This window comes from Papio anubis, chromosome 8 (genome assembly GCF_008728515.1).
Source record: "Papio anubis isolate 15944 chromosome 8, Panubis1.0, whole genome shotgun sequence".
Classification (NCBI taxonomy): domain Eukaryota; kingdom Metazoa; phylum Chordata; class Mammalia; order Primates; family Cercopithecidae; genus Papio; species Papio anubis.
Window position 1 is genome coordinate 139812010 of NC_044983.1, and position 142309 is coordinate 139954318.

Genomic DNA, 142309 nt, shown 5'->3' on the forward strand with positions numbered 1-142309 from the left:
TTTTTTTGTTTTGTTTTGTTTTGTTTTTGAGACGGAGTCTCACTCTGTCACCAGGCTGGAGTGCGGTGGCATGACTTTGACTCGCTGCAAGCTCTGCCTCCTGGGTTCGAGAGATTTACTGGCTGCTACAATCGGTCAGGCAGAAACAAGACAACATGGAGATGCAGACACAGGCAGATGGGCTGGTAAAGCGAAGCTGACCACCAAGACCCCACCACGCTCACATCAAGGAATAACGCAGCGGCGCCCAAGTGGCCGACTCCCGAGGCAGGCGCTCAGGCAGGGCCCCAGCAGCACCACCCGACCTGTCTCCTGGCATCCCTTCGGCAATCCTGTGTCCTGCCCATCACTCTGCCCCAGGACCCCATCCTCCCACACCCCTCAACTTCCAGCTTAGACCAGCCTCTGTCGGCCTCCGCCAAAAGCAGAGCCTAAGACGAGGATGTGGATTCAGGGGCTCTATTTAGGAGGGGAGCTCGGGAAGAAGAAACACAGGCCCAGGATGCACCCACGCTCCTGCCACAGTCCGAGCTGGCCCTGCAGGGACCCAAGAGTGTCCTCTGAAGCTGGTGCATTTACCCATCATGCAAGGAGAGGGGACATCACAGTGCAGCCGCAAGGAGGAGGGGTACCTGCCACAAGCTCCGGGTGGGCCGCTGCAGCCACTCACCACCTCATCCTCAGCCCCTTGGCACACCCACCTGCAAACCCAAACCTGCAGAGACAACACTCTCAGAACCACACCCAGGCTACATGCATCTGTGAGCAAGAGATTTATGTTGCTTTAGGAGGTTAAGCCTGTGGTGGTTTGTTATGGCAGCAACAGAAAACTAATACAGATGTGGCTTACACCTCTGATTCCAGCACTTTGGGATGCTGAGGGGGGCTGATTGCTTGAGCACACAAGTTTGAGACCAGCCTGAGCAGCACAGCGAGACCTCGTCTCTATTAAAAATCAAAACAGGCCAGGCGTGGTGGCTCAAGCCTGTAATCCCAGCACTTTGGGAGGCCGAGACGGGCGGATCACAAGGTCAGGAGATCGAGACCATCCTGGCTAACACGGGGAAACCCTGTCTCTACTGAAAAATACAAAAAACTAGCTGGGCGAGGTGGTGGGCGCCTGTAGTCCCAGCTACTTGGGAGGCTGAGGCAGGAGAATGGCATAAACCCGGGAGGCGGAGCTTGCAGTGAGCTGAGATCCGGCCACTGCACTCCAGCCTGGGCGGCAGAGCAGGACTCCGTCTCAAAAAAAAAAAAATCAAAACAAAGATAAAACTTGGGTTGGGCGCGGTGGCTCAGGCCTGTTAATCGCAGCATTTTGGGAGGCAGAGGTGGGTGGATGACCTGAGATCAGGAGTTCAAGATCAGCCTGGCCAACACGGTGAAACCTTGGCTCTACTAAAAATACAAAATATTAGCTGGGCGTGGTGGTGGGCACCTGGAGTCCCAGCTACTCGGGAGGCTGAGGCAGGAGAATTACTTGAGCCTGGGAGGCGGAGGCTGTGGAGAGCCGACATCATGCTACTGCACTCCAGCCTGGGTGACAGTGAGACTCCATCTAAAAAAAAAGATAAAAATGTTTTTAAAAATTAGCCAGGTGATATGGTTTGGCTCTGTGTCCCCACCCAAATCTCACCTGGAAATGCAATAACCACCACGTGTCATGAGAGGGACGTAGTGGGAGGTAACTGAATCATGGGGACAGGTCTTTCCCGAGCTGTTCTCATGACAGTGAATAAGTCTCACGAGATCTGATGGTTTTATAAGAGGGCAGTTCCCCTGCACACACTCTCTTGCCTACTGCCATGTAAGACGTGTCTTGCTTCCCCTTTGCCTTCTGCATGATGGTGAGGCCTCCCCAACCATGCTGAACTGTGAGTCAACTAAACTTCTTTCCTTTATAAATTACCCACTCTCAGGTATGTCTTTATTAGCAGCATGACAACAGACTAACACACCAGGCGTGACGGCTCATGCCTGTGATCTCAGCTACTTGGGAGGCTGAGGCAGGAGGATCCCTTGAGCCCAGGAGACTGAGGCTGCAGTGAGCTGACATCACACCACTCCACTCCAGTCTGGGCGACAGAGCAAGATCCTGTCTCAAACAAGCAAACAAAACAAAAACAATACAAAATTAGCACCAATGTCTTCCTCCTCCTCAGGAAGCTTCTGCTGTCAACGATCCCTTGTCTCTCCTGTAGAGTAGCCCTTCCCCTCCCCATGGGCCTTCCTGACAGTATTTAAACATGTTCTTATCTCCACCGCATTAAAAATAATCAGCCAGGTGTGGTGGCTCACGTTTGTAATCATAGCACTTTGGGAGGCTGAGGCGAATGGACTGCTTGAGCTCAGGTGTTTGAGACCAGCCTGGGCAACACGGCAAAACCCTGTATCTACAAAAAAATTGCCAGGCATGGTGGCGCACACCTGCAGTCCCAGCTACTTGGGAGGCTGAGTGGGAGGACTGCTTGAGCCCGGGAGGCAGAGGTTGCAGTAAGCCGTGATCGTGCCACTGTACTCCAGCCTAGGCGACAGAGCCAGACCCAATCTCAAAAAGAAAAAAGAATCACGCAGAGAGACTGGTTCCCCAGCTCTCTGCCCCTCCCCCCACCACTTTGGTTCTCACCCCACATGTCCCCACAGTTCCTCTGACGAAGTGGCCTCCATCTCCTCACCTTCCCCCAGGGCCTCAACTCTGACACTCTGGTCTATGCCTCCACTCGACTGAGGTCTCCAGTGACTTCCAAGTCACTAAACTGAATCCAGAGGATTGTACTCAATGTTACTCAAGGACCAAGACTTCTTAGCTTCAACAACCAAAGGACGTGTGATAGAAGAAAAAGTACTGGGATTACATGTATAACCACCATGCCTAGCTTGTCTTTTCACCTTCTTAATGGTGTATTCTGAAGTACAAAGGTTATGAATTTTGATAGAAAGTCTATTTTGCTATTGTTTTTCAGCCAATAAGATGGCTAGGGGAAAAAGTAAGACAATGTTTTAAAAGGGAGAAAAAAAATAAGTCACACAAAAGTGCTGGCGAGGATGTGGACAAACAAGAGCCCTCATACACTGCAAGTAAGAGCTCACTTTGGAAAACAGTTTGGAAAAATCTACCACATGACCCAGCAATTCCATTCCCAGGAATCGACTCAGGAGACATGGAGTCACGAATGCACAGTGAGACCCGGGCACACACATTCCCAACAGCACCATCCACAAAAGCCAAACACAGCACAGCCCCACGTTCACTACAGACGATGGGTGAGAAAAGACGGTGGACCCACTCAATGCGATGCTTCAGCCATAGACAGGGATTGGCTCTAAGGCTAAAAGAGCCCTCCAGACACCCTGGAGAAAGCGTTTAAAAAAAGAAAAGCAAGCAACAAACTCAGACACAGAAGATGACATATTGTAGGGTTCCGTGTCCGTGAAGTGGCCGGGAGCAGCAGGTCTGCAGAGATGGAGGCGGCCATGGGGCGGGGCTGGGCACGAAGCAGCAGCATCTTCTAGGTGACGGAAACGCTCGACAGGTGGTGATGGCTGCACAACTCCACAGTCCACATGGTTACTAAAACCATGGGATTATATACTGGAAACAAGTGAATTTTTTTTTTTTTTTTTGAGACAGAGTCTTGCTCTGTCGCCCAGGCTGGAGTGCAGTGGCTGGATCTCAGCTCACTGCAAGCTCCGCCTCCCGAGTTTACACCATTCTCCTGCCTCAGCCTCCCGAGTAGCTGGGACTACAGGCGCCCGGCACCTCACCCAGCTAGTTTTTTGTATTTTTTAGTAGAGACAGGGTTTCACCGTGTTAGCCAGGATGGTCTTGATCTCCTGACCTCGTGATCCGCCCATCTCGGCCTCCCAAAGTGCTGGGATTACAGGCTTGAGCCACCGGGCCCGGCCTGTGAATTTTTTATATATAAATTATACTTCTAAAATTGAAACACTGCCAAATGCACACCAGCTCGTGGTGGCGCCCCTTCTGGCTTCCACCATGCATTTCTGAGCTTCGAGTCACTCAAAGCGGCATCCGAGGCCTCTCGCTACAGGCCCTTGGGAGCACAGCAGTCTCCAGAACTTCATCATCAACCCAGGCCAAAGCACGTCCCTGTCTGTGACTTGCACCTGGCCTTTCAGTAACAGTCATCTGCACAGCTCTCAGCGGCACCTTCACCCTGAGTCATTGCAGGTACCGAACCCAAGCCCTGTACCTTCCTTCACCCTACATGTGAGCCCCCCCCTCGGGAGCTGTGTGGCCTCCTCAGAACTCACATCTCATCAGACTCTGCCCCAGCAGGTCCCCTGCCCTGCGCTGCCACACCCTGCCCAGTGCGCCCGTTCAGGACAGAAGTCAGTCTTCGCAGGCCTGTCCCTGGGTGGCAGGTGACAGGTGCCGGGCCATCGCAGTGAGCACGTGTCAACCGCAGTCCTCGTGTCATCCAGGAGGAAGCAAAGAAAACACTGGGCATGTCCTCGGTCCAACAGCAACTCTCTAACAAGAAGTGGCTCCTGAGCCTGGCTCTGCACAGCTCCAAAACCCCATCCCTCTCATATTCAGAGCTGCAGATGCCAGTGCAACCATGAGAAGCAGCAGCTGGATGAAGTCACAGCTACGAAACTCAGGCTGGAAGCTCTCAGACACTACATAAGTTGAAGGCACGATGAGTCCAGGTGTCAAGGAGAGGTTGGCCATGCGGTCAGATGCCCAGGTGGGAGCCAGCCCTGGGACACCACACTCTCAATGATGGGCTCCGCGAGGGCAGGGCCTCCCCGCCTCACTCTGGTCTCTCCCGGCACAGAGTCCCATGAATGTCATCATCCCAGATGTGTTAGGAATGGAAGACATGACACATAAAGTGCAAACGTTGGGATTCTTATCCTCTAGGTAAAACCATCCCCAAACCCAGATGTGCTCTCAGGAAGCAGAGCGACAGACCTCGGATGGCAGAGGTTTATTTTGTGTGGAATCCCAACACTCAGGAAAGTCATAACCAAAGGGGCTGCCAGAACGAGGCCAGGGCTGCAGGGGAACTGGGGGCAGCAGGGAGGACAGAGACACCTGCAGATGCTCCCAGATGGAGCTGGCCTCGCCTGGGTGCTGGTGCAAGGTATGCAGCAGTGACACCATCTTTAGGATGTCACTGTGTAACAACAGGGTAACACCCAGATGGCCCAGCTGGCTCTGTGGCTGAGGCAGGGTAGCTAGAGTAGGTAACCACATTGAACACACCACCTCCTGACCAGTAACCACCTGCTGGGCGTCCCCCGGAGCTGCACTGGCCACCCCTCCCCACGGGCGGCACCCGAATGTCCACCAGCAAGGACAGACACGTCACAAGCTTGGAGCCTGCTGGAGGGAGGGCACAGGCTGCTGGAGGAGATGTGGGTGTTCTCTCTGTGTCAACAGGGCAACAATCGCAAACATGTTCGATAGGGAAGAGCACGTATGGACCACGCCAACACGGGGCCCCAAACAGGAGTGAGAACAAGGGCGCTTGTGTTTGTTTCATCTGCAATAAAAGTGGTACTGGGAGTTGGCAGGAACAGCGAGGGGGAGGGGAGGGAGTGAAACTTTACAGCACATGCCTTCTCAGCTTCTGTTTGTTTTTAATCCTGTGAAAGTATTGATAGCCAAAAAACTAAATTTTAAAAAATCACCAAAAAACGTGTGGAGAAAATATAAAGAAAGGAGGAATAGCAGGGACACCAAAAGAAAGGAGCGGAATCAGCTGCCTCTAACAACAACTGGGGTGGGCACAGGCTGGCGGGCGTGGAAGCCTCGTCCCTTCTGCACCGCCGCACAATGTGAGAGCTCTGTGCCTGGGCTACCTGCATTAAAAGTGAATCTCCTTTCCAGAAACCTACCTGAAAGCCTTGATTCTAAGAACAAAACGTCTCCGTGAGCCCAGGGCCTGGGAGCCTGCAGGAGACAACCCAGTCCTGCTGAGACCCTCACTGAGCCCAGAGTCCGATGGGGCCGTGGCCCTGGCACTGCACGTGAGGAAACAAGGCCTTGGGTTTCTCTCTGCCACACTCACTGCAGACGAGGATCTGGGACGAGACATGCCCAGAGGGCTTCAGTGCCCTGTGGTCAAGATGCCATTTCCTTCTGTCTCTCTCCCTGATGGGGCACAGCTGGAGGCATCTACTCTGACCCTCTTTTTTTTTTTTTTTTTTTTTTTGAGACGGTGTCTCACTCTACAGCTGGGCTGGAGTGCAATGACACCATCTCGGCTCAATGCAGCCTCTGCCTCTTGGGTTCACGTCACTCTCCTGCCTCATCCTCCTGAGTAGCTGGGACTGCAGGCATGCGCCACGCCCGGCTAATTTTTGTACTTTTAGTAGAGATGGGGTTTTACCATGTTGGCCAGGATGGTCTCGAGCTCTTGACTTTGTGTTCTGCGCGCCTTGGCCTCCCAAAGTGCTAGGATTACAGGGGTGAGCCACCGCGCCCAGCCTATTCTGACCCTTCTTAAAGCTCGAGCACGTGGCCCCAGTAAGAGCAGGGAAGGGACAAACAGCCCATCCTCACATGAAAGCCGCAGACTGCTGTGTCAAGGTGGCAACCCTGCTCTCACCCTCACTGTGCAGAGCCCCTGAGACTTCCCCACAGGCACCATGGGCTTGAGCCCTGTGCTCACAATGTCCAGGGCCCCAGAACATTCCCATAAGGAAAGGCTATTGGCAGCCTGCAGCCGCCCACCCTGCTGCCTGCACTGCCCTGTGCACTGCTGTCAGCCTCGCCTGAACAGAGACTCTCATTCTTCCTGAGGAAATGAAAACAAAACAGCAATGAAAACGACTTTACACCACTTCAGGTCAGGACCTTTGGTGGGTGAGGGAAGGAATGACCAAACCAAGACAAGAAATGCTCAGGAGCCAGTGGCAGTCCGGGAGACCGACGCAGAACGCAGGAGCCGGGGGCAGTCCCGGAGACCGATGCAGAACGCAGGAGCCGGGGGCAGTCCCGGAGACCGACGCAGAACGCAGGAGCCGGGGGCAGTCCCGGAGACCGACGCAGAACGCAGGAGCCGGGGGCAGTCCCGGAGACCGATGCAGAACGCAGGGAAACAAAGCAAGATGCCATGCCAGGGGAGGGCAGCTGGAAGCCGTGCATGTGTCCATGGGGACCCCAAGAGAGGGAACCAGAGGGAACAATGGGGAACAGTGTTTCCAAGCAAAAGTGCACCCATGTGCCAAGTCCATATCCAGACTCACTGCCCTGAAGGACTAAAAGCTACCAGAGACAAAAGACTGGAGGGCAGAAAATGTGTACAAATTCCTGGTACAATTTCTACAAAATGGTAGAGAGTCTAATTCCCCTTCTTCTAGCATAGGTGGCCCTAACAACTCACTCCTGGTACACACAATGGGGGAGAAGTGACCTGTGACCTCAGAGGTTGGGCTGGAAAAGGGGGTACAGCCTTCAGAGCCCTGAGCTGCCGTACCCTGAGGATGCCGTGCTAGAACACCCACAAGAAGGCAGGGAGCGCCAGCTGCTCCAGGGCCCCAGCTGCTCCTCTAGGGCCCCAGCTGCTCTGGTTTCCCCAGAGGAAGCACCAGACATGCCAGAAGATGGCTAGTCTCTAGCTCCCGTCTTGACTGTAGTCTCAGGAGACCCCGTGCCAAGCTGCTCCTGAACTTCTGTTCCACAGAAACCAGGAGAGAGGATCATATACAACTATTTTAGACCCCTACATCTTGGGGTAATTTGTTATCCAGCAAAAGTAACTGGAGCAATCTCCTACAAGGAAACAACAGCTGAAGTTATATCCAGTTGCAGCACTCACAGACCCGCACTACAGAAACGACTGAAGGGCTCGTTCCAGAAAGAAAACAGCCTAAGAGGAAACCATACTGAGCAAGGGCGACATAAGATATTGGAAACTCAATTTCTGGCTGTTTAAAAGCTTTTTATACTGAAAGGTAGAGCAAGTTCCACTTGATAACAGTAACGACAACTGCCAAGGAGGGCTGCTCAGCCAGTGCCACTGTAGAGAGGAGGTAAATGCAGAGCCAAGCTCAACCCTAGCTTCGCAATGAATCTCTTGTGGAACTTTTAAAAACTCATTTTTAAAAGCTAGCTGAGCTGAATGACTTTGGGGTAAATAACGAAATTACGGCAGAAATCAAGAAGTTCCTTGAAACTAATGAGAACAAAGATGCAGCATACCAGAATCTCTGGGACACAGCTAAAGCAGTGTTAAGAGGGAAATTCATAGCACTAAATGCCCATATCAAAAGTTAGACAGATCTCAAATTAACAACCTAACACCACAACTGAGAATTAGAGACACAACAGCAGATCAATCCCAAAGCTAACAAAAGACAAAAAAATCACCAAAATCAGAGCTGACCTGAAGGCAATCAAGACACAAAACACCATTCAAAAGGTCAATGAGCAGGAGTTGGCTTCTTGAAAAAAAATTAATAAGATAGATCGGCCACTAGCTAGACTAATAAAGAAGAAAAGAGAGAAGATCCAAATAAACACAATTAGAAATGACAGGCCAGGTGCGGTGGCTCACGCCTGTAATCCCAGTACTTTGGGAGGCTGAGATGGGCAGATCACGAGGTCAGGAGATCGAGACCATCCTGGCTAACACGGTGAAATCCCACCTCCACTAAAAATACAAAAAAATATATATATGTATATTTGCCGGGTATGGTGGCGGGTGCCGGTAGTCCCAGCTACTTGGGAGGCTGAGGCAGGAGAATGGCGTGAACTCAGGAAGCAGAGCTTGCAGCAAGCCAAGATCACGCCACTGCACTCCAGCCTGGATGAGAGAGCGAGACTCCATCTCAGAAAAGTAATAATAAAAAATAATAGAAATGACAAAGGTGTCCAGGTGCTGTGGCTCACATCTGTAATCCCAGCACTTTGGGAGGCCAAGGCAGATGGATCACTTGAGGTCAGGAGTTCAAGACCAGCTTGGCCAAAGTGGTAAAACCCTGTCTCCACTAAAAATACAAAAATTAGCTGGGTGTGGTAGCACACGCCTATAATCCCAGCTACTTGGGAGGCTGAGGTTGCAGTGAGCTGAGATTGCACCACTGCACTCCAACCTGGGCGACAAAATGAGATCAACTCAAAAAAAACAAGCAATGATGAAGGGAATGTTATCACTGACCCACAGAAATAAAAATAACCATCAGAAACTACTATGAAAACCTCTATGCACACAAAATAGAAAGCCTAGAAGAGATGGATAAATTCCTGGATGTACCTGTAATTCCAGCACTTCAGAAAGCCGAGGTAGGTGGATCACGAGGTCAGGAGTTCAAGACCAGCCTGACCAACATGGTGAAACCCTGTCTCTACCAAAAATATAAAAACTAGCCCAGCATGGTGGTGCACGCCTGTAATCCCAGCTACTTGGAAGGCTAAGGCAGGAGAACTGCTTGAACCCAGGAGGTGGAGGTTGCAGTGAGCCGAGATTGTGCCACTGCAGCCTGGGCAATAGAGCAAGACTGTCTTGGAAAAAAAAGAAAAAAAAATTCCTGGACACATACACCCTCCCAAGACTGAACTAGGAAGAAACTGATTCCCTAAACAGACAATTAACAAGCTCCGAGATGGAATCAGTAATAGCTTACCATCCAAAAAAAGCCTAGGACCTGATGGATTCACAGCCAAATTCTACCCAATGTACAAAGAAGAGCTGATCCCGTTCCTATTGAAACTATTCCAAAAAATTAAGGAGGAGGGATTCCTTCTCAACTCATTCAATGAGGCCAGCATCATCCTGATACCAAAACCTGGCAGAGGCACAACAACAAAAAATATATATATTCAGGCCAACATCCTTGATGCACATTGATGCAAAAATCCTCAATAAAAGACTTGCAAACTGAATTCAGCAGCATATCAGAAAACTAATCCATTAAAATCAAGCAGGCTTCATCCCCGGGATGTAAGGTTGGTTCAACAGATGCAAATCAATAAATGTGATTCATCAAATAAATAGGACTAAAGACAAAAACCACATGATTATCTCAATAGATGCAGAAAAGGGCTTCAATAAAATTCAACAACTGCTCACATTAAAAACTCTCAGGCCGGGCACGGTGGCTCATGCCTGTAATCCCAGCACTTTGGGAGGTGGAGGTGGGTGGATCACCTGAGGTCGGGAGTTTGAGACCAGCCTGACCAACACGGAGAAACCTTGTCTCTACTAAAAATACAAAATTAGCCTGGTGTGGTGGTACATGCCTGTAATCTCAGCTACTCAGGAAGCTGAGGCAGGAGAGTCGCTGGAACCTGGGAGGTTGAGGTTGCAGTGAGCCGAGATCACACCACTGCACTCCAGTCTAGGCAAAAAGACCCAAACTCTGTCTCAAAAAAAAAAAAAAAAACAAACCTCTCAATAAACCAAGTATTGAAGGAACATACCTCAAAATAATAAGAGCCATCTGTGACAAACCCACAGCCACATCATACTGAATGGTAAAAGCTGGAAGCACTCCCCTTGAAAACCAGCACGAGGATGCCCTCTCTCACCACTCCTATTAAACATAATGTTGGAAGTCCTAGCCAGAGCAATCAGGCAAGAGAAAGAAATAAAGGACATCCAAATAGGACGAGAGGAAGTCAAACTATCTGTTTGCAGAGAACATGATTGTAGAAACATCTAGAAAACCCCATAGTCTCAGCCCAAAAGCTCCTTCATCAAATGAAGCTGATAACAACTTCATCAAAGCTTCAGGATACAAAAATCAATGCCCAAAAAATCACTAGCATTCCTAAACACAAACAATAGCCAAGCCAAGAGTCAAATCAGGAAGGCAATCCCATTCACAAATGCCACAAAAATACTAAAATACCTAGGAATACAGCTAACCAGGGAGGTGAAAGATCTCTAAAATGAGAATTACAAAACACTGCTCAAAGAAATCAGAGAAAACATAAACAAATAGAAAAACATCCCATGCTCATGGACAGGAAGAATCAGTATCATTAAAATGGCCATACTCTCCAAAGAAATTTACAGATTCAATGCTATTCCTAACAAACTACCAATAACATTCTTCACAAAACTAGAAAAATAATTTTTAAATTCAGATGCAGCCGGGTGCAGTGGCTCACGCCTGTAACCCTAGCACTTTGGGAGGCTGAGGTGGGTGAATCACCTGAGGTCGGGAGTTTGTGACTAGCCTGGCCAACATGGTGAAACCCCATCTCTACCAAAAATTCAAAAATTAGCTGGGCGTGGTAGCCCACACCTCTAATCTCAGCTACTCGGGAGGCTGAGTGAGGCAGGAGAATCACTTGAACCTAGGAGGCAGAGATTGCAGTGATCTGAGATCACATCACTGCACTCCAGCCTGGATGACAGAGAGAGACTCTGTCTCAAAAAAAAAAAATTAAAAATAAATAAACACATTCATATGGAACCATAAAAGAGTCCAAATAGACAAGGCAATCCTAAGCAAAAAGAAGCTGGAGGCATCATGTTACCTGACTTCAAATTATACTACAGAGCTACAGTATCCAAAACAGGATACTGTTTTGTACCAGTACAAAAACAGGCACCAATGGAACAGAATGGCAAACCCGTACACCATATATAAAAATCAACTCAAGATGGATTAAAGACTTAAATGTAAAACACAAAACTATAAAAACCCTGGAAGACAACCTAGGCAATATCATCATGGACATAGGAATAGGCAAATATTTCATAACAAAGATACAAAAAGCAATTGCAACAAAAGCAAAAATTGATAAATGAGATCTAATTAAATGAGCTTCTGCACAGCAAAAGCAACTATCAACAGAGTAAACAGACAACCTACAGAATGGGAGAAAATATTTGCAAACTATGCATCTGACAAAGATCTAATACCCAGCATCTATAAGAAGTTAAAAACAAATTTACAAGAGAAAAACAATCCCATTAAAAAGTGAACAAATGACATGAACAGCGAAACGTGGCCAACAAGTATATAAAAAATGCTCAATATCATTGATATTCGAAAAATATGAATCGAAACCACAATGAGATACGATCTCACACCAGCCAGAATGGCAATTAATAAAAAGTTAAAAAAATAACAGATGCTAGTGAGGTTGTGGAGAAAAGAGAACAGTTAACACTGTTGGTGGGAGTGTAAATTAGTTCCACCACTGTGGAAAGCAGTATTCCTCAAAAAGCTAAAAGCAGAACTATCATTTGACCCAGCAATTCCATTACTGTGTATACACCCAGAGGAATATAAATCATTCTACCACAAAGATACATGCATATGAATGTTCACTGCAGCACTATTCGCAATAGCAAAGACATAGAATCTACCTAAATGTCCATCAATGACAGATGGGATTTTTAAAATGTAGTACATAAACACCATGGAATACTATGCAACTATAAAAAAGAATAAGATCACATCCTTTGCAGGAACATGGATGGAGCTGGAGGCGATTATTCTTAGTGAACTAACACAGGAACAAAAAACCAAATACCACATGTTCTTACTTGTAAGTGGGAGATAAATGATGAGAATTCATGAACACAAAGAAGGAAACCAACGGACACTAGGGTTCACCTGAGGGTGGAGGGTGGGGATGAGGCAGGGAGAGGAGCATAAAGGATAACTTCTGGGTACTGGGCTTAATACTTGGGTGATGAAATAATCTGTACAACGAACCCCTGTGACATGAGTTCACCTGTGTAACAAACTTTCACATGTACCCCCCGGAACCTAAAATAAAAGTTAAAAAAAAAAGTAGCCGAGGATAAGTCCAATTTCTCAGGTTCTCAACATGATTTTAATGTGCTGCCAAGGTTGAAAATTATAGAAATATGAGGCCGGGCGCAGTGGCTCACACCTGTAAATCCCAGCACTTTGGGAGGCCGAGGCGGGTAGATCACCTGAAGTCAGGAGTTTGAGGCCAGCCTGATCAACATAGTGAAATCCCATCTTGATAAAAATACAAAGTAGTCGGACGTGGTGGCCTGTGGCTGTAATCCCAGCTACTCGGGAGGCTGAGGCAGGAGAATCACTTGAACCTGGGAAGCGGAGGTTGGCAGTGAGCCGACATCGTGCCATTGCACGGCAACCTGAATAGCAAAACTCTGTCTCAGAAAAATATATAAAAGAAAATTATTGGCCGGGCGCGGTGGCTCAAGCCTGTAATCCCAGCACTTTGGGAGGCCGAGACGGGTGGATCACGAGGTCAGGAGATCGAGACCATCCTGGCTAACACGGTGAAACCCCGTCTCCACTAAAAAATACAAAAAACTAGCCGGGCGAAGTGGCTGGCGCCTGTAGTCCCAGCTACTCGGGAGGCTGAGGCGGGAGAATGGCGTGAACCTGGGAGGCGGAGCTTGCAGTGAGCTGAGATCCGGCCACTGCACTCCAGCCTGGGCGACAGAGCAAGACTCCGTCTCAAAAAAAAAAAGAAAATTATTGAAGTATGAAATAGAAACCCAGGCAAAAAACCCTAATAGGAAACCACAGAAACTACAAATAGTAAAAGGAACAGTCCATCAAGTTATAAACCCGCACAACACCATGCCTGGCGTCTGCCTGCTTGGGAGCTACTGAAATGGAAAAAGGAAGCCCCTTCGATGAAAGCACAAGCTTCTCCATCTTCCCGTCAGACACCTGCTTGCACTGAGAACCCCACAAACATTGGCCGTCAGAGACTCTGAAACACCCATGCCTAACCCTCTCGGTCTCATCAAACCTGCAGTTAAGATTCCTATGCAGAAAACTGATCTAGAAGAATCAAAGGACCTTCCTTACGGTGGAGAGGGAGCCAGAGCTCGGGTCATGAGAGGGACTGGACTTGTTCTTCTGTTGTAACAACTAGAAATTGTATGAATGTGAAACACCTGGTGCCGAAAAGGGACACGAACAAGGTGAAACCCCGCTCCCAGCCTGGCTCTGTGCAGGCACTTTCCAGACCACCGTCTGGGCAGAGCCCACTGCTGGATGTGACCACTGAAAGGAGGCGACAGTAGTGAACCCAAAGGTGACAAATGGAATTATGCAAACTAAAGCCCAATGGAAGATGAACACCGACCTACAGGACAATATGAAGCACCCCAACATATATATATATAACTGGAACCCCTCACCCAAAATAAAGGGAGAAGACAGTAAAAGTAGTCGAAAAAATAATGGTCAAAATTTTTCCATATTTGAGACCAGGCACAGTGGCTCACACTTGTAATCTTAGCACTTTTGGAGGCCGAGGCAGGTGGACTGCCTGAGCCCAGGAGTGTAGGACCTGCCTAGGCAACATGGCGAAACCCCGTCTCTACAAAACACACAAAAAGTGCCTGGGCATGGCGGCAGGTGCTTGGAGTCCCAGTTACTCAGGAGCTGAGGTGGGAGGATCAATTGACCCTGGGAGGTGGAGGCTGCAGTAAGCTGTGATCACACCACTGCATTCCAGCCTGAGTGACAGAACAAGACCCTGTCAAAAAAACTTTTTCCAAATTTGATGAAAACTGTTGCTGGCAGCAGCCACTCAAGATGGCTGCCATCAAGCCGGCTGCAACAGGGAGGCGTGGCCAGGGGCTGCACACTCCATGGAGCCGGCAGGAGCCGGGACAAGCAGGAGCCCCGCCCCTTCTGAGTTGCTGCTGTAGCTGCCCAAGCTGCTGCTGCACACCCGGGCCCCCTGCTCCGGGCCCCCTGCTCCATGGAGCAGGTGGAAGCCCTGCCCTCCTGGGCAGTGCTGCAGCCACCCAAGTTGTGGCTGCAGATCTGAGCCTCCCTGTGTTCTTGGGGGGCTGGGAGCAGGCAGGAGCCCTGTCCTCCCAGGTGCTGCTGCAGCCACCCAAACCACAGCTGCAGACTCAGGCATCCCTGCACTCTTGGGGGCCCAGGCAGGCCCCCCACTCTTGCAGACTCAGAAGTGCCCACTCCCACTGCCTGGTTTCTCCCTGCTGTCAGCTCGCGCTCCAGTCTTGGAGCAAAGTCGTGTCTGAGCCCAGGCACCACGAACAGCAGCAGGGAGCAGACAGATTCCTGAGTGGAAGGGGGCAGGTCCCCGGTGAGGCCCCACCGCAGGCCAGAGATCGCCTGAAGGCTAGGGGCTGGGCTGCCAGTCCCATGGACTGGAGTGGGAACTTGTGCCTTTTCTGGACCCACTCATGGCCACCCATGGACCAATCGGCATGCAGTTCCTCCCCTCTAAGGCCCATAAAAGCCCCGGGATCAGCCAGCGCTGAGCAGACAACAGGACAGCCAGCTGAAGAGAGAAGCCACCCTCTCTACTGAGAGCTTCAAAGACCTGCAGAGACACTGGGACTACTGGCTGCAAAGAGGAGCAAACCAATCCAAGGCTTCCTCTCTGCTAGGAGCTGCGCAGATGTTGGGATGGCCAGCTGCAGAGGGGGGCTACCCACTCCAGGCCTCCTCTCTGCTGAAAACTGCACAGACGACAGGATGACCTGCCTGCAGAGAGGAGCTACCTCTGAGCTGTTCTAACACTCAATAAGGCTCCTCTTCGTCTTGCTCACCCTCCACTTGTCTGCATACCTCACTCTTCCTGGATGCAGGACAAGAACTTGGGCAAAGGCGCCACTGGCCACAGAGGTTTCTGGCCAGAAGAGCAACTCCCCAAAGATCCCGTAACACTACGGATGTAACAAACGATGAATACCAAACAGGAAAACACCAGACCAAAGTCTTACCAAATTGATACAAACCAGAGAGAGAAAACCTCTCACCAAAAGCAATACACAAAAGAAGAAAGGGAACAGCATCTCTAAAATGCTAAATCAAACAAAACTATCAATCTAGAATCCCATGCCCAGTTAAAACATTCTTAAAAAATGAAACCAAAAACAAAGATTCTTTTCTTCCTGAAAAACTAAGAGAATTAGTTGCCAACAGATATATACTAAAAGAAATACAAAATGAACTTCTTCAGGCAAAAAGATAATACTGGATAAAAACTTGAATATGTAAAAAGTAATAAAGAGCACTTGACATAGCAAATAAGAAGAAGAAAAAAAAGGCCAGGTGTAGTGGCTCATGCCTGTAATTCCAACACTGTGAGAGGCTGAGATAGGAGAATCGCTTGAGCCCAGGAGTTCAAGACCACCCTGCTCAACATAGCGAGACCCCATCTCTACAAAATTTAAAAAATAAAAAGCAAATGTTTTCTCATTTTTAAATGTATGTGATTAAGAGGGTCAATTCATCAAGATTATGTAACAATCCTAAATGAGTATGCCTAGTCTAATAACACAGCTTCAAAACACATGTAAAAAAAAGTATGGAACTTCAAGAAGGGGCAAATTCAAAAGTTAGTCTAAGGGGCCAGGCACGGTGGCTCACGCCTGTAATCCTAGCACTTTGGGAGGCTAGGGTGGGCGGATCACTCACTTGAGGTAGGGAATTTGAGACCAGCCTGGCCAACATGGCAAAACCCCGTGTCCATTAAAAATATAAAAAATTATCCAGGCGTGGTGGCACACACCTGTAATCCCAGCTACTCGGGAGGCTGAGATAGGAGAATCACCTGAACCCAGGAGGCAGAGGTTGCAGTGAGCTGTGATGGTGCCACTGCACTCCATCCTGGATGACAGAGCAAGACTCCATCTCAAAAAAAAAAAAAGTTGGCCGGGCGCGGTGGCTCAAGCCTGTAATCCCAGCACTTTGGGAGGCCGAGACGGGCAGATCATGAGGTCAGGAGATCGAGACCATCCTGGCTAACACAGTGAAACTCCGTCTCTACTAAAAAATACAAAAAACTAGCCGGGCGAGGTGGCGGGTGCCTGTAGTCCCAGCTACTCGGGAGGCTGAGGCAGGAGAATGGCGCAAACCCGGGAGGCGGAGCTTGCAGTGAGCTGAGATCCGGCCACTGCACTCCAGCCCGGGCGACAGCGCGAGACTTGTCTCAAAAAAAAAAAAAAAAGGTAGTCTAAGGGTATATAAGACTGGATCTCTATCAATCATTTTTAGCTGACATTTACAAAATGAGTTAATTAGATGAAATGGATAAATTCCTTGAACAATACAAACTACCAAAAATCACACATGAAGAAATAGATAACCTGATAGCCAATGTATCTATTTAATAAATTGAATTTGTAGGTTAAGACCTTCCGGCAAAGAAAACTCCGGGCCAAGATGATGACACTGGTGAATATTTAAGAAAAATAATTAAAATAAAATAAATCTCTTATAATCAAAAAAAAAAAAAAAGAAAAATAATTAAAACTAAACATTTAAGAAAAATAATTTTAGCCTAGCATGGTAGCTCATGCCTGTAATTCCAGCACTTTTGCAGGCCAAGGCGGGTAGATTGTTTGAGTTCAAGACCAGTCTCTGAAAAAAATAAATTAAATAAAATAAAACAAAATAAAATAATATTAATAAAAGAAAGACAAAAAAGGAAATGACAAAGAAAAGAGGAAAGAAAGAAAAAATTAGCCGGGCATGCTGGTATGTGCCTGTGGTCCCAGCGACTCAGAAGGCCGAGGCAGGAGGACAGCTTGAGCCCAAGGGGTTAGGGCTGCAGCCAGCTATGATCATGCTACTGCACTCCAGGCTGCGCCACAGAGTGAGACCCTGTCTGGAAGACGCATTTCTCAACTCATTTATAAAGCCAACAGTACAAACTACACGCTGATCTCAAAATCAGACAAAGGCATTACAAAGAAAACTACTGACCAATATCCCTTATGACCACAGATACAAACATCCTTAAAATTCAAAAATTTCAGCAGATTGAATCCAGCAATAAAGGATAACACAAGCATACCCAAGTGGATTTTATCCCAGGATTGCAAGATTAGTTTAACATTCAAAATATTAATCGGTGCAATTCACCATATTAACAGACTAAAATAGAAAAATATACAATCTTCACAAAAGAGGCAAAAGAAGCATTTCACAAAACCCACCATTTATTCTAAATAAAAACTCAAAGCAAATTGAAAACAGACAGAAACTTCCTCAACCTGGTAAGAGGTGCATGTCCAAAACCTACAGCTACAGTCAGCCCTCCACATCCATGGGTTGAACCAACTGGGGATTGAAAATATTTTTTTAAGATTGGGCGCAGTGGCTCACGCCTTAGTCCCAGCACTTTGGGAGGCCGAGGCGGGCGGATGACGAGGTCAGGAGATCAAGACCATCCTGGCTAACACAGTGAAACTCTGTCTCTACTAAAAATACAAAAAATTAGCCGGGCGTGGTGGTGGGCGCCTATAGTCCCAGCTACCTGGGAGGCTGAGGCAGGAGAATGACATAAACCTGGGAGATGGAGTTTGCAGTGAGCGGAGATCGTGCCACTGCACTCCAGCCTGGGCAACAGAGCAAGGCTCTGTCTCAAAAAAATATATATATATATACACATATATATGTATATATATATATTTTAAATAAAAATAACAACATAACAATAAAAGATAATACAAAATTTTTAATATGGCATAACAGCTATTTACATAGTGTTAACACTGCATTGGATATTTAAATTAATCTAAGGATGATTTAAAGTATACAGGATGATATATATAGGTTATATATCAGTACTACAGCATTTCTTTCTTTCATTTTTTTTTTTTTCTTGAGACAGAGTCTCGCTCTGTTGCCCAGGCTGGAGTGCAGTGGCATGATCTCGGCTCACTGCAAACTCCGCCTCCTGGGTTCACGCCATTCTCCTGCCTCAGCCTCCCGAGTAGCTGGGACTACAGGCACCTGCCACCACGCCCGGCTAATTTTTTGTACTTTTAGTAGAGATGGGTTTTCACCGTGTTAGCCAGGATGGTCTCGATCTCCTGACCTCGTGATCCGCCTGCCTCAGCCTCCCAATGTGTTGGGATTATAGGCGTGAGCCACACGCCTGGCCTTTTTTTTTTTTTTTGAGACGAGGTTTTGCTCTTTTTGTCCAGGCTGGAGTGAAGTGGCGTGGTCTTGGCTTACTGCAACCTCCGCCTCCCAGGTTCAGGTGATTCTCCTGCCTTAGCCTCCCAAGTAGCTGGAATTACAGGTGCCCACCACCACATCTAGCTATTTTTTTTTTTTTTTTTTTTTGAGATGGAGTTTCGCTCTTGTTGCCCAGGCTGGAGTACAATGCAGCGATCTTGGCTCACTGCAACCTCTGCCTCCTGGGTTCAAGCGATCCTCCTGCCTCAGCCTCACGAGTAGCTGGGATTACAGGCATGTGCCACCATGCCCAGTTAATTTTGTATTTTTTAGTGGAGATGGGATTGCTCCATGTTGGTCAGGCTGGTCTCAAACTCCTGACCTCAGGTGATCCGCCCACCTCAGCCTCCCAAATTGCTGGGATTACAGGTGTGAGCTACTGTGCCTGACCACTACAGCATTTTTTAATCAGGGACTTGATCCTTGAATTTTGGTATCCACAGGGTGTCCTAAAACCATTCCCCATGGACACTGAGGGATGACTGTGTATCATAACAAACAGCAAAAGATTGACTGCTTTCCCCTCCCCACTCTTACATGACACATTACTGGAGGTACAAGGCAGTGCAATAAGGCAAGAAAAAAAAAGGTAGAAGGATTAGGAAAGAAAAAATTAAACTATATTCATAGACAAAATGATGATATATGTAAAAAATTAAAACATTAAGTATTAATATTTAATATTGGGGTAAATATTAAATTTAATCAACATTATAAATAAATTTGGCAAAATACATGCACTGAGTACTACAAAGTACTGATGGAAGACATTTAAAAGGACCTGAATCATGGGGAGGTGTACCAGTTTCATGGATGTGGCAGCCCAACAGGGTTAGGGTGTAATAGCTTCACTGTCTTTCTGTCCAATCCTATTCTGTTCACTCACTCCACAGGTGCTAATCCCAAAAGCACTCCCCAGTAAACTTCCTAAAGACAAATCAATTCAGTGTCCACTTTCCAGAGAACTCAACACAAACAGCAATTAATAATACACATTGTAAAGGACATAATTACTGTAATCAAAATGACAGGCAGCTAGATAACCAGCAACATGCTGACCAGAGCCATTAACCTACCACCAGCCTAACCACACATTCATACTCTGAAGGCTTGGAGGAAACATTGGGTAACTCCCAACATGTGCTGGGAAGCTGCTCGTTTGAACAATGCTTCCTAACACAATTAGATATGATCATACGACGTTGCCTTTTTCAATAGTTTTTGACCTACGGAAAACTAAAGTTTCACATGTTCGACTTTCTATTTCCATTGAGTCCTGTCTTAACCACGACCAAACGTCTCTGAGGCCAAAGAGTGCCCACTTTTCAATCACACCAGCCCTCTTATCTAAGAGTGGAGAGACAAGTGTTATTTCTAAGTCAATGTTCCAAGTTCAAGCCTAATTGGAGGACATTTCCTAGACTATTTCATGGGACCTAAACAAAGCAATCAGAGAATCCCAAACAATTTTTTGCCAAATCCTCTGGTCTTGGCTCATTCGCTTCTGTGTATACTACGTCTCAATAAGCAAAGTGTTTACACCCTGAGGTCACGGAGATCACAGGACAGTAGAGGAAGTGTGACTGTGGTAAGAGGGAAAGTTCAGGAGTCAAGGCACCTGGACTTGAATCCTGGCTCTGCCTACTAGTTGTGTGACCCTAGTGGGTCACAGCCCTCTCCAGCCTCGGTTTCCTCATCTATGAAACAGGACCAAGAGCACCCACTGCATGCATTGTTCTGAGGTATAAATTATACAAAAGCACAGAATGTGTTCAGAGCATATGCCTCAGATTACAGCAACAATGCTAACAGCAATGAAAATGGGCAACATTTATCTTCAAAACATTTTTCCTAGACTTTATGCAGAGTGACGACTTCTTCTGACAAGGCAATGTTTAAACCACTGGGCGAGTTGAAAATGCCAGTATGTGGCCGGGCGCGGTGGCTCAAGCCTGTAATCCCAGCACTTTGGGAGGCCGAGATGGGCGGATCACGAGGTCAGGAGATCGAGACCATCCTGGCTAATACGGTGAAACCCCGTCTCTACTAAAAAATACAAAAAACTAGGCGGGTGAGGTGGTGGGCGCCTGTAGTCCCAGCTACTCGGGAGGCTGAGTCAGGAGAATGGCGTAAACCCAGGAGGTGGAGCTTGCAGTGAGCTGAGATCTGGCCACTGCACTCCAGCCTGGGCGACAGAGCGAGACTCCATCTCAAAAAAAAAAAAAAAGAAAAAGAAAATGCCAGTATGTGCTTCATGGAATTGTGTTCACAGCCTTTCTTTTTTTTTTAACCTCCATTCAGGACTCGAAAAAGCTAGTGAATTCTTGGTTCCCTAAAAACTGGCACACTAGAGGATGGAATAGAAGTTACATTTGTTTCCTCCCTATTTTTTCAGAAAGGAAATTTTAAGGCCAGGCGCAGTGGCTGACACCTTTAGTCCCAGCACTTTGGGAGGTCGAGGTGGAAGGATTGCTCGAGCCCAGGAGTTTGAGACCCGCCTGGACAACATGGCAAAATCCTGTCTCTACAAAAATACAAAAATTAGCTGAGCACAGTGGCATGCACCTGTAATTCCAGCTACTCAGGAGGCTGAGGCGGGAGGAGAGTTTGAGCCCAGGAGGTTGAGGCTGCAGTGAGTCAAAATTGCGCCACTGCACTCCATCATGGGTGACAGAGTGAGACTGTCTCAAAACAAAACAACACAAAAAATAAAAACCAATACTTAGCTGGAACAGGAAGTATTTTTTAGAAGACTCATTAGCAATGAAAAACTCTGAAAATAAGGTTAAGAAAACAATTCCATTTAAAATAACAGAAAAAGTAAAATATTTAGGAATCAATTTAACAAAAGAAATGCACTTATATACTGAAAACTACAAAACATTGTTGAAAAAAATTAAAGAAGCCCTAAATAAATGGTAAGACATCCCATGTTCATGGAATGAAAGACAACATTAGTAAGATGGCAGAACACTCCACACTGATCAATAGAATTCAACAGATCCTCATCAAAGTCAAGCTTGCTGCAAAAAAAAAAACCACCGAGCTTGCTTTTTTGAGGAAACTGATAGGCTGATCTGAAGTTCATATGGAAATTCAAGGGACCCACCAGGATAGCCAAAACAATCTTGAAAAAGAAGAACAAAATGGGATACACCTTCTGACTTGAAACTTCTCACAAAGCTACCATAATTAAGACAGTGTGGCACGGCGTGAGGACAGACACACAGGACAACAGCACAGAGCTGAGTTCAGAAATAAACCCTCAAATTTATGATCAAGTAATTTTTGACAAAGGTGCCAAGATATTTCAATGATAGAAAGAAAGAGCAGTCCCTCCAACACATGGTGCCAAGTGGCCACGTTAAAAAAGCAAAGCAGGACCCTACCTCACACATGAACGAAATTAACTCAAAACGGATCAAACACCTAAATGTATATCAAAATTATATAAAGCAATGTATAAAAATAGAAACGTAAGCCAGGCACAGTGGCTCATGCCGATAATCCCAACAGTTTGGGAGGGTGAGGTGGGAAGGTTGCTTGAGGCCAGGAGTTCGAGATCAGCCTGGGCAACATACTAAGATCCTAAGAAAAAAAAATTAAATAAAAAAAAATATAGAAATGTACAGGTAAGTCCAAAACTATAAAACTTAGAAGAAAACACATGAGTAAATCTTTTTTTTTTTTAATTTGAGACAGGGTCTTGCTCTGTCACTCTGGCTGGAGTACAGTGGGGCTTCCACAGTTCATGCAGCATCAAACTCCTGGATTCAAGCAATCCTCCTGCCTCAGCTTCCCAAGGAGCTAAGGCTACAGGTGTGCACCACACCTGGCTAATTCTATTTTTTTGTAGAGATGGAGTCTCGCTTTGTTGCCCAGGGTGGTCTTGAACTCCTGGCCTCAAGTGATCCTCCCATCTAGGCCTCACAAAAGTGCTGGGAATACAGGCACGAGCCACTGCACCTGAGCAGTAATAAATCTTTGGGTTTTTCTTTTTTTTTGAGATGCAGTCTCACACTGTCACCTAGGCCGGAGTGCAGTGGCGCGATCTTGGCTCACTGCAAACTCCACCTCCCGGGTTCAAGTGATTCTCCTGCCTCAGCCTCCTGAGTAGCTGGGACTACAGGTGTGTGCCACCACACCAGGCTAATTTTTGCATTTTTCAGTAGAGACAGGGTTTCACCACATTGGCCAGGCTGGTCTCGAACCAACTTCGTGATCTGCCCACTTCGTCCTCCCAAAGTGCTGGGATTACAGGTGTGAGCCACCATGCCCCGCCAGGAATAAATCTTTATGACGTTGGGTTAAGCAATGGTTTCTTAGCTATAATATCAAAGTTCAAGCAGCAACAACAACAACAAAAATTACTTTTATCAAAATTAAAAACTTTTGTGCTTCAAATGATACCATCAAGAAAGATAAAAATTCTGGGAGGCTGAGGCAGGAGAATGGGGTGAACCCGGGAGGCGGAGCTTGCAGTGAGCCTAGATGGCGCCACTGCACTCCAGTCTGGGCTACAGAGCAAGACTCTGTCTCAAAAAAAAAGAAAGAAACATAAAAATTCCAAGGCCTTATGTACTGCAAAAAAACTAAGAAAAAAAGAACCCACACAATGGAAGAACACATTTGTAAACTGTATATATCTGATCTGGCACTTGTATACAGAATATATAAAAAACACATAACTCAGTCATAAAGGATAAGTAGCCCAGCTGAAAAATGGGCAAAGGATATGAATAGACATTTCTGCAAAGATGATAGACAAATGGTCAACAAACAAAAGAAAAGATGTTCAACATCATTAGCCATTGGGGAAATACAAATAAAAACCACTGGCCGGGTGCGGTGGCTCAAGCCTGTAATCCCAGCACTTTGGGAGGCCGAGATGGGCGGATCACGAGGTCAGGAGATCGAGACCATCCTGGCTAACACGGTGAAACCCTGTCTCTACTAAAAAGTACAAAAAAAAAAAAAAAAACTAGCCGGGCGAGGTGGCGGGCACCTGTAGTCCCAGCTACTCGGGAGGCTGAGGCAGGAGAATGGCGTAAACCCGGGAGGCGGAGCTTGCAGTGAGCTGAGATCCGGCCACTGTACTCCAGCCTGGGCGACAGAGCGAGACTCCGTCTCAAAAAAAAAAAAAAACAAACAAACAAATAAAAACCACTATGAGATGTCACTTCACATCCACTGAGATGGCTTTAACCAGAAGGATGAACAATCACAAGTGTGGTCAAGGATGTGGAAACACTGGAACCTTATGTATTGCTGTGGGGACGTAGAACGGGGCAGCTGCTTTGGAAAACAGTTTGGCATTTCCTCAAAAGTAAACATAGAATTACCATATGACCCAGCAACTACACAAATCTTCATAATATCAAACATGGAAACAACTCAAACACCCAGCAATGGGTGAAAGTGTAAAGGAAATGGGGTTGACCTGTACAACGAACAGCCCTTGGCAATAAAAAGCAGCGGAGCTCAGATGCGTGCTAGGGTGTACCAGGAAGCAGGATCAGCACCTGGGACCAGGCGCCTGTGCCGGGCTCACCACACCCCTCCCATAGTCCTCCCCACGCCTCTGCCATCTCCCCTCAGCTTCAGCCCCACTGTCATTCACCTCATCCACAGGTGGCTCAACCATTTCTGTATTTCCTGTCAGTCTCCTTGATGTGCTCCTGACACAAAAGCCTGGGTGAGGCTTCAAGAAGACTATTTTGGGTGGGCCTTTGGTGCAGTCTGACTGCCTGCCTCACTTGTCCCACCTCCTGCCCTGCTCTAGGCTCCCTGGGCTCCTGCCATCCGGTCTGCTACCCCAGGGCTGCCACATGAGTTGATCCCCACCATCTTCTCCTGGAGGCCCCAGACTCAATTTCCCTCCTGGAGGCTTGCCCTGAGCTCCTCATCTAAATGAAGCATGCTAGATTTGCTCTCACAGCCTTACCCCCGTCCTTCAGAGCACACGCCACAGTTGCCAACTGTGTGGATGTGTTCCCTGTACTAGACTCTGAGCTTCAAGAGACAAACGCTTTACCCCTGCACTGCCAGCCCCCAGCACCACTGACTGTCACTCAGTTATCCATGCACTGGATGACCAGAAAGGCATGACTACCCATTCCAGCTCTGAGGACGCTGCCTGGTGCTGCTCCTCCTCCTCCCACACCAGAGACCCCAATCACCCAACACGTGATCACACTCAGGACGTGCAGTGCTGCCAAGCCTCAGGGCAGCCAAGCTTCTCCCAATACTCAACCAGAGCCCTTCACATACCAAGTACATGCTAATTAATTCCAGTTTGTAAATCCTAATGTTGGTTCTCTATGTGAAATGAGGCCTATGTTAGGTGTCTCATCCTTGCATCTGGGGCCCATGCCTGGCTCTGCAGGTCACTGACAAGAGTCTCTGCCCTGCGGCATCTCCCAGCCAGAGGCACAGGGTCACCAACAGGCAAATTCTGCAAATGACTTACTATTTAAAATACATCAGAATGGGTCAAGGGTGGATAATAACTTCAGGTAAGTTCTGATGTTTTCCGCAAAAGAAATTAACGAATATGGCCGGGCGCGGTGGCTCACACCTGTAATCCCAGCACTTTGGGAGGCCAAGGCCGGTGGATCACGAGGTCAGGAGATTGAGACCATCATGGCTAACACCGTGAAACCCCGTCTCTACTAAAAATACAAAAAACTAGCCGGGCGAGGTGGCGGGCGCCTGTTGTCCCAGCTACTCAGGAGGCTGAGGCAGGAGAATGGCGTGAACCTGGGAGGTGGAGCTTGCAGTGAGCGGAGATGGCGCCACTGCGCTCCAGCCTGGGTGACAGAGCGAGACTCCATCTCAAAAAAAATAAAAAGAAATGAACGAATAAAGCTAGAGTTAGAAAGAAGCTACTGCGCACCCCTTCGCTCTTCCTAACTGCAAGCTGACTCTGAAGGTGGGGCTCAAGCTGAGAAGTGCTCCCCTTCAGGAGACAGTCTCTCTCTATACGGTGCAAACACCACCCTCCCACCTGCTCACTGACCCCAGATGCCTGCTCACCTGGGTCTCGCCAGACACTCCAGTCACGCAGAGCTGCTGGCTCCGGCTGCACCTCCCTGCCGCCTGAGGTGCGCTCTTTTTGTGCTTGGTGAATAGCCGAAGGCTCAGCTGCCGATACCCCTCCTTTCCAGATGAGATACCCCTTCTCCAGAAAGCCTACCTGAACGCCACACCCCTCCCGGCCATCCACCCTCGGGTTCTCCCTACAATCCCAGGCACATGGCCGCCTCCGCCGCCCACAGGATGTTAGCACAACTCACTATCGTGTCCCCCAACAGAGGCCTGGTCTGTCTCCTCCCTGTCGGGGGTATCTGACTGCCAAGTGGCTGGCACATACCCGCGACAGGAGGGGCGAGATGAGTGTGGGTGGGCCTGGCAAACACAAGACCAGGTGTGAGAGCCCTGCTAGAGCAATGGAGACGGGCTCTGCCCAAGTGAGACTCATCCTGGGCCCCAGTGGCCTTGGGCAGAAAGCCCCACACCATTCCTGGACGCTCTGTGATTGCGGCACATGCTGCAAATGAGGGTCTCAGGCACGTCACAGCACTACCGCCTCCCAGAAGTAGGAATTTCCACAGCACGGCTGAATTCTGAATGGAAAATAAAAGGTCAACACAGCTGCAATCAAACAGAAACATAGCACCTAGAGCTTCAGAAGCTGCCCCCCTTTGTCAGGCACACATGCAGCCGGCAATCAGATCCCAAGAAAGCTTACACTGCGGAGGCTTCAGCACAGCCCCGAGCGCCAGGAGGAACATGCTGGCCACCACTGTAATCCCAGGCAATGCTTGAAGGGACTGTAACAGAAAACCACTAGGAGTATCTCAAGGCAAACAGTAAACTCAACCCATGAAGGAAGCATCAGCCACTCTGTCTGCATAGTGTTGGGGCCTCTAGTAGTTTAAAGTAATAATCAAGGCCGGGCGTGGTGGCTCAAGCCTGTAATCCCAGCACTTTGGGAGGCCGAGACGGGCGGATCACGAGGTCAGGAGATAGAGACCATCCTGGCTAACACAGTGAAACCCCGTCTCTACTAAAAAAATACAAAAAAATAGCCGGGCAAGGTGGCGGGCGCCTGTAGTCCCAGCTACTCAGGAGGCTGAGGCAGGAGAATGGCACAAACCCAGGAGGCGGAGCTTGCAGTGAGCTGAGATCCGGCCACTGCACTCCAGCCTGGGCGACAGCGCAAGACTCTGTCTCAAAAAAAAAAAAAAAAAAGTAATAATCAAGAGAAAAAGCACAGGCTGGGCACGGTGGCTCACGCCTGTAATCCCAGCACTTTGGGAGGCTGAGGGGTAGATCACAAGGTCAGGAGTTCAAGACCAGCCTGGCCAAGATGGTGAACCCCCATCTCTACTAAAAAATAAAAAATAAAAATAAAAAAAGAGAGAGAAAAAGCAGAAAAGATGAAAGGAGAATGGCAAGAAAGGAAAATAGACTCAAACACTGTAGGCCAAACAAGGGGTTCTAGACCCTGTGTCCAGCACCCTGGCTGCCAGGAGCTGGGGAGACAGTGGTGCTCCCACACTTTACATCTGTCTACACCGCCATCACTGTGCTCTGTGTGCACTGTCTTAGACCAGCCTGCAAGAGGCTGGTTCATCGGCCTCTTAGTGTTGAAATTAATTTTTAAAACTCCTATTATACACAAATAACACTCAGTAATTTACAGAACCCACTGAGACTCAGCCATGCTTCCGCTTCGCAACAACCTTGAACAAATAAGCAGGACAAGCATCTTATCTGCAGATGACAGCTCCAGTGCTTAACTGACTTATCTGTGCTCAATCACATAGGCACGATTAAGTCAATGTTTAACTCAAGTCTTCTGCACGGAGAACAGTGTAGCATTTGCTACCACCTGAAATTTGACACTGATAAGGGGCCAGGCACAGTGGCTCATGCCTGTAATCCCAGCACTTTGGGACGCAAAGGCAGGAGGATCACTTGAGCCCAGGAGTTCAAAACAGCCCGGGTAACATGGTGAAATCCTGCCTCTACAAAAATTACAAAATTAGCTGGGCATGGTGACATGCACCTATTGTCCCAGCTACTTGACAGGCTGAGGCAGGAGAATCGCTTGAGCCCAGGAGGTCAAAGATACAGTGAGCAGAGATCATGCCACTGACCTCTAGTCTGGGAGATAGATCAAGAACCTGTCTCAAAAAAAAAAAAAAAAGAAGAAGAAGAAAGAAAAGAAACTGATCGGGGACTCGTCGCCTTGCCACAGCCTCCAGAAACACATCTGCACCAAGGTCCTCAGCGGCATGCAACCTTCTGACCCTCACCTTGGGATGTTCTCTTCTGAAAAATCCTAGTCACTCTTGTTTTTAACAGCTTCATTGAGATAGAATTCACATTACATACAATTCACCCAATTAAAGTATATGATTTTAGGTTATTTTTAGTATACTCACAGACATGTGCACCTTCACCACAGTCAATTTTAGAATACTTTCATTATGCTAAGAGAAATTCCACACCTCTCGGCTGTCATTCCCCAGCCCTTGGCAACCACCAATCTACTTTCTACCTCTACAGATTCACTTCTGGACACTTCACATAAACGGAATTCTCATGAGATCCTTGGGGTGTCGCTCCACAAGCCAGAAACCGCTGTGGCCAGTGGTGCCTTCTGCCTGAGTATTGCTCATGCCTGCTGGGATCGTTCTGCCCACTCAGCCTGGCAGGCTGCGCTCAGCTCGCACTACTGGCCCAGATCCCACACCTGCCAAGTGCAAGCCAGGCGCAAAGTGGCAAGGGGTGTGTGGGCAAGCAAGTGCAGGGTCAGGCCACCGTGCATAGCCAGGCATGCCGGCTGCAGCAGGGCAGGCTGCTCCAGATGCCAGCTCTGTGTGAGGCTGCGGCTTGACCAGATGTACTGCACATGGCTTCTGCTGTGGGCACCTGCATCTGGACGAGGGGAATGCAGTGGCACCCAGAAGCTTGGAGATGCCAGGAACTACAGAACCCCAAAGAGGATGTCACAGCCCTGGCTCGAGAAGACCGTAGGTCTGGGCTCCCCAAAGTGTTGCAGCTCTTCTCTCCTTTTCATTGCCTGCGACGTGGTGAGTGGTGGACGGGGGGCGTGTTTCAGCCCTGCTTGTGTTGCAGCTCATTTAGTCCCACCATTCAGCAGGTCCCAAGTTCTTGTCACATATCCAGGAAGTACGTGGACAACTGGAGAGTGAGTGAGGTGGAGAGGAGCTTCACTGTGCGACAGAACAGCTCTCGGGAGACCCACAGTGGGTAGCTCCTTTCTGCATGCGGGTTGTCCTGATGAGTGTCTGGCTCTCAGCAGAAAGGAGACTCGGACTGGTTAGCTCCTATCCTATCTGAAGGCGGGCTGACCTGTTGCTTGCCTGAGTCTGGCTGAGTCCAGGGTTTTTATGGGCTTCAGAGGGAAGAAAGCGTGTGCTGATTGGTCCATGGGTGGCCGTGGGCATGCCCAGAAAAAGCACCATAAGTTCTTACTCTGGTCCATGGAACTGGCAGCCCAGCCCTCAAGCTTCAGGCTGTCCCTGACTTCAACATGGGGCTTCACCAGGGACCTGCCCCTTTCCACCCAGGAGCCTGTCTGCCTCCTGCTGCCATCAACCTGCTGTCCATGGTCCCCAGGCTATTCGTGCTGAGGGGCTCCTGCAGGCCTGTGCCACACTTCCCTCAGCCCCTCCTCGGGCTCCCTCCAGTGCTTGCTCGTCAGCACCCAAAGTCCGAAGGGGGCTGAGGAGGCAGGCGGCTGGCATGTCAGTTTTGCCCCAAGTATATGCACACCTGGCCAGGTTGCAACAGTGCCTGGGTTCAGCCTCAACTTTGTTCCAAAACTGACGTGGGTGCCAGGAGCAGGGAGAGGGCAGGCAGTGGGAGCAGGCACTTCTGAATCTGCAGGGGAAGGGGGGCTTCCTGAGTCCCCAAGAGAGCAGCGATGTCTGGGTCCATAGCCACAGCCAGGCAGCTGCAGCTGCGCCCAGGAGGGCCGGTCTCCCACCCCTCCAACTTGGAAGGGGGTGCGGCTCCTGCCTGTTCCCAGGTCCCACCAGCTCCATGGACCATGCAGCCCCAGGCCACCCCCACTGCAGCCAGCATCATGGCAGCAGCCACTCCAGACAAGTCACTAATGCCATTAGAATCATACAGTATGTTTCCAGCTTCTTTCACTCAGTCTTTTTTTTTTTTTTTGAGACAGAGTCTTACTCTGTAACCAGACTAGAGTACAGTGGCATGATCTCGGCTAACTGCAACCTCCGCTTCCCGGTACGCCACCACGCCCAGCTAATTTTTGTATTTTTAGTAGAGACAGGGTTTCACCATGTTGGTCAGGATGGTCTCAATCTCTTGACCTCGTGATCTGCCCACCTGAGCCTCCCCAAGTGCTGGGATTAGAGGCGTGAGCCACTGCACCCGGCCAGCATATTTTTAAGGTTCACACACATTATAACATGAATCAGTAACTCACTTCTTTTTATTGCCAAATAATATTCCATCGCAGGGATGGACCACATTCTGTTTATCCATTCATCCACTGATGGACATTTAGGCTGTCTCCACTTTCTGGCTGCCGTGACCACTCACGGACAAGTTTCTGGGTGGATGCGTATATTCCCAGTCACTCAACCAAAAGAACACACAAAAGGTGAACCAGTTTCCAACTGAGACACTCATTTAATTTGACCAACTATATTATTTAAAATATAGAGAGATGAGATAATTAGGAGAAATAAATGACCAAAGGAAGTGCAGAAATAAAGACACTAAGAGACAAGAGCAAACCCTGATGTGACGGAATAAACGGTGATCGAAGAAAGAGACGCTATTTCTAGAATGGGTCCTACAGGTACATTTGCAAAACACTGTGCCTACAGCTTTGCTCATGACTGCACAAAAATGCCACAGCACCTCCATATAGCAGAATACAGTGCAGCCATGGAAAAGAATGTACTGGAAAATGTACTGATATGGAAAGGCCTCTCAAACATAGTTGAAAAAGGCAAGGTTCAGAAACTTTTTAAAAAGAAAAGAGTAAGGAAAAAAAAATACATACACTTGTTTGCTTGCAAAGTTACAAAGTATCTCTAGAAGAATACACAAGAAGCTGGTCTAGCAAGGCTTCCGGGGAACCAGGTGCCAGGGTAAACACTAGGAGGCTTCACTGAGCTCCCTTTGTACTTTCGAACCGTGTCTATCATCTGCTCAAAAATATTAATAAACAAAGTTGAAACTTTCTAGGAAGCCAAAATAGAGAATCTGTGAGAATCAAGACATTTATACTTCGGAAAGCAAGTTACAAGAGAGGCCCAGGAAGCTGGAAGCAGCCGACATGGGAAATGGGTCAAGGAGTCCCTCCCACTGCCGCACCAGCCATTCTCTGAGGGCAACTCCCCATTCTAAACCCAATCATCTTTACTGAAGCCCGTGCTCAAAAGAAAATGTTGCAATCGACAGCAAGACATTCCGAACACAAACCGCCAGGTGCCATGGCTCCTGTCTACAATCCCCGCACTTTGGGAGGCCAAGGGGGGAGGATCACTTGAGCCCAGGAGATGGAGGCTGCAGTGAGCTGTGATCACACCACTGCATTCCAGTCTGGGCAACCCACCCCGACTCTCTCCACAAAAAAAAAAAAAAAAAAAAAAAAAAAAGGAAATACAAATGTATCTGTTACCCTCAAGGAATTCTCAGTTCAGAGAGGAGAAAATATTACGTGATTGTGCAGTGACCAAAAGCACCACCTAGAGCACTATGGGAGGGGGTGGAGCACCTGAGGACAAGGCAGGGATTCAGGAGGTGCTCCTGCGGACATTACCTGAGTCTGAGTCAAAGGGCTAAAGGAGCCAGTGAGCTTGGCTTAGTTTTGGAAGGACGGATGCTAAGCAAGGCTTGGCCCATGACCACATGGCAGTTTTTCTGGAGAGCAGAGTCGGTTGGGGTCACGCAGGGCTGTGGAGCATGGTCCAGGAGGCACTGGGGAGCCAGGGAGGAGAGCCGGGCAGCAGACTCACTCGCCCAGACGCTCCGAGTCTGGTGCCATCCTGTGCACTGTAGGATTTCAACAGCATCCCTGGCCTCCACAAATCCCTGGCCATCCCCTCCTAGTTAGGACAACCAAAAATGTCTCCAAATATTGCCAAATGTAGCAGGGGCGTGGGGAGTGGTGTCAGAATGACCCCCAGGGAGACCACTGCCCTATGTATATCATCTGAGCAGCTATGTGGCAGAGACAGGGGAGTGGCTCAAGGCTGGGGCAGGGGAGCCCCAGGAGGCACAGCCTAGTACAGGAAGGACATGGCACAGGGGTTGTGATCACTGTTCAGGGGAACTAGCAGCAGGACCTGGAGCCGCACCACGTGGCAGTTGAGAGGAGGACCCAGCGTGCCAAACTTCTAGGTGGGGACCAAGCTGATGGAGGCTCCAAAGCCCCAGAGGGTTGAGGCCAGAAGTGAATGTGGGTGCTGAGGCTGAGCCACCCCAGGGGCTCTCGTGCATGGAGGCTGGCTCCAGCCTCCAGCGTCTGAGGCTGAGGGGTGACGTCCAGCTGCACCTTCAGCCATGGTGAGACGGCCCAGACAACAGGTGCGGGGTCCTCAGCTCTCTTCAGCACAGCGTCCGCGCAGGGGTGCACCCTCCCCACACGAAGGCCATGCGCCACACCCTGCTTTGGTCCACGGACCCTGAGATGCCAGTCCAGGATGGTGCTGGAAAAGACACTAGGTTTCTGCCACTCTCTTGCCATAAAAACAGCATGTGCCAAATAGGGCCTGGTCCTGGGTCTGGAAATGAAGACTCTTGGGAAAGAGTCACAAGGAAATGAAATGTGAGCAGGAATCCGCCTCTGCTGCTGTGAGCGCTGCAGTGCTGGGGTTGCTCCTGCAACTCGCCCTAGAGAAAGCTGTCCAATAAACTCCTGGATTTGGATTTCTTCCATCACCAATCCGTCCTACTGGACATTGCCAATTAAATCTCCCTAAACCATTAATCAGGACATCCCCTGCTCACAAAGCTGCCTGCAGTGGCTCCCTGTTAGCTAGAAAATTAAAATCTAGGCTGGGCGCGGTGGCTCCCGCCTGTAATCCCAGCACTTTGGGAGGCCGAGGAGGGCGGATCACGAGTTATGGAGATCGAGACCATCCTGGCTAACACAGTGAAACAACATCTCTACTAAAAATACAAAAAATTAGCCAGGCGTGGTGGCATGCACCTGTAGTCCCAGCTACTCGGGAGGCTGAGGCAGGAGAATGGGCTGAACCCGGGAGGTGGAGCTTGCAGTGAGCTGAGATAGCCCCACTGCACTCCAGCCTGGCCGACAGAGCAAGACTCTGTCTCAAAAAAAAAAAAAAAAGAAAATTAAAATCTAAAGTCTTTAACTGGAATTCAAAGACCTTCTCATTATGACCCTTATCCCCCATTATTCCTTTATTCCATTATTCCTTACACAACCTTTAAACTGCTAGAAACCACACATAACCAACTTTCTCACCTTTGCCCCCAAAATGTGAAAATACTTGTGTCTGCAGTGCTATGTCCCTACTCTCCACTCTTCACATCCCACTGTGTGTGGTTCAGCTACAAGACCACCTCGACTTGAAGCCTCCCTTCACTGCTGCAGCCCCCTGCAATTATCTCCCCTTTAAACTTCTAAAGCAAACTCTTCTGTAAATGGGCCAGATAACACAGGGTTTAGGCTTTGTGGGTCACACAGCCTCTACACAAGGAGTCAGTTCAGCCAGAGCAGCCATGGACAATACAGAAATAAACAGGTGTGGCTGTTGAATAAAATCTTATTTACAAAAACAGGCAGAGGAGTCTGCTAGTGGTGCTGTAGTGTACTGACCCCTGGTCTGGAGCACTGGTTAGGCCTTTAATCACAGAAGGGCTCATATCTGTAGCAGACTTTTTCTTTTTAAGCTCCCTGAAAGCATGCCTGTGGCACTACAATGTAAGTACAACTGAGCATAAATTAGATGTTCAATTTTAAAACTGCAAAACAATAGTTGGAAAACACTTGCATAAAAAATTGAAAAAATATTATTAATGTTAAATATTATGATTTTCCCACAGAATTTCAAAAACTCAGAAGAAAGGAGTGGAAACTCACACCAAATGTTGCACCAAGAAAAATTCCACCCAATGAAGCCTAATAGCGGCCACTAATCTCTTTTCACAATACACAAACTGTGTCAAAGACTGGTATGAGTTTCATAACAAGATTATCAACTGGAGGGGGGTGCTATTTCATGTTAACAAAACTCACAGATGTATGATAATAAAATTACTTTGTCACCATCACATTTCAGGGGGTTAGCAGGATGGCAGGCACCAGTGACCAACACGAGTTTTAGGAGAGACAAACCCTGCAAAATCCTGGTCTCAGGTGTCTTGATACCAAACACAGCAGAAGTGGCAGAGGAGTTGGCATGCAGACCAGCTGAGGAGGAGGACCCCAGCGGGTGGAAACAGTGTGGCAAGGCCATGGAAGTCAGGGTCAGACTCAATCTCAGGGCACAGTGAAGACTTGTCAGATAAACTTGGGAACAAGTCTAAGTGGCGGATAAAAGGCACAACGAGGCAAGCACAGGGGCAGCAGAGACAGCCGATGTTGGAGGGTAAGGATTTCACCTGCTGAAGAAAGGTAAAGAGAAGGGACAGGAGACAGGCAAGGCAGGGTAGTCCAGCTCTGCGAGGGAGTCTGTCCAGCTCTGCAAGGGAGTCTGCTCCACAGGCTGAACACCAGAGTCTGCTCTTTTGAGCCATGCCTTGTGGTGTCTTTACAGGACACCTGCAAAGTTAACCGTGAGACGCAGCGCATAAGGTCTATGACACAGGACCATGAGTCAGCAAAGAGGCACAGCAGAGGGGCTTTGCTAGTAGAAGTAGGTGTCTCAGCATAAGAGCATATTTCATGGACTTTTTTTCAACAGCACCAAAGAAACCGGTACAAGCCTACCAGGAGGCTGCATTCTCTGAACTGCTGTTGATAAATTGTTCAAGGACATGCCAACTCTCCATGTAGCATGCAGCTTCCACAGCCCATCCCAGCATAGAGGTAGGAGACAAAGCTGGGATGGGCATTTAAAAATCTATTTTAGGCTATTTTTGTTACCACTATCCAAACATTAAATATTCTCACCTTAAATGTCACAAATCTCAAAAAACGCTACTAAAGGTGGAAGGGTTTTCCCTAATCTTTGCGTCACACAATATAAAGGCGATGAGATGCGATTTTCTAAGGTAAAGCTAAGACACAGAGGGAAGAGGTGACCAGACTTGAGGAGGATCATCTCCTTGAGAAATATGCGGAATCTTTCCACTACGTTCTGAAGCAAGTTAAATCTTACTTCTCACAACAGCTTAGCAGCAGAATGTTACACTGCTGGTGATTCCACCTTCTCACTTTCTGTTATGTCCTCCCTGTCACTTAATGTTTATTTTAATAAATCACTTCTCCTGTTGCAAGGATAATACTGAGAAGTACAACAATGGCAGGCTGGGTGCAGTGGCTCATGCCTGTAATCCCAATACTTTGGGAGGCCAAGGCCAGTGGATCACTTGAGCTCAGGAGTTTGAGACCAGTCTGGGTGACATGCAAAACCCATCTCTACAAACAAAACAAAAAAATTAGCCAGCTGTGGTGACACACACCTGTCGTCCCAGATACGGGGGAGGCTAAGGTAGGAGGATGCCTTGAGCCCAGGAGGTTGAGGCTGCAGTGAGCCATGATCGCACCACTGCACTCCAGCTTGGCCAGCAGAGTGAGACCCTGTCTCAAAAACAAGAAAAAACTGGCTGGCCACGGTGGCTCATGCTTGTAATCCCAGCACTTTTGGGAGGCCGAGGTAGGCGGATCACCTGAGGTTGGGAGTTCAAGACTGGAGACCAGCCTGACCAACATGGAGAAACTCCGTCTCTACTAAAAATACAAAATTAGCCTGGCGTGATGGTACATGCCTATAATCCCAGCAACTCGGGAGGCTGAGGCAGGAGAATCACTTGAAACTGTGAGGCAGAGGTGCAGTGAGCCAAGATTGCACCATTGCACTCCAACCTGGGCAACAAGAGTGAAACTCCATGTCAAAAAAAAAAAAAGGCTTGGCAGTTTAGTTCAGAGAGCATTACTTTAAATCTTACTTTTGTCAACAACAACCTTACATGACCCTAAGGACAGTAAGTGCCAAACTTTTTTCTCTAAGAATTTTTGCTAGCTTAGTGGCTCAGGCCACCTGTAATCCGCACTTCGTGAGGAGGCTGAGGCGGGCAGACTGCAGGTCAGGAGGATCGGGAGACTATCCTGGCTTAACACAGTGAAACCCTGTGTCTGGCCTGTAAAACACAAAAAAATTGGCCAAGGTGCAGGGCGGCTGCAGTCCCAGCCAAGTACTCAGGAGGCTGAGGCAGGAGAATGGCATGAACTCCGATGGAGCTTGCAGTGAGCCAAGATCGCGCCACTGCACTCCAGCCTGGGCAAGAGTCAGACTCTGTCTCAAAAAAAAAATAAATAAATAAATAAATAAATAAATAAATAAATTAAATAAAAATATTCTTTTTTTTTAGAGTTTTAGTAGAGACGCCTCTACCATTGGCCAGGTTGATTTGAACTCCTGACCCCTCAAGTGATCTGCTCACCCCAGCCTCCCAAAGTGCTGAGATTACAGGAGTAAGCCACCGCACCTGGCCATGAACGTCTTAAAACAATCTTACATAATAATTCATCTACACTTTGGGAGGCCAAGACAGGCGGATCACGAGGTCAGGAGATCGAGACCATCCTGGCTAACACGGTGAGACCCCGTCTCTACTAAAAAATACAGAAAAAACTAGCTGGGCGAGGTGGCGGGCGCCTGTAGTCCCAGCTACTCGGGAGGCTGAGGCAGGAGAATGGCGTAAACCCGGGAGGCGGAGCTTGCAGTGAGCTGAGATCCGGCCACTGCACCCCAGCCTGGGAGACGGAGCGAGACTCCGTCTCAAAAAAAAAAAAAAAAAAAAATTCATCTAAGTATGTGAGGCTTGTTTCTCTTTTATCTTTATAAACATGTGTTCATCCAAATATGACCTCAGCTTTCTTGTGTAAGAAACCAGCGCCACAGACGTCCAGCTTAATGTCAACTGGAAGTTTACATTACACTGGCAGTGCTGGGGAAACTGAAGACCCACTGACCCGGCACTCGTACCCCGGAAGCACCAGCTCTTGGCGGTAATAGCAATTCCTAACTTTCTAAAACACAGTGTGCCAGGAACAAAGTGTTTCACAAGTCTTAATTCACTGGGTCCTCACGACAACCCTATGAGACCAATATTATTAGTGTTCCCATTTTACAGACGAGAAGCCAAAGGCACAGAGACCTTGCCGAAGACCACGAAGCCAGTAAACAGAAGAGTTGGGCCTCAGAGGCGGGCAGCCTGGCTCCAGAACCCGCCCTCCTGTCCACTCTGCCCCCTGCCTCTCAGCAAGACAGCTGGCGAGACCAAGGACAGGGAGCGAGGCGCCACCCCCTTCATTCACTCCAAGCATTTATGGCTACAGAGCCTGCGCCCAGGGCGGTTTATGGAATGAATCTCCTCGATTTACAGCCACACCTCCTATCAAATCTCCTTTCCCTCCCCTGGCGCGAGAATCGCACCTTGCTCATTGGGGATCGGGCGCCGCCGACGGAACCACCTGCTGTTCATAGAGGGCACCTAGGACGCAGTGTCCAATTCCTCTCACTGGCTTCAAAAGGCAAATCTACGTATTGTTGCACCAGGTGGCACGTGAAGCCTCGCCACTGTAGGTTTTTCAGCAGAGGTCACTGGAGGTCTGGTTAAACCCGTACAGCGCTGAGGGGGAGGGGGCCCGGCTGCGTTTCCGAAGCTGCGCAGCGCCCACAGCAGCTGCTGGTGGGAAGCGGCTCGGAACACACCCACAGCTGCCAAGGAGCCGGCTGCACGTTTTAAAATAAAAAACGTCCTGGGCCCCAAAATGCACAGCCTGCCTCGCTCGCGGCCCGCGGCACGGAACGCTGCCTCCACCCACAGCACTCCAGCAACTGGGAAGCAACCGAGGGAATTCCAGCTCGGGGGGCAACGGGGAAGGGAAGGCTCCGAGCGCCGGAGCCCCAGCCCGCGCCTGCCGCAGAGGCGAGGCCGCGGAGCCCACCCGCAGGCGGCCATGACCCCACCTGGAGACGCCCATGCCCGCTCCCCGCGCCCCGGGGACAAAGCCCGAGCCCGCACCGCAGCGCACCGCAGCCCTGCACCCGGGCCGCCCTTCAGGACGCCGGCACCAGCCCCGACCGGCAGGCACCCACCTTGTCCCCACTCCGACGCCGCCCGGGAATGCGGCCGGCGCCGGAGCTCAGGCTGGGCACACGTGCACCCACACCCACCACGGGCGGGGTCCCCTCACACCCCCCTCGGGCAGGGGCACACTCACACCCACCTAGGGCCGGGCACACTCACACTCCCCTCGGGCAGGGGCACATCCACACCCCCCTGGGGCCGGGCACACTCACACCCACCGTGGACAGGGGCACACCCACACCCACATTGGGGCCGGGCACACTCACACCCACCTAGGGCAGGGACACAACCCACCTTGGACAGGGGTACAGTCACACCCACTTCGGGTCGGGCACACGCGCACTCACCCACCCTCACACTCCCAGCCCGGCCCGTCGGCGCGCACCCGGGCCCCGTGCGGCCTCGGCCCCTCGCGCCTCGGCGCCCCCCGCCCGTCCTGGCCCCGCACGCCCACGCCCCCTCCCTCCAGGGCCCAGTCACCTCCCCTCCCGCCGCTGCAGTAGCCGCGGGCCTGGATTCCTCGCGCTCCCGGGCCTGGAGCCTCCGCCGAGGCTGGGCCAGGACCACGGGGACCGCAGCGCCGGCCCCTCCGCCATCTTCCCGGCCCGCGCCGCCCACCGCCCGCCGCCCGCGCTCTCACCGGCCGGCTGCGCGCGGGCCGCGCCGCCACACTCCCTCATCCCGGCCCGCGCGACGCGCGTGAGCCGTCCGCCGCTCCCCGGCCTCTCTGCTGCTCCGCCGCCGCTGCCGGGGCAGCCCGTGCTGTCGGCGTCCTCCGTCGCCGCCGCCGGCCCAGTGCGCGGCGGCCGCGCGTCCTCCCGTCACCAAGCGCAACCCCCCGCCTCCGGCTCCGCCCCCGCGGCGGACCCCACCCGCCGCCAGGGGGCGCTGCCTCGCGAGGCCGCAGAACGCATGCGCTGGCGCGCGGCATGCCGGGAGCCGGAGTCCCGCCGAGGGTGCGCGCGGCATGCCGGGAGCCGGAGTCCCGCGGAGGGCTCGCGCGGCATGCTGGAGCCGCCTGGCCCCGCCCCGCCGCCGCGCCAGAGGCGTCCCGGGCGGACCTACCGTGTGAGTTAGCGGTGTCTTCCCGTCTCTTTTGGTGCAGAGCAATTACCATCTGACACGTCTCAGTGTGGTTTGGTGTAATTTTGCCCTCTCAAACCACGTTGGGCTTCCCGAGTCTGAGATTTCACTTTTCTTCGACTCTGGAAATGCAGCCATTCTTCCTCAAGACGTGGGCTGCCCTGTCCCTCAGTCCTTGTGGCGGGCTCGTGTCTCTCAACCTCCTATTATTCTCACCCTTTTAGCCCTGTCACCTTTACTCGGTAGTTCACTCAGCTGCAGCTCGACTAGTGCTACATTCGGCATTTTCTAATCTGCATTCAGCCTGGTCTTCTAGATTCTCTTAGTGCCATGTGCGTTTCTGGAAATTAAATCTGACTGGCATTTCTGAAGAAATGGAGGCTAAACAGCCTGAAGCTTCGACAGTAGAAGACGGGGGCACACACCCTTCAGTCCTAGACATTCCCTGGGTCCTCAGCCATGAGAAGCCGCAAAGGGCTGAAAGGCCCCCGTCAAAAGTCATTCCTGGAGCTCCACCTCCTGCCCTGCAGCCCACTCGCCTTGCAGAGACTCTCCCGCCTCGGGGAGATCTCCCGTTGGGCTGTCTCGCTGCCCGCGCTTCCCTGTTGGGCCGTCGTCACTCTTCACTCTTCACTCTTCACTCTTCACACACAGGGCTCTGCTTTTTCGCCTCCTCCCGCTCCCTCTCCACTATATTCACTAGAAAACCCAACTGGGCGAGCCCAACTCTTCTCCATGACTGCTGAAGAAAATCACACATCCAGGCTGACTGCCTTCACCTTGAACCTGTGACCACACACTTAAGATGAGCACTTTTCACCCCCGTGACCACACACTTAAGTAATTAAAAATACACAAAATATTTATAGAGGACATGTAACTCTTTTTTTTTTGAGATGGAGTCTTGCTGTGTCACCTAGGCTGGAGTACAGTGGCACAATCTCAGCTCATTGCCACCTCTGCCTCCGGGGTTCATGCAATTCTGCTGCCTCAACTTCTTGAGTAGCTGGGATTACAGGTGCCCACCACCACTCCTGGCTAACTTTTTGTATTTTTAGTAGAAATAGTGTTTCACCATGTTGGCCAGGCTCCTCTCAAAACCCTGACCTCAAGTGATTCACCCACCTCAGCCTCTCAAAGTGTTGGGATTACAGGCGTGAGCCACCACGCCTGGCCAAGGACACTTAACTCTTTAAGGACTTAAAAAGAAAACCTAAAGTTCCGTCTAATGGATGGGGACCTGTGCGGTGGCTCACAGCTGTAATCCCATCGCTTTTCCAGACTGAAATTCGAGACCAGCCTGGGCTGCATAGGGCAATCCTGTGTCTACAAAAAGAAATTTTAAATTAGTCAAGAAGCTGAGGTGTGAGGATCACTTGAGCCTGGGAAGATCGAGGCTGTGGTGAGCTGTGATCAAACCACTGCACTCCAGCCTGGGCAGCAGAGCAAGACCCTGTCTCAGAAAGTAAATAAATAATAAATAAATAGAGGAACATACCATGCTCATGGACCAAGTGGCCCTAACATAGTAAAGATGTCGATTCTTCCTAAAGTTATACAGAAATCCAAAATGTTAATAATCTAAATTCCAGCAAGATTTTTTGAGGACTATAACAACATATTTTAAAAATTGCACAAAATAGGCCGGGTGCGGTGGCTCATGCCTGTAACCCAGCACTTTGGGAGGCTGAGGCGGGCGGATCACGAGGTCAGGAGATGAGACCATCCTGGCTAACACGGTGAAACCCCGTCTCTACCAAAAATACAAAAAAATTAGCCACGTGTGGTGGCGGGCACCTGTAATCCCAGCTACAGGCTGAGACAGGAGAATGGCATGAACCCGGGAGGTGGAGCTTGCAGTGAGCCGAGATTGCACCATTGCACTCCTGCCTGGATGACAGAGTAAGACTACGTCTCAAAAAAAAAAATGCACAAAATAAACTAGATCTAAAAATAGCACACCCAGTTGTGAAGGAGGCACGAACGGGGACGGGCCCTGCCAGAGATTACGGTCTACTCCAGAGCCAGGTTGTTCCACAGGCCCAGAAACATGCAAGGGAATGGAGCAAAGAGTTTGATCAAAGCCACACATAAAAACTAACAGAAAAAGGTCTGTTGTTTAATAGAGACTCTGTTTGCGAGCTACAGGGAGAAAAACGAAGTTGGAGTATGGAATGAGACCAGCACTTCTGCTGTTCTTCCCAACTTCTTCCCACCTCCCCTTTTCCCTAGTTTATAAGGCAGGAGAAAAGGGAGAAAGCACTAAATTGGAAAGAAACAGAAGTAAGATAAATAGCTAGACGACCTTGGCGCCACCACACGGCCCTGGTGGTTAAAATAATAGTAGTAATATTAACCCCTGACCAAAACTACTTGTGTTATCTGTAAATTCCAGACGTTGTATGAGAAAAGCACTGTAAAACTTTTTGTTCTGTTAGCTGATGCATGTAGCCCCCAGTCACATTCCTCTCGCTTGCGCGATCTATCAAGACCCTTTTACGTGGACCCCTTAGCGTTTTAAGCCCTTCAAAGGACTAGGAATTTCTTTTTCAGGGAGCTCGGCTCTTAAGACGCAAGTCAGCCAACGCTCCCAGCCGAATAAACCTCTTCCTTCTTTAATCCGGTGTCTGAGGAGGTTTGTCTGTGGCTCGTCCTGCTACAGGATCCCTGGGCCACACTGGGGTATTTACACATCCATATTCCTCTCCTAGGGAGGTGCCCAGGGCTCGCCTGGCACATCGCAGGGTGACTGCAAGTTTGACTTTTTTTCCTACACGTATTTAACTAGAAGTAAGTTTGATTGGCCGGGCGCGGTGGCTCACACCTGTAATCCCAGCACTTTGAGAGGCCGAGACGGGCGGATCACAAGGTCAGGAGATTGAGACCATCCTGGCTGACACAGTGAAAACCTGTCTCTACTAAAAACACAAAAAATTAGCCGGGCGAGGTGGTGGGCGCCTGTAGTCCCAGCTACTCGGGAGGCTGAACCAGGAGAATGGCGTGAACCCGGAAGGCGGAGCTTGTAGTGAGCCTAGATCGCGCCACTGCACTCCAGCACTCCAGCCTGGGCATCAAGCAAGACTCCGTCTCAAAAAAAAAAAACAAAAAAACGAAGTAAGTTTGATTTTTTAAGAAGCCACCACAGCTCTCGCAAGTCACAGCTTCTGTGTTCTCACTAACACCTGCTGTGGCCAGTCTTTTGGTTTTCTTTTTGTTTTTTGTCTTTAAAATACATAACATGCAATTTACCATCTTAACCATCTTTTTTTTTTTTTTTTTTTGAGAAGGAGTCTCACTCTGTTGCCCAGGCTGGAGTGCGGTGGTGTGATCTCGGCTTGCTGCAACCTCTGCCTCCCTGGTTCAAGCGATTCTTCTGCCTCGGCCTCCCGAGTAGCTGGGACTACAGGCGCCCACCACTACACCTGGCTAATTTTTGTATTTTTAGTAACATGGGGTTTCACCAAGTTGGTTGGCCAGGCTGGGATTACAGTTGTGAGCCACTGCGCCTGACTATTTTAATTTAATTTTTTTTTTTTTTTAAGATAGAGTTTTTTGCTCTTATTGCCCAGGCTAAAGTGCAATGGCATGATCTCGGCTCACCGCAACCTCTGCCTCCCTGGGTTCAAGCGATTCTCCTGCCTCAGCCTCCCGAGTAGCAGGGATTACAGGCGCCCGCCACCACGCCGGGCTAATTGTTTGTATTTTTAGTAGAGAAGGAGTTTCACCATGTTGGCCAGGCTGGTCTCAAACGCCCGACCTCAGGTGATCCGCCGGCCTCAGCCTCCCAAAGTGCTGGCATTACAGGCGTGAGCCACCATGCCTGGCTTCTTTTTAATTTTTTGAGAAACCACCAAACTTTTTCACAGCAATTGTTATTCATTTATTTTTGAGATAGAGTTTCACTCTTGTTGCCCAGGCTAGAGTGCAATGGCATGATCTCAACTCACTGCAACTTCTGCCTCCCCAGTAGCTGAGATTCAAGCGATTCTCCTGCCTCAACCTCCCCAGTAGCTGAGATTACAGGTGCCTGCCACCAGGCCCGGATAATTTTTGTATTTTTAGTAGAGATGGGGTTTCACCATGTTGGTCAGGCTGGTCTTGAACTCCTGACCTCCTGCCCACGTTGGCCTCCCAAAGTGATGGGATTACAGGTGTGAGCCACTGCAAAATTGTACCATTTTACATTCCCACAAACAGTGCATAAGGGCTCCAATTTCTCCATATCCTCTCTAATACTTGTTAATTTCTGTTTTTTTAATAGTAGTCATCCTAATGGGTGTGAGGTGATATCTAATTGTGATTTTGATTTCTGTTACCCTAATGATTAGCGATGTTGAACACTTATTCATGTACTTATTTGCTCTTCTTATATTTTCTTTTATAAGGTGTCTGTTCACATCTTTTACCTGCTCCCCCCGCCTTTCTTTTTTCCTTGAGACAGGATCTTGCTCGGTTGCCCAGGCTGGAGTGCAATGGTATAATCTCAGCTCACCGCAGCCTGGACCTCCTTGGCTCTGGTGATCCTCCTGCTTCAGCCTCCCAAGTAGCTGGAACTACAGGTACACACCACCACACCCAGCTGAATTTTTTTTTTGTAGTTTTGTAGAGACGGGTTTCGTCATGTTGCCTAAGCTGGTCTCGAACTCCTGGGCTCAAGTGATACGCCTGCCTCAGCCTCCCAAAGTGCTGGGATTACAGGTATGAGCCAACTTGCCCAGCTATTTTGTCCATTTAAACAAATTGAGTTTCTGGGCTGGGTGTGGTGGCCCACGCCTATAATCCCAGCACTTTGGGAGGCCAAGGCAGGTGGATCACAACGTCAGGAGTTTGAGACCAGCCTGACCAACATGGTGAAACCTCGCCTCTACTAACAATACAAAAATTAGCTGGGCGTGGTGGCACGGGCCTGTAATCCCAGCTACTCAGGAGGCTAAGGCAGGAGGTTCAATCACTTGAACCCAGGAAGTGGAGGTTGCAGTGAGCCAAGATTGCTCCATTGCACTCCAGCCTGGGTGACAGAGCAAGACTCCAATTCAAAAAAAAAAAAATGAGTTTCTGGCCGGGTGTGGTGGCTTATGCCTATAATCCCAACACTTTGGGAGGCTGATGTGGGTGCATTACTTGAGACCAGGAGTTCGACGCCAGCCTGGCCATGTTTTTAGTAGAGATGAAAACCCATCTGGCTGGGCACAGTGGCTCACGCCTGTAATCCCAGCACTTTGGGAGGCCAAAGCGGGCGAATCACAAGGTCAGGAGATGGAGACCATCCTGGCTAACACAGTGAAACCCCATCTCTACTAAAAAAATACAAAAAATTAGCCGGGTGTGGTGGTGGGTGCCTGTAGTCCCAGCTACTCGGGAGGCTGAGGCAGGAGAATGGCATGAACCCAGGAGGTAGGGCTTGCAGTGAGTCGAGATCGCGCCACCACACTACAGTGTGGGTGACAGAGTGTGACTCTAACTCAAAAAAAACCCGAAAACCTGTCTGTACTAAAAATACAAAAATTAAATGGACGTGGTGGTGCACTCCTGTAATTGCAGCTACTCAGGAGGCTGAGCTATGAGAATTGCTTGAATCTGGAAGGAGGAGGTTGCAGTGAGCCGAGATTGTGCCCCTGCACTCCTGCCTGGGTGACAGAGTGAGACTCTGTCTCAAAAAAAAATTTTTTTTGAGTTTCTGACCAGGCACAGTGGCTCACACCTGTAATCCCAACACTTTGGGAGGCCAAGGCAGGAGGATTGCTTGGGCCCAGGATTTCAAGACCAACCTGGGCAACATAGTATGACCCCATCTCTACAAAAAACAAAAAAATAAAATTAGCCAGGCATGATGGCATGTATCTGTAATCCCAGCTACTCAGGAGGCCGAGGTGGGAGGATTACTTCAGCTTGGGAGGTTGAGGCTGCAGTGAGCCATGATCACACCACTGCATTCCTGCCTAGGTGACAGTGAGATCCTGTCTCTTAAAAAAAAAAAAGAATCAGGGCACGGTGGCTCACGCCTGTAATCCCAGCACTTTGGGAGGCCGAGGCAGGCAGATCATGAGGTCAGGAGATGGAGACCATCCTGGCTAATACGATGAAACCCCATCTCTACTAAGAATACAAAAAAAAAAAAAAAATTAGCTGGGCATGGTGGCAGGTGCCTGTAGTCCCAACTACTCAGGAGGCTGAGGCAGTAGAATGGTGTGAACCTGGGAGGCAGAGCAGTGAGCTGAGTGAGCTGCACTCCAGCCTAGGTGACAGAGCGAGACTCCATCTCAACAACAACAAAAAAAATTAAAAATTAAAAGTCAGATTTCTTGTTGTTGAATTTTGAGAGCTATTTATGTATTCTGGATACAAATCTTTTGTTGGGTATGTACTTTGTAAAGAGTTTCCCTTGGGCTGGTCTCTTTTTAAAGCTTCGTTACTAGGGACTCCACGAGGAGAACAGATGGGAAGGAGCATACTTCGTGCAGGAGGAGGGAGTCTGACAGGTGGGGCCACCCCAGAAGTTTTGGCGCGCCCTCCCAGGGAGACTGAGTGCCCTTTGGGTGCACACCCTACTGCCCCTCTCTTTGGCCCTGCTTGGATTCCGGTGAGCCTTTCCTGCTGGTTCCTCTGGTTAAACCCACTCTTAGCAGGAGACGTGGAGGGAACTTTTGGATGGATTATAGACACATAATGTTTTCAGGTTAGAGGACACAAACCAGGTGATGCTGAGTAACGGGGTTTGCTGGTGGGCTCTGAGGGACAGGGAGGAAGATCAAGTATGTCCAGCCACCTGCAAACCTCCCTGGTGGCCTTGGTTTCTGCCACCCTGGCCGGCTTGGCCAGTCCCAGGTGCGCTCGTGCGGGGCTCCTCAAAGCAGACCGAGCCACTCTGCTGGGCTGGCACTGGAGACACAGCATCCCCCACTTGGCTTCTCTCTTGGCAGCTCTTCTCCCTGAGTCTCACCTCCCTGCTCCCCAGGTGACAATCCAGTGTGCAGACCTTGGCTCAGGACACTTCCTCAACTAGTGACTGTGTCTGGGGAAACAGGATTGATTTGCAGGCACAGCTGGCTCAGGAAGTCCCACAGACAGCTGCTTGGAGGCCTTTCCTCACGTGGATCCAGGAGAGAGCTGACTTTGAGGGCCTCGTGGACCATCCACGATGACTGCCCTGTGTCTGCTGGAACCCAGCAGGAAGTCCTGCTTGGGCATCCGCACCTAAAATGCCAATGTCTTTGGTCTGGGATCATCTGATTGCAAGTGTGAGAAACAAACTCACCCGTCCAAACCCAAAGAAAGGACTTAGAGACCCAGAGAACAGCGAAAGTGAGACTTTTAATGATGGTCTTGCAAGGTCGGGTGTCTGGTAGGCAGGCACACCCAGCACAGTCTCAACAAGCGATTCATCCCCTAGTGCGCAGGTCCCTCCCCGGTTCCTCATAGGCTGAGCACTGTGGGGTCACAGTCTTCCCGGAGGTCACCTGTTGACTGTGGGGCAGAGGCTGCAGGTGTTTTCTTTAGGGTTGTCTTGCTGCATTTTGTTGCAGCCCACAATGCATTGCAATGCTAGTCTGCTCAGGGGCTCTTTAAGTATTTGATTTATGACCTAAGTAGCTGGGAAGGCTGATAAGAACAGACAAAGGAGCTATTTTGCAGGCTAGTAAACTTTCATCTCAGACTAAACTTCTTTGGATCAAGTGAGAACAATTAAGCGGCGGACGGGGGAGGAGGGGGTGCGGGGGTGCGGGGGGGGCAAGAAGCAGGCATTGGCTATCCAAGCAGTGGCCTAGTTTATCCTGTTTCTTCTGTAGTTTGCTGTCCTAAACCGATTCAAGGCACTTTGTCATGGAACTGGACCACTCTGTACGTTATTTCCCTCACAAGTAGAAGCTACACAGGCTCCTAAAAGTGAAGAGAACTCACTGGAAGCCATGGGAGCTTCTTACAAGCAGACGGCGTGAGGCTGACAAAGGGCCTGGAAAGGGCTGGCACTGCTGTCTCCCGACAGCCTTTGGCTTCCCTGCTCTCTCTCCCCTCCACTTCCCTCTTTCTCTCTGTCTCTGTCTCTCTCCTCCTCCCTCTCTCTGTCTCCTCCTCTATGTCTCTCTCTCTCTGTCTCCTTCCCTCCCTCCGCTCCCTCTCTACCCTCATTTGACTATTCAGCTTCTCCATGCAGGGGCTCCCCCATGCCCTGCCCCAGCTCTGTGGAGTCTCTTGGCACCAACCCTGGCACTAAATGGGATGTATGTTACTAGCCTAAGGAGGAGTCGGGGTGGGATCTGTCTCTGCTGGAGACAGATGTCAGCCCCTTGGCTGTGCACCCACAGTCATCTGGTCTAGTCAGCATGGCCGGGGGGCAGCCCCAGGACAAGCATGTGGACCCACACAGGTCCCACAATGAAGCGATTACTTGATTACTTGCTTAACTATAAATCCTCCTCAAAGTCATCCCCAGTGGCTGCTCTTAGACATGACATCAGGGACCACTGAGAAAGGTGCTCACTGGGTGCTGTGGACTGGCTTGCTCTTCACACAGGGACTGTGTAGCTCAGGGCTGGGCCTGCAATCCACCTCACCACTAACGCTCCACTTGGCCCCCATAAGCCAAACCCAGATGCATGAACTAGCTAAACCATCATAAAAACACGAGGAAGAGAAGAGAACAAAATGTGTATTGTAAAATTCTTTTTTTGGGGGGTGAGACAGCGATATACTCTTGTTGCCCAGGTTGGAGTGCAATGGCCCGATCTTGGCTCACTGCATCCTCCGCCTCCCGGGTTCAAGCAATTCTCCTGCCTCAGCCTCCCGCGTAGCTGGGATTACAGGCATGTGCCACCACGCCCGGCTGATTTTGTATTTTTAGTAGAGACGTGGTTTCACCGTGTTGCCCAGGCTGATCTTGAACTCCTGACTTCAGGTGATCCACCCTCCTCGGCCTCCCAAAGTGCTGGGATCACAGGCGTGAGCCACTGCGCCTGGGCTTTTTTTTGTTTTGTTTTGTTTTGAGACGGAGCCTTGCTCTGTCGCTCAGGCTGGAATGCAGTGGCGCCATCTTGGCTGACTGCAACCTCCACCTCCCAGGTTCAAGTGATTCTCCCGCCTCAGCCTCCCAAGTAGCTGGGATTGCAGGCATGTGCCACCATGCCCAGCTAATTTTTGTATTTTTTTTTTTTTTTTTTTTGAGACGGAGTCTTGCTCTGTCGCCCAGGCTGGGGTGCAGTGGCGCAATCTCGGCTCACTGCAAGCTCTGCCTCCTGGGTTCATGCCATTCTCCTGCCTCAGCCTCCCGAGTAGCTGGAACTACAGGTGCCCGCCACCTCGCCCAGGTAATTTTTTGTATTTTTAGTAGAGACAGGGTTTCCCCGTGTTAGCCAGGATGGTCTCGATCTCCTGACCTTGTGATCGGCCCACCTCGGCCTCCCAGAGTGCTGGGATTATAGGAGTAAGCCACCGTGCCAGGCCCAGCCGTAAAATTCTTTGAGAGATTTGTTTCCCCATGAAAGCAGGCTTTGTTCTGGTTTTAGTTATTAAACAAATACTGATTACACACTGGTTTAGGCACCGGGGTACAGCACTAAATGGAAAAGGAATGTCCCTGCCCTCCAGGAGTTTACATTTAGAAAGTTTGCGGGAAAGACAAATAAGTAAGTGTGTCACGCAGTGCTGCCATATGGAGCCAAGTGCAGTGGGGACAAGTCAAGCAAAGTGGGGACGGAGACGGGGAGGCTGCAGAGAAGAGGTCTTTGTAGACAACAGAAGGGAGGGAAGGGCTGAGCCGAGCAAATAGCAAATAGAGAGGGCAAAGGAGAAAGGCAGTGCAAAGGCCCTGGGGCAGGAATGACAGGAGGCCTACCACGAGGATAAAGAGCAGACTCCATGTTCAGAGAGGAGAAGGAAAGGGAGGGCGAGGACCCGCAGACCTGAGTGAGTGGAGGGGTGGGGGGATGGGACTTGTGTTTTAAAGGAAATATTCTGGTTGTTGTGAGGAATAGGCTGCGTGGGGCAGGGGCCGGGTGGCGGCGGACTTGGGGGAGCAGCAAGAGCTGGAGCCAAAGGGAGGCCAGCCTTGGTGGCACAGCAGTGTAGGTGGTGGGGAGTGGGGACTGCAGGGTCACCAAGAAGTTGGGTAATGAACGTTCACCGTTTCCATTTTCCCCGCTGCATGTGCATCCCTGGGCCTTAGCCTATGCACTGGCTCCCATTTCCATGGATGTCCCAGAGTGGAACGGCTCAGCCCAAGGACAGGTGCATTTGTGAATTTCATAAATGCCCCTAGATTGCTTCATAAAGTGCCTGTGGAAATGTACCTTGCCACCAACTGTGTGTTAATGCCCTTCCCCCCCATATGAGTCAGCTTTCGCTGAGTTGTGCAGGTAGTAACAACTCCCAGATCTCAGAGATTTTCGACATTGGAGGTTCAGGCCTTACTTGTGTTATGCACCTGCTCTTTAAAGATCTTCATGCTGGTGTCAGCACTATAGAGTGTCTGTCCTGGACCGGCTGTTTTCATGGCAGTGCAGCAAAAGCTATGCTGGATTCTTACAACATTTCAGGCTGCTGAAAGGTGGCAGCTGTTTCATTGATCAAAGCAACATCATCAGTACAGGGGGGCCTTCTCCTTCCATAAGGAGGGACACTGCAAATCTCATGGGTGGGCAGGGATGTTGTAGGCAGGAGTTATTGCAACAGAGTACAATCGATCAGCACCAAGTGCTATTGCTTTTTACATTTTTGCCAATATGATGAATGAGAAGTGATAGTTATTGTTCACACATTAGTTTTAAGTTGCCCATTGATTAGTGAGGTTGAGCATCTTTTTCATGTTTATTGGCTATTTGGATTGTACCATCTAGCATCCATTCATTTTTATTTATTTATTTATTTTTTTGAGGCGGAGTCTTGCTCTGTCCCCTAGGCTGGAGTGCAGAGGCACCATCTCAGCTCACTGCAAGCTCCCCCTCCCGGGTTCACGCTATTCTCCTGCCTCAGCCTCCCGAGTAACTGGGACTACAGGCACCCGCCACCACGTCCGGCTAATTTTTGTGTATTTTTGGTAGAGACGGGGTTTCACCATGTTAGCCAGAATGGTCTCGATCTCCTGACCTGGTGATCCACCTGCCTCAGTCTCCCAAAGTGCTGGGATTACAGGCATGAGCCACGGCACCCGGCCCATCCTTTCATTTTAAATCTATCTTTCTATTATATTTTTGAACTTTTAAAAATTAAATTTGGCGGGGTGCGGTGGCTCACGTCAGTAATTCTAGCACTTTAGAAGGCCAAGGCGGGTGGATCACCAGGTCAGGAGATAGAGAACATCCTGGCCAACATGGTGAAACCCCGTCTCTACTAAAAATACAAAAATTAGCCAGGTGTGGTAACACGTGCCTGTAATCCCAGCTACTCAGGAGGCTGAGGCAGGAGAATCACTTGAACCCAGGAGGCGGAGGTTACAGTGAGCTGAGATCACACCACTGCATTCCAGCCTGGACGACAGAGTGAGACTCTGCCTCACACACACACAAAAAATACACACATACATAAATGATCCTTGCCTCACTGAACTGAAATACCGCCTTTGTGAATTCCCCTCTGTTTTGGGGTCATTTCTAGGATTTCCATTTTAGTCTTTGATCTTTTTGTCTGTTTTTAGACCAATTCCACATTGCTTTGTTTTCACAGGATTTAGAGGCTAGTTTAATCTGGAAGGCAAATCCTCCCTCCTAATCCTTTATAGTTTCCCTGGCTAGTTTTGAAAATTTTTCTTCCATATGTAAATTAAACTGACTATATCCTATGAAAGATGCAATTACCGGGTGTCAACTTGGAAGTATGTTAATTGTATACATATTTTCGATATATTTGGAAAGAATTTACTTTTTAGTATATTAAGTCTTCCAAGAATATGGACATCTTTTTTTCGAATCTTGTTTTTATGTCCTCCAATATGGTTTTACACTTCATAATTTATTACATCTTACTTTATAATTACTAAATATTACATTTTATAGTTTTTGTTGCTACTGTGAATGAGCTATTTTCTCATTTCCACTTCAAGTTGGTGATTATTACTTAATGATTATTGAGGAAAGCTATTGTGTTTACATACTTATCTTGTATTCAGTAACTTTAACAAACATTCATATTAATCCTAATAGTGTCTTCTATGCAGACAATCATATCATTGCCCAAAAAGAATCCGTGTCTTTTCTTTATCAGCATATATGCGAATCGTATTTCTTTTTGTTTTCGTAAGGATTACCAAACAATGTTGTATTAGTCTGCTCAGGGTGCCATAACAAAATACCTCCGACTGGTGGGGTTTAAACAACAGAATTTACTTCTCACAGTTTTGAAGGCTTAGATGCCTAGTCAAGGTGCTAGCTGATTTAGTCTCTGGTGAGGGCTCTCTTCTTGGCTTGCAAATGGCCAACTTCTCACTGTTGTGACACGGCGGGGGCGGGGGGAAGAGAGAGCACTCTAGTGTCTCTTCCTCTTCTAAGGGCATCAGTTCTATCAGATCAGTACTCCACTCCGTGCCTTTATTTAACTTTTTTTTTTTTTTTTTTTTGAGGATGGGGTCTCGCCCTGTCGCCCAGGTGTGGGGTGTGGGGGTGGGTTCAGCTCACTGCAAGCTCCACCTCCCGGGTTCATGCCATTCTCCTGCCTCAGCCTCCCGAGTAGCTGGGACTACAGGCGCCCGCCACCTCGCTCCGCTAGTTTTTTGTGTTTTTTAGTAGAGACGGGGTTTCACCATGTTAGCCAGGATGGTCTTGATCTCCTGACCTTGTGATCCACCCATCTCGGCCTCCCAAAGTGCTGGGATTACAGGCTTGAGCCACCGCGCCCAGCCTCATTTAACTTTAAAAAAATTTTTTTGAAACAGTCTCGCTCTGACGCCCAGGCAGGAGTGCAGTGGTGCGATCTTGGCTCACTGCAAGCTCCGCCTCCTGGGTTCACGCCATTCTCCTGCCACAGCCTCCCGAGTATCTGGGACTACAGGTGCCCGCCACCGTGCCTGGCAAATTTTGTGTATTTTTAGTAGAGACGGGGTTTCACCGTGTTAACCTGGATGGTTTTGATCTCCTGACCTCGTGATCCTCTTGCCTCGCCCTACCAAAGTGCTGGGATTACAGGCGTGAGCCACCGCCGCCAGCCAATTTTTTTTTGAGTTGGAGTCTTGCTCTGTCGCCCAGGCTGGAGTGCAGTGGTGTAATCTCAGCTCACAGCAACCTCTGCATACCGAGTTCAAGTGATTCTCCTGTCTCAGCCTCCCAAGTAGCTGGGATTACAGGCGCCTGCCACCACGCCCAGCTAATTTTTGTATTTTTGGTAGAGATGGGGTTTCAGGGTTTTACCACGTTGTCCAGGCTGCTCTCAACTGCTGACCTCAGGTGATTCATGTGCCTTGGCTTCCCAAAATGCTGGGAATACAGGCAAAAGTTACAGCGCCTAACCTTCATTTAACCTTAATCACCTCCTTAAAGGCTGTTATGGACTGAATGTTTGTGTCACCCTGAAATTCATATATTGAAACTCCAACCCCAATTGTAATCACATTTGTAGACGGGGCCTTCGAGAGGTGATTAGAATTAAAGGTCATGAGAGTGGAGTCCTCATGATGGGATTAGTGCCCTTACAAGACAACACACTAGAAATGAGGCCTGTCTTTCTCCATGCCACATGAGGACAGAGTGAGAAGGCAGCTCTCTGAAAGCTAGTAAAAGACCCCTTGAGAAACTCTCCATCCCGGAACTCTGATCTCAAACTTCCAGCCTCCAGAACTATGAGAAAATAAATTTCTATTGTTTAAGCCACCCAACCTGTGGTATTTGTTATGGCAGCCAGAGTAGACTAACACAAAGGCCCTATCGCCGGTACAGTCATATGGACGGTTAGAGTCTCAAATACGAATTTTGGGGGAACATAATTCTGTCCATAGCAAATGTAGACCAAAAATTATGTAGGTTGGTGTCCTGGTCTTATTCCTGATTTTGAGTAATAGCTTTTTTTTTTTTTTTTTGAGACAGAGTCCACTCTTTCTCCCAGGCTGGGCTGGAGGGCAGTGGCGTGATCTTGGCTCCCTGCAACTTCCACCTCCCAGGTTCAAGTGATTCTCGTGCTTCAGCCACCTAAGTAGCTGAGATTACAGACATGCACCACCATACCCAGCTAATTTTTGTATTTTTAGTAGAGACATGGTTTCACCATGTTGGCCAGGCTGGTCTTAAATTCTGGGTCTCTAGTGATCCACCTGCCTCGGCCTCCTGAAGAGCTGGCATTACAGGTGTGAGCCACTGCGCCTGGCCCAAGTAATAGCTTTAGTAAATATGTCTAATCTGTTTTTTTACAGCTTCTGAGTGCCTGTCATTGTTACAAAGTATTCCTCTGCTCTACTTTGTACATATGATATTCTAAATTTTCACTAAGATTTTTAGTGCTCTGAGTTTAAAAATTGTGTATTGTGGTAAAATTCACATAACATAAAATTTACTATCTTATTTTAAATTACAGGCGCAGGGGCTCATGCCTGTAATCCCAGCACTTTGGGAGGCTGAGGCAGGCGGATCACTTGAAGTCAGGAGTTTGAGACCTGCCTGACCAACATACTGAAACCCCATCTCTACTAAAAATACAAAAAAAAAATTAGCTAAGCGTGGTGGCATGCGCCTGTAGTTCCAGCTAACTTGGGAGGCTGCGGCAGGAGAATCGCTTAAACCCAGGACCTGGAGGAGGTTGCAGTGAGCTGAGATCGTGGCTTGGGTGACAGAGCAAGATTCCTCTCAAAAAAAAAAAAAAAAGAGTAATAGTTTTAGCATATTGTTCTATAAATGATGCTTGTTCTTGGAGCTTATGGTTAATAATTGTTAGCATATTTAAGTCATTTTCATTTATTCTTATTTTCTTTGAAATTTTACTCAGAATGGCTCCAGAATTTTATTCAATTTCATTTACCATATGTTGATTGTTTCCCGTATGTTGTTATTATTTACCGCATGTTGATGGAATGCTGTTTTTTCTTTTTTCTTTTTTTTTTTTTTTGAGACGGAGTTTTGCTCTTGTTGCCCAGGCTGGAGTGCAATGGCGTGATCTCGGCTCACTGAAACCTCCACCTCCCGAGTTCAGGCAATACTCCTGCCTCAGCCTCCCATGTAGCTGGGATTACAGGCACCTGCCACCACACCTAGCTAATTTTTTTGTATTTTTAGTAGAGACGGGGTTTCACCATATTGGCCAGGCTGGTCTCGAACTCCTGACCTCAGGTGATCCTCCTGCCTCGGCCTCCCAATGTGCTGGGATTACAGGTGTGGGCCACTGCACCCGGCCTGTTTTTTCTCTTTTAATTTGTTGAGCTAATGAATTGCAATGGTATGTAGGTATCCTTGCATTCCTGAAATAAACCATACTTGGCCATGGCATAATATTTTTTTGATATGTTGCTTGATTCTATTTGCTACTGTCTTACTTATAATTTTTCAATATTAAACATAGAGATCTGGGTCTATAGATTCTTTGGGCTCTATCATTTTGGCTTGTTAAGCTTCACTATGGTTTGGGTGTTTGTCCTCCCAAACCTCATGCTGAGATTTGATCCCCAATGCTGGAGGTGGTACTTGGTAGGAGACATTTGGGTTATGGGGGTGGATCCCTCATGAATGCATGGTGCCCTTTTCATGGTAATGAGGGAGTTCTAGTTCTATGAATTCCCCCAAGGAACTGGTTGTGTAAACAAGCCTGGCCTCTACCCACTCTGTCTCTTGCCTCTTCTCTTGCTGTGTGATCTCTGCATACCAGCTCCCATTCATCTTCCACCATAAGTGAAAGCAGCCTGAGGCCTCACCAGTAGATACTGGTGCCATGCTTCTAGCACAGACTGCAGAACTGTGAGCCAAATAAACCTCCATTCTTTATATTACCCAGTCTCAGGTATTCCCTTATAGCAGCACAGACTTAGACAAGCTTATAGACAGAAGGCTTCGTAAAGTGAATTGAGGTTTTTAATCTTTTTCTGTGGCTTGGAATATTGTGATTAACTTTCAAATTATCTGATCTCTAAAGGTTGATGAGAGCTCAGCTGTGATCTGGAGCCATCTGGAGCTTTCTTAATGGTAGCTTTTTAATCACCTCTCTAATCTCTTTTTTTGGCAATTAGTTAATTCAAGTATTCTACTTTGGCTCAGCTTTAGCATTTTGCTAGGAACCTGTCTGTTCCATCCACATTTTCTTGGCTTTTCCTGGCCTGCCTGGCACAGTCTGTACTGAGAGGAGGAAGGCTGTTTCCACTGGTGTCCTTGGCCATGAGTGGGTCAGGGCATCTCCTTGTTGGCTTGGGTATCGGGGAGAGTGGAATGAGGACACAGCTTCGTCTCTAAGGCCTCAGAAGCTTTCTTGCAGGGAGAAGGCTACCCCTTCCTTAGGGAGATTGGGGGGTCCAAGATGTGAACAGAGGTGGAGTGTTCACACCATCCTACGGCCTGCAACCCCAGTGAGAAGACCCCAGCCGTGTTTCTCTTTGGAGTGGCCCATCCATAACATTCTGCCTAAAAAAGCAGGGTCCTGGAGTTCCAGGGCTTCTCACTGCACAGGGCACGGGACGCACCTCTTGTCTCTTGGGAAGTACCAGGAGCCCAGCCTCTCAGGCGCTGGGGGATGCAGAGTGTGGGGACTGTAAGCCCTGGGAGATGGGGCGGTGAGGGGCGCTGTGGGGCAGGGTGGTGTGGGAACTGAAGGTGGGGGCGCTGTAGAGGATAGGGGGGTAGTGTGTTGTAGGGCAGGGCGGTGTGGGGGATGGAAGGGGCAGGGCAGTGGGGCGGGGCCATTGGCCGGGCCTTGGGGCTGGCGCTGCGGGGCGGGATGGTGTGGGGGGCTATGGGAAGGGGCACTCTGGGGAGCTGTGGGGTGGGGTGTTGTGGGGCACCTTGGGGCGGGCCGGTGTGTGGGTGCTGTGTGGGTGGGGCAATGTGGAGGGTCATAGGTTAGGGCCTTGAGGTAGGGATGGGAGGCAGTGGGGCGCTGTGGGGTATTGTGGGGTGGGGCCTGGCGCTGTCAGGGGCTGTGGGGCTGAGGGACCCGAGGTTGAGGCCTTGTGAGGCGCTGTGGGGCGCGGCGCTGTGGGAGGCTTAGGGGGCTGGTGGGCTGGGGAACGGAGGGGAGGCTGTGTGGGCGCTCGGCGGCAGGGCGGGGCGGGGTGCTGGTGGGCTAGGGAATGGGAGGGCAGCGTGGTGGGCTTAGGGGACGGGAGGGTGGGACGGTCTGGGCACCATGGCGGCCTGGGTGGGCTGGATCAGTGCCCAAGTTAACTTCCCGTCACCAATGGACATGAGGTTTGGGTAGGAAAGCGGGCTTCTCACAAGAATAAAATCCATCAAGGTTCTCTGTCTCCACCGCATGCCCCAGACACAGCGCCTTCCTCCGGGCTGGAACCTGTCGGGGGCCCCCAGCCTGTCCGGGGCCGCTGTCGTCCAGGAAGGAGAGAGCTGTGCCCAGAGAGGAGACAGAACTCTTTCTCCGTGAATCGCATTCTTTTCTGTGCCGGATGATTTACATCCGGGAACAAACGGGGCCGCATCTCACAGTGCTGCAGGATGCCAGTGGTGCAAACAGTCGGCGACCCGGCCATTTCCTGAGGGTCTCAGGCGTCCCACCCAGCGGCCGCTCCCGCTTCCCTATCCGTCACCTCCTCGGTCTCCCACCAAGGCGCCAACTTTCCAGACTCTCGCCGGTCCTCGACAGCACCCATTCAGTCTCCGCCCCTGGAGATCCCAGGCCGTACTCCGGGCCAGAAAAGAAGGCGGGTACGACCGCGATGTCGGGTCCTCGCTTAGCTGCGCCTTCTCCTGAGGGAGCCAGGCCGGGGGGAGGGGAATCACCGAGGCCTCGGTCTTCCCGCGTCCTAGAGCGGCCGGACGAGCCTCACTTCCGGCCTGTGACCTGCCGACCTGTGCTCGTCCCACCAGTCGGGCGATGAGTTGGTCTGACTGGTGGCCCCTGGCACCAGGCTTCCCCATGGGCACTGGAGCAGGCGGACAGGGGTGAGGCCCCGCGAGCGACACGGAAGGGTCAGGGTGGCGGAGCGGACCCTGTGGAGGCGGGGTCACTGTGCTCCTGCGAAGGGTCTTCGGGGGTGGAGTCTATCAAGGGTGCGGGGGCGTGGTCACGGAGCGGGGCCAATAAAAGGTGCACGGTGGCGGGCCGGTGCCTATGAAGGGCGAGGGGTGTGGTCACAGGGCGGGATCTACAAGGGATGCAGGGGCGAGGCCGGGTCTCTAGTGGACAGGTGGGAGTGGAGTCTATAAAGGACAAGGGGCGTGTCCCTGGGTGGGGTGGAGGTGGTCATGGTGGTGGTCAGGAAGGAGGGAGCGGAATGGTGGAAGGAAGGGGATGGGGCTGGAATGGAAGGCAGGCCCAGCGTGAGGGCACCGGAATGAGGGTCTGTGAAGGGTGAGGGGCGTGTTCCTGGGGTGGGGGTGTTTGTGAAGGTGAGAGTTTTCCGGCATGAGGGACTGTTAAGGGAGAGGGGTGTTTTCCTGGCTTGACGGTCTGTGAAGGCTGAGAGCCATGTTGCCGGTGGTGCGGGTCTGTGAAGGGTGAGTATATGCCCCGGCATATGTGAAGGGTGAATGACGTGCTTTCGGGTGAGGTTAGTGCAGGACGAGCGGAGTTGTCTCGGGGCTGTGTCTTCTAAGGTGGGGACGTGGTTTCTGGGCGGGGTCCGCCATTTTGTCTGGTGAAAGTGGGAAAGGGAGGGTCCAGGGACAAGCGAGACTCCCACCTCTGGCCTCATCCTCCAGCCCTGCGTTTTCCCCACTTGTACTGCCAGAAAGCTGAGTGGTGGCAGTCACTTTTGGAGTCTTCCTGAGACGATCCACCAATATGAAGTAAACTCGAGGAGGTGAGAGGAAATCATTCGTTCATTCATTGATTCCACTCAAGGGTCACCCAGGGCTCCTCTCTCAGCTCTTCTCACGTCCAATGCCCTACAAGATATCTGGAAGCCGCCCTGCTGTCCTTGCACGGCTCTTGGGCCGGAAGCGTGCTGGTGGTGGTGGGGGCCAGGGAATAGCCTAAAGAGGGAAATGTGGAGCAGAGCCTGGCTCTGTCTGTGCAGGACTCTCCTCTCAAGCATGAATGGCCATGGGGTGGTGATGACAGGTGGTACCTCCGACTTAGCGAACGTGGAGCACTAAGATAGGAAAAGGCCACTGGAGCCTGGACCACAGGTTTCCTCCCCTGTCGTCTCCTGCCTCCACACTGCCCTCTGTAGGAAGCCAGAGTGGTGCCTTCTATTGCTACCTCTTAGAAATAAATGCTTATTCCCTGGTGTCGCAAGGACGAGTCAGCATTTAGACAAAAAGTTATCTCAGCAAGGCAACTTTACTTTCTGCAGAAATGGTACTGCTTGCCAGCAGTCTCACCACGAGAGTACACCGAACAAAGGGAGACAGGAATATTTATCCCTAATGCATGAGGCCCCTACTGCTGTGTCCTGTCTCCATTGGCTGGAGTTGAACCTCACATTCTAGGCTGAATTTGATTGGCTAACAATTTAAAACTTCCTAAATAGGTAAAGTCAATGAGGAACAAAGGAAAAGAGGAAGTTGCTTACGAAAGGACTTTAGAACATTTCCAAATAACGAAGGGGCATAGGCTGCAAGCTGGGACATGTCTGGGCATGTCCAGCACGAATATTTTGGTTAAGGTAAAAGGACACAGAATGTACTACATACCTGTGAACATGTCTAACACAAATACTGAAGTCAGAGTATACAGGCATACAGTATGCTTATTCCGTTACATTTGCTATATAAAGCTTAACAGAGTTATCACTATAAAATAAGGAGCTTGAACAGAACTAGCTCGGAGAGAAAATACCAATAACATTTCTGATTTGAAGTAGAAACTTTGTTTTTTGTTTTTTGTTTTTTTTTTTGAGACGGAGTCTCGCTCTGTCGCCCAGGCTGGAGTGCAGTGGCCGGATCTCAGCTCACTGCAAGCTCCGCCTCCCGGGTTTACGCCATTCTCCTGCCTCAGCCTCCCGAGTAGCTGGGACTACAGGCGCCCGCCACCGCGCCCGGCTAGTTTTTTGTATTTCTTTAGTAGAGACGGGGTTTCACCGGGTTAGACAGTATGGTCTCGATCTCCTGACCTCGTGATCCGCCCGTCTCGGGCCTCCCAAAGTGCTGGGATTACAGGCTTGAGCCACCGCGCCCGGCCTGAAGTAGAAACTTTGAAGAGGAGCTTTTTACTTTCCACACTGCTCGAGATTTTGAGAATGTTCAAATCCACAAAAAAGTATTATGAACATCATAAACCCTTCATTTAGATTCCACAGTCGTCGACATTTTGCCACACTGGCTGTATCTTTGAATATATTTAGTTTTTGTTGCTGAAAAGTAATTTGGTAAATACCGTTGATCAGTCAATATCTCCCAAAGACTTTGAGGTCGAAGGGAGCGGATCACGAGGTCAGGAGATCGAGACTGATGGTGAAAATCTCGCCTCACAGGGATTAGCCGGAAGCAGCGGGCGATGCCGAAGTCCCAGCCAGGAGAATGGCGAGGCATGAGCAGTGCCGACGCGCCACGGCACGAAGCCTGGGCGACAGCAGACTGCCCAAAAAAAAAAAAAAAAAAGAAAATACCGTTGACCCTTGGAAATAATATAGGGTTGGGGCAGTGACCCTGTGCAGTTAAAATTAAAGCATAACTTTTGACTCTGTAAATTTAACTACTAATAGCCTACTGTTGACTGGAAGCCTTATGCATAATATAGTCAATTAACATATTTTTATATGTATTATATACTCTATTCTTTTTTTTTTGAGACGGAGTTCGTTGCCTGTAGCTGGCGTAGTGGCGCCCATCTCGCCTTGCCACTGCAAGCCCGGGCCCTGGGTTCACTTCATTTCTCCTGCCTCAGCCTCCTGAGTAGCTGGGAATTACAGGCACCACCATGCCCGGCTAATTTTTTGTTTTAGTAGAGATGGGCCACTGTGGTCTCGACCCTTGACCTCGTGATCCACCCACACCTCCCTCCCAAAGTGCTGCTGGATTACAGGCGAGCCACTGCGTGTCTGCCAATTTATTCTTAAAATAAGCTGGAGAAAAGAAAATGGTGTTCAGAAAATCACAAGGAAGAGATAATATATTTAATATTCATTAAGTGAAAGTGGGTCATCCTCATTGTCTTCACCTTCAGTAGTCCGAGTAGGAGGAGGAAGAGGAGGATTGGTCTTGCAATCTCAGGGGTGACTGAGGCGGAAGAAAATCCAATTATAACTAACCCTGGCAGTTCAAACCTGTGTTGTTCCAGGGTCCGCTGTAATTTGTAGACATCATGGCACTTTCCCTTAGGTACCTCAGCCTATTTCCTAGAGGTGAGGACATTCTCTTACATGATAGCAACACTTTATTTCACCTGAGAGAATTAACAATAATCCCGTGGTCACCTGGCACAGTGACTCATGCCTGTAATCCTAGCACTTTGGGAGGCTGAGGCGGGCGGATCGCGAGGTCAAGAGATTAAGGCCATCCTGGCCAACATGGTGAAACCCCGTCTCTACTAAAAATTAGCTGGGTGTGTTGGCATGCGCCTGTAGTCCCAGCTACTCAGGAGGCTGAGGCAGGAGAATCACTTGAATCAGGAGGCAGAGGTTGCAGTGAGCCAAGATGGCGCCACTGCACTCCAGCCTGGCAACGGAGTAAGACTCCGTCTCAAAACAAACAAACAAACAATCCCATGGTCACAAAACTCTTATTTCTCCAATTTCTCCAATTATCTCTAAAATATCTGCATAGCTGGGTTTTTCCCCTCTAATTCAGAAGCTAATCAAATCAAAGTTGCATGTTGCATTTAATTGTGTCTCTTCAGGCTCCTTTTTTTTTTTTTCCTTTTTTTTTTGAAACCAGGTCTCACTCTGTCCCTAAGGCTGGAGTGCAGTGGCGCGATCACGGCTTATTGCATCCTCAACCTCCCGGGCTTAGGTGATCCTCCCACCTCAGCCTCCCGAGTAGCTGGAACTACAGGAATGTGCCACCATGCCTAGCTAATTTTTTGTATTTTTTTATAGAGACCAAGTCTCACCATATTGCTCAGGCTAGTCTCAAACTCCTGGACTCAAAGCCTCTACCTGCCTTGGCCTCCCAAAGTGCTAGGATTACAGGCCTAAGCCACCGCATCTCGCTGGCTCTTTTAATCTGGAATAGCTTCCCTGCTTTTTGTTTCTCTTTAGGACACTGACTTGTGACCACGTGTGGCCATCTATCTGTGTTATACTCCATGTTCTGGGTGTAACCTGGAGCCCACACAGATTAACACTCCCTGTCCTTCATGCCCCAGTGGGTGGAGTCGTGGTCTCTGCTGTCCATGAGGCAGAGGTCGTTGAGGTGACATGCAACCAATTATGGCCTGTCCCCTAGTGGCTGGGGGCAGACCCCTGCTGACCACCTTTCCCGGGTCCAGCTCAGGCCATGCCCCTCCACCCGCAACCACGATGCCATGGTGGCTTCTTTTGTGGTGGCCTCTTTCGAAGGGGTTCAGGGAGGCTGCAGAGCTGAGGCCTCAAGATGGACAGGGCCATGGGCCAGGGGCCTGGTGAGGAAGCCAATTTACAAACCCAAGTCACAGTGGGCTGAGCCAGGGGCGGGCAGAGACTGGGAGACCAAGGACCAGGGTGGTGATTGGGGGTGGGAGGTGCCCTGGCCTCAGGCAGGGGTGGGGGCGGCTGAGGAGGAGGGGAGCAGGTGGAGGGGTGAGCCGCCATCCCTTGCCATTCCCAACCTGGGGCCTGCTGCCAGCTCTACCAAAAGGGTTTTCTCCAGGCCTGAACTATAGGTCCTCCTGCTGGCAACTCTGAGGATGCACACCCCTCCAGCATGACTCCAGCCCCTCTTCAACATGCCTCACCCCTGCAAGGCATTGATTTGAGGTGCCCTAGGGAGGAGGGCAAGCTGGAGACCCGAGGGAGCCCGCAGTGGACCCGAACTCTGGAGGTGGGAGAGGGTACCAGGGGGAGGTGTTGCCAGGCAGGGTCAGGGTCAGGTCACATCCCCCAGAATCCAAGCAGCAGAGGCACAGTATCACCCTTGAACCTGAATTCAAGGGCTCTGCAGCAGCACTAAGCCCAGGTGAGAAGGTCTTGGGGGCAAGTACCCTTCATGCTGAAGGAAATGCAGGGTCACCAGCTCCTAAGACAGCTTGTGACCTGGGGCTGCTGCAGCACACAGGTCTGCGGGGCATGGGCTTGCCCTTCTGTGTCTTCCTTTTGACACCCTGCCTCTAACCTTCCCAGGAGGAGCCCAGCGATGGTGGCTGAGCCCCAGGTGAGCTGATCTTTGGGGAACAGTTGCTGCCCAAGGCCTCTCCCCCTCAGCCTGGAGCCCCTTGCCCAGCAGACCCTTGGGGCCCTGAGAACAGAATCTCCCTCCCCAAATGCAGGCCCAACCCGCTGGCTGCCCCTTCCACAGAGCTGAGCAGGGTGCAGGGCCCTGAGGGGAGAGCCCAGTTTTGAGAGCTCTGTGTTTCCATAGTCACACTTTCCCTGCCTAACCTACCCCTAGCTCTTTTCCTAAACATCTGCCTGGAAGGTAGGGAGACGCACACAGAGCCTCTTGCTAGAAACTCAGTCCAAGCTGCAAGGTGTGCCTGCCCTTGGGCAGGGGTGAGGCTCTCTGGGCAGTGAGCACCTGTGATTTTAGGGCACAGTGATGTTTGAGGAGGTGGCCATGTACCTCACACAGGAGGAGGGGCAGCACCTGGGACCCCCTCAGAGAGCACCCCACCAGGATGTGATGCTAGAGAACCACTGCACCCTAACAGCTCTGGATAAGCATCACATGGTGGGTTTCAGGTCCCTGCTCCCCATCCCCAGGTGACTGGTCCCCTGGGCTCTCTTGACTCATAGACCAAACATCCCCAGTCCATGGGTATGGTACATCCCCAGTACCCGTGTCCCAGCAGGGAGTGCCCAATGATCTCATCACCCATTCTTCTCGAGACCTCCTCTGGATCCCCCTCCTCTTGCAGCCTCTGTGGCCCTCAGCCAGGGGCAGCTCAGATATTCCAGCACTGACCATTACCTTCTTGATAAACAGGTTTTTCAGTGTCCACACTCAGGGTTATTTCCCAGCGGGAGCAGGGGAAAATGCCATGGGTCATTGCTCTGCCAGGGCCTCCCTGCACAGGTGAGTGAGGAGGTAGGTGTCTCAGGGGAAGCCGTGATGTGTTGTGCATGTGAGCTGTGAGGGGGGAGTTTGAATGGCCAGCTGAGAGACCCCTGATTGTCTCTTCTGGCTCCCGTCCTGGCCCCACCTTCCCTCTGAGGAGAAGTGCAAGCCCATTGTGCTACTCCTTGTGCAGCTACTCAGGTGGGACAGCCATTTTCTAGTGGTGACCAGGCTTCCCTGATGAGCTGATTAGCGCTTACATGTCAAAGTACAAACAAAACTCCACATTGTGTTCACATGGGAGCATGCCCCCAGCACCCTCTCCTATTTCCACAGTTTGCACGCTGCTTGCATGCAGGCATTCTTCTAGGTGCTGGGGTTAAGTATAAGCAAAACCAAGTCCTTGTCTTCAGGGAGTGTACATTTTGGTTTGTGCAGAACATCGTAGTTTGGGGAAGAATGATTTACCCTGCCCTGATGTCCTATCATATTGTTGGTCTCCACATTAGAATGCTAAGGGACAGGGACTTCATTCATTCACCAAGTCCCTGGTACCTCAAGCAGTGCCAGGCACCCAGGAGGCACCTGGCAAACACTGCTGGAATGAATCCCTAGTTCTTTAGTTGTCAGTTCCTGCTTTGTGCACTGTGCCATCAAGGTGCCGCAAGTATCTGTGTGAGAAGGCATTTGCCCTCAGAATTTCAGTCCAGTCAGAGAGAGATGGACACACACAACTAAGCGTGATACAAGACAAATGGAATAAAGTCATTAACAGAAGGGAAAATAAAACTCAACTCAGGCTGGCAAATACGAGCTGCACAGAAATTTGCTTTGGCTCAATCAGTTTCTTCTTTCACAGAGAAACTTTTAATTTCCATTCTTTGTTTCAGATTCTTACATCAAGACAAAGCATAAACAATCAACCCCAACAGAAAAATCTGAAGAACAATTACAAGGAGTAACTCAGGAGATTTTCCCAAGAGGCAATCCAGAGGAGTTTGAGTTTCGATCAGCTTGCAGGATTGAGACAGGAGCAGAATATTGCTGGAAAAAATTCACAATAAAGACCGGGATGGCCGTGCGCGGTGGCTCACGCCTGTAATCCCAGCACTTTGGGAGGCTGAGGTGGGCAGATCATGAGGTCAGGAGATTGAGACCATCCTGGTTAACACCATGAAACCCCGTCTCTACTAAAAATACAAAAAATTAGCTGGGCGTGGTGGCGGGCGCCTGTAGTCCCAGCTACTCAGGAGACTGAGGCAGGAGAATAGCCAGAACCCGGGAGGCGGAGCTTGCAGTGAGCCGAGACTGCGCCACTGTACTCCAGCCTGCAGCCTGGGTGACACAGCGAGACTCCGTCTCAAAAAACAAACAAACAAAAAAACCAGGATGAAGTTATTTCCCCAAAAGAGAGGTTCGAGGCAAGTGGTCAGCTCCCACTTGAAAATCAATGCAGCAGACAAATACCAGGAATGTAATAAATTGGAGAAAAGTTTGTCTCTGGGCACAAAACCTGTTGTACCTCTGAGGGACAGGCCAGAAGAGAGAGCCAGTAGATGGAGGATGGGTGGCTGAGGCTTTCCATGTGAGTCATGTCTGAGTGGACATCAAGCAGTTACCAGTGGGTCAAAGCCCCATGGATGTCATGTGTGTGGGAAGTCTTTCAGCAAGAACTCACACCTTACTTGGCATCAGATAATTCATACTACAGAGAAGCCTTGTGTATGTATTGAATGTGGGAAAAAAATCACAACTCAAGCCTTATACAACATCAGAAAATTCACTGTGGATGGTGAAACCCTATCTCTACTAAAAATACAAAAATTATCTGGGTGTGGTGGTGCATGCCCATAATCCCAGCTACTCAGGAGGCTGAAGCAGAAGAATTGCTTGAACTAGGGAGGCGGAGGTTGCAGTGAGCTGAGATTGCGGCACTGCACTCCAGCCTGCATGACAGAGTGAGATTCCGTCTAAAAAAAAAAAAAAAGGCCAGGCGCGGTGGCTCACGCCTGTAATCCCAGCACTTTGGGTGGCTGAGGCGGGCAGATCACAAGGTCAGGAGATTGAGATCATCCTGGCTAACACGGTGAAACCCCTTCTCTACTAAAAATACAAAAATAAATTAGCCAGGCATGGGGGCGGGCGCCTGTAGTCCCAGCTACTTGGGAGGCTGAGGCAGGAGAATGGCGTGAACCTGGGAGGCGGAGCTTGCAGTGAGCCGAGATCACGCCACTGCACTCCAGCCTGGGAGACAGTGAGACTCCGTCTCAAAAAAAAAGGAAAAGAAAATTTATGGTGGAGAGAAACACTATGTGTGTAGTGAATTTGGCAAGGGCTTTAGGGAGACATCAAAACTTGTTAAACATCAGATAATTCATACTGGAGAAAAGCCCTATGGGTGGAATGAATATGGCACAGCTTTTAGTGGGAATTCAAACCTTATTAAACACCAACTGATACATACTGGAGAGAAGCCCTATAAATGTATTGAGTGTGGGAAAGCCTTTAATCCGAAAGCAAATCCCAGGCAATATCAGAGAATTCGTACAGGAGAGAAACTTTTTGAATGTAAAGAGTGTGGAAAAAGCTTCAGTCAGCCATCACACATGGTTCATAATCAAAGGATGCATTTTTGAAAGAAGCCCTAAAAATGCAATGAGTGCGGAAGGGGCTTCAAACATCACACCTGATTGATCATCAAAGAATACACACTGGAGAGAAAACTTACTTGTGTGTCATGTGTGGGAGAGGCTTCATTCAGATGTCACACTTGATTCATTGCCATAGAACACATTCTGTAGAGAAGCCACACGCATGTAGTGAATGTGGGAAATGCTTCAGCCAGAGCTCAACTCTTACTAGACATTAGGTTATTCACACTATGGACAGCGAACATAAGTTAAAGGAATGTGCGCAGGCTTTCAGGGTGAGCTAGCTTCTCAGTCACTATCTCACAAATTCTACTGGAGAGGAACCCCTCAATTCATACAGGAGGGAAAACCATCCAAGAATGCAACAAAGGTGGGAAGCGTTTCATTGTAGCTCATTATACAATGTCATGAGAGTTCCTATTGGAGAGAACCCCTATGGATGTAATGAATGTTGAAAAAACATTTAGTTGGAACTCACATATTATTTACAATGAGATAATTCATAGAGAATATAATGGATATGAGAGGCTTTGGTGTACTGTGGGAAGTAGGTGAAAATGTGGGTTCCTGCTGTTGCCCTTTTGAATAAACTGCCCTAGCAGGTGCTTGCCCCAGGGTGGCCATGCTCTGTAGGGAATCTTGCTTTAGACTGGGATTGTCAGATGGAGACAAAGCCTTATTCCTGGCTGGGAATGCCACTGGAAATGCTAGGGGAGACCAGGATCCATGGTGTGGCCTGATCTTGAATATGCAGAAACCAGAAGCAGAGACCAGACCCAGAGAGAGGCAGATAAATGCAACCCCCAAAGTGGATGCACAGGAAAATGGAAAACTATTAGAGTTAGTGTTGGGTCCCCAAAGCTGCCTTTTTATCCTGCACAATGATGAGCAATGACTCAAGGTCTTCGTGAAACCAAACAGAATAGCTGAGGTAGCTTCCTATACCTCTGCACCAAGTTTCTTAAATCTGAAAGCATGTAGAATGAGTGTCAGCCACACCAATATGTAGGATCTGTATTTTCATCAGAAGGCAATCCATTGCGGCTACTGGCTACACTGAAAACATAAAATTATTTTAACATAAGCCTTCAGCAGCTTAGGATAAAATAAAATCCTTGACTTTAGAATGAAGTTTTCACTATGAAATGAAATCAAGGCTGGGCACAGTGGCTTCCGCCTGTAATCCCAGCATTCTGAGAGACCAAGATGGATCCCCTGAGGCCAGGACTTTGAGACCAGCCTGGCAACATGGTGAGACCCCATCTCTACAAAGAAATAAAGTTAGCCAGGTATGGTGGTGGGTACCTGCCATCCCAGCTACTTGGGAGGCTGAGGTGAAAGGATCATTTGAACCCAGGAGGTTGAGGCTGGAGTGAGCCATGATTGTACCACTGTACTCTGGCCTAGGCAACAGAGCAAGTCTCTGTCCCAAAAATATATGTGTTAAAGATTACTTATATCTAGTTCACACCTCCCAAAGGTAATTTGAATTGAAATAGTGATGCATACAATAATGTCATTAAAGTAGAAACACAAAATAAAGGATTATAAAGCCATTGATGGTAAGAGCAATTGATTTTGTGAACTTCAAATCATAGATATAACTGAATAGTTCATTGCTTATACAAAGTAGCTGTTGAAAAGTTTCTGACTGACTGGGCGCAGTGGCTTATGCCTACAATCCCAGCACTTTTGGAGGCCAAGGCAGGTGGATCACTTGAGAACAGCCCAGCCAACATGGAGAAACTCTGTCTCTACTAAAAATACAAAAATCAGCCAGGCGTGGTGGTGTACGCCTGTAATCCCAGCTACTCCAGTGAATCAAGAGAATTGCTTGAACCCAGGAAGCAGAGGTTGCAGTGAGCTGAGATCACACCACTGCACTCCAGCCTAGGTGACGGAGTGAAACTCGTCTCAAAAAAAAAGTTTCTGGTTAGATTTTTCCTCTAGGCACAGTCTGAGGGGAAAGGAAGAAAGCTTTGAGAGGAACACAGGTATGAAATGCATCCATCTGCCCCTCCTTCGTCATCAGACAATGGCACAACCTGAGCCAGGGATGACCCTCTGTCTTCCAAGGCTTGAGGTGCAGAGAAGAGTAGCCAGACCCACATACTCTCCAGGGTTCCACCCCTAGTCCTGGGTGTAAGAAACAAGCTGTTGCCTTGTGTCAAAAAAAAAAAAAAAAAAGGGGGGGGGGAGGGGCTGGGCACGGTGGTTCACACCTGTAATCCCAACACTTTTGGAGGCTGAGGCAGGAGGATCACTTGAGGCCAGGAGTTCAAGACTAGCCTAGGCTACAAATTGAGACCCTGTCTCTACAAAAAAAAAAAAAAAAAATTAAAAATTAGTCGGGTGTGGTGGCCTGCATGTGTATTTCCAGATACTTGGGAGGCTGAGGCAGGAGGATCGCTTGAGCCAGGAGTTTGAGACTACAGTGAGCCATGACTGCACCACTGAACTCCAGTTGGTGATAGAGACCTCCTGGTCTCTAAAAAATTTGTTCAAAAGGGAGGGGAGGGTAGACTCTTGAGTCTTGTCTACAATTCTCTACTCCTCACAGGGAAAATGGACCTTACATTCACAAAAGGGGAGCCGCAGCAGCTGCTGTTACCAACAGGTGCTTCTGTGCATCACTGATTTCTGTCTGGCTCACTCTCTTCCACTTGTCCTGTTGTGCATACCATTGGATGCCAGGTGACACTTGACAAGGTCGTAAGTGCCACAGGACTTGCAGTGAAGGGAAGGGTTGATTGGGGAAGAGGAGTTAGGAAGGTTTGGATGAAGAATTAGAACTGGGCCTTGAAGGATTGACAAGATGATAGCAGAAGGAACACAGATGAGCTGGGAAGAGGCCGATTCTCTCAGATGCCACGGGGTTGGGAGTGTGACTGAGGACCGGGGCAGGACCAGGATCCTGCAGAGCCTGGCCTTGCAGGCTCTGCTGGGGAGTGTGTTCAGTCCTGGAGCCATGGGAGCTGTAGGATATTTTGAACCAGGAGGGTTTCAGAATTCCTCTTCAAGGCCATCTGGGTACGTGGTCTGCGAAGCACCTGGCAGCTCCCTGTGCCCACAAAGGTACTGTGCTCCATGGTGTGCATAGCTCTTCTCCTCACCTGTCAGCCAGGTGTCATAGCTACACTGCCCTGTTCCTCAGACTATAAACTGGCTTCTTGATTACCCTCATGGCTCCTTTTCCTTCACATGAGATTTTATGGTAAAAACAAACAAACAAAAAACAAAAACAAAAAAAGAACCCACACTGGTTGTGGCTGAATGCTCTGGTCAAGGGTCTGGGCCATAGCGCACTTGTACTGGGGAGATCAGCAGGGAGGTTACTGAGAGGCAAACTCACCTGCCCAGAGTCTGGACAGTGGCTCTGCAGGCTCTGATACCTGATTCTTCCCTCATGCTGAGATGATCCCTACATTCCAGGAAGTGGACATAGAAGACCAGAAAGCCAGGGCACAAATTGAGCCCTGCTGGAGGCTAGATTCTTAACATGTGCCCGAAAGTTGTCAGCAACCCTAGTGTTGCCACTGGGATTGTACCTCCGTTTGTGCACAGGTTTGAGGGAAGCTGGAGGAACAGGAACCAGAACATGAGGAATGGAAAGTGCCTGGACAGTATCTGCACATTACTGGTTCTTTGTCTTTCCATTTTCTTTCCTCTAAGGCTTAGAGTCCAAGCTGAATGTTAGTTTCCTCTGTGTTTCTCTAATGAATGATTAGGTTTCTGCTCATGAAATTAAAATCTCATTCTATGCCCTTTGGGACAGTAAGTTTACAGTTGATGGAAGTTTAGAATGACTCCCAAATTATTCAGTAACACATTTAAAGACAGTCTCTTGTCTGTCCCTACGATGGCCAGCCACATCGAATGTCAGAGCCTGGGGGGAGCAAAAAGAGGGTTTTGGAGTGGGACAGATGGATCTGGATCACAGACAATTTGTTTAACCTCAGTTTTCTTACCTGTGAAATGGTGATGTCAATCCTTACCTGGCACACGCAGAGCACTTAGCACCACCTGGCACATGGCAGGTGCTCCATGAATGGCAGCGACTGTTACTGTGTCCAGAGTTGGTTTCTTCCAGTGGGTTCATGGTCTTGCTGACTTCAAAAATGGAGCCACCGACCTTCACAGTGGGTGTTACAGCTCTGAAAGATGGCACGGACCCAGAGTGAGTAGCAGCAACATTTATTGTGAAGAGGAAAAGAACAAGGCTTCCACAGCAGGGAAGAAGATCTCAGTGGGTTGCCCCTGCTGGCTGGGGTGGTCAACTTTTATTCCCTTATTTGTTCCCGCCCATGTCCTGCTGATTGGTCCATTTTAAAAACCTCTAGCTAGCTCTACAGAGCACTGACTGGTGCATTTTACAAACCTCTAGCTAGCTACAGAGTGCTGATTAGTGCATTTTACAATCCCATTATAAGACAGAATAAGTTCTCTAAGTTCCCACTGGATCCAGGAAGTCCAGCTGGCTTCACCGCTCATTGCCACCACAGTGGACTGTACTAGGCTAATGGTAAAAGGCAACTTTATCTTTGTGACTAGGAGATAACTTTTTCCCCAAATGGGTGACAAGACTAAGGTTCTGACATGTTGCTTCCGGGCTCCTGCTGTGGATATCATCAACCACAGCCACCTGGAAACATTCCCAAGATACCTATTTTTCCTACAGATATTTTTTCTACCTTCAGTCCTTAGTTCTCATTCTCCAAGGAACTCAACAGTCCTGAGCAACACTGAGGTCTCAGGGGCCTAGTTCTATCAGGGACTCTGTGGCCCCTGGCCCCTGGGTCCCTCACCTCCCACCAGGGCTGCCCCATTGGTCTCCATGCCCAGGGCGCCTCTTTCCTCTTCAACTGCCCCAGGGGCACCAGGGTCGCTTCTCACTCAACACTGTCTCTGGGTAACCTCGCGAGCGCCAGTGGCATCGCTGACCATGACGCCCCAATCTGCATCTACATCACAGCATCTTCTGCCGGCTTTAGGTCCTGTCTTCACCAGGATGTCCCGCAGTCGCTTCACACTAACAGGCCCCCTTCCTCACCCGGACCCCGAGCTCCCGTCGGGGACCGTTGAACCACCGAGTGGGCGGTCAACCGGCTGTCCCAGAACGGACCGAGAGCGCGTGCGCAGACCTCCGCGGACGGCTACTTCCGGTGCGCTCCCAAGAGGTTTCTGCCCGGGTTTCCGGCGCAGGGCTCCTTTCCGACCCGAGAGAAGCACGAACTCGCCCCTGCTGCCCGCCCCGCTTTGCCCCAGCACGTCCCTGACCGGCGGAGGAGCCCCCATAAGTGGCAGTGGGCGCGATGGTGGCAGCGTGTGGCGGGGCCGTGCCCAGAAGCGCTCGCTCTCCCGGAAGGGGGGGCCGTTTCGCCCCGCCCCCGAGTCTGGGCGTCCGCATTGCCGCGTGGTCGGCGAAGCGCGCCGAGGGGGTGGTTAGGACAAAAGCGTGGGGTGGGGCCACGTCCCCGCTGCCCCAGCCAGGCGTTTCCTTGCCTCACCTGGTCGTTCCTCTAGGGCGGGAAGGCGAGGCGCCCACAGGGATGCCGCTAACGAGTCCGCGGGGCGACGCCGAGAGTGGCTTGAGGGGTCCCCGCAGGAGCCCCCGGCGCGCGCCTCTTTCAGCGCTCTCCACCTCAGTTCTGGCCCAGGGCCTCGGGTGGGTAGAGGGCGAGAAATCCTTTGCCTCAAGCATCCCCTAAATGGGTCGGAAAGATCAAAGAGAAACGTTTCTGAGGGAAAACCTGGCGCCATCGCGTCAGCCCCGTTTTAAGAGCGCGCGTTTTCCGCGGGGTGGGAGCTGCTGTCTGACCACAAGTTTCTGGTGGCCCTAGATTCTTCGGCGCCTTAAACCTGGGGTTCCGGAAGCTGTAGCCCCCCTTTCAAAATCCGCCGGAAGCGCCTGACCCCCAGAAGTCACGCTCTGCCTTGACCTGCCCGGGAGCAGGGGCCGCGCGGAGTTTCCGCGGGACTTCCCTCTGTGGAGGTTAAAGCACGATTTGTCAGAACGCCTTAGAACTTGCAATGCCGACCATGCGCGTCAGGGTGGGGTCCCAGAAGCAGACCGTGAGGTGAGGCTTCCTGTAATCTTGGCTTATTGGGAGGCGCAGGCTCGGCCAGTGAGGACTGGGAAGAAGAGGAGGCCAGCCCGGGTGAGCGTCGTGCAGAGGCTGCGGGATGACCGGCTCCAGTCCTGCAGGGGAGTCTGGAGCCCGCTTGGATCGGACCTCAGCGCGGTCCCGTCGGGGTGGAGGGAGCTGGGCCTTCTCTGCCTCAGCGGCTTCAGGACTCTCCCAGGAAAAGGTGAGCAGCGTCGGCCCTGGACCCAGAGAAGCAGGGGCCACATGGAACTGGGTGCGGGAAGGTGGTGAAGGGCCCAAAGGATGCGTGCATGGCCTCAGGAAGTGCCAGAAGAAAGCCTTAGTCTGAATTTGAGAATTTCTTCAGGTTTAACTTCTTGAGGGGGCGCCATACTTTTCCAAAGCAGCTGCCTCATTGTACCTTCCCATTCTGCATCTGTTCATCCATACGGCGATACATGACAGTTTCTCCACATCCTTATCAACACTTGTTATTGGCTTTTTTTAAAAAATCATAGCCATAGCTGGTGGGTGTGAAGTGGTGTCGCTTTCTGGTTTTGATTTGTATTTCCTTGATAACTAACGTTGTTAAGCATCACCTCACATGCTTAATGGCCATTTGTGTATCTTTGAAGAAATATCTATTTAAATCTTTTGCCCATTTTAAAATTATTTGTCGTTTTATTGAGTTGTAAGAGTTGTTTCTCTGTTCTAGATACAAGTTCTTTAGCAGATAGATGGTTTGCAGATATTTTCACCTGCCGAGGGTTGTCTTTTCAGTTGTTTGTTTTTTGAGACGGAGGCTCGCTCTGTCGCCCAGGCTGGAGTGCGGTGGCGCCATCTGGGCTCATCGCAAACTCCGCCTCCCAGGTTCACGCCATTCTCCTGCCTCAGCCTACCGAGTAGCTGGGACTACAGACGTGCGCCACCATCCCTGGATAGTTTTTGGTACCTTTTTTTATTTTTGCGACGGAGTCTCACTCTGTCTTCCAGGCTGGCGTGGAAGGGTGCAATCTCGGCTCACCACAACCTCCGCCTCACGGGTTCAAGCGATTCTCCTGCCTCAGCCTCCCGAATAGCTGGGACTACAGGCACGCGTCACCACACCTGGCTAATTTTTATATTTTTAGTAGAGACAGGTTTTTACCGTGTTGGTAAAGCTGATCTCCAACTCCTGACCTCCTGATCCGCCCACCTCGGCCTCCCAAAATGCTGGGATTACAGGTGTGAGCCAGTGCGCCCGGCCAGTTTTTGTACTTTTTAGTAGAGATCGGGTTTTAGCATGTTGGGCGGGCCGGTCTCAAACTCCTGACCTAAGATGATCCGCCCGCCTCAGCCTCTCCAAGTGCTGGGATTACAGGCCTGAGCCCCCACGCCTGGCTGTCATCTTTTCACTTTCTTTTTTGTTTTTTGAGTTGGAGTCTGGCTCCGTTGCCCAGGCTGAAGTGCAATGGCGCGATCTTGGCTCACTGCAACTTCTGCATCCTGGGTTCAAGCAGATCTCCCGCCTCGGCCTCCTGAGTAGCTAGGATTACAGGCGCCTGCCACCACACCTGGCTAATTTTTGTATTTTTAGTAGAGATGAGGTTTCAGCATATTGGCCAGGCTGGTCTCAAACTCGTGACCTCGTGATCCGTCCGCCTTGGCCTCCCGAAGTGCTCAGGGCATTACAGGCGTGAGGCACTGTGCCCAGCTCACTTTCTTGATGGTATCATTTGCAGCACAAAAATTCTTAATTTTGATGTGGTCAATATTTCTTATTTTGTCACTTGTGCTTTTGGTATCTCTTTCAAATAACCTGCCCCTTTTGGTTTTCTTCATCTCGACTTTATTGTTTCCTTTTTTAAAATTTTCATTCTCTCGTTACTACTTCTTTCTTTAGGTTTACTCTAATAATCTTTGTCTAACTTCTTAAATTGAACATTTAACTTCTTAGTATATTAATTTTTTTTAAGAGGCAGGGTCTTGCTTAGTCACCCAGGCGGGAGTGCAGTGGTGCCATCATAGCTCACTGCAGCCTCAGACTTCTGGGCTCAAGTAATCCTCTCACCTCAGGCTCCAAGTAGCCGGGACCACAAGCTCAAGCCACCATGACTGGCTAAGTTTTGTGGGTTTTGTATGGACAGAGTTTCACTGTGTTGCCCAGACAGGTCTCTAATTCCTGGCTTCAAGCAATCCTCCTGCCTCGGCTTCCCAAAGTACTGGGATTACAGATATAAGCCACTATACCCAGCCTAATTTTTTATTTATAATTATGAAAGTACAATAGATTATTTGACAAAAGTTTATAAATTAATGAAGACTGGACTTAGTAATAGACTGATTTTTTTAAAGCTCTGAGTAATAGAAGTTGAAGGACAGTATTTTTAGTAGAGATGGGGTTTTGCCACGTTGGCCAGGCTGGTCTTGAACTGACCTCAGGTGATCCACCCACCTCAGCCTCCCAAAGTGCTGAGTTTACAGGCGTGAGCCACCATGCCCGGCCTTAAGCTTTCTAAAGTTTTTATTCAATTTTGAACCTGACAAAAGAAGTATGTATGTATCATGTACAACATGTTTCGAAATATATATACATTGTGAAATGGCTAAATTGAGCTAATTAGCATATGCATACCTTACATACGTTTTTTGTGGTGAGAAAAACCCTCTCGGCAGTTTTGATGAGTACACTACATTGTTATTAACGATAGTCACCATGTTGTACAGTAGATTTCTTGAACTTATTCCTCCTATGTACTTCCTCCAATGGACACAAAGGAAATTTGATATCCTTTAACCAACATCTCCCTGAGCTTTTTTTTTTTTTTTTTGGAGATGGAGTCTCGCTCTGTCACCCAGGCTGGAGTGCAGTGCCACAATCTCAACTCACTGCAAGCTCCACCTCCTGGGTTCATGCCATTCTCCTGCCTCAGCCTCCCGAGTAGCTCGGCCTACAGGTGCCCGCTACCATGCCCAGCTAATTTTTTGTGTTTTTAGTAGAGACGGGGTTTCACTGTGTTAGCCAGGATGGTCTCAATCTCCTGACCTCATGATCCACCTGCCTCAGCCTCCCAAAGTGCTGGGATTACAGGCATGAGCCACCATGCCCAGTCTCCCTGAGCTTTTTATTTTGAAATAATCTCAAACTTAAAGAAAAGTTGCAATAATGCAGAGAACTCCCAAATAATCTTAACTCAGACTTACCAGTTCTTAACTGTTGCTATATTATTTCTCTTTTTTTAACCATTTAGAAGTAGGCTTGAAAGAGTCATTTTGTCTGTAATCTCCTACCTATGTTCCATATCTTCCTGTATTTCTTCCTGTTTCTTTTTGGGGGTGCAGAATATAGGACGAGACACTTTTTTTCTTAGTTTTAAAATATCTGATTCTAGACGTTTTAGTATCTCCAGATGCTTGCTTGAGGATATTTACTTCTGTTGTGTTACAGTTTTCTTCTGCTTCTTTGACTTCTAGTCACCTTGGGCTCCCAGGACTCCAGCTCCATCTCCATCTCCTAAGTTTATAGAGACTGCCCAGCATCTCCCTATGCGCAGGTGGATTTTTTCCTAGTCTGTCTTTATACAGGGGGTTCAATCCTTTAGATAGGGTCCCAGGTTCCAACCATCACCCTCAAGCCACTCAGGCCTCACTGTCTTCAGGGGGGCTATAAACGGGCCCCAGAGCTGTCCTAGCATCAGTTTCCAGGTGGGAAGCTCTGACTTTCATTTCAGTCTTCATTTTTAGCCGCTGAGGTGTTCCCTCACTCTCTTAGTGTTTAACCATGAATTTTCCTTCTAACATCCTCAGTCCCAGGGTCCACAGCAAGTACGTGTCAAAACAGCTGTTGGAGCCACACAGGAGCCCTCCTATGCCCCGGTGCTTCCTTACGTTCTACATAAATGTGAGACCTGTGGGCCTCTTAAGGGAGGCATCATTGTGGGAGCCTTCCAGTAGATTAGAAGGGGAAAACAGTTTTAATGTAGCCAGTGTGCTCATGAACAGAGCATAAGCAGAACACAAGGTTCACATTTACACAAAGCACATTCTTGGCACTATTTCCTTTCTCTCCTGCTGTCACCTCTCTTCTTTCCTTCCCAAGTACATCCTAAGCACCTGTTCTGTATCATCCTAAGTACATCCTAAGCACCTGTGCTGGAGATAAAAAGGCACGTAAGGCGACGTCTCTGACAGCAGAGAGCTCTCCGTGGAATGCAGGGTAACCAGGTAGAAAGGCAAATGTGAGTTGAAATGGTGGGGATATGAATGTTGTGCTATGGGATACAAGAGTAAAGAGAGTAATTTTTTTTACAAGTGGGGGAGTTGTCCCCCCCCCCCATTTTAGAGTTGGAGAAAAAGAGACCCAAGAAGATTCAGTGTTTTCCCTGAGGTCAGAATGAATCCATTGCAGAGGGAGACAGGACCCTCCAGGCGAGCCTGTGCTATCCACTCCCTCTTTTGTGTGGACCATTCCACATGGACCACACTAAGGCTGGCAATTCTCACACTTGGAAGAGGTTCTGTGATAAGAATTTTAATAATAAAGTGGGGGAGACAGAACCTAAGCAGGGGGAATAAGTGCAGCAAATCACAGAATGGATGTTAAACCAAATGCAGCAGTGACTCCAAATTCCCTAAGAAAACAGTAGGGCCAGGCACAGTGGCTCACGCCTGTAAGGCCCGCACTTTGGGAGGCCAAGGTAGGTGGATCGCTTGACCCCAAGAGTTCAAGACCAGCGTGGGCAACATGATGCGACACCATCTTTACAAAAAATTAAAATTATCTGGGTATGGTGATGTGTTCCTGTAGTCCCAGCTACTTGGGAGCTGAGGTCGGAGGATCCCTTGAGCCCAGGAAGTCAAGGCTGCAGTGACCTGTGATCGCTTCACTGCACTCCAACCTGGGTGATAGAGTGAGACACTCTCAAAAGAAAAAAAGAAAACAAAGATGAAATGAGAGATTAAGGAAGGCTCCTTGTAGGGGGGAAATGTCTCAGTTAGACCTGGAGGGAATGAAGAGTAGATTTGAAAAAAGATTCTTGCAGGTAGAGTCTCAGAATTGAAAATCAGAGGCCAGGCGCGGTGGCTCACGCCTGTAATCCTAGCACTTTGGGAGGCCGAGGTGGGTGGATTACGAGGTCAGGAGTTTGAGACCATCCTGGCCAACATGGTGAAACCCTGTCTCTAAGAAAAATACAAAAATTAGCTGGGCATGGTGGTGCGTGCCTGTAGTTCCACTACTCGGGAGGCTGAGGCAGGAGAATTGTTTGAACCTGGGAGGTGGAGGTTGCAGTGAGTCGAGATCACTTCACTGCACTCCAGCCTGGGCAACAGTGCAAGACTTTGTTTCAAAAAGAAGAAGAAGAAAAAAAAGAATTGATTATCAGAATTTCAGAGGTGATCACACTGAGAAACTAACTACTACAGTGTTATTCAAACTTCCCAATGAAACTCTTTAAATAGATGCTTACTGATCCAACCATGGTCAATAGGAGAATGCAAATTAAAACCATGGATACCACTACATCTCCACTAAAATAGCTAGAATATTAAAAAATGAACAATACTGCTGGGTGCATTGGCTCACACCTGTAATCCCAGCGCTTTGGGAGGCTGAGGTGGGCAGATCACCTGAGGTCGGGAGTTCAAGACCAGCCTGACCAACATAGAGAAACCCCATCTCTACTAAAAATACAAAATTAGCCAGGCGTGGTGGCGCATGCCTTTAATCCCAGGTACTCAGGAGGCTGAGGCAGGAGAATCGCTAGAATTGAACCCAGGAGGTGGAGGTTGTGGTGAGCCAAGATCGTGCCATTGCACTCCAGCTTGGGCAACAAGAGCAAAACTCCGTCTAAAAAAAAAAAAAAGTACAATACCAAGATCTGGTGAGGATTCAAAGCAACTAAACTCACATCGTCAGTGGGATGCACAACTGACTTTGTAAAACAGTTTGGCAGTTTCTTAAAATGTAAAACATAAGCTTACCATGTGACCCAGCAATCCCAGTCCTGTTTACCCAAGATAACTGAAAAGTTAGATTCACAAAACAGCCTGTAGTTGATACACAGTTATGGCAGCTTTAATCATAGTTGCCCATAGTGAAAATGCCCAAATACCCTTCCATGCGGGAACGGATAAACAAATGGCTCCGTCCATACAATGGAATGCTACTTGGTGTAAAAAAGCAGTCTACACAGGCAATGTGGATGACTCCAATGCATCACGTTCAGTGAAGCCACACGCAAACAGCTGCACACTGCAATCCTGGAAACGGTGAGGCGATGGACAGAAAACAAACCAGTGGTTTCCACAGACTGGGGTTGAGGAGGGGTTGACCACAAGAGTGCACAAAGGAATTCTGGGTGGTGGTGAAGATGTTCAGTATCTGGAATGTGGTGGTGGCACAATTGTTTGCTTTTGTCAAAGCCCACAGAACTATACACTAAAAAAATGTTATTGTTTATAAATTATGCTTCAATAAACCTGCCTTAAAAAATTTTTTTTATCAGTAATTATAATTTTCAAAAGTGGAGATACTTGGTAGGCCCCTGCTTTCTTGGCCCCTGAGGTCCCTCTCTCTGCTAAACTGTAGAGTTCCTTAGAACCAAAACCAAACTAACTTCCATTTTAATGAAAATGAAATGCAAAAACTGGGGCTCCAAGCAAGGAGGAAACGTCTACCTGCAGTTCCTCTGCGGGCTGGTGGGAGAGGTGGTGGAAGGAATAAGGCTAAGCCCCACCAGCAGGCGCAAGTTCTCTGCCTGGAGGCAGATGTATGGGACTGAAAGTGGATGTTCTCAGCCACAAGCCTGGGCCTGGATAGGAAACAAAGGATAAGACTGGAAGGATGTCAGGCAGGGTAGACCCAGAGCACCAGCTGGGCTCATTTTTCACACCCTCCATCCATTCATCATGAGTATCCGGACACAGCACCACACGGTTCAACTCCTGAGCACAGCAGTAGCCTTTACACAGACAGCCTGATTTCCCAGAATGAATTATCTTGTGTTTACTCCCAGATTTAATGACTTTAAATGACTTTTAGTAGTCATCTGAACTATTTATTTTACTTTGCCAGGAATATTTAGACCTTATTTATCTTTCATTATGCCACCTTATCTTCTAATGTAAAGTGAACAGTTGCTAAATTGTCTTCTGCATTTATCACTTTAAAAATGTCTTTCTTGGAAAATCTTTTTGATTTGAATAAAGTATCTTTTAGATCCATCATTTAAAGCAGGTTTCTCTCCAACATGAGTCTGCTGAGGTGGTGTGAGCTGTGAACTCTGGCTGAAGGCTTTCCCACAGACACTGCAATGACAGGGTTTCCCACCAGTGTGAGTTACCTGATGTCGAATAAGGGTTGAATTTCCACTGAAGGCGTTTCCACATTCTTGACATTTATAGGGCTTTTCCCCAGCATGCATTTTCTGATCTTCCGTGGGTTGTGAGGTGGGACTGAAAGCTTTTCCATATTCATTACATCCAAAGGATTTCTCACCAGTGTGAACTGTCCAGCGCAGAATGAGATTTGCACCATGGCTAAAGGCTCTGCTGTGCTTCTCTCCAGTGGGAATCTGTCCATCTGGTGTAAGGCTAGAGCCATGAACAAAGGCTGGACCACGTTTTCTGCACTTGCGAGTCTCTCCACTGTGAATTTTCTGATGCTGAATGAGGGTTGACCTCCGGCTGAAGGCCTTCCCACAGTCACCACATTCATAAGGCTTCTCTCCAGTGTGAACTCGCTGATGTAGGGTGAGTTGGGAGCTCTGGCTGAAAGCTTTCCCACATTCAACGCATTGGTAGGGCTTCTCCCCAGTGTGAACTCTTCGATGCTGAACAAGAGTGGAACTCCGACGAAAGGCTTTGCCGCACTCATTACAAACATAGGGTTTTTCTCCTGTGTGAATCCTTACATGTTCAGTAAGATGAGAGTTAAAACCAAAGGCTCTACCGCATTCATTACATACATAGGGTTTCTCTCCAGTATGAACCCGATGATGGAGGAAAAGGCTTGAGCTCTGACTGAAGGCCTTCCCACACTGATTGCATTTATGGGGCTTCTCTCCAGTGTGAATTCTCTCATGCTGAATAAGGCTGGAACTTCGACTGAAGGCCTTCCCACAGTGCCTGCATTCATGCGGCTTCTCTCCAGTGTGAATTCTCTGATGCTGAGTTAACTGGGGGCTCTGGCTAAAGCCTCTTCCACATTCATTACACTTGTAGGGTTTCTCTCCTGTGTGAATTATCCGATGTTGAATAAGAGTTGAGCTTCGACTGAAAGCCTTCCCACACTCACCACAGCCAAAGGGTTTTTCTCCAGTGTGAATTCTCCGATGAAGACGGAGGTGAGAATTGAGTCCAAAAGTTTTCCCACATTCATCACATTTAAATGGTTTATTTCCAGTGTGAATGTGATGGTGCAGAACAAGATTTGAGCTGTGAGTAAAGGCTCGTCCACACCGGCCACATTGGTATGGCTTCTCCCCAGTGTGACTTCTCTGATGTCTACTTAGGTCTGAATTGTATTTGAAGGTTTTGCTGCATATATCACATTTAAAGACCCTCTCTCCTGTTTTATTTCTTTGAAGTCTAACAACATTTTGGTTCAGATTCAAGTTTCTATCAAATGCACTACCCTCTTGGGGTCTTTCTCCCAAAGATCTTTCCCTACCCATGGTAGCTTCTGTTAAAACTCTCTTGTGAATATTGGGTTTGTTCAAACTCTGCCCGGCAGAATTTCCCAGGTGCTCTTCGAGTTTACCCTCATGGCACCATGCTTCCCGAAACTCAGCTGCCTGTGCATTATCCCTTAAGAGACTTCTTGATACAAATTCTGGGGTTTTTACTTCTTCGGAAAATTTTTGGTTTAAAATAGATAGTTCCTTCTTGGTCCCAAACTCGGAATCTGTTAAAGAAAAATATGAATGAGTTACTAGAGAAAACCTTCCATCAGGGATAATGTCTACGATGTGGTAGAAGCTCCTACAAACTGTCATGCAGAAGGCAGTGCTCTCACAGGAAAACATGTGAAAGGCAGAATTCAAAAGTAAAGATGGGATGGCCAATCAACAGGATAAAAATATTCAAGTTCATTAGTTATCAAAGTAGTCAAATCAAAACAAATTATGATTTTTCACCTATCAAATTGGCAAATTATTCAACAAATATTTAGAAAGCCAGGCATGTTCTAGGTAAGGAATATACAGGAAGATAAATATAGTCTCTGATCTCATGAAGTTTATGTTCTACTCAAGTAGATAGCAAGTAAGTTCTTAAAAATAATGATACACCATGTGACAGAAATTGTGTAAATGTGTTATTGGCCCTAACCTAGTCTACATGGTCAGAGAAAATGCCAGGGGTGAGGTTCAAGCTGAAACCTGACAAAGGAAATAAGTTAGCAGTGGCAGACAGGAAGGCCTGGGCCTGGTTGTGATGCACAAAAATATCAATCAAGTTCTTGATTTAAAGAATTTGGGCCAGGGCCGGGCGCGGTGTCTCACGCCTGTAATCCCAGCACTTTGGGAGGCCGAGGCCGGTGGATCACGAGGTCAGATCGAGATCATCCTGGCTAACACAGTGAAACCCTGTCTCTACTAAAAATACAAAAAAATTAGCTGGGCGTGGTGGCGGTGGCCTGTAATCCCAGCTGCTCAGGAGGCTGAGGCAGGAGAATGGCGTGAATCCGGGAGGCGGAGCTTGCAGTGAGCTGAGATCGCGCCACTGCACTCCAGCCTGGGGGACAGAGTGAGACTCCGTCCCCCCCCCCAAAAAAAAAAATCTGGCTGGATGTGGTGGCTCACAGCTGTAATCCCAGTTGGGGGCCAAGGCAGGAGGACTGCTTGAGGCCAGGAGTTCAAGACCAGCCTGGGCAACATAAGGAGACCCCATCTCTACAAAAGTAAATTTGTTTTTTTAAATTAGCTGGGTGCAGTGATGCACGTCTGTAGTCCCAGCTATTCAGAAGACTGAGGTGTAAGGATTGCTTGAGCCTGGGAGGTCACAGCTGTGGTGCGCCATGATGGTGCCACTGTACTCCACTATGGGCAACAGAATGAGACCCTGTCTAAAGAAAAAAAAATTAAAGAATTTAACTGCTGAGTGCACTGGCTCACACCTGTAATTCCAGCACTTTGGGAGCCTGAGGCCAGGAGTTCGAGACTGCAGTGAGGTAGGGTCACGCCACTGCTCTCCAGCCTGGGTGGCAGAGTGAAACTCTTGTCTTTTTTTAATCCCACCACGGCTAGAGCAAGAAGTATGAGGGGAGAGTGGGGCAAGATGGGGCAGGGTAAAGACACAAGAAGCACTGCAAAGAGGTTGAGAAATTTGGACTTTATGATAAAGGCTTAAAAAAAATGCTGAGCACTGGTAAGAATTAAAGCAACAATCAGCAGGGTGCAGTGGCTCACACCTGTAATCCCAGGCGCCGGAGGCCGAGGGTAGAGTAGTCATGAGGTCAGGATATGAGACCATCCTGGCTAACGCAGTGAAACCCTGTCTCTACTAAAATACACAAAAAAAAATTAGCCAGGCGTGGTGGCAGGCCTGTAGTTCAGCCTTCACTTGGGAGGCTGAGGCAGGAGAATGGCGTCAATCTGGGAGGTAGAGCTTGCAGTGAGCCGAGATCGTGCCACTTCACTCCAGCCTGCGTGACACAGCAAGACTCCGTCTCAAAAAAAAAAAAAAAAAAGAATTAAAGCAACAGTCATGCCATGTACTGTTGGTGGGACTGTAAATAAATGACTTTTTTTTGAGATAGGCTCTTGCTCTGTTGCCCAGGCTGGAGTGCCATGGTGCAACCACAGTTCACTGCAGCCTTGACCTCCCAATCTTCCTGCCTCAGCCTCCCAAGTAGCTGGGACTACAGGCACAAGCCACTGTGCCTGGCCAAAATACAACTTTTTTTAAAAGCTGACAATATGTAGCCAAAAAAATTGATATATCACACACCCTTTGTCCCCCAAACTGCTCCCCTAGGATTTATCCTAAGTGGACTGCCGTATGTACATGGAAATGAGTACAATGATGCTCACTGCATTTTGTAATTGTGGGGAAACAAGGAAGAACCCAAATTTCCAAAAATGGGGTTGTTTAAACCCAGTAAAGACTATTCACATAATGGAATACCATTCTACCACTATTATAATAGAAAGATATATAATTAAATGAAAAGCTTATATTACAAAGTGAAGAATCAGGTTCTAAAATTATATGCACAGCATAAACCAACTTTTATTGAACATATATATGTAAGATAGTTGCTATTTCTTCCTTAACTGTTTAGTACAAGTTGGTGAAGCCATCTGGGCTTGGCATTTTTTCTGAGGAAGGGTTTTAAATTATGAGTCAATTTATTTAGCACTTAAATAATTATGTATTAACCTTTTCTTGTGTCAGTTTTGATAAATTGTATTTTTCTAGGATATTTATACATTTTATCTATTTGGTATAAATGTGCTCAAAATATCTCCCCCCAACCACCACCACCTTTTTTCTTTTTCTTTCTTTCTTTTTTCTTTTTTTTTTTGAGACAGAGTTTCACTCTTGTTGCCCAGACTGGAGTGCAATGGCACGATCTCAGCTCACTGCAACCTCCGCCTTCTGGGTTCAAGCGATTCTCCTGCCTCAGCCTCCTGAGTAGCTGGGATTACAGATGCTCACCACCACGCTCGGCTAATTTTTTGTAATTTTAGTAGAGACGGGGTTTCACCGTGTTGCCTAGGCAGGTTGCAAACTCCTGAGCTCAGGCAATCCACCCGCCTCGGCCTCCCAAAGTGCTGGGATTACAGGCGTGAGCCACCGTGCTTGCTTGTTTCCAGGGTAGAGTACAGTGTTGTGACCATAGCTCACTGCAGCCTTGAACTCCTGGGATCAAGTGCTCTTCCCACTTCAGGCTCCCGGGTAGCTGGGACTACAGGTGTGCACCACCTGTAGTCTGGCTAATTTCTTATTTTTTTGTAGAGACCAGGTCTCACTATGTTGCCAGGCTTGTCCCCAACTCCTGACCTCAAGCAATCCTCCTGCTTCAGCCTCCCAAAGTGATGGGATTACAGGTGTAAGCCACTGCACCCGGCCCAAAATATCTTTTTATTATAGTCTGAAATATCTAGGTGGTGGCTCCTTTTTCATTTTGGTTATTTGTTCATTCTGTTTTATTATTTACATTTTATTATTACATTATTAGTTACATCCAGAAGACAGAAAGAGATGCTACATGCTCCAACAATGTATGTGAGGTTAATTCATCTTTGATACCAAAATTTGACAACAGTATGAGAAAACAAAATTGAAGGCCAATCTCATCCACAGTGATGGATGTAAAATCCCTAAACAAAATATTCAGAAGCTAATCCTGTCATATATGTAACAAGGATAACACATCAACAAGTGGGTTTATTTCAAGAATGCAAAGTTAGGCTGGGCGTGGTGGCTCACACCTATAATCCCAGCACTTTGGGAGGCCCAGGAGGGCAGATCACTTGAGGCCAGGAGTTTGGGACCAACCTGGCCAACATGGTGAAACCCCATTTCTACCAAAAATACAAAAATTAGCTGGGCGTGATGATCCTCACTTGTAGTCCCAACTACTTGGGAGTCTGACACAGGAGAATTGCCTGAACCCAGTGTCAGGCCTCTGAGCCCAAGCTAAGCCATCATATCCCCTGTGACCTGCATGTACACATCCAGATGGCCTGAAGCCACTGAAGATCCACAGAAGTGAAAATAGCCTTAACTGATGACATTCCACCATTGTGATTTGTTTCTGCCCCACCCTAACTGATCAATGTACTTTGTAATCTCCCCCACCCTTAAGAAGGTTCTTTATAATTTTCCCCACCCTTGAGAATGTACTTTGTGACATCCACCCCCCTACCCCCAAAACCTTGCTCTTAACTTCATTGCCTATCCCAAAACCTATAAGAACCAATGATAATCCCACCACCCTTTGCTGACTCCTTTTTCGGACTCAGCCCGCCTGCACCCAGGTGAAATAAACAGCCATGTTGCTCACACAAAGCCTGTTTGGTGATGTCTTCACACGGACATGTGAACACCCAGGAGGCAGAGGTTGCAATGAGCTGTCATGCCACTGCACACCAGCCTGGGCAACAGCGAGGCTCTGTCTCAAGAAAAAAAAAAAAAAAAAAAGAATGCAAAGTTAGTATAATATTAGAAAATCAGGCCGGGCACAGTGGCTCACGTCTGTTATCCCAGCACTTTGGGAGGCACAGGTGGGCAGATGACTTGAGGCCAGAAGTTCAAGACCAGCCTGGCCAGCATGGCGAAACCCCTTCTCTACTAAAAAATATGTAAAAATGAGCCAGGCGTGGTGGCGCGCGCCTGTAGTCCCAGCTACTTGGTAGGCTGAGGCAGGAGAATCACTTGAACCAGGAGGCGGAGGTTGCAGTGAGCCAAGATCGTGCCATTGTACTTCAGCCTGGGTGACACAGTGAGACTCTGTCTCAAAATAATAATAATAATAATAATAATAATAAAAGACTACTAGAAAACAGCCGGGCATGGGCCGAGCGTGGTGACTCACACCTGTAATCCCAGCACTTTGGGAGGCCGAGGAGGGCGGATCACGATGTCAGGAGATCAAGACTATCCTGGCTAACACGGTGAAACCCTGTCTCTACTAAAAATACAAAAAGTTAGCTGGGCGTGGTGGTGGCACCTGTAGTCCCAACTACTTGGAAGGAAGGCTGAGGCAGGAGAATGGCGTGAACCCGGGAGGCAGAGCTTGCAGTGAGCTGAGATCACTCCACTGCACTCCAGCCTGGGCGACAGAGCAAGACTCCATCTCCAAAAAATAAAAAAAATTAAAAACAAATAAAACTTAGCCAGGCATGGTGGTGCACACCTGTAGTCCCCCTTACTCAGGAGGCTGAGGTGGGAGGAAAACCTGAGCCCAGGAATTTGACATTACAGTCAGTTATGATTGTGCCACTGCATTCCAGTATGGGCAACAGAGTGAGACCCTGTCTCTGAAAAAAGCATTTTTTTTAGTGAAAGAACCCAAACATGAAAGACTGTATGCTGCAAAATTCCATTTATAAAAAGTTCAAAACCAAGCAAAACTCAGTGATTATCCCTGGGGCAGTAGTGCCTGGCAGGGACACCACTAGGCTTCTGTAGAGCTGATCATGCTTTGTTTCCTAATCTGTGCTGGTTCTATGGCTGCGTCTGATTTGTGAACATTCAGTAAACAACATAATGTGTGTACGTAGTCCCTAACAAGAGAGCCAGCCTGTCCTTTGAAGCTTTGAAGCCAGGCATTGCCTTCTCTCTAGCTATGAAAGTCCTAGATGGCATCTTCTTGCAATAGAAGGCTGTTTTGTCTACACTGAAAATCTATTATTCAGTGTAGCCACCTTCATCAATCATCTTAGCTAGGTCTTCTGGACAACTTGACACAGCTTCTCCATCAGCAGTGGCTGCTTCACCTTGTGCTTTTGTTATGGAGACTGTTTCTTTCCTTAACCCTCATGGACCAACCTCTGTTAGCTTCAAGGTTTTCTTCTGCAGCTTCCTTACCCCTCTCAGCTTTCACAGAATTGAGAGTTCGGGTCTTGCTCTAGAGGCGATGCTTTGGCTTAAGGGAATGTGTCTGGTTTGATCTTCTATCCAGTCCGTTTCGGGGGACTGAAACTGTCTCCATATCAGCAATAAGGCTGCTGTACTGTCTTGTCATTCCTATGTTCACCAGAATAGCACTCCCAATTTCCTCCAAGAACTTTTCTTTTTATTGTTATTATCTTTTTGAGACAGGGTCTCACTCTGTCACCCAGGCTGGAGTGCAGTGGTGTGATCATAGCTCACTGCAGCCTCAAACTCCTGGGCTCAAGCGATCCTCCCATCTCAGCCTCCTGAGAAGCTGGGACTACAGGCTTGAGCCACCACGCCTGAAGAAGTTTTGCTTTGCATTCACAATTTAGCTAACAGATGCAAAAGGCCTGGGTTTTGGCCTGTCTCAACTTTCACCACGCCTTCCTTACTAAGCTTGATCATTTCTAGCATTTGCAATAAAGTGAGAGGCGTGTGACTCTTCCTTTCATTTGAACGCTTATAGGCCATTGCAGGGTTATTAATTGGCCTAGTTTCAATATTGCTGAGTCTCAGGGAATATGGAGGCCCTAGGAGAGGGAGAGAGGTAGGGAATGGCTGCTCAGTGGGTCAGGACACCCACCATTCATTGATTAAACTCACCATCTCATACAGGCAGAGTTCATGGTGCCTGAAACAATTACAGTAGCAACATTGAAGATCAAAGATCACAGAGCACCATAACAGATATAATAAAAAGGTTTGGAATACTGCAATGATTATCAAAATGTGACACGAAGACAGAAGTGAGTATGTGCTGTTGAAAATGGCACTGACAAGACTCGCTCAACACAAGGTTGTCACAAAACTTCAATTTGTAAAAAATGTTGGCCAGGCGCAGTGGCTCGCACCTGTGGCTCGCACCTGTAATCCCAATACTCTGGGAGGCCCAGGGGGCGGATCACCCGAGGTCACAAGTTGGAGACCATCCTGGCCAACATGGTAAAACCCTGTCCCTACTAAAAATACAAAATTAGCCACGCATGGTGGTGCGCGCCTGTAATCCCAGCGACTTGGGAGGCTGAGGCAGGAAAATCTGAACCCGGGAGGCGGAGGTTGCAGTGAGCTAAGATCGTGCCATTGCACTCCAGCCTGGGCGACAAGAGCGAGACTCCGTCTACGGGGGAAAAAAAAAGGCAGCAGTATCTGCAAAGCACAACAAAATGAAGTGGAAGAAAATGAAGTGTGCCTGACCTATATTCATATTAAAATTTAAAAATACGAGTTCACTCCTAAAGCTCCTGGTTATAAAAGTCAAAAGAAAAATTGGGAAAAAAATGAAGAAAAGTTTTTATGTCGTTTTCTCTATGCGTAGTGCCCTTTTAGCAAGCATGTAAGATTCTTTTTAAATGCCAGGGTCCTCCCCGATGTCTCATATCAATGTAACAGGATGCTTAAGAATAGATCTCTTGGGCTGGGCGTGGTGGCTCATGCCTGTAATTCTGGCACTTTGGGAGGCTGAAATGAGAGGAACGCTTGAGCCCAGGAGGTGGAGGCTGCAGTGAGCTGAGACCGCACCTCTGCACTCCAGCCTGGGCAGCAGAGTGCGACCCTGTCTCTGAGAAACCAAAACCGAAACATCTCTCATCAGGCTATCAACAAGTTACATGTGTTTTTTGTGACTACTCAGATAAAAATGTTCCACTGTAACAGTTTCTCAACATTGCAGGCAGGGCTGGCGGGGTTCCCAGGAGGGAGTGCCCTCACCCACCACCTCAAGGCCGCTTGCTCACTGTGCAGCTGTATGGCAGGCCCAGCGGTGCCTCTCCGTACATCACCAGAATCGGCTGAAAACTGCCAAAAGAGAACTCAGAAAACAAACAGGTAAGTGGAGAGGCCATGCTTTATCCACCTGGCCTAAAGGACCCTCCAGGCGCGGGGCCCAGAGCACCAATCCCTGGACAAAGAGCAGCAAGGGTGGGCTCTGCTGCCTCCCAGAGGCCTCCTGCGTAAGACAGCCACGGAAAGCACAGCACGTGACGCCGCGACGAGGCGTCCCAGGGGCAGGGCCCTGGCAAGGAATCCCCAACAAACATGACTGAAAGTCAGCCTGGATTCAAAGTCCACATGGAGGCACTGCCAGAGACGCCTGCCGGGCCAGGTCAGACACCGTGGTAGGGGAGGACGGGACCAGAGCCTGTGGCTCCCGGGGGCGTCCATCACTAACCTCCTTCTTGTACAACACACACTCAGAACTTCTAAAGCAGGGCACCTGTGCTCACCACTGCCCCTTCAAAGGCGAACAAACAAAAACAGAATCATCTTTTCCCATCTGGCTGACAAGATCTTACTCAAGATCTCTTCATGCGAGGCCGGGCGTGGTGGCTCATGCCTGTAATTCCAGCACTTTGGGAGGCCGAGGCAGGTGGATCACCTGAGGTCGGGAGTTGGAGAATAGCCTGACCAACATGGAGAAACCCCATCTCTACTAAAAATACAAAATTAGCTGGGCGTGGTGGCTCATGCCTGTAATCCCAGCTACTAGGGAGGCTGAGGCAGGAGAATCACTTGAACCTGGGAGGCGGTGGTTGTGGTGAGCCGAGATGGTGCCATTGCACTCCAGCCTGAGCAACAAGAGTGAAATTCCGTCTCAAAAAAAAAAAAAAAGAAATCTCCTCACGCGATTCAGACACCCAGTGACGGTCATGGGAACTACCCCCATGAGAGGAGACAGCAGCACCTCGGGCACCGTGTCGCCACATGGGATTAAGACTGAGGGCGGACTCTCTTCCAACTGCCCCAACAGGACTTCAGTGCTTCCAGATGATGTCCAGAGCACTGACGAAACCCCACGACATTAGGGTTCACTACACTGACATCATCCATGGGATGCCTGGGCCACGAGCTAAGGCCACCTTGCTTCCTGGTCTAAGTCTGGCACGAACCACACACAGGAGCCTTGCTCCCCTGCAAGTTTAGAATATCCCAATCAACACTTTTAGTCAAAATGACCACAAACAGTGGCTATCAGAACCATAGTTTCACAAACCTATGCAGTTCTTTGTCTTCCTCCAGCTACAAAAGTGTGTTTCCTCAATGGTGTACTGCGTACCGATGGAACTTTCTGGGCAACAATAACATTATATATCTTGATAGAGGTTTGGTTTACACAAGTGTGTCTATTTGTTAAAACTCAGCAAATTCACACTTAAGATTTGTGCACTTCATTTATATAATTTTCACCTCAAAAGAAAAAACTGTAAACAAACACTGATCTTCAATCAATGACACATATGTATTTAAAGGAAGTGTCCTGTTAGTGCTGCTTCTTGGTTATTTTATGTATGTATATATGCATTTTGAGACAGAGTCTTGCTCTGTCACCCAGGCTGGAGTGCAGTGGTGTGATTTCTGCTCACAGCAACCTCTGCCTCCCAGGGTCAAGCAACTCTCCCGCCTCAGCCTCCTGAGGAGCTGGGATTACAGGAGTGAGCCATCACACCCTGCTGATTTTTGTATTTTCAGTAGAGACAGGGTTTCACCATGCTGGCCAGGCAAGTCTCAAACTCCTGACCTCAGGTGATCCACCCACCTTGCCTCCCAAAGTGCTGGGATTACAGGCGTGAGTCACCACACCCAGCCCAATAATTTTAAAATTAAAAATAAAATTAAATTCAATAAAGGACATGTCCTGACAGCTGAACTTTTTTTTTTTTTTAGACAGAATCTTTCTCTGTCACCCAGGCTGGAGTGCAATGATGCAATCTCAACTCACTGCAACCTCTGCCCCCCAGGTTCAAGTGATTCTCATGCCTCAGCCTCCTGAGTAGCTGGGACTATAGGCATGTGCCACCATGCCTGGCTAATTTTTAAATTTTTTTGTAAAGACGGGGTTTCCCATGTTGGCCAGGCTTGTGTCAAACTCCTGGCCTCAAGTGATCTGCCCACCTCAGCCTCCCAAAGTGTTGGGATTACAGGTGTGAGCCACTGTGCCCAGCCTTGCAATTTACTTCAAAAGCAAAAACAAAGTAGATGGTGGGTCTGGTAGAGGGATAGTGGCATGGTAAATGTTAACACAGAACCTCGGTGGTGGGTGTATGAGTCTTCACCATAAAGTTCTTCCAAATGTGGTGTATGTCTGAAATCTTCCGTAACACGCTGGGGGAAAAGTGCTGTACATCAATTCTAGATAATCCAAAACCTATGCATGATTGACAAGTCATAGGAAAAAGATGAGTTGGCCAATTACATTAGACTGAGCGTTAGAACCTATCAGACCTCAAACACAAACCACAGTAGGTAACTTAATACTGGCAGCAGTAATAATTCACTTATATGTAATAAATTGTTGATAAAGGCCAGGCTGCATGGCTCACACCTGTAATCCCAGCACTTTGGGAGGCTGAGGCGGGTGGATCATCTGAGGTCAGGAGTTCGAGAGCAGCCTGGCCAACATGGAGAAACCCTGTCTCTACTAAAAATACAAAAATTAGCCGGGCGTGGTGGCATGTGCCTGTAGTCCCAGCTACATGGGAGGCTGAGGCAGGAGAATCGCTTGAACCCGGGAGGCAGAGGTTGTAATGAGCTAAGATCGTGCCCCTGCACTCCAGCCTGGGCGACAGAGCGAGACTCCATCTCAAAACAAAACAAAACAAAAATGTTGATAAAATATTACTTAAGTTGGCTGTGGTGGCTCATGCCTGTAATCCTAGCACTTTGAGAGGCTGAAGTGGGAGGATCGCTTGAGGCCAAACGTTTGAGAACTGCCTGGGCAAGATGTTGAGACCCCACCTCTAAAACAGACCCAGTGCAGCAGGCCTGTTTCTGAGCTGCCTCCACATGCATTATCCTCTTTGACATGAGCTCCAACTGCCATGAGGCCTCCGGCAGCCGCCTGACCTGAGTTCCCTACCCCTCCCTCTTAGTCCCTGCGGGTCAGAGGCCACCGCTCCAAGCCCACCTGCACACAGCTGCTTGACTGGACGCAAAACCTGGACTGACTGCGGAGCAGGAGCCCTCCTTGCACGTGTTTGCTCCAAACCCTGCAACCCCTCTTCTCCACCTGGGCTTCCACCCACACCCTGGAACCCAGGAGAGGCAGATGCCCCAGATCCTCGCCCTCCATCTTCTCTCCTCACGCCGACCTCCATGTGGCCTTCAGGCGTGCCATGTACCCCCAAGACCTGTAAGTAAGAAAATCCTTATTTTCTATCTTGTGTCTGATCACTGAAGAGGTTTTCTCAAGAGAAACAAAAGGAAAAAAGAATAAAAGAAAAACCCTGGAACAGCTATCACAGTGGCTGGGATGGAGCGCGAGATGCCTTTCAGCTGTGCCTGGCTGACTAAAGTCACTGCCAGTGGGGATAACTACATCTGGGAACAGAGATGCTGCTAGGGTCGGTCCCACAGCCGGCAGCCGGCAGAATTTTAGGCTGTATGTGCCAGATGCCTAAACTGTGCACCCTAAATGGCTGTTGGGCGGGTAAGGGTGGCTCTGTGTTTCCGAAATCCTGACCAAGGAGGCACCCGCTCAGACCACGGTCCCTCTGTTGGGACCTTCCCATGCCACACCTGCCTGGTGTTTTCCTTTGTCCCAGTGCTGAGCTGAGGGGAGCTCCTGGCTATATGGACACCTCCCGCGGCATTCACAGGTATCCAGGTCTACTGCAGACCCAGACCATGGGCGATCCCTGCAGGGCTGGCCATGACCCCTTGCAAATATCCATGCTTTGTCCCTGTGCCTGTCGGCCCTGTCCCCCAACTCCAGGGGTTTTCACGGGTCTAATCCCTGGCATGGACTGGTGGGCAAAAGCAAATGCCCTGAGCACCCAGTCCCTGCCCCACTGGACACTGGAGGCCGCATCCAGCTCTTAGATGAGTGCAAGGCTCACAGCAACAGCATGGGCTGTACTTGGTGCTGCTGGTCCTGTGGTCCTGAGGCCTGGGGCTGACCCTGACACCAGAAAATGAAGGCGCTGGTGGGTGCTGACCCTGGTCCCACAGAGGCCGCTGGGACACCCTGGAGAGGGAGGTGCTGCCTGCGAGGTAGGGACACACAGAGGTCACCCTCAGATTCGTCTGGCAATAATCTAAAAAATGTCAAAATCACAGGGGACGGGGGAATTAGAACTGGAGACCAAAATTCCTCTATGGTAGAAAATTCAAATTTGCCTTGAGGGATTTTGCAGGCTGGGCGCAGTGGCTCACGCTTGTAATCCCAGCACTCTGGGAGGCCAAGGTGGGTGGATTACCTGGGGTCAGGAGTTCGAGACCAGCCTGACCAACATGGAGAAACCCCGTCTCTACTAAAAATACAAAAATTAGCTGGGTGTGGTGGTGGGTTCCTGTAATTCCAGCTACTCGGGAGGCTGAGGTGGGAGAATCATTTGAACCAGGGAGGCGGAGCTTGCAGTGAGCTGAGATCGCACCACTGCACTCCAGCCTGGGGACAGAGCGAGACTCTGTTTCAAAAAAAAAAAGAGATTTTACACTGGCCAGGCGCGGTGGCTCATGCCTGTAATCCCAGCACTTTGGGAGGCCGAGGAGGGTGGATCATCTGAGGTCAGGAGTTTGAGACCATCCTGGCCAACATGGTAAAACCCCATCTCTACTGAAAATACAAAAATTAGCTGGCCGGTAGTGGAGTGCGCCTGTAATCCCAGCTACTTGGGAGGCTGAGGTGGGAGAATTGCTTGAACCCGGGAGGCAGAGGTTGCAGTGAGCTGAGATCGCATCATTGCACTGCAGCGTGGGTGACAGAGTGAGACTCCGTCTCAAAAAATGACAGAGTGAAAAGGGGGCTGACTCAGGGCATTTAGCACCGGGTCAGAGTTAGTGCTCACTCCCACAGAAATGTGTACTAAATTCCTCCAGGACACTGGCCCAGATCGCCCACATCTGTCCCTCAATGTGGTCAATCCCATGCCCACGAATCAGAAAAACCACTGATGAGGAAGCCTTACCGGGTGGGGACGACGGGCACACTCGGAGGCTCCCTGCTGTGGATACTCAAGGCAAGGCCCGGACTCAACCATCCACCAGTGACAACAGCCAGAGTTCACTGTGGAGGTGCCCTGGAGACCACACCCACCTCCTGCTGAGTGACAGCAGACAGTGCGAGGGGTCTGTTGTCTCTTTGAATGTCACTGCCGGGGGACCCTGGGACTGTCTCCAGTCCTGAAGAGGCTCCCCTCAGTCACATGGCAGCTCTGGACAAGACACGTGCAAAGGCGAGACATGGGCAGCTGCTCCCTGGTGCTCAGCAGTCACCTGCTGAGGGCCCCCAGCCTGACTTCGACTGACCCTGGCCCCCCACAGTGGGACCCAGGCCTCACCATTATTTTCCCTGAGCACCTGGAAACTTCCCCAAATCCCAGGACTAAGAACCAGACCCTCATGGGCCCCTAAGATGGGTGGCTGTGCCCAACGCCCTCATCATGGGGCAACCAGAAAATAAGCACCTGGGCTCACGCGGCCACATTTCTTTTTTTTTTTTTTTTTTTTTTTGAGACGGAGTCTCGCTCTGTCGCCCAGGCTGGAGTGCAGTGGCCGGATCTCAGCTCACTGCAAGCTCCGCCTCCCGGGTTCACGCCATTCTCCTGCCTCAGCCTCCCGAGTAGCTGGGACTACAGGCGCCCGCCACCTCGCCTGGCTAGTTTTTTTTGTTTTTTTTAGTAGAGACGGGGTTTCACCGTGTTAGCCAGGATGGTCTCGATCTCCTGACCTCGTGATCCGCCCGTCTCGGCCTCCCAAAGTGCTGGGATTACAGGCTTGAGCCACTGCGCCCGGCCACGCGGCCACATTTCTGAAGGCTGAGGACACTCGACAGCCTGTTCTCACGGAACTAATACCCTCCCTCCTTTCCCGACTTGAGAGAATGGCAGCCTCCTCATCCCTTAGCCTGGGGACTTGGTGGTCCTCCAGGGACTGTCCCACTCTGAGGGGACAATTGCCTTTTACTACTCTATTAATTGGGGCAAGAAAAACTTTCAGTACTTTATAAGGGGACCCAAGTCACAGCAGTTTCTGAGGAGCCTACAAAATGTAAAAAGGGAAAGCTTTTAAAATAAAGGGAATCACGAACAAACCCTCGGGAGTTCACCTTCATTTTATTTTACTTATTTATTTATTTTATTTTATTTATTTTTGAGACAGAGTTTCACTCTTGTTGCCCAGGCTGGAGTGCAATGGCACAATCTCAGCTCACCGCAACGTCTACCTCTCGGGTTCAAGTGATTCTCCTGCCTCAGCCTCCCAAGTAGCTGGGATTAAAGGCATGCGCCACCATGCCCGGCTAATTTTTGTATTTTTAGTAGAGATAGGGTTTCTCCATGTTGGTCAGGCTGGTCTTGAACTCCCGACCTCAGATGATCCATCCGCCTCAGCCTCCCAAAGTGCTGGGATTACAGACGTGAGCCACCGTGCCCGGCCTATTTTATTATTATTATTTTTTTGAGACAGAGTTTTTTTTTTTTGTTCTTGTTGCCCAGGTTGAAGTGCAGTGGCGCAATCTCAGCTCACTGCAACCTCCGGCTCCCAGGTTCAAGCGATTCTCCTGCCTCAGCCTCCCAAGTAGCTGGGATTACAGGCGCCTGCCACTATGCGTGGCTAACTTTTTTGTATTTTTAGTAGAGATGGGGTTTCACCATGTTGGCCAGGCTGGTCTTGAATTCCTGACCTCAGATGATCCACCTGCCTCAGCCTCCCAAAGTGCTGGGATTACAGGTGTGAGCCGCCGCACCCAGCCTATTTTATTTTGTTTAAGACAGTCTTGCTCTGTTGCCCAGGCTGGGGTACAGTGGCATGATCTTGGTTCACGGGAGCCTTGACTTTCCAGGCTCAAGCAATCCTCCCACCTCAGCCTCCCGAGTAGCTAGGATTACAGGTGCCCACAGCCACACCCGGCTAATTTTTGTATTTTTAGTAGAGACGGGGTTTTACCATGCTGGCCGGGCTGGTCTCGAACTCCTGGTCTCAAGTGATCTGCCTGCTTTGGCCTCTTAAAGTGCTAGGATTACAGGCATGAGCCACCGCGCCTGGCCCCTCACGACCCTTTAGATGCCTCCATTGGCACTACTTTTATTAAACATCTGCCACCCACGGGCTCTCTCTTCTTCCATCATGGGAGTGGGTGCCCTCATGCTCCTGGAACAAACCTAAGTCACCGGCCCTTCTGGTTGCAGCTGCTCACTGGGAACCCGTCCACTTGCCATGTCCAGTAAAGACGGTGCACACCCCTCAATATCCCTTAAAACAATGTGTGCTGGCCTGTGCCCAGTCATTAAAAACATGCTAAAGGCCAAGGTTACAAAACCACTCTCTCTCCCTTTAACAGCATAGTCTAGCCTGTACCCTAAATTAGTTCCAAAGAGTGGCGCTTCCTTATTAATTACTGAAACTTACATGCCCAAGTTTCTCCAACAAAGGCCCCTCTAACTAAGATACCAAATTATTGAAGATATTCCAATGGTCCCAGGTGCACACTTTGTGGTCCTTGGTTTGGCCAATATGTTTTACTCTATACCTATTACTGAGGAGTCTCAACCACAATTTGCCTTCATTTTCAAAGGAACACAATATCCCTTTACTCAGCTTCCAGCGAGGTTCCCAATAGCCCAGCCAGTGCCCCAAACCTCTGCAGACAAGACCTGGATGAGGCATCTCTTCCACACTGTCATTTACAGCATTGTATTGATGACCTCCTGTTAAAAGGTTCCTTCTGAATAAGCTGTTCACATTTACACACCATCATAACCCAGCTGAAAAATAACGGTGATGGCCAGGTGCGATGGCTCATGCCTGTAATCCCGGCACTTTGGGAGGCCAAGGTGGACGAATCATGAGGTCAGGAGACCGAGACCATCCTGGCAAACACGGTGAAACTTTGTGTCTACCTAGAAAAAAAAAATACGAAAAATTAGCCAGGCGTGGTGGCAGGCGCCTGTAGTCCCAGCAACTCAGGAGGCTGAGGCAGGAGAATGGCGTGAACCCGGGAGGCTGAGTTTGCAGTGAGCAGAGATTGCACCACTGCACTCCAGCCTGGGCGACAGAGCGAGATTCTGTCTCAAAAATAAATAAATAAATAAATAAAAATAATGGTTATGAGGCCAGGCGTGGTGGCTCATGCCTGTAATCCCAGCACTTTGGGAGGCCGAGGCAGGCGGATCACAAGGTCGGGAGATCAAGACCATCCTGGCTAACACGGTGAAACCCTGTCTCTACTAAAAATACAAAAAATGAGCTGGGCGTGGTGGCGGGCGCCTGTGGTCCCAGCTACTTGGGAGGCTGAGGCAGGAGAATGGCGTGAACCCGGGAGGCGGAGCTTGCAGTGAGCCAAGATCACACCACTGCACCCCACCCGGGCGGAGGCCAGGGGGCCCCGCCGAAAAAAAAAAAAAAAAAAAAAAAAGGGTTATGGTATCACCCCACATAAAATACAGGGGCCAGTGCCTTCAGTAAAATTCTTGGGCACTGTCTGGTCAGGGTGCAGCAGATCCTATTAACTGTTAAACATAAACTACTGACACTGATACCACCCACAGGTCTTCGACAGACACATTGATTTGGATTCTTCATGTTTTGGAGACAAGAGTTTCCATATCTTACTCTAATACCCAGACCCTTCTATGCTATAACCTGTAAAGCAACCACCTCTCAGTGGGGAGGCCCCACAGCCCTCGCCCGGCCTGGCAGGCAGCCCAGCACACCATGCCACCATGCCTCCAGGTCCCACTCTTGCGTGGAAGCTCTGGCGACACCCACTCTGCCTTATGGAGTCTGTGGAGAAAACATGGTCCACCTGGTTGCCCATAGGGTTCTGAACTAAATGAGCCCCAAAGAGCAGCTCAATATGCCCCCTAGAAAGGCAAATGCTATCTGCCTATTGGGCGCAATTAGAAACTGAGGGTCCCACAATGAGTGGACTCCGATCCCCACCACGCCACAGCTCGGGACACCTCCCACCCAGCACAGGCAGGTGCCACCTTGCTGCATGGAAATGGCACCTGCGGCAGGCTGACCTGACACGAAGGGTCTTCCCAAACTCCAGGAGGGTGTGTGGCTTTACTCGTACCCGGCCCCTTGCTCATGGTGTTGGAGGACCTGGCCGAGTCAGTCGAATTGGCAGCCTTGTGATGCAACATGCCTGCAAGTCCAAACTGCCTTCTGCCCATAGATTTAGACTCAGTCAGGCAAGTGGAAACAGGACAGTTTTCTCATTCAAAGCAATCTCAGGGGGCACCTGTTTGTGGAAACAGGACGGTTCTCTTGTGCAGGGCAACCTTGTGGGGGCACCTGTTTGGGAAGAAGTTGCCTCCTAGGGCTTCCTCACCTTAGTCTGCGAGGGATCACCATAAATGCAGGGTGATACTTGAAACAGCACCAGAGATGCGCAGAGCAGCCCTCCCAGGGAACTACAAGGCCTTCCTGACAGGGGTGGTCAACTAGGGGCACACCATCCATCCACCGGGATGGCCCCCATCTCAAGGGGGATGACATCGCTCCAACTTCAACACTGAGAACACAGACCCTCCCCGCTGCAGACTCCCATCATGACTCCACCCCCCAAACTAGGATCACAAATCACAACTCCACCCCCCACAAACTAGGATCAAAAGGGTTGCCTCTGCCCCAACTATGGACTTGCAACTAGACTCCAACCTACAGAGCTCTCTACAAAATATAGAGCCCAGGGATGCTAGGAATCTTATTTTGCTGAGATAGCCTATGCTTGACATATGAACTAAATGGAAACAAAAATGCCCAAAGTGCCGGAATTACAGGCGTGACCACGGCACCCGGAAACCTCATGTGTTTTGATGCTGTAATCCCAGCACTTTGGGAGGCCAAGGCAGGTGGATTGCTTGAGCCCAGGAGTTCAAGACCAGCCTGATCAATATGGTGAAACCTTGTCCCTACTAAAAATACAAACATCATCTGGGTGTGCTGGAGTGCACCTGTAGTCCCGCTCAGGAGGCTGAGGTGGGAGGACCACTTGAACCGGGGAGGGTAAGGTTGCAGCGAGCCAAGTTCGCGCCACTGCACTCCAGCCTTGGTGACACAGTGAGGCTGTTTCAAAAAAACAAAAAGAATTTCATTATCTGGTCCCAGTGGGAACAAAGTTTAGCTCTGAATCTTCTCATGTCTTCAAGAAACCATAAAAATAACAACAGAAAAATACAAACAAGCAAAATGAATTTTTTTTTTTAACTGCATTTTCAGGCTGGGCGTGGTGGCTCATGCCTGTAATCCCAGCACTTTGGGAGGCTGAGGCGAGTGGATCACCTGAGGTAGGGAGTTCAAGACCATCCTGGCCAACATGGTGAAACCCCGTCTCTACTAAAAACAAAATTAGCAGGGCGTGGTGGCGGGTTCCTATAGTCCCAGCTACTTGGGAGGCTGAGGCAGGAGAATCACTTGAACCTGGGAGGCAGAAGTTGTAATGAGCCAAGATGGCACCACTGCACTCCAGCCTGGGCAATAGAACAAGACTAAATATCAAAAAAGTAAAAATAGGCTGGCACGGTGGCTCGCACCTGTAATCCCAGCACCTTGGGAGGCCGAGGCGGGCAGATTGCCTGAGCTCAGGAGTTCGAGACCAGCCTGACCAACATGGTGAAACCCCGTCTCTACTAAAAATACAAAATTATCTGGGCGTGGTGGTGAGCGCCTGCAGTCCCAGCTACTCAGGAGGCTGAGGCAGGAGAATCCCGTGAACCCGGGAGGCGGAGGCTGTGACAAGCCAAGATGGCGCCATGGCACTCCAGCCTGGGCAAGAAGAGCAAAACTCCGTCTCAAACAAACAAAAACAGCAAAAAACAGAAACAAAAAATAAATAAATAAAAATAATGAAATTAAAAAAAAAAAAAAGGACAACAGGAGGCCCTGGAGGCTGAGCCTCTCAGAAGTGCTGCCAAATGCAATGCCAAAAGGGAACAGCCCCAGTAGCCGGAAGGGGCCACAGAAAAGCAGCACCACGAACGCAGACGGGCCCAAGATGGATCTCTAAAGTGTCCAAAAGGAGCTGGCCCAACCCAGGAAAGAGTATCTGTGAGCGGGGCCAATACTGACGATGGCAGAGCCCTGGGACAAGCCAACACACAAGCCTCAGAAAGCTCGGTGCCCAGGCCACAGTGGTGACAGCTCGCGGATAATGCCAGCAAAATGTAACTTGTAAAGGTACATGCTGGTGACCAGCTGCACAGAGGTACACACACACTCATACGCACACACATACTCACATGTGTAAACACGTACATACACACAGACGCAGATACACAAATACCCATACGTACAGAATCCACAGTCTCTACTCCAAATTTAACAAACACATAAAGAACCAAGAAAATAGAGCACATTTTTGTGAGAAAAGGAAATCAGCCATCTGACCCTGAAATGAGTCAGACGTTGAAACTAGCAGACAAGGATTTAAAAACAGGAATTATAATTATCCTCAGTGAAGTAAAACAAAACAGGAAAATCTCAGGGAGTCAAAAGTCTCAGCAGAGACACAGAAATAATAAAAAATAAAATGGTCATCCTGGAACTGAAAAACAGAATTTCTGAAATAAAGCATTACTTGACAGACTAACAGCTGAATGGGCACAATAAAGGAGAGTAAGTGAACTTTAATCAAGATGAACAGAAATTATCGGAAGAATACAGATAAAAATATTTTTAAAATAATAAACAGCCTTACAAACCTGTTACATAATTCAAATGGTCACTTATAATTGGTATCTAAGGAGACCAGAGAGGGAATGGTACAGAAAGAAATGTGAAGAAATAATGGTCAAAAGTTACCCAAATTTGATGGAAGACAGAAATCTACAGGATCAAGATGCTGTATGAACACCTAGCAGAGGAAAACCCAAGAGGCCGGTGCTGCAGCCCATCAGAGTCTACCTGCTGGGAACCGAACCGACAGGCAGCTCGCCTGGAAAGCAGGAGAGTGACCCAAGACACACCACCAGCCAGGGATCCCGTGGTGACTCGTCATCGAAAGCCAAGGAGGCCAGAAAAGAGTAAAATAGCAGCTTTAAAGTGCTGAATGGGAAAAGGAAAAAAAAAAAAAAAGCAAAATAAAGGTACTTTCATACACGAGAAAACTAAGAACTGGGGCAGCAGACTCGCACCATGAGAAATGCAAAGGTCTTTAGGCTGAAGGGAAATGATGCCAGCTAGAAACTCAGATCGTCAGAAAGGGATGAAGAGCACTAGAGATGGAAAATCTGGGGAAACACGAGATTGTTTGAAAATACTTTTATTTTTAGAGCATTTCACAGCAATATTAAGCAGAAAACACAGTTCCTACATACACCCCCACACACACACCTCCCCCACTACTTACCTCCCGCAACACAGTGATACAGCATCACAATGAATGAACCCACACTGACACATCATTACTATCTAAACTCTCAGTTTAGGGCTCACTCTCGGAGCTGCGTGATCTATGGGTTTTGCATCTACCTCTGTAGTACTATATAGACTAGTGTCACTGCCCTGAAAATCCTCTGGCTCCACCCTGCTTCTCTGCTCCTTGGCACTGCTGACCTTTTTGCTCTCTCTCGTTTTGCCTCATCCAGAATGTCATATAGTTGGAATCATGCAGTATAGGTGTCCGTTGGTAAACAAAGGGGATTCGGCCCGAGACCCCCCATGTATACCCACATCCATGCATACTCAAGTTCCACAGCTGGCCTTTCAGAATCCACTTACATGAAGTCAGCCCTCTGGACATGTGGGTTTCACCTGTGTTTGGTTGAAAAAATCCACATATAAGTGGACCTGGGAAATTCAAACCCATGTTGTTCAAAGGCCAACTGTATAATCTTTTCAGACTAACTGCCTTCACTTGGTAATGTGCATTTAAGGTTCCTCTGTCTTTTCATAGCTTGGTGGCTCATTTATTTTTATTTATATTTTATTTATTTTATTATTGAGATTGAGTTTCACCTTTTCGCCCAGGCTGGAGTGCAGTGGTGCCATCTCGGCCACTGCAACCTCCGCCTCCCGGGTTCAAGCGATTCTCCTGCCTCAGCCTCCTTAGTAGCTAGGATTACAGGTGCATGCCACCAAACCCAGCTAATTTTTGTGGGGCTTCACCATATTGGCCAGGCTAGTCTTGAACTCCTGACCTCAAGTGACCCGCCCACCTCGGCCTCCCAAAGTACTGGGATTACAGGAATGAGGCACTGTGTCCGGTCAATCATTTCTTTTTATCCCTGAATATGATTCCACTCTCTGCATATGCCACTGGTTTATTTACCCGCTCATCTACTGAAGAACATCTCGGTTGCTTACGAGTTTTGGTAATTATGAAATTATGAATAAGGCTGCCATAAATATCTGTGTGCAGGATTTTGTGTGGACATAAATTTTCAATTCATTTGGGTAAATACAAAGGGACAAAATTGCTGGACCACATGGTAAAGGTATGTTTAGTTTTGTAAGACTGTCGAACTGTCTTCCAGAGTGGCCACCGTTTTGATCCCCCACCTGCAATGAATGGGAGTTCCTGTTCCACATCCTGGCCAGCACTGGGGGTTATCAGTGACGTGGATTTCGGCCATTCTAGTAGGTATGCAGTGGAATCTCATTGTTTTAATTTGCAATTCCTTAGAGACATATGACACTGATCTCACAATGCCCACCTGTCATCTGGGTATCTCCTTCCATCCGGAGTCTATTCAGGCCTTTAACCCATGTTTTAAATTGGGCTGTTCGTTTTCTTGAGTTTTTTTGCATATTTTGGATAATGGTAGTTTATATGTGCCTTTTACAAATATCTTCTCCCAATCTATGGACTGTTTCTCATTCTCTTGACATTGTCTTTTTTTTTTTTTTTTTTTGAGATGGAGTCTGACTCTATCGCCCAGGCTGGAGTGCAGTGGCTCAATCTCGGCTCACTGCAACCTCTGCCTCCCAGCTTCCAGCGATTCTCCTGCCTCAGCCTCTGGAGTAGCTAGAATTACAGGCACCTGCCACCACACCCAGCTGGTTTTTGTATTTTTAGTAGAGATCCCAAAGTTGATGTTGTCTTTTACAGAGCAGAATTTTTTAATTTTAATGAAGTACAGCTTGTCAATTATTTCTTCCATGGATTGTGCCTTTGGTGTTGCACCTAAAAACTCATTGTCAAACCAAGGTCATCTCTTTTTCTCCTATATTATCATCTAGAAGTTTCATAGTTTTGTGGTTTATATTTAGATGATCCATTTTTCTATGGAATGAAATGTGTCCTGCTCACCCCAAATTCACAAGTTGAAGCCTCAATGTGATGACGTTTGGAGATGGGGCATTTGAGAGATCATTTGAGTTAGATGAGGTCATGAGGGTCGTCATGGCAGAATTAGTGCTCTTAGAAGAACTTGCCCTTTCTCTCTCTGCCATGTGAGGACACAGTGAGAAGGCAGTCATCTGTAACCCAGAAAGAGAGATCCCTCACCAGAAACTAACCATGCTAACACACTGATCTTGGATGTGTAGCCTCCAGAACTGTAAGAAAATAAGGCTGGGCATGGTGGCTCACGTCTGTAATCCCAGCACTTTGGGAAGCCGAGGTGGGCAGATCACCTGAGGTCAGGAGTTCAAGACCAGCACGGCCAACATAGCAAACCCCATCTCTACTAAAAGTACAAAACCAGCTGGGCATGGTGGCAGGTGCCTGTAATCCCAGCTACTCGGGAGGCTCAGGCAGGATAATCACTTGAACCCGGGAGCTGGAGGTTGCAGTGAGCTGAGATCATGCCACTGCACTCTGACCTGGGTGACCAAAGCCTCCATATGGAGGGGGACGGGGAGGGGGAGGGGAAGGGAAGTGGAGGAAAGTTAGTGTTTTAAGCACCCAGCTTGTGGTATTGAGTCTGAGCAGAATAAGACACATTTTAAGTTAATTTTTTGCGAAGGGTGTCTAGATTCTCTTTTTTTGGCATGTGGATGTTCAGTTGTTCCAGCATCATTTGTTGAAAAGATTATCCTTTCTACATTGAGGTGTGTTTGTTCCCTTGTCAAAGCTCAGTTGCATATGTTTATGCAGGTTTATATCTGGGCTCTCTGCTCTGTTTCACTGATCTATTTTTTCTGTTTTTTTGACCAATATCGCACTGTCTTGATCACTGTGGCTTTACAGTCAAAGTACTGAAATTGGGTAGCATGGGTCTTTCGACTTTGCTCTTCTCTTTCAATATTGAGTTGACTATTCTGGGTCTTTTACCTCTCCTTATAAACATCAGAATCAGTTTGCTAATATCCACAAAATAACCTGCTGAGTTTTTTGGGGTTTTTTTTTTTTTTAGAGACATGGTCTTGCTGTGTCAGCCAGGCGGGAATACAGTGGCATGATCATAACTTACTGAAACCTCAAACACCTAGGCTCAAGCAGTCCTCCCACCTCAGCCTCCCAAATAGCTGGGAATATAGGCACATGCCACCAGGCCTAGCTAACAAAAAAAATTTTTTGTAGATATGGCGTCTCGCTATGTTACCTAGGCTGGTCTTAAACACCTGGGCTCAAGCAATCCTCCTGCGTTGGCCTCCCAAAGTGCTGGATTATAGTTATAAACCACAACTAGCCCCTGAGGTTGTGATTGAGAGTGTGTTGAATACATAAATCAAGCTGAGAAGGACTGACATCGTGATAATACTGAGTTTTCCTATCCATGAACATAGAATATCTCATTTATTTAGTTCTTCTTTGATATATTCTTATCAGTCTTGTATTTTTCCTCATAAATTTTGCACATATTTTGTTAGACTTACACCTAAGTATTTTATCTTTGGTGGTGCTAATGTAAATAATGTGTTTTTAATTTCAAATTCCACTTCTTCATTGCTAGTATAAAGGAAAATGATTGACATTTGTATATTAACTTTGTATCCTGCAACCTTGCTACAATCACTTATTAGTTGTAGGAGGTCTTTTTGCTGACTCATTCCGATTTTCCACACAGATGATCATTTGTAAACAGTTTTTATCTCTTCCTTCCCAATGTGTATACCTTTTATTTCCTTTTCTGTCTTACTGCATTAACTGGGACTTCTAGTGCAATGCAGCAGTGGTGAGAGGGGACATCCATGCCTTGTTCCTAATCTTAGTGGAAAAGCTTTAAGTTTTTTTTTTTAACCATTAAGTATGACGTTAGCTGTAGGTTTTCTGTAGATGCTCTTTATCAACTTGAGGAAGTTCCTCTGTATTCCTAGTTTGTTGAATTTGTAATCATGAATTGAGGCTGGCTTTTGTCAAATGCTTTCTCTGCGTCTACTGATATGACCACGTGATCCTTCTTCAGCCTATTGATGTGGTATATCACATTACATTAATTTATTTCCTAATGTTGGACCAGCCTTGTTAACCTGGGACAAATCCCACTTGGTCATGGTATATAATTCTTTTTATACATTATTGAATTTGATTTGCTAATATTTTGTTGGAATTTTTGCATTTATGTTCACAAAAGGCGTTTGTCTGTAGTTTCCTTTTCTTGTAATGTCTGGTTTTGGCATTTGGGTGGGTAATGCTGACCTCATATAATGAGTTAGGAAGTATTTCCTCCGTTTTTATTTTCTGGAACAGATTGTAGAGAACTGGTATAATTTCTTCCTTAAATGTTTGGTAGAACTCGTAAGTGAACCCATCTGAGCCCAGTGGACTCTATTTTGGAAGGTTATTGTTGATTTGACTTATTTAATAGACATAGCCCTATTCAGATGGTCTATTTCTTCCCGTGTTTGAGATTGTGTCCTTCAAGGAATTGGTTCATTTATGAAATTTGGGCACAGTTGTTCATCTTTTTTTATTACCCTTTAAAAGTCTGTGGGACATCTCTGTAGTGATGTCCCCTCTTTCCTTTCTGATATTAGTATTTTGTGTCCTCTCTCTTCTTTTTCTTAAGTCTGGCTAAAGGTTTACTGATTTATTGTTTTTCAAACCATCTTCTGGTTTTGTTGATTTTCTCTATTGATTTCCTGTTTTCCATTTCATTGATTTCTGCTTGAATTTTTATTTCTTTTCTTCTGTCTACTTTGGATTTAATTTGCTCTTCTTTTTCTAGTTTCCTAGAGTGAAAGCTTACATTATTGATTTTAGATCTTTCCCATTTTCTAATACATACAGTCATCAATGCTATACATTTCCCTCTAAGCACTGCATTCACAGCATTCCACAAATTTTGGTAAGTTTTATTTTCATTTTCACTTAATTCAAAATATTCTAAAATTTCTCTTGAGATCTCTTTGACTCGTGTTATTTGGAAGTGTGTTGTTTATTTGCCAAGTACTTTAGGATTTTCTAGCTATCTTTTTGGTTTCATTTCTAGTTTAATGTCATTGTGGTCTGAGAACAGACATTGTATGTTTTCTATTCTTTTAACTATGTTAGAGTAGGTTTTGTGGCCCAGAATGTGGTCTATCTTAGTGAATGTTTCATATGAGCTTGGCAGGAATGTGCATTCTGCTATTGCTGGATGAAGCAGTCTACAGATGTAAATTATTCCCAGTTGATTGATGTGATGTGCTGTTAAATTCAACTACATCCTGCTGGATCTGTCCATTTATGATAGAGGGTGCTGGAGTCTCCAACTGTAGACAGTGATTCATCTACTTCCCCTTGTAGTTCTATCAGTTTTTGCATCACATATTTTGTTGTTGTTGTTGCTGTTGTTTGAGACAGAGTCTCGCTCTGTCGCACAGGCTGAAGTGCAATGGTGCAATCTTGGCTCACTGCAACCTCCGCCTCCTGGGTTCAAGCAATTCTCCTGCCTCAGCCTCCCGAGTAACTGAGATTACAGGCATGAGCCACCACACCTGGTTAATTTTGTATTTTTAGTAGACATGGGGTTTCTCCATGTTGGTCAGTCTGGTCTTGAACTCCTGACCTCAGGTGATCCACCCGCCTCAGCCTCCCAAAGTGCTGGGATTATAGGCGTGAGTCACCATGTCCAGCTGGTTTTGTTGTTTTTAGAGATAGGGTCTCACTCAGTTGCCCCGCCTGGAGTGCAGTGATGTGATTATAGTTCACTGCAGCTTCAACCTCCCAGGCTCAAGTGATCTGCCCGTCTTGGCCTCCCAAAGTGCTGGGATTACAGGCATGACTACCACACTTGGCAACCTCACTTTTTTTTTTTTTTTTTGAGATGGAGTCTCACTCTGTTGCCCAGGCTGCAGTGCAATGGTGCAATCTTGGCTCACTGCAACCTCCACTTCCCAGATTCAAGTGACTCTCCTGCCTTAGCCTCTCAAGTAGCTGGGATTACAGGCGCACTCCACCATGCCTGGCTAATTTTTGTGTTTTTAGTAGAGATGGGGTTTCATCATGTTGGGCAGGCTAGTCTTGAACTCCTGACCTCAAGTGATCTGCCCACCTTAGCCTCCTAGTGCTGGGATTACAGGTATTAGCCACCATGCCTGGCCAACCTCACATATTTTGATGCTGTAGTTAGGCACATACACCTTAAGAACTGTTACGTTTTCCTGACGAATCAACCCCTTTATCATCATGTAATGCCCTTCTTTACCCCAATAACTTTCCTTTCTCTGAAGTCTGCTGTGTCTAAAGTAGTAAGATATTTCCGCTTTCTTTGGATTACTGTCTTTCTCCATCCCTTTACTTTTAATATATATGTGTTTTTATGTTTAAAGTGAGCTTCTTTTATTTTTTGTTCATAGCAAGATCTTGTCATGAGACAGCAGGTTTCTTTTTTCTTTGCAATGGGGTCTTGCTCTGTTGCCCAGGCTGGAATGCAGTGGTGCAATCACACCTCACTGCAACCTCAACCTCCCGGGCTCAAGCAATCCTACCACATCAGCCTCTTGAGTAGCTGAGACTTACAGGTGCACAACATCACACCAAGCTAAGTTTTTTAACTTTTCGATGAGATGAGTTATCACTATGTTGTTTAGGCTGGTCTCAAACTCCCAGGCTCAAGGGATCCTCCCACCTCAGCCTCCCAAAGTGCTGGAATTACAGGTGTGAGCCATCACTCCTGGCCAAAGTTGGTTCCTTATAGAAAACACAGTTGGGGCCAGGCACTGTGGCCTGTAATACCAGTGCTTTAGGAGGCCAAGGCAGGAGGACTGCTTGAGGCTCAAGAGTTTGAGACCAACCTGGGCAAAACAGTGAGACCTGATCTCTACAAAAATAAAAAAAGAGGTGGATGTGGTGACATGTACCTGTAGTCCCAGCTGCCCGGGAGGCTGATGTGGGAGGATTGCTTGAGCCCAGGGGGTCAAGGCAGCCGTGAGTCATGATCAAGCTACTGCATTCTAGTGTGAGCAACAGAGTAAGACCCCATCTCTAAAAAAACAAATAACTTTTTAAAAAGGGGATTATTGGCTGAGTACGATGGCTCATGCCTGTAATCCCAGCACTTTGGGAGGCCAAGGTGGGTGGATCTCTTGAGACCAGGAGGTCGAGACCAGCCTGGGCAATATGGTAAAACCCTGTCTCTACAAAACACAAAAATTAGCCAGGTGTGGTAGTACATGCCTGTAGTCCCAGCTACCCGGGAGGCTGTGGTGGGAGGATCACTTGAGCCTGGGAGGTCAAAGCTTTCAACAGACTGGGACTGTGCCACTGCACTCCACCCTGGGGGACAGTGAGACCCTGTCTCAAAAAAATAAAAAAAAAAAATTAAAAAGGTGATTACTGATGTTGCTGAATTAACATCTACCACATCTGTTACCATTTTCTACTTTTTGCCCTTGTTCTTCATTCCTATTTCTGTTTTCCATGCTTTTTCTACCTTTTGTGGGTTTACCTGAGCATTCTATTATATGTAATTCCATTTTGTATCCTTTTTTAGCATATCAACTATACTTCTTTTTTAACTTTTTAAATTGGTTTGCAATCTGCATTTAGAGCTAATCCAAGTCCACTTTCAAATAACAATCTCTTGGAAGCCCTGTCCCATCTACTACTGAGTCCATCGCAGGCACCCTTCCTTTCTCTTACGGTGTTTTTGCTCTCTAGCATCTAAAAAATTCTTTAAATTTTCTTTTATTTTCTTTTTTGTTTTTTAAGAAAGACAATCTCGCTATGCTGCCGAGGCTGGCCTTGAACTCCTGGGCTCAAGCAATCCTGATACACTATGAGTGGCAAATACAGGTATGTGCCACCACATCCAGCTTCTTACAATTTTAATCTCTCTGCTTACATTATCAATCTGTTTTTGTATACTGTCTACTTTTTCCATTAAAGCCCTTAGCATGTTAATCATAGTTTTAAAAAAATTCCTGGTCTGATTACTCCAACACTCCTGCCACGACTGACTCTGGTTCTAATGCTTGTTCAGTCTCTTCAGACTGTATTTTCTGCCTTTTAGTATGCTTTGTAATTTTCTGTTGATAGGTAGACATGATATAGTGGGTAAAAGGAATTGCAGTAAATAGGGCTTTCACCATGTTTTCAGGTGTTGGGGTGGGAAAGTGTTCTATGACACTACGAGTAGGGCTCAGTCTTGCCGAGCTTGTGTCCCTGGACTATGAACTTCCCAAGTGCTTTTCAGTTTCCCCCACCCACCATCAGGTGGGACAGAATATCTAGAAGTAGCCAGTGTTAGGTATTTCCTTTCCCCCAGATAGGTTAAGTTCTGATAAAAACACCAGCAGGTTAGGCCCTGGTAAAATTGTTTCTCCTGAGGGCAGGTCTGGTTAAGAACAGAATGGTATATTCCAAAGTAGTTCCTTTTCACTTCCTCCTGCCAGAAGCACAAGGAGATTTTTCTCTGATATTCACTGTCAGTACCTAATAGAGCCCCTGGAGGTAAAACTCACAAAAGCATGGGGTCCTCCCATGACTGGGTCTCCCTGGAGTTTTTTTTTCAGAGTTGTCCACACTGAGCCTCTAGCAATTTGCCAATTACATTTTAGGCTTACCCATCTGGCCACTGGTTCCCTGGGAGATTATTGCTCACAAGTTGTGGTTGTGATTCTTTGTATCTGCCTGTTTATCTCTCCAATTTTTTTTTTTTTTTTGACAGAGTCTCGCTCTGTCACTCAGGCTGGAGTACAGTGGTGCAATCTCGGCTCACTGCAACCTTCATCTCCTGAGTTTCAGCAATTCTCCTGCCTCGGCCTCCCGAGCAGCTGGGATTACAGGCACCCACCACCACGCCCAGCTAATTTTGTGTTTTTAATAGAGATGGGGTTTCACCATGTTGGCCAGGTTGGTCTTGAACTCATGTCCTCAATTGATCCACCTGCCTCAGCCTCCCAAAGTGCCGGGATTACAGGTGTGAGCCACTGCGCCCGGCCATACCTCTCCAATTTTGAGAGCAGTGACTTGTCCTCTGACCTCACACCTCTCTGATAGAGCTAAGATTTGTTGATTTTTCAGTTTGTTCAGCTTTTTACTTGTTAGGACACAGTGATGAATTCTAAGCTCCTTACATGCCAGAACAGCTAAAATACTATTTTTTTGGCCTTTTTCCTTTTAATTTTTTATAAACTATATAACTAGGCCGGGCGCGGTGGCTCAAGCCTGTAATCCCAGCACTTTGGGAGGCCGAGACGGGCGGATCACGAGGTCAGGAGATCGAGACCATCCTGGCTAACATGGTGAAACCCCGTCTCTACTAAAAAATACAAAAAACTAGCCGGGCGAGGTGGCGGGCGCCTGTAGTCCCAGCTACTCGGGAGGCTGAGGCAGGAGAATGGCGTGAACCCGGGAGGCGGAGCTTGCAGTGAGCTGAGATCCGGCCACTGCACTCCAGCCTGGGCGGCACAGCGAGACTCCGTCTCAAAAAAAAAACTATATAACTGTTTAAAACCGAAATTGTAACGTTGTCTTTCTGAGTTTAAAATGTATGTAGATGTACTACGCATAACAACTATAACGAAAAGGATGGGAAGGGTGGTTACAAGATTTCTGGATTTATGTGAAGTAGTACATAAATGAACTGTAAGTAAACTGTGGAAACTTATGTATACTGTAAACCTTAGGAAAATCACTGTAAAAAATAATGCAAAAATATTACGTAAAAAGCAAATAATAAAATTTAAATGGAGTTCTAAAAAGTATTCAAATAACCCAAATAAAGGCAGGAAAAAGGAATTTAAAAAACAGAAGAGGTAAGTGTAAATAAAAAATATGCACAAGTGCATTCCTGAACCGTATCAAAAATTACATTAAACATTAACAGACTACACACTACAATTAAAAGACAAAAGATTGTTAGGATGAAGAAACAAGACCCAATTGTATGACATCTGCAAGAGATTCACTCTAAGTGTAAAGACACAGGTTGAAATTAAAAGGATGAAAAAAGATATACTATGCTAAGGGGGCCGGGCGCGGTGGCTCAAGCCTGTAATCCCAGCACTTTGGGAGGCCGAGACGGGCGGATCACGAGGTCAGGAGTTCGAGACCATCCTGGCTAACACGGTGAAACCCCGTCTCTACTAAAAAATACAAAAAACTAGCCGGGCGAGGTGGCGGGCGCCTGTAGTCCCAGCTACTCGGGAGGCTGAGGCAGGAGAATGGCGTAAAAACCCGGGAGGCGGAGCTTGCAATGAGCTGAGATCCGGCCACTGCACTCCAGCCTGGGCGACACAGCGAGACTCCGTCTCAAAAAAAAAAAAAAAAAAAAAAAAAAAAAAAAAAAAGATATACTATGCTAACAGTAAGTATAAGAAGGAAGGAGTTGCTACATTAATATTAGATAAAATATATTTCAAAACAAAATGTATTACCAGAGACAAACAGGAATTCTCTTATCTCTCATAATGATAGTCATAAGTGCAAATGAGCCTTATAATACAGCTTCAAGATACATGAAGCCAACACTACAAAAATTAAAGGGAAGAAAAGACAATTCCACAATCATACTTCTGTATTTTAACACCCCCCTCTCAGCAACTGAAAGAATAACTAAACAAACAAACAAAAAAATCAGCAAGGATACGGAAGACACAAACAATACCATCAACCATCTTGACTTAACTGATATTTATCTAACCCCAAAATGTCAGAATACACGTTCTTTTTCAGTGCACATGGTATTTGTATCAGGAGAAACCACATTTGGGGTCATAAAACAGGAAGCAACAAATATGAAAGGAATGAAATAATACAGAGTATGTTCTCTGACCACAATGGAATTAAATGACAATAACAATAAGATAACTAGGAAAACACCAACTATTTGGAAATTAATGCGTGTCCAAATAATCATTGGGTCAAAGAAGAAATCACAAGAAAAACTAGATGTTCTGAACTATAATGTTAATGAAAATGCAACATATTAAAATTTTGTGAGATGCACCTAAAGCTGCACTTTGAGAAAACGATATAACTTTACAATAGACTTAGCTCTTACATGTAGAAACCAAAGGCTTTATTCAACCAATTTTGAATGTGCACAAATATGGGGTGTATTTTTCACGAGCCTTTCTGAACAAACTAGAGACAAGCTCCAGCCAACCAAGAGACGGGGAAATTTTTGGTAAAAGGACCAGAGGTAAACAATTATTAATAACATACTTAACTGCAGATAAAAGACAGTAACAAAGCTGCGGATATGAGTGGTAAAGTGTTATATGTTCTGAATTGTTTCTACAATATATACATTATAGAAACAATATAACCAACAAAAACTGGGAAAGGAATGAGGAGGAAAAGGGAGAAAAGTAGAACAAGCTTGTTGACTGTCTCAGTAACTGTGAGTCAAAGATAATACTTAGAGCTGACATATCAAGTAGTAGATGTATACTCAATAGAACAAAGGTAAACATTAAAAAAAGACTACTACTGGTCAGGTGCAGTGGCTCACGCCTGTAATCTCAGCACTCTTGGAGGTCGACATGGATCATTTGATCTCAGGAGTTTAAGACTAGCTTGGGCAACATGGTGAAACCCTGTCTCTACAAAAATTAAAAAAAAAAAAAACTAGCCAGGTATGGTGACATGTGCCTGTAGTCCTAGCTACTTGGAAAGCTGAGGTGGGAGGATTGCCTGAGCCTGGTAGGTGGAGGTTGCAGTGAGCCAAGATCGTACCACAGCACTCCAGCTTGGGTAATTAAGGGTAAGACTCTTTCTCAAAAACAAAAAAAAGACTACTACTGACTGGTTGGGTATGGTGGCTCATGCCTGTAATCCCAACACTTTGGGAGGCCAAGGCAGGCGGATCACGAGGTCAAGAGATCCAGACCATCCTGGCCAACATGGTGAAACCCCATCTCTACTAAAAATACAAAAATTAGCTGGGCGTAGTTGCGGGTGCCTGTAGTCCCAGCTACTCGGGAAGCTGAGGCAGGAGAATCCCTTGAACCAGCGAGGCGGAGCTTGCAGTGAGCTGAGATCGTGCCACTGCACTCCAGCCTGGTAACAGAGTGAGACTCTGTCTCCAAAAAAAAAAAAAAAAAAAAACAAACTACTACTGACTAAAATTGGCAAATGAAGGAGAGAATGGGGTGAAGAATCAAAAGGACATGGTAGGGAACCAATATCTATTGTCAAAAGTAAGTAAGTATATTATATAAAGAAGAGAACGAAGTTGTTATCAAGGTAATCACCAAAACAAAAATATGATCAGAAAAAATATATGTATTTTTTAAAGCAAAGAAACAGACCAGCAAGATAAAACTTCTAAAGCATGTGCACATGCTCACATTCGTCGAGGGGGCTGTATCTGTGAGACTGCCCCTGGAGGAGGCCATTAACATGAACACCATGCCCCAGCTGTCCCACACTTGGAGCCTCTTAAGGCAGGATTGGGAGGCTGTTCCCAGGATTAGCATCCCATCAATTCTCACCTTTCTGGCAGCTTTTCAAGATCTCTGGTTCCTCAGCTCCCAGAAGATTCAGGACCCAAAGTTCCTTCCCCTGCTCCAGCTGGGAGATCAACTCCGGTTTAGGGACAGGGAATCCTGTTGAGGATGAGGACACTGGTGAGTTGGCATGGCCTGGGGAGCTGGGGCAGGACACTGCCCACTGGGTCTTCCAGGCCAGGTGGGGAGAGATGTGCCCTGTGTGCACATGTGTACGCCTGCATGTATGTTGGTCACGGGAGCCCGTGGGCTGAGACTAAGTACTGAAGGAGAATCCACTCATTAGCTCTCCTGCCAGTGGAGGGACACCAGTGGGGCCACTGGCAACAGGGAGCGAAGTCCCTAGAACTGAGGAGCAAGGCAGGCTTTTCCCATGGGAAATGTTCCTTCTGTAGAGATCAGACTGATACTTGGGACAAGGGGCAGGACCCTCTTCTTTGGGATCCAAAGAGCCAAAGCAGCCTCCCAAGCTCCTTAGAGGTCCCCAGTGCGAACCGGGCCAAGTGCAGAGCGCCTCACCCAGAGAGGCCACGTTCCCATAGTTCTCCAGCATCACGTCTCTGTAGAGCGCCCGCTGCTGGGGGCCCAGCTGCTGCCCCTCCGCCTGAGAGAAGTACACGGCCACATCCTGGAACGTCAGCGGCATCTCCTGCAACAACACATCGCCGCTGCCCGGGCCATGCCCACTGGGCAGCAGCCTGCACTAAAAGGACTCTGACCTGGTGGAGCCCCACTACCCAGAGCCCTGCAGTGGTCAGTATGAACTGTGTATCAGCAGGTCCCTGATGGGGCAGCTCAGAGCGCTGAGGACCAGCCAACTTCAGCCACACGGGGACCCAGCTGAGCCAGAGCCCCTCTCCCTGTGGGAGGGGGAGTCTACATCTCAGAACCCTTTCCTCACGGTTGCTATGAGCCCCTGGCTGGCCTTACCAGTTGCCGGGCTCACGGCTCCAGAGAACAGCAGCTTCTGACTGGGAAGGGGATGAAGATGAAAAGGTGGGCAGGAAGGAGGGTTAACTCACCTGGTGCCCTGGAAGCTGGACTGTGGCTGACATTCTGTGCGCATGGGCTGCTGTGGTTTCCAAGAGAAGACAGGAGACTGCCCTGGCCTGAAGTCTCCCCCAACTTACCTTCAGTGGGGAGAACTCGGGCTCAGCCCCATTCAACCAGGGGTGTGGAAGGATGGCCAGGAGGCAGAAGCTGACTGTTGGTGTGGCCTCCTGGGTCGTGGGAAGCAGGTCACTATGCAGCATAGGCCGATGTGCCCTACTGCTCAGAGACTCCTGAAATCCCAGAACGGCCGGAGCCAGAGCCCGGGGGGGATCCAGGGACTCCCGGCTAAGGGGTGAAAAGCTGGCAGTTCCCGTGTCCAGACCTGCTGAAGGCCCTGGAAATGGGGTGCAGGGCTGTTCTACCTGCCTGGGCCAACCTGGGGCAAAGAGCCACGTGAGGGTGCCGCCTCACCAGGGTTGAGGACGTGAGAGGGAGGCCACGGGGGTGCTGCCGAAGGCCCCAGGCTCCGGGGAGAGGCCGGAAGCCAGCTGTGGTCCTCAGCCCGGCCTCCTAGGGCCGCGCCGCGGTCGCCTCCTCCCGGCCTCTGCAGCCCGTCAGTGGCTCTCGCGGCACCCAGAACAGGCCCCTCCTGGACTGGCCGCCGCCTCCCCGCCCGCTTGGCGTTCCTTCCTGGTCCAACACTGCCCCACCTGTTCGCTTGGCCCGGGGCAGCCACCGAGAAAGCGCCGAGGAGCTGCGCAGCCGCACCGAACCCGGAGTGGACCCGCCCACAGCACCCGGTCCTGAGCCGGGGAGGGGGCGGGCCCCGGAGGACGAGGGCGGGCCCGGGAGGACGAGGGCGGGCCGGGCCGAGCTGCGCACACGCAGACTTCCCCGCCCCCTGCTGGGCCTCAGTGCGCCTCGGAGAGCGCCGGGAACCGGAAACCAGCCGCGGTCCCGCCCGGATTCTTCCCGGGCCGCTCTGGGATGACGGGAGGCCCGCGCCGTCTATGGTCGGCGGGCGAGAGCCCGCGGCAGCTGAGCGGAGGGTCTGGGGCTGTGACGCTGCTCGTCCGGGCCGCGCCCGCCTCGCGCCAACCCTAAACCCCCTCCCGAACCCTAACCCCGCTGAGCTCCCGGTTCCTCCGTGGGTCACCACACATCATGTGTCCCGATTCACCATAACCACCAGAGAGTCGCTTATGAAGATGTCACAATTATTGGGACTCAGAACACAACGCCCCAAAATGAAGGCCTGGGAGGCAGTTTCCCTCCGACCTTCCCAGCCCTCCAGTCTCAGTTCTGTTCTCCCGCGAGGCTCCTCATAGGGTGAACCCCTTTTCCCCAAGGCGGGTCACAGAGACCAGAACCCCCAAGCCAGTCATAAAACCTAAAAACATGACTCACGTTCTCCCGCCTTTTGGTGTGAAAACTGGCGGTAAAGGCCGGGGGTGGTGGCGTCTGTGGTCCCGGCTACTCGGGAGGCTGAGGCAGGAGAATCGCTTCAACCCAGGAGGCGGAGGTTGCAGTGAGCCGAGATGGCGCCGTTGCATTCTAGCCTAGGTGACACCATCTCAAAAATAAATAAATAATAAATCCATGTATTTGCCTTTTCTCCAAAAATCTGCCTTTTATGAGTTGGTTTTCAGTGAACCTTCAGAGGGCAAAGAGGAACTTTCCCCTTGGCCCCTACACAATAAAGCATGGTTTAAAAAATACCACTTGATAAAGATGAGGAGGCCAGGCCGGGCGCGGTGGCTCAAGCCTGTAATCCCAGCACTTTGGGAGGCCGAGACGGGCGGATCACGAGGTCAGGAGATCGAGACCATCCTGGCTAACACGGTGAAACCCCGTCTCTACTAAGAAATACAAAAAACTAGCCGGGCGAGGTGGCGGGCGCCTGTAGTCCCAGCTACTCGGGAGGCTGAGGCCGGAGAATGGCGTGAACCCGGGAGGCGGAGCTTGCAGTGAGCTGAGATCTGGCCACTGCACTCCAGCCTGGGCGACAGAGCGAGACTCCGTCTAAAAAAAAAAAAAAAAAGATGAGGAGGCCAGCTTAGAGGAAGGAAAGGAAAGCCAAGGACTATCTTGTCACCCAGAATATAGTGTAGGCCCTGTACACTCTGTTAGAATCAAGGCACAAATTTTATATCTGAACTTGAAGCAATCAACGAGGATGGAGAATGTCTAGAAGTCTAAAGAACCATGCAAAGTCTCACATGATTAAGAAGATGCCATACATTATTAATATCAGTGCTGGGAGATTGTGAAGAATTACACACTGCTCTGCTTGTGGGAGCGTGGTTAGTACAATGTTGAAAATGAATTAACCTGTACATAAAGAGCCTTAAACACTTCAATTAATCTAGGATCTAGCCTATGGAAATAACAAAAATTACAAAGACAAGGGTGCCCATCCCAGAGTGGTGTTTGTGTGGTTTTTTTTAAATAATGGGGAGAATTTGGAAAATACCTACTTATTCATAGAAAGGGAAATGGAAGATAATTATGCTTTCTGCAGCACAGAAACAGATAAATCTATTGTCCTCTGTACACTTCAATTGAACATTATGCAGCCACTGTGTGTGGTATTTGAAAAAAAATTATTGGCAAAGGGTAATGCTTATTCAATAGAATGTGAAAAATAGAATACAAAATTGTATTTAGCATTATGATCTCGATTGTATATATGGGTGTTGAAGTTCACAAACTTAAGAAGGTTTCCAGATATAGGTGTGTCCAGAATTGGTGGGTTCTTGGTCTCCCCGAGTTCAATAATGAAGCCACAGACCCTCACAGTGAGTGTTACGGTTCTTAAAAGACAGTGTGCCTGGAGTTTATTCCTTCTTCCCGGTGGGTTCATGGTCTCGCTGGCTTCAGGAGTGAAGCCGCAGACCTTCGCGGTGAGTGTTACAGCTCATAAAGCCAATGTGGGCCCAGAGTGAGCAGCAGCAAGATTTACTGCAAAAATCAAAAGAATAAAGCTCCCACAGTGTGTAAGTGGACCCGAGCAAGTTGCCACAGCTGGTGCAGGCAGCCTGCTTTTATTCCCTTATCTGGCCCCACCCACATCCTGCTGATTGGTCCATTTTAGAGAGCTGAGTGCTCTTTTACAGAGAGCTGATTGGTCCGTTTGACAGAGTGCTGATTAGTGCGTTTACAATCCCTGAACTAGACACAGAGGGCTAGACAGAAAAGTTCTCCAAGTCCCCACTAGGTTAGTTAGATACAGAATTAGCTAGATACAGAGTACCAATTGGTGTGTTTACAAACCCTGAGTTAGACACAGAGTGCTGATTGGTGGATTTACAATCCCTTAGCTAGACAAAAAGGTTCTCCAAGTGCCCACCAGACTCAGGAGCCCAGGTGGCCTCACCCAGTGGATCCCGCATGCGGGCTGCAGGCGGAGCTGCCCGCCAGTCCCCAGCCGCACCTGCACTCCTCAGCCCTTGGGCGGTGGATGGGACCGGGCGCTACGGAGCAGGGGGCGGCGCCCGTCGGGGAGGCTCGGGCCGCGCGGGAGTCCACCGCGGAGGGGGGGCTCGGACATGGCGAGCTACAGGTCCCGAGCCCTGCCCCCGGTGGGAGGCGGCTGAGGCTCGGCGAGAATTCGAGCACAGCGCTGGCGGGCCAGCACTGCTGGGGGACCCGGTGCACCCTCTGCAGCTGCTGGCCCGGGTGCTAAACCCCTCACTGCCGTGGGCCGGCGGCACCGGCCGGCCGCTCCGTGTGCGGGGCCCGCCGAGCCTGCGCCCGCGCCCGCCGGAACTCGCACTGGCCCGCGAGCGCCACTGCGCAGCCCCGGTTCCCGCCCGCGCCTCTCCCTCCACATCTCGCCGCAAGCAGAGGGAGGCGGCTGCGGCCTCAGCCAGCCCAGAGAGGGGCTCCCACGGTGCCGTCGCGGGCTGAAGGGCTCCTCAAGCGCCGCCAGAGTGGATGTGGAGGCCGAGGAGGCGCTGAGAGTGAGGGCTGCTAGCACATTGTCACCTCTCATAGGGACCTAGGTTGGTTTGTTCACTGCTCAGCCACCAGCCTGGAACATAGTAGGCACTCTATAAATACTTGGGAAGTGCTTGAAAAACGTATATAAAAAGCTGAAAATAAATACATCATTTTAATTGTAAGATTGCAGAATATTTGATTTCCTCTTTTTCTTTTTCAAATCTCCTACAGGGGGTGTGTAATCACTCTGTGACTGGTGGCTGCAGGCTTTCCTAACGGATATTTCCAATTTACAGGGCTACCAACTGCAGAGCATGCAAGCAGTCCCTAAGCAGCAATCCAGCAGCTGACAAGGTTACCAGCGTCACTGCCATAGATGCTAGGCTGGTTTGCCATATTTACGTGGATTTGGTCAGCAATGAGCACGAAGGATATCGATTCTTTTCTTTTTTTCTTTTTTTTTTTTTTGGCAGAGTTTCACGTTTCACTCTTGTTGTCCAGGCTGCAGTGCAATGGTGAGATCTTGGCTTACTGCAACCTCCACCTCCCAAGTACAAGCGATTCTCCTGTCTCAGCCTCCCAAGTAGCTTGGATTACAGGCATGCATGACCACGTCCGGCTGATTTTTTTGTATTTAGTAGAGACGGGGTTTCACCCTGTTAGGCTGGTGGCAAACTCCTGACCTCAAGGGATCCACCCACCTCCCAAAGTGCTGGGATTACAGGCGTGTGCCACTGTGCCCAGCCTAGATTGTTTATTTCTTACTCAAACAGCTACAGCATGATCAGCAACCTGTGTCCCTAGATACAGAATATGACAGCAAACCATAGGGGCCAGATGACAGGAAGCACAGATGGTGGCCATGGTGCTGTTGAGGCGCCAGTTCCACACTGCAGCCAGGCAGTGGTGTGTCCACAGCTGTACCCCAAGGAGAGGCAAGGGGAGCATCCCAGATGCAGCCAACCAGGGGCGCTGGTGTCACTGTCGTTTCTTACAAGGTTGCTTGTCTCCCTTAGTTTCAGGAGGAGCGTGCAAACATTCTGCCAAACTTAGCTCACACAGTGATGGACCTTGCTACACAGCTATGTGAAGATGTCCAAGGTCTTCGGGGCCCACGGCAGAGCTGTTCCCTACTCCACTGACCTCCCTGTTTCTAAAACCAGTGGGCTTTTTTTTTTTCCCCTTTGAGACAAGGTCTCTGTCACCCAGGCTGGAGTGCAGTGGCACAATCTCGGCTCACTGCAACCTTCACCTGCGGACTCAAGCAATCCTCCCACCTGAGTAGCTGGGATCACAGGTGCGTGCCACCACATCCGGCATTTTGTATTTTTTTTTTTGGTAGAGACAGGGTCTTGCTCTGTTGCCCAGGCTGGTCTCAAACTCCTGACCTCAAGTGATCCATCCACTTTGGCCTCCCAAAGTGCTGGGATTACAGGTGTGAGCCACAGCGCTCAGCCACCAGTGGGCATTTTTTAGTTTTCCTTTACTTGACCTCACAGCAATATTTGACACCATGAACTGTTCGTTCTTCTTGGAACACTCGATTTCCTTATCATCAGTAATACCACCCTTCCTTCATTTTCTGCCAACAACTCTCAATCTTCTTTACTACTTTCTCCTCTACTCAGTGTCTGCCCTGGGCATTCTCCTTACTTTATTCTACATTTTCCTCTAAGAGAGCTTACCTTGTCTCATTTCTTCAACTGCTACTTACATGTAAATTACCCCACTTAAAAAAAATTCCATCTCAGACCTTTCTTCTGGGTTCAAACCTTTAGAAATACGCGGTGGCTCAAGCCTGTAATCCCAGCACTTTGGGAGGCCGAGGCGGGCGGATCACGAGGTCAGGAGATCGAGACCATCCTGGCTAACATGGTGAAACCCCGTCTCTACTAAAAATACAAAAAACTAGCCGGGCGTGGTGGCGGGCGCCTGTAGTCCCAGCTACTCGGAGGCTGAGGCAGAAGAATGGCCTGAACCAGGGAGGCGGAGCTTGCAGTGAGCCGAGATCGCGCCACTGCACTCCAGCCTGGGTGACACAGCACGAGACTCCGTCTCAAAAAAAAAAAAAAAAAAAAAAAAAGAAATACATACTCAGCATATTTACCCATTGGCTGGGTGTGGTGGCTCACGCCTGTAATCCCAGCACTTTGGGAGGCCAAGGTGAGCGGATCAGCTGAGATTAGGAGTTTGAGACCAGCCTGGCCAACATGGTGAAACTCCATCTCTACTAAAACTACAAAAAATTAGCCGGGTGTGGTGGTGCACACTTGTAATCCCAGCTACTCAGGAGGCTGAGGCAGAAGAATCACTTGAATCCAGGAGGTGAAGGTTGCAATGAGCTGAGATCGCGCCACTGCACTTCAGCCTGGGTGACAGAGTGAGACTCCATCTACAAACAAAACAAACAAACAAAAATATTTACCTGGGCCAAACACCCACAGCAAGCAGTGCCGGAAAGGGCAATCGGACTGTGGGCCGGGGCAGGCCCTTGTTCTCCCTCCTCACATTCATGACTAACACACCTGTGTCTTGGGAAATTCTGGGGAGGAAAATTCAGACCCTTCCTTCCCACTGTACCCTCTCAGGAGGAGTGGCGGGGAGAGAGTGACATCATCGGGAATTGTTACCCTGGGGGATAGGTGGCAATAGCAAGGGTCTGTATCTTCCTCCCGGCTGCATGAGGTACATTCAGTACTTGCATCACCAGTTTCCACATACAAAAACACCAGAATTCAGGCAGCCTGGCCAACAGAGTGAGAACCCATTTCTAAAAATAAAATAAATAAAATAATGATAAAGCCGATTAGTGACCATGATTTTGCATCTGCAGCCACAAGCGCCTGCTAACTGTCCTGAGAAACTGACCCTCCCAGTCATATGTAGAGGCCTCTGCCATGGCAAAGAGCAGACCCCAGTACATTCTGTCTGATCCCAGGAAGACTGGAAGGACAAAGAAGCTGGAGGGGCATGAGCTACCTGTACAAGCTCCTTCTCCACACAGGTACTTCACTCTGCTCTGCAGAGAATGAGTCAGAGGAGCAGAAGCCAGATGCTCCCCTAAAACAGCTTTCTGTGTTTCCCTGGTCCTGAGAGTGTTGTAGGAAAACAATTCTGGCAGCAGCACGGAGAGCAGGCTGGGGATCTCTGAGACTCTCCCCTGGCTGGATGTGGGGAAGGAGGTCACCAAGGCTGTGTTCATGCCAGGGCAGTCCCTTACGGCTGGAGGAGGGTGAGCTGTGGGATGGCAAAGACTCTCCTCTCTAACTCAGGCTTCTCTAAGCCCTGCTCCCAACTAGGCCTCAACCTGGGTCTTCAAGGACTGCAGACTCAACATAAATGGTTTTGTCCACACATCGGATGCAGGCGAACCGCACCATCAGGGCTCGGCCTGGGAGGGTTCCTGGCTTTGCACAGGAAGGAATTCAAGAGTAAGCTGACAGTAAAGTGAAAGCAAAACACATTTATCAGAGCAACAGAGTGTAGGAGAATGCCTGCTCCGTAGACAGAGCATGGCAGCACTGGCGGGCTCCTGAGTTATATGTGATGTTTTGGACCCCACAGGCAGGGCAGCACTGGCGGACGGCTGAGTTATATGCAATGTTTTGACCCCACAGGCACTGGTGGACTCCTGAGTTATATGTGATGTTTTGGATTGGTGTCCCCACCCAAATCTCAGGTTGAAATTTAATCCCCAGTGCTAGAGGTGGGCCTGGTGGGAGGGGACTGGATGACAATGGTGGATTCCCCTTTAATGCTGTTCTTCTAAGAGTGAGTGAGTTCCTGAGAGCTGGTCATTTAAAGGTGTGTGGCACCTCTACCCCCCTCTCTTCTCTCTTCCTCCTGCTTCCACCATGTAAAGTGCTGGCTCCCCCTTTGCCTTCCGCCAAGAAGCGGGTTTCACCATGCTTCCTGTGCAGCCTGCAGAACCATGAGCCAATTAAACTTCTTTCTTTATAAATTACCTAGTCTTGGGTATTTCTTTATAGCAGTGTGAGAACGGACTAATGCAATATGCTAAAGAAGGGGTGGGTTGGCCGGGTGCAGTGGCTGACACCTGTTATCCCAGCACTTTGGGAGGCTGAGGTAGGAGGATCACGAGGTCAGGAGATCAAGACCATCCTGGCCAACATAGTGAAACCCATCTCTACTAAAAATACAAAAATTAGCCGGGCACAGTGGCATGTGCCTATAATCCCAGTTACTCAGGAGGCTGAGGCAGGAGAATCGCTTGAACCTGGGAGGCGCAGGTAGCAGTGAACTGAGATTGTGCCACTGCACTCCAGCCTGGCCACAGAGTGAGACACTGTTTCAAAAAAAAAAAAAAAAAAGAGGGGGGTTGGGTTATTCACAAGCTTTCTAGAAAAGGAGTGGGCAATTCCCTGAACGGAGGAACCCTCTCTTTTAAGCCCTATAAGGGAACCTTGTGGTGCTGCGATGGCATCTGTATATTGTCACGCGCTGGCAGGCATGTCATATGCTGATGTATTAATTACAATTTGCATGTAATGAGCAGTGAGGGCAACTAGGGCTGCTCCCATCCCCATCTTGGTCCTGACTGGGTGTGGCCAGCTTCTGCACTGCCTCCTGTCTGCAGCAGCCAGGTAGTGACTGTTGCTGGGAAAACAAGTCCCATGGGGAGCCCACTTCACATCCCACACTGAGACGCACACAAACCCTAGTGCAGCCTCTAGCCCTCAGGCTGGCCCGGAATGACCACAGCCACTTTAGAATGTGTGCCAGAGGCAGCTTAATGCCACCAAAAGAACTGAGTTTGTTCCAACCAAGCCCTGAGGACAGGGGAAGTGAAGAGGCATGGTCAGTGGAGGAGCCACAGGTCACAGCTGGACTCTCTTGGTCCGTCTGTCCCCCACAGTCCCCGCTGGACTCTCTTGGTCCGTCTGTCCCCTACAGTCCCTGCTGGACTCTCTTGGTCCGTCTGTCCCCTAGTCCCTGCTGTTCTGGATGTCTGCCCATTGCCCCAGCCCAGGAGCTGGGAACTGCAGCTGTGCTCTCGAAGGCTGGACGTCAGGTGAGCTGTCCATCCTTCCAGTGAGTGCCTTCTACTCTGCCTGGAGCTTCTCTACCCAGCAAATGCCTCCAGGGCTTAAAATAGCCTCCTTGTTCATTCAGCAAGTATGTATTGGGTACCACCTGTATGCCAAGCCATGTGCAGGAACTGGAGCTTCCCCGTCGTGGAGTGCACAGTCTGCTGGGCTGGAGAGATACGAACACTAAACAAGGCATAGCAGAAAAAGGGGAGCCGAGTGCCGCAGGAGCTCTGTGGGGTCAGAGAGGCCATTCTGAGGCCATAGCCAGGTAGAGAGTGGCTTAGGCCATGGAACCGCATGGCAGAGGCCCTACAGCACAGGACAGTGTGGCCCGTCAGGAAAAGCCTGAGGCTAAGCGGAGGAGGAGGATGCATAGGTGAGACTAGAGATGGGGCCAAACTATGGGGGACCCTGTGAGCCACAGGGGTTCTGCACTTCATTCCGGGATCACAGGACACCGCTCAGGGGTTCTCACGGGGGCTGTGGTGGTTTTTTTTTATGTTCTCTGGCTGCTCTATGGGAGTGTTGAAGCCCCTGATGGGAAATGTTAGGGACCTGTGTTAGCGTGACTCTTGTGGGGGTAAGGAGGAAAAGGAACGAGAACCCCCAGTTTGGGTGGCAGACGGGACATAGACAGCGAGAGAGAGAAAAGTCAACAGTGGAGGCAGAGGTGACCCTGTGTGGGCTGGGCCCAGGTGGTCGTCATGGCCACCACACCAGAAAACAAGCAACAAGTGGGGACATGTTTGCAAAACAGATACAGGCCTCACCCAAATCAATGAAATAAGACCAAAAATTTTCCGGGCCGGGCACGGTGGCTCACGCCTGTAATCCCAGCACTTTGGGAGGCCAAGGTAGGCAGATCACGAGGTCAGGAGTTCAAGACCAGCCTGGCCAACATGGTGAAACCCCGTCTCTACTAAAAATACAAAAAATTAGCTGGACGTGGCCGGGCGCGGTGGCTCAAGCCTGTAATCCCAGCACTTTGGGAGGCCGAGACGGGCGGATCACGAGGTCAGGAGATCAAGACCATCCTGGCTAACCTGGTGAAACCCCGTCTCTAGTAAAAAATACAAAAAAATAGCCGGGCGAGGTGGCGGGCGTCTGTAGTCCCAGCTACTCGGGAGGCTGAGGCAGGAGAATGGCGTAAACCCGGGAGGCGGAGCTTGCAGTGAGCCAAGATCCGGCCACTGCACTCCAGCCTGGGCGACAGAGCAAGACTCCGTTTCAAAAAAAAAAAAAAAAAAAATAGCTGGACGTGGTGGTGGGTGCCTGTAATCCCAGCTACTCGGGAGGCTTAGGCGGGAGAATTGCTTGAACCTGGGACCAGGGAGGCAGAGGTTGCAGTGAGTGAGATCACGCCACTGCACTCCAGCTACAGAGTGAGATTCCATCTCAAAAAAAAAAAAAGAAAAAAATGCTGGGCACGGCGGCTCAAGCCTGTAATCCCAGCACTTTGGGAGGCCGAGACGGGCGGATCACGAGGTCAGGAGATCGAGACCATCCTGGCTAACACGGTGAAACCCTGTCTCTACTAAAAAATACAAAAAAATTAGCTGGGCATGGTGGTGGGTGCCTGTAGTTCCAGCTACTCGGGAGGCTGAGGCAGGAGAATGGCGTAAACCCGGGAGGCGGAGCTTGCAGTGAGCTGAGATCCGGCCACTGCACTCCAGCCTGGGTGACAGAGTGAGACTCTGTCTCAAAAAACAAACAAACAAAAAAAATTCCAACAGAAAAAATGGGCAAAAACAGGGACAAGAGTAGAAAACCACATGGCCAGGGAACACCTGACAGTAGCAAATGTACAGATGTGGGGAATTTGTGCGAGTCTTCAGAGCTGGTGGAAATGGGAAGTGGAGTAACTATTTTGGCAGAAAAATATGTATTTTCCCTGTGAACCGGAATCCCACGTGTACACATCCAGAGAGTTCCTTTTGTGGGTTCATGAGGAGATGCACGCAAGGGATGCCCTAGCAATGAGAACCTGGAATGGCCTGAATGAGAGCAGGGGAGGGGCCGCCCAGGACAAAGCTGCAGGGACAAGGACCCTCTATGGCAACTTGCAGGCTTAGAAAGAAGGGTCTCCCCCAGTCTACTGGAGTTTTTTTTTTTTTTTTTTTTTTTTTTTTTTTGAGACGGAGTCTTTCCTCTGTCGCCCAGGCTGGGGTGCAGTGGCGCGAACTCGGCTCACTACAAGCTCCGCCTCCTGGGTTTACGCCATTCTCCTGCCTCAGCCTCCCGAATAGCTGGGACTACAGGCGCCCGCCACCTCGCCCTGCTAGTTTTTTGTACTTTTAGTAGAGACGGGGTTTCACCGTGTTAGCCAGGATGGTCTCGATCTCCTGACCTTGTGATCCGCCCGTCTCGGCCTCCCAAAGTGCTGGGATTACAGGCGTGAGCCACCGCGCCCGGCCTACTGGAGTTCTTGACACTGGAATTTGGGGCTTGTCACAGGCCTGTTCAGAAAGGGGTCTGGTCCTGAGAAATCATAGGGTATTGGAGGCTTGTGGTCATAATGCTGTCTGTAGTTCCAAAGCCGGAAGAGGCAGCCACAAGCAGACAGGGCGCCGTGTCTCCTGTGTAGGTGGAGACTGGGCATAGTGGCTCACATCTGTAGTTCCAGCACTTTGGGAGGCCAAGGCAAGAGGATCGCTTGAGCTGAGCCCAGGAGTTTGAGACCAGACTGGGCAACACAGCAAGACCCTGTCTCTAAAAACATACATATATACATATGTACTTAAAAAAAAAAAGTAAAAGAATAACTGGACACAAAGCAAGGACTGTGGTTGTTGAGCCTAGCCTGAAAAAAAACTTTACTGGACATTTTGGGGACATTGGGAAAATTTGAACATGGGCTGGCTATTAAATGAGATTACAGAATTACTGTTAATTTTCTTAGGTGTGGTTATGTGGAGTGATGGTCTCATTTTTGAGAGGAGGGCTGCGACATTTGGGGAGATGTGTCACCAGCTGCAAATTACTTCCTAATGGTTCAACCAGAAATACAACATGTAGAGAGCATTTTGGAGAACAGGACAACAGAGCAGCAGCTGCTGAACTCAGGTAGATATAGAAGGTGTTTTGTGTTTTTTTTGAGACGGAGTTGGGCTCTGTCACCTAGGCTGGGGTGCAGTGGTGCGATCTCGGCTCACCGCAACCTCCGCCTACTGGGTTCAAGCAATTTTCCTGCCTCAGCCTCCCGAGGAGCTGGGATTACAGGCGCCTGCCACCATGCCCAGGTAAGTTTCGTATTTTTCGTAGAGACCGGGTTTCACCATCTTGGCCAGGCTGGTCTTGATCTCCTGACCTCATGATCCACCCTCCTCAGCCTCCCAAAGTGCTGGGATTGCAGGTGTGAGCCACTGCGCCCAATCGGAGGTAATATTCTCTATGCTGGAAGTTTTTTGTAATGGAAAATTGGAAGCAAAACAAGATAGGAAGCAAGGTGAACGCCCCAGATGTTGGCTGCGTCAGACGGACCAGAAGGCCAACTGCCGGCGGGCAAGAGATAAGCACTGGCAGTAGTGGTTTGATACCTGACGTTCCAGTAGAATGCACAAAAGCCATTACTGAAAGGGCAGGAAGTCCCAAGGCTTTCTCTAGAAAGAACACATTCCTGTTCCACTGGCCCTTCACCTGTGAGCTGGGATGGGAGCTTTTGGGTATAGCAGGTTGCTCCTAGGCCTCTTCCCAAGTTCCAGGTTTCCAGGGCCTAAAACCTGGTTGCTCTTCCTGTGGTTTGGGGCATTGTGGGGCTGAGTGATGTGGTTCTTCCAGCGAAGCTGGGGGACTGAACCACCCTGACTTGGGTGGTGCAGAGTCAGGGAACACCAGATTTGTTTCTTCTATCTGGGGCTTGGAAAAGCAAAAGGTGAGTACAGAAGATTAGCAAGAAAACCATAACTGTGGCCGGGTGCGGTGGCTCACGCCTGTAATCCCAGCACTTTGGGAGGCTGAGGCAGGTGAATCACGAGGTCAGGAGATCGAGACCATCCTGGCCAACGTGGTGAAACCCCGTCTCTACTAAAATACAAATAATTAGCCAGGCGTGGTGTCGTGTGCCTGTAGTCCCAGCTACTTCCGGAGGCTGAGGCAGGGGAATCACTTGAACGGGGGGGCGGGGGTTGCAGTGAGCTGATATCGCACTACTGAACTCCTGCCTAGCAATATAGCAAGACTCCGTCTCAAAAAACAACAACAACAACAACAACCATATCTGTATTTATTTGCCTCCAGTAATTTTTATCACTCTGCTTGATCCCAGTTACATTTTAAACTTCTACCACTTACTGAGGGCAGTGAATTCGATGTATTTTTTCTGTAACTTAGAAGTATTTTTATCTTGTCTTAAATTGATCTCCAGCAGTGCCTTTTTTCCCACACCCACGTATTATTTCAGGGGTCAGTGACATTTGACAATGTGGCCGCGAATTTCACGAGGGAACGGATGCATCTAGCTTTTCACCAACAGGCGGCGATGTTGGAGAACTGTGGGAACTTGACCTGGCTGGGTAGGCACTGCCCTCACCCCTGCCCCTCTCCAGGCTCTCTGAGTACTTCAGTTGTTGAGAGTGATGGAAATTCCACATCCTTTCTAGACCTAGAAACTAGACCCTTTCTCCAGGGGACAGACCTGAGCTCCACAGGGAGGAAAGAGGCTGGGCCTGAGGTAGCCCCTCTCTCCAAGTTCCCCATAGATACTGCACCACGGAATTCCACTCATGCTTGGCAGGACTGTCTCCCCAGCATGATTTGGTATAGTCCTGATGAATCTGAATTTTTCTTTTTTGAGGCAGGATTTCATTCTGTCGCCCAGGCTGGCGTGCAGTGGCACAATCATGGCTCACTGCAGCCTCAACCTCCCAGGCTCAAGTGACCCTCCCACCTCTGCCTCCCATGTAGCTGCGACTACAGGCATGAGCCACCAGGCCTGGCTAATTTTCTGGTTCTTTGTAGAGACAGGGTCTCACTCTGTTGCCCAGGCTGGTCTCAAACTCCTGGGCTCAAGTGATCCTCCTGCCTCAGCCTCCCAAAGTGCTGGGATTACAGGCATGAGCCATTGCACCCAGCCAGAGTCTGAACCTCTTAATCACCTTGCACTCTTTTCTCCCTTTGCCCTTCTTTCTCCCTCAGCCATGAGTCACCCCCATCCCTCCCCACCCCGGACATGGTTTTATCTTTAGAGCCCCTACCTATTCCACCATTGTGGGCCTTCCTACCTGGTCCAGCTGAATCTCTCTGCCTGCTCTCTGCAGACCATAGGCTTTGGTTCTCAGCAGAAATGCACCTGTTGTGTTTCCTTCTCTGCCAGCAGAATTTCTAGGCCTCAAACCTGACCTGATCTTCTAGCTGGAGAGAGAGGAAGAGCCATGGCTGCCAGATGTTCCACAGACTGAAAATACACACACACAGAGATGCTCCTTCCCAAGTGAGAAGAGGGAAGCCAGCTCTGGAGAAGGCAGTAGTGGGATACATTAGGAGGAGACATAACTTGAAAAAACAGAGCCAGGTTCGGCATGGTGGCTCACACCTATAATCCCAGCACTTTGGGAGGCCAAGGCGGGTGCATCACCTGAGGTCAGGAGTTCAAGACCAGCCTGGCCAAAATGGCGAAACCCCATGTCTACTAAAAATACAAAAATTAGCCAGGTGTGATGGCAGGTGCTTGTAGTCCCAGCTACTCACTAAGCTGAGGCAGGAGAATCGCTTGAACCTGGTAGGTGGAGGTTACAGTGAGCTGAGATCACACCACTGTATTTCAGCCTGGGCGACAGGGTGAGACTCTGTCTCAAAACAAAAACAAACAAACAAAAAGGCCGGGCACGATAGCTCAAGCCTTTAATCCCAGTAATTTGAGAGGCCAAGGTGGGCAGATCACTCGAGGTCAGGAGTTCGAGACCGGCTTGGCCAACATGATGAAACCTGTCTCTGCTAAAAGTACCAAGAAAAAAGCTGGGCACGGTAGCTCACGCCTGTAATCCCAGCACTTAGGGAGGCTGAGGCAGGCGGATCACGAGGTCAGGAGATCGAGACCATCCTGGCTAATATGGTGAAACCCCGTCTCTACTGAAAATACAAAAAATTAGCGAGGCGTGGTGGCAGGCGCCTGTAGTCCCAGCTACTCGGGAGGCTGAGGCAGGAGAATGGCGTGAACCCGGGAGACGGAGCTTGCAGTGATCAGAGATCAGGTCACTGCACTCCAGGCTGGGTGACAGAGCAAGACTCTGTCTCAAAAAAAAAAAAAAAAAAAAGTACTAAGAAAAAAAAAAAATTAGCTGGGCATGGTGGCGCAGGCCTGTAATCTCAGCTACCCAGGAGGCTGAGGCAGGAGAGTCACCTGAACCCGGGAGGCAGAGGTTGCAGGGAGCCGAGATTGCACCACTGCAGTCCAGCCTGGGTGACAGAGTGAGACTCTATCACAAAAAAAAAAAAAAAAAAAGAAATTAAGGAAAACAATTCCATTCACAAGAGCATTAAAATGAATAAAATATTCAGGAATACATATAATCAAGAGGCAAAAGCCTCATAAATTGAAAAACTACAAAAGATCACTGAAAGAAGTTAAAGAACACATAAATGGAAATACACTCGCTGTTCATGGATTGGAAGACTTCACATTGTCAATGTGACAACACTACCCAAAGTGATCTACAGATTCAATACCTACCACAATCTTAATGGTGTTTTTGGTACATATAGAAAAACCCTTAACTGGGCACAGTGCCACGCACCTGTGGTCCCAGCTACTCAGGAAGCCGAGCGGGAAAGGTTGCTTGAGCCCATGAGGTCGAGGCTGCAGTGAGCTGAGTTTGTGCCATGGCACTCCAGCCTGGGTGACAGAGTGAGATCCTGCTTCAAAGAAAAATAGGACCTATCCTGAACTTCATATGGAATGGCAAGTGACCCCAAATAGCCAAAACAATCTTGAAAAAGAACAAAGTTGGAGGACTCACACTTCCTCAAAACTTAACACAAAGCTACAATAATAAAAAACAATGTGATACTGGCATGATAGGAAATAAAACATAATTCAAGAGAGCCATGAAATAAACCCTTGCGTATATTATCCTTTTTTTTTTTTTTTTTGAGACGGAGTCTCGCTGTGTCGCCCAGGGTGGAGTGCAGTGGCCGGATCTCAGCTCACTGCAAGCTCCGCCTCCCGGGTTTTTACGCCATTCTCCTGCCTCAGCCTCCGGAGTAGCCAGGACTACAGGCGCCCACCACCTCGCCCAGCTAGTTTTTTGTATTTTTTAGTCGAGACGGGGTTTCACCATGTTAGCCAGGATGGTCTCGAACTCCTGACCTCGTGATCCGCCCGTCTCAGCCTCCCAAAGTGCTGGGATTACAGGCTTGAGCCACCGCGCCCGGCACCTTGCGTATATTATCAATTGATTTTCAGCAAGGATGCTTGGACCCTTTGTCATGTTTGTGTCCCACCAAATTTTGTATGTTGAAGCCCCAACCCCCAAGGTGGGGAGAGTGGCTGTGAGGTGATATAGGTTAAATGAGATCACAAGGTGGGGCCCTAATGCAATAGGGCTGGTGCCTCTAAAGGAGAAGAGATACCAGAGATCTGTCTCTCTCCACCATGTGAGAACACAGCAAGGAGGAGGCCATCTGCAAGCCAGGAAGAGAACCCTCACTGGGAACTGAATAGGGTGGTACCTTCCCTTCCTAGCCTCCAGAATTGTGAGAAATAAATTTCTGTTGCTTATGCCAAGCCACCCAGTCTGTAGTATTTTCTTATGGCAGCCCAAACTGACTAATACATCATTCAATTGGAAAAAGAAAGTCTATTCAATAGATACTGGCTGGGCACAATAGCTCAGCCTGTAATCCCAGCACTTTGGGAGGCCAACACAGGTGGATCACTTGAGGTCAGTTCAAGAGCAGTCTGTGCAATGTGGTGAAGCCCTGTCTTTACTAAAAATACAAAAATTAGCTGGGAATGGTGGTGCATGCCTATAATCCCAGCTACTAAGGAGGCTGAGGCAGAAGAATTACTTGAACCTGGGAAGCGGAGGTTGCAAAAAAACTGCAAAAGATCACTGAAAGAAGTTAAAGAACACATAATAAATGGATGGATCCGCCCATCTCAGCCTCCCAAAGTGTTGGGATTACAGGCATGAGCCACCATGCCAGGACAAAACAGTTAAATTACCGTATGATTCAGCTACTTCACTCCTAGGTATAGAGCTAAAAGTACTTCAAGTAGGGATTCAAAAACATTTTTACACCAATGTTCACACTAGCACTACTTACAATAGGCAAAATGTAGGAACACCCAAGTGTCCAACAACAAATGAATGGATAAACAAAATGTGCTATATACATACAATGGAATATTACTTGGTTATAAAAAGTAATGGAGGCCAGGCACAGTGGATCACACCTATAATCCCAGCACTTTGGGAGGCTGAGGCGGGCGGATCACGAGGTCAAGAGATCGAGACCATCCTGGCCAACATGGTGAAACCTCATCTCTACCAAAAATAAAAAATTAGCTGGGTGGGGTACTGCGTACCTGTAGTCCCAGCTACTCAGGAGGCTGAGGCAGGAGAATTGCTTGAACCCGGAAGGCGGAGGTTGCAGTGAGCCAAGATCGCACCACTGCACTCCAGCCTGGTGACAGAGCGAGACTCCATCTAAAAAAGATAAAAGTAATCGAGGCCAGGCACAGTGGCTCATGCCTGCAATCCCAGCACTTTGGGAGGCCAAGGTGGGGATCACTTGAGGACAGGAGTTCGAAACTAGCCTGAGCAACATGGTGAAACCCCATCTCTACCAAAAACTATAAAAATTAGCCAGGCATGGTGGCATGTGCCTATGGTCCCAGCTACTCAAGAGGGTAAGGTGAAAGAGTTGCTTGAACCTGGGAGGGTGAAGTTGCAGAGCCAAGATCATGCCATTGCACTTCAGCCTGGGTGAGAATAAGACCCAGTCTCAAAAAAAAAAAAAAAAAAAAAAAGAAATGAAGTTCTGAAACAGGATACAACACAGAGAAACCCCTTGAAAACACTATGCTGAATGAACTAAGGCAGACAGAAAGTAACACAGATTACATGTTTCCACACATATTTATGTTCCCAGAATAGGCATATTCAAAGAAACAGAAAATAGAATTGAGGTTACCAGCAGCAGGGAGAAGGGGGAAATGAAGAGTTATTGTTTAATAGGTACACAGTTTGTTTGGAATAATGAAACAGTTCTGGAAATACACAGTGGTGATGGTTACACGACACCACGAATGTACTCAATGCCACTGAATTGTACACTTAAAAATGGTTAAAATTGTAAATTTCATGTTATGGTTATTTCACCACAATAAAAAAGGCAACTTCAACTCTACTGACATAAAAAGTATGAATGATATGTTTGTTTCATTTATTTTTTGAGACGGAGTCTCACTCTGTCACCCAGGCTGGAGTACAGAGGCACAATCTCGGCTCACTGCAACCTCTGCCTCCCAGGTTCAAGCAATTCTCCTGCCTCAGCCTCCCGAGTAGCTGGGATTACAGGCGCCCACCACCACACCCAGCTAATTTTTGTATTTTTAGTAGAGACAGGGTTTCACCATGTTGGCCAGGATGGTCTTGGACTCCCGACCTCAAGTGATCCACCCACCTTGGCCTCTCAAAATGCTGGGATTACAGGCGTGAGCCACCACACCTGGCCGATGTTTTTAAATTTACAATATGTAAAAATGTTAAAATATGTGGTATTATCTTCAGTGTGAATTTTCTGATATTGAGGAAATAGCAAAAGTGAAGATCCTAGGTGCTGCAATGACAAGCATTGCAGTATTTTCTTTTTAAAATGCTCTCCAGTATGTCTCAAAGAAAACTTTCCTAAATCAGCAGCAATGAATTCTTTTTCTAAGTGGGGGAGATTACAGGAGCTTCTTTTTGCTCACTTTTCTCTCTCAATTTCTCTAAAATGAACATGCACTGCATTTGATTTAAGAAAAGAGGTTTGTTTAATGAGAAATGTCCTTTCACCCTATGAAAACATCGTGTGGATAATAAATAAAGGGCAGAGTCAGGTGCCGGGGGCGCATGCAGGAAGTGCTCAGCTGGACTCTGCCCTCAGACACTTCTCCACTGTTACACGGAGAAGTCCTCCCGGAGGTGAATCCGCTGATGCTGACACATGTTGGAACTGTGCCGGAAGGCCTTCCCACACTCACTGCACTTGTAGGGCTTCTCCCCGGTGTGGATCCTCCGGTGCTGAATCAAGTAAGTGCTCTGGCTGAAGGCTTTCTTGCAATCACTGCATTTGTAGGGTTTCTCTCCGTGGTGCAACCTCTGGTGGTGAATGAGTCTGGAACTGTTGTGGAAGGCCTTCCCACACTCGCTGCACTTGTAGGGCTTTTCTCCCGTGTGAATTCTCTGATGCTGGATGAGGTGTGTGCTCTGGCTGAAAACTTTGCCACAGTCATTGCATTCATAGGGCTTCTCTCCAGTGTGGCTTCTCTGATGTTCCACAAGTTTGGTTTTTTGAATGAAAGCTTTCTCACATTCATTACATTTATAGGGTTTCTCTCCAGTGTGAATTCTCTGATGTTGGATAAGGTTAGAACTTTGGGTAAAGCCCTTGCCACATTCCTTGCACTCAAATGGCTTCTCTCCAGTGTGAGTCCGACGATGGCGGATAAGGATTGAGCCATCACTGAAGGCTTTTCCACAGTCATTACATTTATAGGGTTTCTCTCCAGTGTGGATCCTCTGGTGATAAATAAGGGAAGAGTAGGCGCTAAAGTGTTTCCCACACTCACCACACTTGTAGGGTTTCTCCCCAGTGTGAATCCTCTGGTGCTTCATGAGGTTGGGCCTCCGGGTGAATGTCTTACCACACTCATCACACCGGTAGGGAATCTCTCCTGAGTGCATCCTTCGGTGGTTGATGAACTCGCAGCTCTGGCTGAAGGCTTTCCCACACTCATCACATTTGTAGGGCTTCTCTTCACTGTGAAGCCGCTGATGCTTGACAAGGTTGGCACTGTACCTGAATGTTTTCCCACAGTAACTGCAATAATGCAATTTTTTCCCAGTAGGAATTTTCTGATCTTCTTTAACAACTAAGTTTGCACTCAAGATTTCCCCAGAGTCACGAACTGTCTTTGTTTTTTTTGACCTGTGTATGCGCTTATGGTTGTTGAGATAGGATCTCTGTTCAAAACTTTGCTCGCATATATCACATTTGTGAGGGCTCTGATCGGGAACAGGTCGTGACACCAACCTGAGGCTTCCCCCAGACCCCCTGCTGCTCTCCCCGTTGGTCAGTGTGACTGCCCTGGGGCCTCTCTGCTCCAGCTTTTCCAGGCTCCCCTCTGCCTTCCTGATGTGGTCACAGGCTTCTACCGGCTCAGATCCCCGGGGAAAAATCCCCCTCAGCTGGCCTGGTTCTTCCTTACCAAATGTCTCCCGTGAAGTCAACTCCTTGTACTCAGTTCTGGTCCCAAGAGCTGAAACAAAAAACAGAACATCTAAGGGTCACCTGCTCTGACTCTGGAAGGCAGGCATGAGATGCTGCTGGCCACCTGTGGTGTACTGACTTGATCATCTCCAAAGTCACAACAGCCTTGCAAAGATGAGAGTCTGGAGCTCAGAGGCTTATGCAGCTCACCTAGGGCCGCAGTCATGTAGCCCTTCACTCACTCACTCCTTCCTTGATTTGACACTCACACAACAAACTTCTCCTGGGTGGCCACTCCCCAAGAATGGGGAGTGACAAGTACCCAAGTGGGGTCCTGCCACATGGCCCCTCAGAGACTGATACCAGCAGCCACACTCAGGATTGATTAGTCCTGGCCCCTACTTGCCAGCTGAGTCACCTGAGGCAACAACTCACCTACCTTTCTGAGCCTTGATTTCTCCATCTGTGGCCACATGGCACTCATGAGAGCAAAATAGAGTAATACAACAGACTGACCATGAAGAACTCAGCCCACTGCCCAGCACAGCGAGTTCCAGGTGCAAGCATCTCATGACTGCCACTTTGATTACTGCTCCCTTCCTAGTCCTAAGGGGTCTATCCTTCCACCCCTTGCCTGGCTCTGCACCGCATACAAACAGGTGATGAACACCAATATCGGCCAAGATGTGCAGCAGACAGTGCTCACATACTGCTACAGGAGCCTGTGCTGGAGCTGCTGCTGTGGGGGACGGTTTGGCAACCTTATCTAAAGCTGCTCTATGAACATGCTGACTCAGCACTCTGCTCGCAGGTACACACGCACCAGAAATGTATTCCGGGCACCGGAGAGATCCATGCACAAGAGCGTCCACAGCAGTCCTGTACAACCCCAAACCTGGACAACTGAATGTCCTCCACAAGTAGAAGGGAACATAAATTGTGGTATGTTCATACAATAGAACAATGGCAACCAAACAGACCACACTGCTGCTCCAAGAAACACAAGCAGCTCTCACAACGTTCAGCAAAAGATGCCCTGTGTGCGTCTAGACAGAAAAATCCAAAGGAGGAAGCGGCCTCCTGTGATAGGAGTCAGAAAGAAGACCCCTGTGGGGAGCAGTGGGAAATGACAGAGGAGAGCCAGGGAGCTCCTGGGGAGCTGAAACAGTCTGTATTTTAATCTGAAGGATGATTTTTCATAAAAATTCACTGAGTTGTAAACTTAGGGTTTGTCCTATTTCTACAGATATTTACATTCAAATAAGCAAATTTACAAAATAAGAAGTCCTTTGAGCCAGCAGTTCCTTCCTAGGATATCATCAGACACATGCAAAAAGGTGACCAGCAGAGCTATCCAATCTTTTGGCCTGCACTTCCAGTGAAGACATGACTGAGACTCACGCGCACAGAAATGGAAACACATTCCGTGTCTGCACGGCAGAACGCACTATCATTCCTGTTAAGAGGCAGTGTCAGCCAGGCATGTGGCTCACGCCTGTAATCCCAGCACTTTGGGTGGCCAAGGCAGGTGGATCACAAGGTCAGGAACTTGAGACCAGCCTGGCCAATATGGTGAAACCCCATCTCTACTAAAAATACAAAAACTAGCCAGGCGTGGTAGCGTGTACCTGTAGTCTCAGCTACTCGGGAGGCTGAGGCAGAAGAATTGCTTAAACCCAGGAGGCGGAGGTGGCAGTGAGCCGAGATCGCACCACTGCACTCCAGCTTGGGCAACAGAGCAAGACTCTGTCTCAAAAAAAAAAAAAAGAATGGTTCGCACCTGCAATCCCAGCACTTTGGGGGGCCAAGGTGGGAGGATCACTGGAGCCCAGGGGTTCAAGACCAGCCTGGGCAAAACAGTGAAATGCTGTCTCTACTAAAAATACATACATTAGCCAAGCGTGGTAGCAGGCACCTATAGTCCCAGCTACTCAGGAGGCTGAGGCAGGAGAATCACTTGAAACTGGGAGGTGGAGGCTGCAGTGAGCCGAGATTGCGCCACTGCACTCCAGCCTGGGCGACAGAGCAAGACTCTGTCTCAAAAAAAAAAAAAAAAGGCAGTGTCTGGGCCAGGTGCAATGGCAGTGGCTCACACCTGTAATCCCAGCACTTTGGAAGGCCAAGGTGAGAGGATCGCTTGAGCCCAGGAGTTCAAGACCAGTCTGGGCAACACAGTGAAACCTCGTCTGTAAAAAAATCAAAACTTAGGGTGAGTGGCACATGACATGCCTGTGGTCCCAGTTACTCGGGAGGCTGAGATGGGAGGATCGCTTGAGGTCAAGGCTGCAGTGAGCCATGATCATACCACTGCACTCCAGCCTGGGTGATAGAGGGCGACCCTGTCTCCAAAAAAAAAAAAAAAAAAGGCTGTGTCCATACATAACAGTGGAAAGGCCAGTGCTAGAAAAGGAATACCCCACAACACAACTGTGTCTGGGCAGTGAGATTCAGGGGGATGTGTACTCTCTCACTTTTCCGTAGTGTATTAATTTAGAAGAGAGGGGAATTAAGTGATAGTCTCCATCACTAGGCCCTCATTGTCTGGCATAAGCTCTGGAGGGCAGGGTTCTGTGGGGTTCTGCAGACCCTAACCTCCCCTTACAGCACCCATGGTCTGCACCTACTCACTCCCCTCTACACAGGACCTTGCCTGGACTGTCCACTCCTGTTTCCCACAGAAATGCTGTCCCGGGGAGATTCTGCTCAATAATCTCCCCACCAAGGTGCCCAGACTGACAGAGGTGACCTGGGCTTCAGCAAAGGCCACCGTCAGGCCTCCTGTGCTAGCCCCAATGCATCTTCCCCGCAGACTCCTGATTCATTAAACAGACACGCTGGACCCTAACAAACGCTCATTCGGTGACTTGAGTTGGGGAGCAGACCCCCTCACGCACCTGGGCTGTTGACTTTCAGGTGCTCTCTCCCAGAGGTGCCCTGAACATCCAGGACCCAGGGCTCATCCCCTCGCTCCAACTGCGAGATCACTCCAGGCTTGGGGCCTGCAGGTCCTACTCCTGGGAAGGAGACAGGGACTGGGGTGGGTACCAAGGACACAGGGCAGCACCTAGTGCCGTCTCACCCTGGGGCAGCAGGGTAAGGGAGGCACAAGCAGAGGGGGTGATGGAAGCCTGGACACCCTCTGGAGGGCACTGAGATTGGGCTGGGGCAGTCCTGAGCGTAAGGGAACAAGAGCTCAGGGGTTCCCTCCACTAGGAGGTGCGCAACTCCACCCCCGACCCCGGTCCCCCCATCCCACCAGGGAGGGGTCTGCCTGGGACCTGGAGCGAGAGGGAAGGGAAGGGCTGACTCAGGAAGGTCCCAGCACTGCCCCTCCCCTCATCTTCTCAGATCAGGTGCTACCTGAGATAAAGGTCATCACCTACCTCTGTGCCCAGGGGGTGAGGCCCCCAGCCCAGCCTCTGCTGAGCCCTTAGCACCCAGGGCTGTTCCCAGAGCTGAGTCCTAGTGAGGGCCTTACCCAGTGAGACTAGGTTCCCGTAGGTCTCCAGCATCACGTCCCTGTAGAGGCCCCTCTGAGCAGGGCCCAGGCGGCCCCATTCCTCCCGAGAGAGGAACACAGCCACATCCTCGAAGGTCACCTCGGTCTGGAATGACAGCGACTGCTATAGCCCAGGTGTGGTCCAGAGTGGGCTGGCAGGGGCAGGGAGGCAGCAGAAGCATGCTAAAGGCACCAGCACAGTGGGTGGCTGCATGGGGGTCCCAGGGTCACCCCTACCATCATGTCAGCACCCCAAACCAGAGACACCTGACAGTGTTTGCCAAGGAAAGCCCTGGGTAAAGATTTCACTCCTCCCAGGAGGACAGATACTCACCTGGGGTGGGGCAGACAGGAACAAGGCCGCCATTGCCTAAGGGCTGGGCTTTCTGAGGGCGGGGCACAGGAGCTGCTCACTCAGGTGCTGAGGGAAGAGAACAGAACAAGTGGAGGCCCAGTCTGGCCCCTTCTTCCACAGCTCAGGCTACTTGGTGCTGCCATAAACAGTCCTGCCTGCCTCACTGGTCCACCCCCACCCATCCCCATGGGGGTACTGCTAACTGGCCTCCCAGACTCGTAAACAAGTTCTCCATTATCTCAGGTAGCAGAGCATATTACATATGCATCAAAGAAAATGCTAAACCATCACAGCCACGCTTGATGCACCACTACCTTTCTACCCCCACATCCTCATGTCCTCACCTTTCTATCCTCACATATGCACGTCCTCACCATCTGCTTTTTTGTTTGATCACCATTAAATAGTGTGGGCTCCCAGAGCTCGGGGCCTTCGCAGCCTCCATACTAGCACTGGCCCCCTGGGCCCACCTTATGTACTCTTAACCTGTCTTTTCTCCTTTGACTCCGCCAGACTTCACAGCCCCCACAGCCTGGTGTTGGGTCTGATCACCCCAACAATCACACCCGGTTAATTTTTGTATTTTTTTGTAGAGATGGGGTTTCGCCATGTTGCCCAGGCTGGTCTTGAACTCTTGAGCTCAAACAATCTTCTTGTCTCGGCCTCCCAAAGTGCTGGGATTACAGGAGTGCACCAAAGTGCCCAGCCTCCAGTCTCACCTCTACTGCCTGCTGCCCTTGGGCTGTCTATCCCCCTCCTCCTCTCTGGCATGCTAAGCTCTCTCATTCAGGAGGAAAACAACAATACTCATTCATTTTACATGGAAGAATGAAGACAAAATGTTAAGGGCTAAGGAAGAAAATTAAAAATGATAGAAGGGGCCAGGCTCGGTGACTCACATCTATAATCCTAGCGCTTTAGGAAGCTGAGGCGGGAGGATAGCTTGAGCCCAGGAATTTGAGACAAGCCTGGGCAACGTAGGGAGACCTCAATGCTACCAAAGAAAAGAAAAAATTAGCCGGCTGTGATGGCACACACTTGTAGTCCCAGCTACTTGGGAGGCTGAGGTGGGAGGATCACTTGGGCCCAGGAAGTAGAGGCTGCAGTGAGCTGTGATCACACCACTGCACTCCAGCCTGGGCGACAAAGCAAAATCCTGTCTCAAAATAAATAAGTAAAATAAGGTTGACTCACTTACCAGAAGCATGAGACTCTTGGATTAGGTACACATGATGCAACTATTTGGCCTAAAATAAAATAACACAGAAAGGTAAATATCAGTAAATATTAGATCAAACACTAGTTAAAATAAAGCTGTGGTAGCTACATACCTTTTCTGTATCTTTAAAGCTTTTTATTGAAGTATATTTATATTATAAAAGTTGACAAATCCTGAGTACACAGTTCAGTGGATCATCACCAACTGCACAAGCCCATGGAACCAGCACCACAGTCAAGAAAGAACAGGACAGGCCATGCACGGTGGCTCATGCCTGGAATCCCAGCACTCTGGGAGGCTGGGGCAGGCAGATCACCTGAGGCCAGGAGTTGGAGACCAGCCTGGCCAACATGGTGAAATCTCGTCTCTACTAAAATACAAAAATTAGCTGGGCGCAGTGGCAGGCACCTGTAATCCCAGCTACTCAGGAGGCTGAGGCAGAAGAATCGCTTGAACCTGGGAGGTGGAGGTTGCAGTGAGCCGAGATCGCGCCACTGCACTCCAGCCTGGAGGACAAGAGCAAGACTTCGTCTCCAAAAAAAGAAAAAAGAAAAGAAAGCAAAAATCACTTATAGGAATTTTAAAAAATGCATATTACTAAAAGTCCACCAAAAAGCTTTAATAATTACAAACAGGTGTTGATCTATCAAAGAGGAACTGGTAAATCCTCCTCTGGAATGAGTTTTTTTTTTTTTTTTAAGACGGAGTCTCGCTCTGTTGCCCAGGCTAGAGTACGGTGGCGTGATCTCGGCTCACTGCAAGCTCTGCCTCCCGGGTTCACACCATTCTCCTGCCTCAGCCTCCCGAGTAGCTGGGACCACAGGTGTGTTTAATTTTTTTTTATTTTTAGTAGAGACGGGGTTTCACCGTGTTAGCCAGGATGGTCTCGATCTCCTGACCTTGTGATCCGCCTGTCTCAGCCTCCCAGAGTGCTGGGATTACAGGCGTGAGCCACCGTGCCCAGTAAAGATTTTTAACATACTTCCCTCAGAAACAAGTGGGTCAAGTAAAGAATCTCATGCTTAAAGCATAGAGAACACACTTTTTTTTCAACATACTGAACATTACCAAGAAAAGAGCAACAGAGAAAGTTTCAACAAATCCCAAAGGAATATATCATTGGCAAAATAATTCCTACCCATATTGTTGTTATATTAGAACTATACGATGAAAAGTTACCCTCTCTCCAGAAGAATACAGAAATGGAAACTAAAGTGGAAACAGAACCAAGCCTACCTAAAGAAAACTGCACATCCTTAATAGACTCATTTTAACAGGAAAGACTAAAATAAATAATCTAAGTATTCAGCAAGAAATCAAATGCAGGCTGTGGCTCATGCCTATAATCCCAGCAATTTGGGAGGCCGAAGCAGGTGGATCACTTGAGGTCCGGAGTTCGAGACCAGCCTGGCCAACATGGTGAAACCCCATCTCTACTGAAAAATACAGAACTTGGGGCTGGGTGCAGTGGCTCACGCCTGTAATCCCAGCACTTTGGGAGGCCGAGGCGGGCGGATCACAAGGTCAAGAGATCGAGACCACCCTGGCCAACTTGGTGAAACCCTGTCTCTACTAAAAATACAAAAACTAGCCGGGCATGGTGGCAGGCACCTATAATCCCAGCTACTCAGTAGGCTGAGGCAGGAGAATCTCTGGAAACTGGGAGGCAGAGGTTGCAGTGAGCCGAGATCGTACCACTGCACTCCAGCCTGGCCACAGAGCGAAACTTCCACTCAAAAATAAATAAATAAATAAATACAAAACTTAGCCGGAAATGGTGGTGTGAACCTGTAATCCCAGCAACTTGGGAGGCTGGGGCAGGAGGATCACTTGAATCCAAGAGGTGGAGGTTGCAGTGAGTTGAGATTACATCACTGCACTTTCCAGTCTAGATGACAGAGTGAGACTCTGTCCAAAAATAAAACAAAAACAAAAAAAACGAAAATAAAAGAAATCAGATGCAGAATAAGAAAGTAACTCAAGGAGGGCTGGGCGCCATGGCTCACGCCTGTAATCCCAGCACTTTGGGAAGCTGAGGCAGGCGGATCGTGAGGTCAGGAGTTTCAGACCAGTCTGACCAACACAGTGAAACCCCGTCTCTACTAAAAATACAAAAAATTAGCTGGGCGTGGTGGTGTGCGCCTGTAATCCCAGCTACTTGGGAGGCTGAGGCAGGAGAATTGTGTGAATTCAGGTGGCGGAGGTAGCAGTGAGCCGAGATTGAGCCCAGTTCAAAAAAAAAAAAAGAAAGAAAGAAAGAAAGAAATTCAAGGAAAGAACATGAAAGAAAACAAAACACAATTTAAAGAAACAGAAAGCAATCTCTATGGTCATTCTTTGAAAATGCTAATAAAGAGCCGGGCGCGGTGGCTCAAGCCTGTAAT

The 142309-nt window shown here is 48.9% G+C and overlaps 4 protein-coding genes and 1 long non-coding RNA gene across 17 annotated transcripts in view; 2 read left to right on the forward strand and 3 right to left on the reverse strand.

Annotated features, from left to right (window-relative positions):
• Nucleotides 1-39030, reverse strand: part of ARHGAP39 (Rho GTPase activating protein 39) — a 142874-nt gene extending 103844 nt beyond the window's left edge. For both annotated transcript variants that reach the window (XM_003903285.3, XM_009213812.3), the window contains exon 1: nucleotides 38846-39030. The gene's annotated coding sequence lies outside the window, so the exon portion shown is untranslated. The remainder of the gene's footprint in view (nucleotides 1-38845) is intronic.
• An 18165-nt stretch (nucleotides 39031-57195) lies between these two features.
• Nucleotides 57196-64506, forward strand: LOC108587416 (zinc finger protein 557-like). Of its 6 annotated transcripts, none has more exons than XM_031669901.1 (6): nucleotides 57196-57293; nucleotides 58082-58153; nucleotides 62552-62582; nucleotides 62958-63098; nucleotides 63354-63455; nucleotides 64316-64506. In XM_031669901.1, the coding sequence occupies exons 1-6, from the start codon at nucleotides 57226-57228 to the stop codon at nucleotides 64385-64387; spliced, it is 486 nt and encodes a 161-aa protein (XP_031525761.1). In that variant the 5' UTR covers nucleotides 57196-57225; the 3' UTR covers nucleotides 64388-64506. The 6 variants fall into 6 exon arrangements, 3 of the variants coding, with proteins under 3 accessions (XP_031525761.1, XP_031525762.1, XP_021798464.2); XM_031669902.1 differs by having other exon boundaries at nucleotides 63354-63443; XM_021942772.2 differs by lacking the exon at nucleotides 58082-58153.
• Nucleotides 64507-78195: 13689 nt separating this feature from the next.
• Nucleotides 78196-115606, reverse strand: LOC101006668 (zinc finger protein 251). Of its 5 annotated transcripts, none has more exons than XM_021942764.2 (4): nucleotides 114474-115606; nucleotides 113971-114100; nucleotides 113437-113550; nucleotides 78196-81046 (listed from the first exon to the last, which is right to left on the reverse strand). In XM_021942764.2, the coding sequence occupies exons 1-4, from the start codon at nucleotides 114702-114704 to the stop codon at nucleotides 79308-79310; spliced, it is 2214 nt and encodes a 737-aa protein (XP_021798456.1). In that variant the 5' UTR covers nucleotides 114705-115606; the 3' UTR covers nucleotides 78196-79307. The 5 variants fall into 5 exon arrangements, with proteins under 5 accessions (XP_021798456.1, XP_021798458.1, XP_021798460.1 ...); XM_021942766.2 differs by lacking the exon at nucleotides 78196-81046 and adding an exon at nucleotides 95645-96581; XM_021942768.2 differs by lacking the exon at nucleotides 78196-81046 and adding an exon at nucleotides 97072-97927.
• On the forward strand, nucleotides 87813-109686 carry LOC116276425. The gene is made up of 4 exons (XR_004185989.1): nucleotides 87813-88572; nucleotides 91614-91873; nucleotides 102162-102268; nucleotides 108707-109686. It is a non-coding gene; the product is annotated as an uncharacterized LOC116276425 (long non-coding RNA).
• Nucleotides 115607-133389: 17783 nt separating the features above from the next.
• ZNF34 (zinc finger protein 34) overlaps nucleotides 133390-142309 on the reverse strand; it is a 16367-nt gene continuing 7447 nt past the window's right edge. For 2 of the 3 annotated variants that reach the window (XM_009213818.4, XM_021942778.2), the window contains 5 exons: nucleotides 139905-139953; nucleotides 138686-138772; nucleotides 138331-138457; nucleotides 137747-137866; nucleotides 133390-134901 (listed from right to left, as the gene is read on the reverse strand). In XM_009213818.4, the coding sequence (XP_009212082.1) occupies nucleotides 133541-134901; nucleotides 137747-137866; nucleotides 138331-138457; nucleotides 138686-138718 (1641 nt within the window). In that variant the 5' untranslated portion in view covers nucleotides 138719-138772; nucleotides 139905-139953 and the 3' untranslated portion in view covers nucleotides 133390-133540. Of the gene's footprint in view, nucleotides 134902-137746; nucleotides 137867-138330; nucleotides 138458-138685; nucleotides 138773-139904; nucleotides 139954-140037; nucleotides 140253-142309 lie in introns of those variants that run through there. The other variant, XM_021942779.1, reaches the window with a different exon arrangement.

Coding starts and splice junctions, on each gene's coding strand:
- LOC108587416 (XM_031669901.1), top strand. CDS start 57,226: ATGAGTTGGTCTGACTGGTGGCCCCTGGCACCAGGCTTCCCCATGGGC. Junction 58,154..62,551: donor TATGAAGTAAACTCGAGGAG/GTGAGAGGAAAT, acceptor TAACCTTCCCAG/GAGGAGCCCAGCGATGGTGG. Junction 63,456..64,315: donor CTGCACAGGTGAGTGAGGAG/GTAGGTGTCTCA, acceptor TCTTTGTTTCAG/ATTCTTACATCAAGACAAAG.
- LOC101006668 (XM_021942764.2), bottom strand. CDS start 114,704: ATGCTGCATAGTGACCTGCTTCCCACGACCCAGGAGGCCACACCAACA. Junction 113,551..113,970: donor TGGGAACGTGGCCTCTCTGG/GTGAGGCGCTCT, acceptor CATCCTCAACAG/GATTCCCTGTCCCTAAACCG. Junction 81,047..113,436: donor CTTGAAAAGCTGCCAGAAAG/GTGAGAATTGAT, acceptor TTTCTTTAACAG/ATTCCGAGTTTGGGACCAAG.